This window comes from Centroberyx affinis, unplaced genomic scaffold, assembly GCF_046629955.1.
Source record: "Centroberyx affinis isolate AG114_WGS23_722 - 3 ecotype Tasmania unplaced genomic scaffold, CSIRO-AGI_Caff_v1 ptg000202l_1, whole genome shotgun sequence".
NCBI classification, from domain to species: domain Eukaryota; kingdom Metazoa; phylum Chordata; class Actinopteri; order Beryciformes; family Berycidae; genus Centroberyx; species Centroberyx affinis.
In genome coordinates, this window is record NW_027278894.1 from 1,522 (window position 1) to 144,974 (window position 143,453).

The 143,453-nt window shown below is 42.1% G+C and overlaps 7 protein-coding genes across 16 annotated transcripts in view; 3 read left to right on the forward strand and 4 right to left on the reverse strand.

Moving 5' to 3' along the window:
* The first annotated feature begins 8,300 nt into the window (after nucleotides 1-8,300).
* Nucleotides 8,301-72,822, forward strand: ptpn11b (protein tyrosine phosphatase non-receptor type 11b). 5 transcript variants are annotated; one of them, XM_071539352.1, is made up of 17 exons: nucleotides 8,301-8,409; nucleotides 25,726-25,848; nucleotides 33,285-33,479; nucleotides 36,205-36,397; nucleotides 36,661-36,780; nucleotides 36,915-37,028; nucleotides 38,952-39,048; nucleotides 39,264-39,343; nucleotides 39,836-39,991; nucleotides 41,058-41,189; nucleotides 42,247-42,401; nucleotides 43,786-43,853; nucleotides 43,964-44,115; nucleotides 44,258-44,358; nucleotides 44,461-44,544; nucleotides 71,760-71,811; nucleotides 72,695-72,822. In XM_071539352.1, exons 1-16 carry the CDS (start codon nucleotides 8,396-8,398, stop codon nucleotides 71,794-71,796), a joined length of 1,821 nt encoding a protein of 606 aa, XP_071395453.1. In that variant the 5' UTR covers nucleotides 8,301-8,395; the 3' UTR covers nucleotides 71,797-71,811; nucleotides 72,695-72,822. The 5 variants fall into 5 exon arrangements, with proteins under 5 accessions (XP_071395453.1, XP_071395467.1, XP_071395461.1 ...); XM_071539366.1 differs by having other exon boundaries at nucleotides 36,664-36,780; XM_071539360.1 differs by lacking the exons at nucleotides 71,760-71,811; nucleotides 72,695-72,822 and adding an exon at nucleotides 46,752-47,369.
* LOC139660776 (RING finger protein 223) lies at nucleotides 52,215-59,363 on the reverse strand. The gene is made up of 2 exons (XM_071539009.1): nucleotides 59,222-59,363; nucleotides 52,215-53,033 (listed from the first exon to the last, which is right to left on the reverse strand). Exon 2 carries the CDS (start codon nucleotides 52,920-52,922, stop codon nucleotides 52,215-52,217), a length of 708 nt encoding a protein of 235 aa, XP_071395110.1. The 5' UTR covers nucleotides 52,923-53,033; nucleotides 59,222-59,363.
* Nucleotides 68,822-96,098, reverse strand: dennd2c (DENN/MADD domain containing 2C). The gene is made up of 19 exons (XM_071539339.1): nucleotides 95,753-96,098; nucleotides 91,526-92,632; nucleotides 89,405-89,529; nucleotides 88,161-88,276; nucleotides 87,812-87,952; nucleotides 86,026-86,104; nucleotides 85,735-85,779; nucleotides 84,750-84,934; nucleotides 84,061-84,170; nucleotides 83,221-83,290; nucleotides 82,375-82,452; nucleotides 81,810-81,950; nucleotides 81,022-81,170; nucleotides 80,006-80,183; nucleotides 79,160-79,201; nucleotides 78,434-78,542; nucleotides 77,239-77,481; nucleotides 69,954-70,040; nucleotides 68,822-69,859 (listed from the first exon to the last, which is right to left on the reverse strand). Exons 2-19 carry the CDS (start codon nucleotides 92,401-92,403, stop codon nucleotides 69,828-69,830), a joined length of 2,808 nt encoding a protein of 935 aa, XP_071395440.1. The 5' UTR covers nucleotides 92,404-92,632; nucleotides 95,753-96,098; the 3' UTR covers nucleotides 68,822-69,827.
* Nucleotides 96,099-97,755: 1,657 nt separating this feature from the next.
* ampd1 (adenosine monophosphate deaminase 1 (isoform M)) lies at nucleotides 97,756-114,951 on the reverse strand. Of its 3 annotated transcripts, none has more exons than XM_071539101.1 (15): nucleotides 114,930-114,951; nucleotides 109,591-109,753; nucleotides 109,078-109,234; nucleotides 107,900-108,065; nucleotides 107,074-107,293; nucleotides 105,629-105,758; nucleotides 104,707-104,901; nucleotides 103,381-103,512; nucleotides 103,014-103,177; nucleotides 102,773-102,899; nucleotides 100,756-100,919; nucleotides 100,517-100,637; nucleotides 99,215-99,388; nucleotides 98,538-98,648; nucleotides 97,756-98,117 (listed from the first exon to the last, which is right to left on the reverse strand). In XM_071539101.1, the coding sequence occupies exons 1-15, from the start codon at nucleotides 114,949-114,951 to the stop codon at nucleotides 97,962-97,964; spliced, it is 2,202 nt and encodes a 733-aa protein (XP_071395202.1). In that variant the 3' UTR covers nucleotides 97,756-97,961. The 3 variants fall into 3 exon arrangements, with proteins under 3 accessions (XP_071395202.1, XP_071395195.1, XP_071395187.1); XM_071539094.1 differs by having other exon boundaries at nucleotides 109,588-109,753; XM_071539086.1 differs by having other exon boundaries at nucleotides 109,588-109,753; nucleotides 114,915-114,951.
* A 3,633-nt stretch (nucleotides 114,952-118,584) lies between these two features.
* LOC139660812 (ras association domain-containing protein 8-like) lies at nucleotides 118,585-121,606 on the forward strand. Its single transcript, XM_071539062.1, has 3 exons — nucleotides 118,585-118,621; nucleotides 118,925-119,039; nucleotides 119,139-121,606. The coding sequence occupies exons 2-3, from the start codon at nucleotides 118,937-118,939 to the stop codon at nucleotides 120,482-120,484; spliced, it is 1,449 nt and encodes a 482-aa protein (XP_071395163.1). The 5' UTR covers nucleotides 118,585-118,621; nucleotides 118,925-118,936; the 3' UTR covers nucleotides 120,485-121,606.
* csde1 (cold shock domain containing E1, RNA-binding) lies at nucleotides 121,400-142,108 on the reverse strand. 3 transcript variants are annotated; one of them, XM_071539049.1, is made up of 20 exons: nucleotides 142,048-142,108; nucleotides 138,454-139,142; nucleotides 133,829-134,027; nucleotides 132,559-132,668; nucleotides 131,690-131,776; nucleotides 131,094-131,191; nucleotides 130,925-131,006; nucleotides 130,696-130,824; nucleotides 130,434-130,559; nucleotides 130,077-130,292; nucleotides 129,723-129,863; nucleotides 129,438-129,596; nucleotides 126,394-126,501; nucleotides 124,797-124,975; nucleotides 124,511-124,623; nucleotides 124,271-124,390; nucleotides 123,986-124,164; nucleotides 123,650-123,813; nucleotides 123,274-123,406; nucleotides 121,400-122,922 (listed from the first exon to the last, which is right to left on the reverse strand). In XM_071539049.1, exons 3-20 carry the CDS (start codon nucleotides 134,025-134,027, stop codon nucleotides 122,875-122,877), a joined length of 2,391 nt encoding a protein of 796 aa, XP_071395150.1. In that variant the 5' UTR covers nucleotides 138,454-139,142; nucleotides 142,048-142,108; the 3' UTR covers nucleotides 121,400-122,874. The 3 variants fall into 3 exon arrangements, with proteins under 3 accessions (XP_071395150.1, XP_071395141.1, XP_071395131.1); XM_071539040.1 differs by lacking the exons at nucleotides 138,454-139,142; nucleotides 142,048-142,108 and having other exon boundaries at nucleotides 129,438-129,578; nucleotides 132,502-132,668; XM_071539030.1 differs by lacking the exons at nucleotides 138,454-139,142; nucleotides 142,048-142,108 and having other exon boundaries at nucleotides 132,502-132,668.
* Nucleotides 142,109-143,153: 1,045 nt separating this feature from the next.
* Nucleotides 143,154-143,453, forward strand: part of sike1 (suppressor of IKBKE 1) — a 5,218-nt gene continuing 4,918 nt past the window's right edge. For both annotated transcript variants that reach the window (XM_071539257.1, XM_071539249.1), the window contains exon 1: nucleotides 143,154-143,453. This exon is cut by the window's right edge. In XM_071539257.1, coding sequence (XP_071395358.1) covers nucleotides 143,443-143,453 — 11 coding nt within the window. In that variant the 5' untranslated portion in view covers nucleotides 143,154-143,442.

The window sequence follows — 143,453 nt, forward strand, 5'->3', positions numbered from 1 at the left end:
TTTTCTATTTTTGTATACTTTTCATCGCTTTTTATATCGGGAAAAAAAGAAAAAATGAATATGTGGTTTTAATTTTTTTTTTTTTTGGTTTGTTTGTTTTGCCTTTTTTTTTTTTTTTTGGTTTTTTTAAAGATCCGCACCTCCGTTCACAGTGTAGTCCTCCCTCCCTCCATCTTTCTCGAAAAAGCAGGCGTCTTATTCTTCGCCGACACGAGAGGAAAAAAAAAAAAAAGAAGGAGCCTGCTCCTCCTCCTCATCCTCGCTCATTACTTGAACACTGGTGGACCTCGGTGATGATCTCCGGTTACTGCCTCGTCTTTGGTGCCATATCTATTCACATCCCGCCCCCGAGCATGGCCTATATACATCCATATGTATCCATCCAGACATATACATCCCCCCCCCCCCCCCCCCCCCCTCCCCATTTGAGAGCCGGATGCGGTGTACTCTGCAGGCCGGTTGCATGCGGTACATTGGATACCGCAGCCGAAACTCTGCATTCAGCCTCAGTAAAGCGCCCCCCCCCCCCTCCCCGGCTGTATTTTTTCCTAATGGGACTTTTCAGATATCAGTCAAGCTGCTACGATGAGAAAGAACACTTTCGAAAAAAAAAAAACACTCGATCAACCCCCCTCCCCCCCATCCTCCCATCTCACAGCGCAAAAAAAAAAAACCCAACAAAAAATCTCAATCTGAATCCTATCAGAGCCTTTAGTTTTGAAATATGCCTCACTAACACTGCAAAGACGAAAGAGAGAGAGAGCGCTGCGTCTCCACAATGACTCGCATTATCATTAGTCATCAATCAAGAAATTTCATCACAGACATGAATAAATGTAATAAATATAGAGTATATAAATAATACCTGAGACTGTGAATATGTAAGATGGGTTCTCTTGGGAGAATTTGTGCTTCTCAAGTATTGTGCGTTCTGTTTTTACAATCAGCAGATGAACTTATGATGACCACTATAAAATGCATGCACTTCTGCAGTGTTGGTTTGATTCTGTTGTTTTCTTCTTTTAATTTTTTTTTTTTTTTAATAAATACAAATTTTGTTCACGTTTTTGTTCCCAAAAAAAAACTCAGTGGACATGCTTTGCATAGAAAAAAAAGGTTCTGTTTTTGTTTTGTTTTGTTTTTTCACATGTGATTTCAGAAACTACAGAGTTAGGAGAAATATTTGTCTTTTGTTTTATCTTTTATGGAGTTTTTTTTTTTTTTTCTTTGGGAGCAGTTAGTCTTGCTGGACCTTATTGAACGGTGCATTGATGGGGGAAGAGCTGTTACCACAGCTGACCTTAAGGAGGTGCTAAAAGCAAAGGCTGAAGACGAGGAGAGGCGGAAAGGAGTGCTACAGCTCTTCGGGACGTCCTGCCCTACCAACAGTCAGTCAACAACAACAACAACAACAACAATCTCCGAGCTTCAAAAACTCTTGTCCGAGACTTCATTCCTTTTATTTTCCCCCCCCGTTTGACCGAGGAGCGGGAGAGGCGACACCCTTTTTTTTGCATTCCTGAGAGAAATCTTTTCCCGGCTGTTTGAGAGAGGGACAATGTTGATGTTGTTGTGACCTTTTTTGAAGCCATAACAGCCGCGAAATGGACAAAAAAAAAAAGAAAGAAAAAAAAAAAAAAGGCGCATAATCCCACTTGCAAATTAACATAGTAATGCATGGGTTTGTATTATCGAGAATTCTGTAACATTCGATGAACTGATGCAACGCGGAGTTGAGTCTTTGCTGAACCTACAATAAGCTGCGACGACTGACTTTAAAGACACTCTTGTTTTGATATGAGATACTTGGCAATATTCTAAGACTAAATCATGCCTGTTTGTGGTTGAGTATCTATGGTCTTGTATTGGTTTCTTTCTTCTTTTTTTTTTTTTAATTTTCCCTCCTTAAAATCCATCAAGCGACCGTTTTGTACAGCCCTGCGAATTTTTAAGTGTAAATTTTAGCGATGTGTGACCTGTGGAGGTTTTATGTTTTTTTTTTAGTAATATACACTGGAACCAAGTCTGTCTGTTCAGCCACACATGATGATATTGTCATGTCAACAGGGTGGGGGCAGGGGGGGGTGTATTAGGGGGAGAGTGACGGGTATGACTGTGTAGTGTGTGGTCGAGCTCCGAGTGTCCAAAACCGGACCAGGGAAAACCCCTTTTCTGTTCGCCGAGACTTCAAAGTCCACTTCTCAGTCCGTTAGCCTTAGACCGGTCTTATTTTTTAACCACACCGCTCAATGAATTCGACCCGTCCCAGCGCTTAAAGAAGGGGGGGGGCATTTCTGAACCCCCCCGGACGGACACTTTGCAGACTAATCCCACGGACTCGAGAAGAGTAAAAGACCATGGCAGTCTATGGTCGGGGATGGAAACTATGAGTTGCCTTAAAAAACTGGTCACCTGGAAACCCCCACACAGGTGACAGAGACGTCGTCCATATAACTGTTTCCGTACTCTTACTTTAGCCAGTGTATTAGCCTCATCCCCCCCCCCCATAATGTAAATGAGTAATACATAATAATAATAATTATATTAGTAATAATGCTCATACACATAAAAAATCCCAGGGGGCCCCCCTCCAGGAAACGTCTCCTCTGGCTTTTTACAAAAAAAAAAAAAAAAAAATCTTCTATTTACTGTTTTTTGGATCTATTTTCTGTTCCTTATTTATGTCTACATGTGGATTCCCCCACCCCCCACCCCCCCCATGTCTGGCCTCTGTAAACTACTGTCTGACTGCGCGAACCTCCTGAAAGGGCAGTGCACCGAGTAAGAGTGGCATGACCTGACCATTACTAACTTTATGACCTTTGTCTTGTGTTCCTACCACCCATGAAATAAAGTGTCAACCAAATGGACCCCACCCGTGTCCACCGTCTCCAGTTCATTCACGTCCGTCCGGCTCGTTAACCGTGCACCAGCTCCCCCCCCCCCCCCCCCCCCGCAGAGTGAAAACATGGCAGATCTTCCGTTGGGATGGGATGGGATGGGATTACGATGATGCAGTCGTCACGTTGTCACATCTGACGTGGCGTGAAATCATCGGGGGTTATCGATTACATCCCAGAAGTTAAAGGAGAAAACTACAGAATTAGCCCGATCAGGGGCGGAATTAGTGATTTGGGGGCCCTGGGCAAAAGCAACAAAGGAGCCCCCTGAATCCCAGCCCTCCCCTTATATATTACCTTCAAGTTGGGGCTGAGAAAAGTATCCATGCAAGGGCACTTCTTTGTTGTTTTTCTGCCCCACTTGTGTAGATTTGCTTATTTTTTGTGTTACTTCTCTCAAATTAGCTTAAAGCCTCACACTAGAAGTGGAACAGCCCACTATAGCCTGAGTGAGTAGGGGGGGGTGACCATGACTCAAGATTGAAATAATTTACTGTAACAAAACGAGGGGTGTTAATCAATAAGTACATTTCTTTTATAGGGATTCAAAATAAGATTTTATAAGAGAAAAGTTCTATTCTTGTCTTTTGTGGGGCCCTCTGGCTGCCAGGGCCAGAGGGGCCAGTCTAACCCAGCCCCAAATGTGTGACGGCACACCGATGCACAGCTCCACGGATAAAGGTATGGAAAGGCATAATGGAAGGAAATCTCGATGGGAAGAGTGTTTATTCTAGGGTTCTAGCTGTATTTCCAGGTTCAGATCAGTAGCCTACACTGTGGTGGGAAAGCTCAAGCCCCAGAGCCTGAATGGATAGAACAGTCCTTCCACTGTTTGCGATGGTAATTTGGCTAGTACAGTATAAAATGGGGATTATTAATGGGCATTAAGGCCCAGACTATAATCAAAGACTGTACTTCTCTCTCTAGCTCTTGTAGTCCAGTGGTTCTCAACGTGGGGCTGGGAACCACCAGGGGTCCTTGAGGGGGTTCCAGGGGGTCCCCAGCAAATTGATGAATTGTTGAACTTGAGCGTTATTTCATTTAACACACTTAGAGAATGTAGAAGAATGACTGTTTTGATCATAGTTTCACTGTTATCTCTCTATCTACAATACAGATAGTCATGGAATTCTGGACAAAATCATAAGATATTCTCAGATTTGGGTCTGAGAAACAAAATCTCATCAAATGGGGGTCCTAATGTGGACTACATTAAGGGTCCTTGATATGAAAAAGGTTGAGAATCACTGTTCTAGTCAACATTAGCATGTTAGCAATCCATGGCAGCGAGGAGACAGAGAAGCTCCTTTGATTCTTGCTGTAAAACCACAAAGTCAGGTTCCCATTCATTGTCACTGCAGCTCCAGGTATCTGTATCTGTATATTTACTGAAGAAATCACAGATTGAGACTTGGCTCTGTGGTCTCTACCTTTGGGAGTTGTTCGTGTTCACAAATTGACCCAGCTGCCCACGAGGAGCACATGTGAAGCCTGACACTGAGTGGTTTTCCATGTCGGTGCACCAACACGTACATCAATACCCGCCGTTTGTGGCTACAGTTCAGGCTGCAGTAGCATTCGCCTCTTATTCAAAATCGCCCACAGCTATCTCTGCCGCGAGACTGCTAATTGAAAGCCTGAAATTCAAGGAATTCCAAAACAGCCAGAAAAAAAAAAAAAATGCTTCAAAGCTTTATACATCATTCAACACATCCCAAAACTGTAACAAGTCTCGTGCATTTTCATTAAGTCGGGGGGGAGTTAATGACTTTAATGTATTCGTCGCTAATGACAGAGAAGGACACTGCGTCTTGTGTTGTGTTAATTAAAGCTCTATGAAATGATGCAGATGAAATAATCGCTCGGCCCAGCGAGGGATCCTATTGGGAAAATAGTGTTTTCAAGCTAATAAGTTTAAGTAGGCTGATTAAGGTTTTTTTTTAGGAATTCAAATCAAAACGACACATCCAAATACAGGCCGAAAATAATGATCTACAGTGCTCGGGTGGTGGGTGACACCCGAGGGAGCGGGAGCGTTGAGATGGTTCGAGGGTGAAAAGTGACTCTTGATAGAACCAAAGAGAGTGGAAAAGGCTCATTTTCATTCATAGGTGTTCAGCAGCCGACGGGCTTTTTTTTTTTTTTGAGGGAGAGAGAGGCAGCAAAAGCAAGAGTCCTGAGCCGTGCAGCTGGTGTTGTTAAGCCCATATCAAGATGTGTTGTGTTGTGTTTTTTTTTACACACATCGGGGGAATGCAGTTTTGCTCAAAGGTCAAAGTGGATTTATGAATTATGCAGCCTCTCTCTCCGGATGAAATGCCATCAGATCTTCCAACACAGCCTCCAAGGTGCACTTTTCCCTCATAATCTCCCCTAACCCCCCCCCCCCCCCCCCCCCCCCCAAAAAAAAGAAATACTCCCCAACATACTCACACCTCACTGCATGTCAGATGAGTTCCTTTTTTTACGGGCCCGAGTGGTAACAGAGGTTCTTTCTCTCTGCCCCGCAACAAGGCCCCGGCTGTCCGGCGGCATCACTCTTCCATGTAAAAGTCCTCTTTGTTTCCCTTGCCAGATTTTTTTTTTTTTTTGGGGGGGGGTTCCTTCGGACAGCCGGGTTTTGGCGAAAGGGGGTCAAAGGTCGGGGACTGAGGACCAATCACCTCGGGGGGGTAGATCCTGGATCCTGGTCCTTCTGGATTTATTACCCCCCCCACCCCACCCACCCCACAGGCTTGATTTTGTGTGGTGATAAATAGTTAATGTTGTAGTCCAGGCACCTCCATACTACCACTACTAACTCCATTTGGGAATATAACGCCATTAATCCTCTTATTAAAGCATAACTCCGGCCATTTTGAACCTGGAGCCTATTTTTCCCATCTTTCTCTCCATCATACCGATCGATTCTTACCCAAAAATCTCATAAATTGCTTCACTACAGAGCAGTGGTTCTCAACCTTTTTCATATCAAGGACCCCTAATTTAGTCCACATTAGGGCCACGGACCCCCATTCGATGAGTCTCTCAGACCCAAATCTGAGACTATTTTTATTGTCAGATATGATTTTGTCCAGAATTCCATGACTATCTGTACTGTAGGTAGAGAGATAACAGAGAAACTATGATCAAAACAGTCAATTCATCAATTTGCTGGGGATCCCCCTGGAATGCCCTCAAGGACTCCTGGTGGTCCCCGGACCCCACGTTGAGAACCACCGCTATAGAGTACGGCTTGTTTGCCCGGGTGCCCATGGACACCCCAAAAAAATCAACCCCGCTATAATGACCATTGTTATGGGTACACAGGGTCGATGATTGGGCCTCATTCACCAAGTAGCCTCCTCCAAATGCACGGTGAATACTAGTGCTGAACACCCAGTGTACTCAGTGTTATTCCACTATTCTGCTTTTCCTCATCCTCTTCATCAGCTTCCACCACGTATTGATATTGTCTTCCCTTTGTGCGGCAGAGGTCCTTTTAACTGCTCATCAGCCCCGAGTAACAATGGCCACCGAAGGCCCTTTTTTTTTCTTTCTTTTGGCAGAGAAAGAACAGCATCTCCACTGACAGGGAGAAATTCCACCGTCTATCAGCTCAGTGTTTGTCTGCGGGTCAAACAGTATCGGTGGAAAGCAAATCCATAGACGAGAAGCCCGTGGGCTCACAGACAATTGCATAAGCCCATCCATCCCCCAGTAGATTAACCTCCACTGATAACCACAGGCTGGTGACGTCAATGCCGCTCTGCCTCTCCCTCTCTCTCTCCCTCTCTCCCTCCCTCTCTCTCTCTCTCTCTCTCATACTATGTACCATCATGACTCTATGATGCGGAGAGGCAGGCTTATATATAGATTTGCCTTTATCCCTCGCAAGACAATACACAATGGCATGGCAAAAAACGCTGCACTAGTTCATTAATATTGCATCGCGGTGGGGAAAATAAGAGAGGCCGATAGACAGAATCGATTTGAAAGACCTTGAAGAAATGTATTTTACTAGAATTTAATTCACTATAAAAAATATATTGGACAGTTGCCTTTTGGAGCACTACTAGTGCTTGTTCCCTTATATAACTTTGAATAGTTGCATTGTTATGTTTGTCACACACACACTCACACACACACACACACACACACACACACAACTAAGTGCTTAATTATGTGCCTGTGTGCATATTGATAACCACACCACACACACACACATACACAGCAGTCAGCCAGCACTGTTTAGAGTGTTGCTTTTATAAATTGGCGGTAGGCCTAAGGCACCATTATACTAAAAAGAAAGAACGCAAATGTTCTTTTATTTTTTAATCAATGTTAATTAATAATTGAATGTCATTCTCCCGCCATGCAGCGTGGGCAGTAGCTAAACAACGCGGTTGCTAAGCGACACATACGTAGCGGTAAGAGTGATTTTTCGGTCAGCGCATTAATATTTAAATGAAGTGTTATGCGGTCACAGGTGTGCGGGGTGTGCAGCCGCTTCGACCGCGACTCAGCCAATTAGAACTGAGGAACTATCTGTTTGTTAAAGCATATTTTTGAGGGCCCTTGATATGAGAAGGCTACGGAGCCCCTGGTATAATGAATATCCCTATGGAAACGGGGAATACAGTTTAACATTGTTCACCAAGCTGCATCAAGCCAGCTCGAGTTAGCCAGAACAAGGCCGGAAAATAACAAGTTCCTTCAAAATAAAAGCGTACAATTGTCACTGGAAAAAAAAAGAATTCGTTTTGACGTGTGTTATATAGCACAACAAAATAATAATCAAGAATCAACATACTCAGCAGAAATGTTAAATTGAAGATGCAGTGAAACTAGTTGCTAGCTAAAATACCAAAAAGATTATATTGTAACGTGATTCATGGCATTTCCTGATAACAGATTATAGAGGCATAAATGTATGATGTGTAGTACTAATGTTACTTTTGAAAAAATAAAGAATAAATAAGTATCAGTGTGAACAGGACAACTTAAAATAATTTAAAAAATAATAATAATACCCAGTGGAATGATTTGTGGAGTGAAACTATAGCCTAGCTGTAAAATATAGGCCTGCTAAAAAAAATTATATCACATTATGGTGCATGACATTTCCTAATGAAATTTTAAATTTAGGACAAAAAATATGTATTTAATAGAAATTGGGACATTGTGGCAGCAAATATTAATAGAATGCAGCAAGAATATAAATAGGATAAATAGTAACGCTTGATGGCTGTAACACAACAAAGCGACCTGCTAGGGATTCCTCCTTATAGTCTAATATAATTTTGTTCACTTTGTATTACTGCAAATATTTGGGTTTTATTTTGAAAGCAACTACCGGAAACCGCGTGTTTTATTGCGTCCGGCTTGACCCGCTGGTTCAACAGAGCTCTCACTCTTCACAGCGACACGGCAGAGCTAGCAGGGGGGGAAGGTTTAGCGTTTAATTGAACTTTCCCTGCTCGTTTGAGGAAACTTGACAGCTTTCAAAGACTGCTATGACATCTCGCAGGTAGGTCGGCCTCGCCTTTTAAACTCCCATTAATCACCCGGTAATATTTCAGCCTCTTTACACTGTACCAGCGGGTCAGAGATATAGTGCAGGCTAGAATGTATTGAGGCTGCCAGCAAGCGCTCTGAGCTGCGGCAGGGACTCCTAAACTTTTTCATATCAGCATACAGATACACGTTAGACCACAGACTCCCGCTATTTGAAACACAGTTTGTCTCGAGGAACCCCATTTGAAAATTGTATCGTTAGATATGACTTGACACGGAGTTATATAACTGACTGTGCTTAAAGTATGGCGGTAACAACAGTGGGGGGACAGTGAAAGCTATGATAAAAAAACAAAAACAAAACTTAAATACGCTTAAATTGTGCTAGCTGCTCCAGAGTGAAACAACAGTGGAATTCTCCATTTTGCTTCATATTCCTCCTCCATATTCCTTCTTATAGTCTGTCTTCCATTCATTTGCATTCTGTGCTCATATGCTGATGTGTGGTGTGATTTATTTCTGAGTTGCAAGTCAGCCCTGGTCTATTTCATATGCACACAGCCTCCTACACTTCCTGGAGATTTCCACACATCAAACACGTTTTTTTATCCTGAAGTCTATAGCCTCCTATACTCTGTACCTATGGACATTTGTCTCTTTCTGCCCCCACACTCTCTCTTTGTCTCTCTCTCTCTCTGTGCACAGTGCAGGAAATTGGCTTAAAGCTTCCTGTCAACCCGAGCCCCCACAAAAGAGTACTATTGTAATCCTGTAATACATTTTAGAACCATTCTATAGCGATATCCCAGAAAAACTAGTCCCCCCTTAAATCTCTATAGGATTATTATAGGAATATCATTGTGATACCATAGAAGAAGTATGAAGAGGTCCCAGTAATCTCACTGCTGAGTACCACAGACACACTATATTAACATAACAATAGAGAAATATTACAGTGATACCATAGGAGTTTTGAAAAAATACTGTAAAGTCATTAAGAACAGCATTAAGTACAATTTATATACTTAAAGTCTCTTTAGGAATATTATAGGGATTTTTCCTGTTTTCCTGCTTTACCCAGACTGCTTTGCTTTAGTGAGAAGTGAGTTAATCATGAACTGCACTTTACTTCTATTCTTCTATTCTATTCTAACTGAACTTAACTTCTATTCCTATAATCACATGCACGTCCATGTGGCCCATAAATGATTTGTAGACTTCCCTGAAACACTGACCAGGTTAAGCTGTTGGCAGTCCAGAGCTACAGGTGGTTGTACACCATCAACATTAATGGCTAGGCCCATCTAGTATTGATTTGAAATTGATTCTTAGTACATTATTGGTGCTTTTAATGCCAGGTTGCATCCTCTATAACCCATTGTGGGTGTTTGCAAGTATGTGGGTGATAGTCCACTATTACCTGCTGTCAGAGGTGGAAAGTAACTAAGTACATTTACTCAAGTACTGTACTTAAGTACAATTTTGAGGTACTTGTACTTTACTTGAGTATTTCCATTTGATGCTACTTTATACTTCTACTCCACTACATTTCAGAGGGAGATATTGTACTTTCTACTCCACTACATTTATTTGATAACTTAAGTTACTAGTTACTTTGCAGATTCAGATTATTAATACAAAATATAATCAACTAATAAATTGGGATGTGTTATTATAGATTACTGTAAGCTACCCAGCAGTGTATAAAGTAGTGGAAATCAGCCCCAACTTTTCCAGCTGCAACATTAAAGTGATGCTTACACATGAATGCATCAATAATTATAATTCAATAATATAATATATACCGTATTATTCTGAAATGGGCCATTCTGCATAATGAGTACTTTTACTTTTGTTGCTTTAAGTACATTTTGATGCTAATACTTTTGTACTTTTACTTAAGTAACATTTTGAATGCAGGACTTTTACTTGTAGCTAGGGTTGCAAAGGGGTGGAAAATTTCCGGTAAATTTCCAGAAAGTTTCTGGTTAATTTCCATGGGAAGTTAAGCTGGGGAATTTTGGAAATATTCCAAATTGGAAACTTTCCATGGGAATTATGGGAATTTATGGGAATTTATGGAAATTAATGGGAATTTATGGGAATTTATGGGAATTAACTGGGAATTGAGGGTAATTTAATGGAAAGGTATCATATCCAAGCATAAATATTTGTTTTGTTATAAGCAGACATCCATCCAAAATAATACAATTAAAACAGATTTATTTGTAAGTAGAACTTTATCAAGTGTTAAATATTTTATTGAACAATCAATTCTTTCATTGAAGAACAAAAACATGAATGTTGAGTTAAATATTACTCATCCCCCCGACCCAACCCATTCAAAAATTAATAAAAATGCACAGGAATGCACAGTGCATGTAGGGGGCGTGGTCTCAATAGCCCTGCAGTAAGCAGTGTGCTATGTGTGCATGTGATTGAGGAATAGCATAGATATTCAACTGTACTTGCATGATATCTGGTTGTTTTAGTCAGGATTATGCTAAAATATATTTTCCCCAACTATATTTAAGTTCCCTATTAAGAGCATACCTTCAATTTTGTAAATTCCTGGTTTATTCCCGTTTATTCCCATAAATTCCCATTAATTCCCATAAATTCCCGTTAATTCCCATGGAAAGTTTCCAACTTTGAAAATTCCCGGAATTTTGCAACCCTACTTGTAGCAGAGTATTTTTATACTGTGGTATTTCTACTTTTGCTTAAGTAAAAGATCTGAGTACTTCTTCCACCACTGCCTGCTGTATATAGACCTTAAGCTTGATGTGTTTGATAGATGGCAGGAGAAATGGTATATTCATAAGATAAACTAGATCCTAACCTAGATCCTAAAGATGGGGATAGACCTCTTTGCCTTCTTAATGCTTGCCTCATAACTAAAAGTAGTCTGTTTTTAAATAATTACTACAGATTTGTGTGCAAGGTGACCTCCCAAATGTTGACTCCAGCAGCAGGCCCGTCCCCAGGCTCGGAAACTGCCCTGTCGGCAAACCCAAGAGTTTGTAGTTGATACATGTGAGCCTACCCTCTATATGGGCGGAAAAAGATAGGAGATGTAACCTATCACATGGTGTTAAGACAGGAGAATGTTGTGTCCTTCCTGTATGCTTTTTGCAGGTGAAGTGGCGTAGGGTGACGGCGGGGTTAAAGGGCCGCTCCGCCGAGTTTAGCAATCCAATCCACTCTCACAGAACACAAAGGCATTTATTTCTCCTCCGGCAGAACAAAGGCTGTTGAAATCCGGCCATGTTAGTTGGCAAAAATAGCAGTTTTTCACCGCTGAATCTGGCTGGGTACGGCTTAGGCCCCGGTGCATCAAAGGGAGTTGGGAAACAATAAAGCAGCCGTACCGACCGGTGCCCGAAAAACTCCCGGTGCCATAATTTCCAACGACTTCACTCCCATTTCAAGCGCGTTTATGTCATTTCCCCCACCGATAGAGACGGCTGTTAAACTGAGTTGTTGTTTTTCTGTAACATTCCCCCTATAGGGCGACGCGTGGCTGCGTGTTCTCGCCATTTCTCGCAGACATTTACAATAAACACTTATAAGTCGAGAGGAGGCGAGGCATTCAGGCGGGCCCCCCGGGGGTGGGGGGGTGAGGGGGCACGGAGGCCGGAGCAAACCACCAGGCTGAGATCAGAGATAGCGGAGGGAGAAGTCGTTTCATCGCCGCCGGTTTCCATCTTTTGTCGCCGGCTGAGACGTGTCAGACTGTTGCTCTGTGGCTCATGCTGTACTTCCTGAGCTGAAATACCGCAGGGGAGCAACACTTCCAACACAATAGGTGCCATCTTGGTCTGACAGGCACGCATCTCCCGCTGCTGATATAATCACTTAGAGGGGATTTTAATTTATGGGACTATGGGGGAATGTTGCCTATTTTGCCATTAGTGTCTTTACAGTGAAGATTGGTGGCAGTGTAGTGAAAAAGCTACTCAAAGGTACTTAAGGCTTAAATGTGTGTACTACTCACGCATTGTACTATCACAGTTAAAGTAGAAATATATTTAAACATTGTAATAAGTTCCATGTAATGCTAACGATGCAGAATTAGTGCTGCGTTATTATTTTGCCAGTTCATTTTGTGCGGCGTTACAACTTTTCCACTATTGGAAACCACCTCTGGCCCCCTTTTGTTTATGGAACAGACCTCGTCTGTCACTGAAACTCATTTGACCAGCTGAGAACAGTGAGTCAGTTTTGCTCGATAAGCCGACAGGAAAACAACAGCCCATGTGGAGGAATAAGATAGCGCTGCCAAAATTTCCAGGAGCGCTTTGGACCAACTGTTAGTGTTTTTCCAGATACATGTTTTGCAATTTATTGATTTTTATTCCCGACAAAGGACGACGGAGGCAAAGTAGAGCCTTAAGAAATGGATTAAAGGGGAGGGGGGGGGGGGTGTTTGTGACTTCAATCACCTCTAAACTCAGTATTGCATTTTGTAAGCATGGACTTATAAGGGTCTATGTGCCGTTTTTTAATCAAAATTGAGTTTTCCACGTATTCATGATTCACGATGTTACTTTATGCGTGTGTGGTGTTATGTTTTAAAAAAAGAGGTGTTAAGGGAGGGTTAAATATATAAAAAAAAAAAAGATGGAAAGTACGTGCTCAATTTCTCAGAAAAGCACTCCACCCAGACAGATAGAAACCTTTCATTCCAAGCTAATGATTTCACTATTGTGTTTGACCTCCCGCTGTCACACAGTCTACGCACGGCAGTTACCGGGTCTAGATCGTAGATAACCGACTCGAAGCACTAAGTCGCGGTCATTTGAATATGATTCAGGGAACAGTGCTATTGTCTCACTGGCTTTGACTGGTGAAATGAGTAAGCTGGAAGAAGCGGAACTAGGTGGCTGCCCACTGACTAATATTTACCATTCAACTTCTCTTTGGAGATATATGGATGCGGTTGCACAATAGGAAATAAAACGCAGAAAGAGGTAGTTCACCTCAAATTATTCTGTTGCGTGATCTTTTTCCCAGGGCTGAGTGTGTCCCCACTTGCCTTTTTTAAACCCAAATGTAAAAGGTCAGTGAGGTTTTCAAGTTAGTTTACTGATTTTCCACTGCGTTGTTCATTGACCAGCCCTGGAATATCTTTTCTCTTCTAAATGAATAAGTGGATAGTAGGCGCTAACTAACATCAATCAGTTCAAAGGTTGATATAGCTTAGGCATGAAACATGGGCTGCAGTCAGACTTCTTCATGTTCTTGAAGTGGTAAAATCAGGCAGGGAAAAACTCACTGAAACAGCACAATATTTTCTCTTTAATAATAAGATGAGTTATATTTTGCTTGGCTCCTATGGGACTGGACTTAATGCATAATTGAACCACATATTCTATACCGTGCTATACCCCATATACCCTAAAATCCATTTCATTGAAGGGACTTGTCTTGCTTGCAAAAAAAACCAAAACATAATAATTTTTTATTTAACATTGTTCCAAAGTTCAAAATATAATATAGGGAATGTTTGAGTGAAAAACATTTAACGTTTTATGTTAAATTTTTGCCAGCGTGGCATTTAAGAAAGGGATTGCTTCGTTATCTGAATCTTATGCTTCCAGGTCAAGTCAGATAAAATCAGATAAAAAACTTAAAATAAACTCCATTTTGAAATAACTTTTATAGTAAAACTAAATGCAAAAGGTCAAAGTGGTGAATACTCTTTTGAGTAGCTTGTTTTTTAATCCGTTGTTGCAGAATACACCAATAAAAGCTAGACACATGGTTGTTTAGTGCACACTCTCTAAAAAAATGTTGATGTCCCCTGTTGAAAAGGAGTTTCTGCGACAAAACACAGTAGTTAGTTATTAACCATTAATGTCACAGGCATGAAGCCCGTTCTGCCCTGTGCCGGCCAAGTTAAAGCCCGTGTTTATTCCATGTAACTACAGAAGTCACCAAACTGTGGATCGCCTGTGCTATGAGTTGCTCATGCATGTTAAAAGGATTGACAAACGACCCTGAAAGCTTTTGACCCGTGTGCTGTATCGGCAGTAGCAATCTGGCAGATTAGTTAGCCGACCTCTTGGGACAGAATGGAACTACGAAGTGTACGAAGTTAGGTGCAAGCGCGCGGAGTTTTGCCTCGACTAATTCTAATAAGCCTGGCTGCCTGGCGCGACGCAGAGATGTAAAGCATCCAGTGGTGGGTGTGTGTGGGCTTTGCACCTCATGTAAATACCCTGGATCATCAGCCGGGCTAAAAATACCCGCAACATTACCAAAACCCACACCCCGGGGCTTGTCTGCGACCGATATAGCCCTAGCAGGGGCTTTAATGCTGCGCTGTGGCTACTAAGTATATCACCTTTTTGTCAGCGGGCCTAGACGGCAGCGCTTTAAATAGCCGGGGCTGTATTGAGCCTGAGACATTATGTAAGAGGATAGAGCAGGAGCGGCGGCTGGATGCACGCGGGGGCCTCTGTTTCCCCTCCGCCCGCCCGAGGCCTAACCTGCAGCCCCCAGCTGCCTCTGTCTCTCCCGCAGTCTGTACTTTTTACTTTTTGTTCGATCCCTCCGTGTCTACGTCTCGTCAGATAAAACTAGGCTATATGAAAGCTCCCTCTCTCTCTCTCTTTCTCTCTCTCTCTCTGTCTGTTTTGTCTCTCTCTCTCTCTCCCGCTCGCCGCCCCAGGCCAGATACAGGGAAGTGGGGCGCCTGGTGGTTGTCAAAGGGAATCCTATTCTTGGAAAGCCCTGAGTCACTCCTGCTCCTGCAGTCATGTTCTGCTGATGGGAGAGGGGGGAAAGAGGGGAGGTGGGGGGTAGGGAGAGAATATGGATTTGCCTGTAGAGGAAGGGTATGCTGTTCATTTTCTTTTTCTTTTTTTTTTACTTTTAGGGAATTGAAGCACTTTGGGATACATTCTCAAAATTGACTGAGACAGTGACTATATTGTACTACACAGCAAAATCAGCAGTGTTAATTTGAAGGACTACACTGACTTTATGGGAGTTTGGCCCATTGGTCACCTAATGCCTGATGAAGGGATTGGTACCAAAATCGTCTCTGTGTTTCGGTAGATAGCTCTATGCTAATGCTTTAGCATACACTATGTTAAGTAATGGCAGGCGACTAGCATTAGTATGAAGTATATATAAAGTATGAAGATAGACCTTTTAGTACTCCAAAGTTGGTATTCCTAAAAAAGTTCTGAAATCTCAGTCTTCATCATTAGTGAAGTGATATTACAAATCAACAGTGCAAATCTTTAGCGGTCTGGCTAACTTCTCTCACTTCCTGTGAAAACAAAACAAGTTGCACTCGACGTCTCGCAGGAAGAGAGATCTTCTGCCACTGACAGTGTGTTCTTTTTGTCAAATCCTTTTTCCATTTTACCAATCCCCCAAACGAGCCTGCCAGATTTGAAAATGAACTTTCCAACCAACACCAAGTTCTCATGTCCTCACTTTTAGGATAATGCGAGTTGCCTACAATTACATAACATACTGTATATGCAAAAGTGTTAGCATTGCGCATCGGACAGAGCTATCTACCAGAGACACAGAGATGATTTTGGTGCCAATCCTCTTGTCACATATTGGGTAAAGTGACGAGTGGGCCGAACTCTTCAAAAGTCACACCCATCAGAGTTAATTTAACACTTTTACTGTAGATAGTTTTGCAGCCGCTGCAGAGCCATATCAGCTCTATGAGTCGACAAACAACTCTCCAGTCAACTCAAAATAATTGCAATAAAATCAACACTTAATCACACTGGAAATATCACCGTCTATATTAGACTTTCCCAGATGATAGTTGAACCCACGCCTACAGTACTGGTATTGCATGCATCATATTTACTGTGGATGTTCTGTTCAGTATGACGCTTGTCTAAACATTCGTACGCAAATGAGCAGTTCAAGACTTTCCGTGTTACTGGTGCCCGTTTCCCCGAGTCTGTTTCCACATGCACTTCTTGGTGAGTGATGGCCAAGCGTGGACATAAAAGTTAATCATTAAGCGGAGCAGCGCACGCAGAAAGAGAAAGGGCAAACACATTTTGCCCTGGACTTGCACAACACAGACAGCCCGATCACATAATAATAGTTTCGCTGCAAATCTCAATAAGATTTCCCAGAAAACCTATCGAGAGGCCTTGGAGCCAGGATTGCATAAGTGACATTTTGGGCAAAAAGGAGTTCTGTAATCACAAAAAGGTCTTGGTTTGATCTGTCTTGTGGGAAAAGGGCAGCGTTGAAATCATGACCAAATTTAAACTAGGCATCAAACAGAGTATTTGGACTTTACTGAGGAAGTATTTTGCCCGTAAAAACGATCAAAAAGCCACTCACTTCCCTCTAGCTGTCAATATGTTGTGTCTATGCAGCTGACGCAGACATGCATTGTGTCAATATGCATGAAAGGTCAGAGAGCTGATCCTGCCGCTCCAAAGTGAACCAGTTCAGAAACGGGGTCTTCGTGGCTGACTGAACATGGTCTGGAGAAAGGTTGACCACAAACCTTATGCGTGTTCATATTGTGGCCATACCAGTCGGCACTGTGGGATATTAAACTGCCCACAGCACGCTCATGTTTACCAACCAGGCCGGTCTGTGAGGCTTCATACCAAAGGAAACCAAAGAGACGAAAAAGAAAGTCCAACTTTCTCTGGACGGAGCGCTGCTCACTTCTGTTTAGGAGACAGTTTGTCTTTCACTCTGAAGTTTCAATTCATCACTTTCTGTGGGGGGGCAGTTTCCAACTGCGTACTCAACACCAGACTTTCATTTAGGTAAATAAGGTGTGATTTAGGCTGATGGGTAGGCCTGGGTATTTTACCGATTCCGATGCCATTTTTGATTCTTATCAATCTGATTCTTAATCAACTCCCTTATCGATTCCTGCAGTATACATTTTAAGGGGTAAAAGACTACATGCAGCTTTTGTGTAGTTAACTTTGTTTTATTACTCAAGACCGACATTGCTGTGTAGAGTTACTTTTGTCTTTTCAAAATGGCTAAGGCACATTTGGCATAAGGCCTTACTTGAGAGAACAAAATACAAGAAGAATTGAAAAAAAATGCAAGTAATTGGAGGTCAACATCACTGAACAAAATATTTCCCAATGTATTTACCACTTTATTGGGTCGTTCAAACACACTCTACAATTAGTTACAATATTTCCAACAGCACATGAAGGCAGCATCTGCTTGCTACTGTAGTGACAGCTGGCGCAGCGCAGAACAAGTGTGGCAAATCTAGGAGATAATGAGGGAAACATTGGACTTTTAGACCAACAGTTCAATCATTTGGCTCCAGAACACTTGGATTATGCTGCACGAGCTGTTTGGAAGAATTCTGTGGCCCTGTTTTTTTTTTGGCATATTTGGAACTCCAAAGAAACTGTCTCCAGCAACTTCTGTTGTTTTGGAGAAGGCTGCCACAGAGCTGCGCTAGCCAACTCGACACTAGACTTGTGTTATATGGACTTACAAACTTCACCAGTGTTTTGACCCTGGTTTTGACTGACATGAGGATGAGTATGGTATGTGACACCCCCGGCGTCAAATTGCATCATTGTCTGCGATTGACGGCACACCGAAAGGCTCAAGAAGGTTGTGGTGCAGCTACTGGAGACGCATCCGGGTGTTCAACATTCTTAATGATTGATAAGAGGAATCGTTAGTGTGGTGGTTTATAAAAATCTGATGAATTAGGCAATTTGCAACTGGGACTAAATTGGAGTAGCCAGCCCAAACTGAAATCTGACTCTCTTTCTCACGGACTCCAACATCCAGTTTGTCTTCACCACTGTAGCAGAAGGCAAAAGTTGCGAAAAATTCCTCTTTTGTTGCTGTTTCTGCAGGCCGGGTAGAAGGCACTTGTTGACAGCTTTGGCAGAGTTTACCATCGTTTCCGTATTGAAAACACTGAACATTTGATTTGTCGTCACTGCCACAATGTGAATGCAGCATTAGAGTCAGGGGAAGGGCCCTCGGGGGCATTAAAGAAGCTGGCCTTGTGGTTTCATGTCCGGCCACACCGCTGCAAGGTGGGAAAGTCTTGTGGTTTCCTGGTTTGACCGGGTAGTCGTAGTTGTGGTAGTAGGACTGTGCACTATATGTGAGTATGGGTAAAAATAGCTTGAACTCTTTGATTTTTTTTGTGAGTGAATCTATAGGTGTGTAGTTACTATGGAAACACAAAGTAGCTTTAACAATAATATATAACCTTTATTTATAGAGCACTTATTAAACAGTGTTACAAAGTGCTTTACAAGGGAAATTCATCACACGATCAATAAAAAGAAGAAAAAAGAATAAAACACAAAAGAGCAAATGAAAAGAATATTTAAAACAGGAATAGCTCAGACTACAGTTCAAGTAAAAGCAGGCCTAAAAAAAAAAAAAAGTGCATCAAAGTACAATCTAATTATACCTGCAAAAACCCAGGAGCTATGGTAAGGTCACGACGAGAGAGAACACGATCGGCGGCTGCTGCTGCGGCGCTTGTCTTGTCGTCCGCTATTATTTTCTACCTCATCGACAGCTGGAAAGGCATTCAGCAAAGCACCCTACCCCCCCCCCCCCACCCCCGAGCAGCCGCAAATAATGGCTTAATGGCACACTGCTGAATTGGCTGGATTGCGGCAAGAGGGGTTTTAGCTTTGGCGAGGGCTAACTATTATCCAGTGTAACTACCCCATGCACGATTAGGTGTAATCTCCAGGCACTGGCAACACAGCTGTTGCGTTTAGCCTGCCGACAAGACAGCGTCTGCGGGGACCTCGCCGCTCTCTCGGCGGACCTGGCACGCCGGCCCGAAAGAAAGCCCCCCCCCCCCGCCAGCGTTAGGGTCATAGAGGCCCGGGAACGCAGCCATCGGACGGCCGCCGATCTCTTCTGAGGAAGAGGAGAGGAGAGGAGAGGAGAGAGAGGGCGGGCGGGCGGGCCTGTCTGCCGGCGCCCCGTCCCGTTCGTCTGAGCTGGGAGGGGGAGGCGGGGGAGCGAGGTGGACGGGGGAGGAGGGGGGGGGGAGGGTTAGTGAGGCGGCTGATTGCGCCGACGGGTGCCGGTATCAGGCCTGCTCACGCTCATCCAAATCCCAGATTAAGCTCGCTCGCTCTCCCTCCCCCCACTCTCTCTCTCTCTCTCTCTCTCTCGCTCCATCTAACCCAGTAACACTTTTACAAGCGCTCTCCCTCTCTCTCTCTCTACGTCTCTATATCTCCCTCCCTCCCTCCCATCCTTCCTTGTGTGTCAGTGCCCAGTGCTGGATTACTAAGCTCTGAGGCTACTGAAGCAGGGGGCTGTGGCAGGCTTCGACCAGAATGGTGAGGTAGGGCAGAAACTATCCCACTCAGCCGATTTCCCGCTATCACACGACCCCTGCCCTTCTTCTTCTTCTTTTGATATAATGTCTATAGTGCTTCATGAAACGCATAGCTGCAGTAGAATCCGGTGCTTATGGAGAGCAGGTGAACTTGGGAGCGCATGTGGAGATGTGCGTATGTGTGTGTGTGTGTGTGTGTGCATCTTTGTGTGTGTTGGTGTAAAGGTGGGTGCTTGGGAATGTTTGGTTACAAGGTGGGGCCAGGGTGTGAGTGGAGTCAGCATTACCCTCTAGTCGTTAAGAAGGCTGTAAGATGGTTCTGTTGTGTGTGTGTGTGTGTGTGTGTGTGTGTGTGTGTGTGTGTGTGTGAGAGAGAGAGAGAGAGTCCAATCCCGTCTCCATTGTTTGAAAATTTGATGTGACAGCAGCGCTGCGATGCGGGATTGTATATGGATTAGTGGCATAAGGCATTTTTTTCCCCCCCGCTGTGTTTTGTTTTTCCCTATGAAACTGTGTAAGATTAAAAACAATGCCATGTGTAATCTGTCCACCAGCTGACACACAACGCCAGTCAAAGGGTCTTCAGTGTTTTAGCCTAAATTTAGCTGAAAGGGAGAGTCACAAATGGAACATAGTTTATTTTCACAGTTTAGACGGAAGACACCTGATTTACAAGAACAGTATAAAATGTAAAAAAAAAAAAATTCTACATTGTAGACTGTGCAAAATAATTCCTCAGACTCGTCACGGACTGTAACACCCACAGACCTGCTAACCATGCAGTAAAAACGATACAATAATTGTTATAGATTTGGTGTTAGTGCTGTAGGTGTCACAGTAACAGAGAGAAATCAGTCTCTAGCAGCCAGTGTTGCATGGAATGCGGTTGCAACTCTTAATTCTCCTTGTTACTATCGAGGGACGAGCTATTCCGCCCCAAGGAGACATCAGTCTATCCTCCTAAGGATTAACTTTGGGTGTCGTGGATAATACACTCACCCGTGTCTCTCTCTCTTTGAAACATTTCCTCTATCTATCCTTTATCCACCCCTTCGCCCCAATCTCCACCAATCTCCATGCCAGACTTCAAGACTTTTTTTTTTTTTTTTCCTGATCCAATCCACCCCCCCCCCACCCTTCCCCTTTTTACATGTATTTGTGACTAATCCCCTGGTGAATGCTGGTCGTAATCGGTTACAATTTGCCGTTTTGCAAAAGTTCCTCCCCATAATCTGCTCCCTCGGGCCGCGGAATTGAGAGAAAGCGCTTGTGGATCACACACACACACACACACACACACACACACACACCCGGGGCGGAGAAGAAGGGGGTGAGGCGGGTGGGTTGCAATCTGGGCCAGATGTCTGGTCTGTCTGTCGCTCGCTGACCCGGGGGGGGGGCTTCTGGGTCGGCTCTCGTTTTTCACCGGCCAACGCTCCCCGCACACACTAGGGCCGGACGGATATACAGTATCAGCCGTTATATCATGCTGATACTGGCCTTTTGTTAAATATTGGATACCGGCCAGTCATGTGCTTCACCTCCATGGATGGAGGTTCCAAAATATGGTCAATATATCGCTCTAACCTTAATTCTAATGTGGTGTTTTGATCAGATACGCATGAATATGTTTTTTAGGATTACTTTGTTTATATCAGAGAAGTCATTCCAGTGTTGTGTGGGAGGATTTTACTCAACAGTCTGTAAAACCTGCAGTGAAACCTGCCTCACCCTGCCTGAAAGAGTAGAGTGCTAACCCTAAAAAAAACTTCATCAGTATGACGTTCAATGGAGATTTTCAGTGTCCCATGATGGTCTAAATGCTGCCTCAGGGTTTTTTTCACCCTGACAAGAATGAAACGCGAGGGGGGGGGGGGGAAACGGCTACAATGCAAAATATCAAAAAACCCATATTGTTCAAACCCTACCCCACGCTGCCGTCACCTCATTCTCTCTGTCTCCACCTCTCCGTCTCTCGCTCCATCTGTCTCGTCTTCCCCTCCCGTCTCGCTTCCCCTCTCCTTTGTCATAATGGAGTCCCGTCAGGTTTCCGCCGTTGTGAATGACAAGCTGTCAGTGTCACTCTGATTCACCGTCATCATCGCCGCCCGCGCGACGATGACAGCCGCCGCTCCTCCGACAACGCAGCCTACATGTCTGACATTTAGGCTTAGCTCTCTGAAAGCCATTTGCAGTATTTGCTATTCAACCTAGTCGTAGTAGGGGTTAGAGTTCAGCTGATTTGAATTCCTCAGTTGTTCAGACGCATTGGAATCCCTGAAAGATGACAATAAGAAATGTCAGACCTAGAAATCGCTTAGAAAGTAGTAATTAAAGTACAAATGTAAATATTTAAGCATCCATTTGATTTTTAACACATTTACTTTTTCATATTTAAATATGAAAAAGTAAAGCGTGGCATGTAGCGTGAGCTGGGATTCAAACCGCCGCAGCGGTGTTCTCCGCTCCGAAGCGACACTGGATCTTCCGAGCTGACACAAGAGTCTTTATTTTTATCTCGGGTGTCATGGGTTTGTGTCAGACAGCGTGCAAAAACAGAAACAGCTAAATCTCCCCCCCCCGACCCCCCTCACCCCCCGCTGTTAAATCTTTCAGATATTATCTTCTCTGCATGAGTCTGATAAAGGCGCTCTTGTTGTGCCGCTCGCCGCCTGCTCTCATCTGGGCTATATTGATCAATAATAAGCCTTTGTAATGTGTCGGCGGTGGTGAAAGGCTACGGGGAAACGCACTCACTCCGTGACTCATCCAGTCTATTTGTCAGCGTCAAAACAATCTGTTTTCCCCCTCATCTTGAATCATTGACATTTACCAGCATTCCTCTTTTTTTTTTTTTTTGTAGCCAAAGTTGTATGGCTGGAACTAATGATTATTTTAGTAATTGGCAACTGGTGACTATTTTTTCAATTAACTGATCAATCTGACAATTATTTTCTTGATTCCATTAGTCGGAACAAAAAAGAGAAATGAATAAAGCAGCTCAAAATTCAAAGCTTTAAGTGTTTGTCACGTCTTTGAGGAGCAAGTCAGGGGAGAAAGTCATCCATGTACATCTTTGTTACTAGGAAGAAAGGAAGGAAAAATAGTAAACTTCATTAAAATGTGTACAGTATCTTAATTATGTGTAATGGTAGAATAATATAGAAATGCATTTTGCACAATAATTCCATGCTTGCAAATGGGCATTTGCAAGCATGGCAGGTAGAGGTGAAAGAGCACGATTTTCTTTAATTCAATTATAAGATACTCAACTAACTAAGATACTAAACTAAATGTTTTTGTGTGGCAGTGAGTGCTTTCAGTGATCGTTATCCTCTAGAGGGAAAAACAAAAATCCACCCTAAAACACTTTTGATGCTGTTTAAAAACAGCTGCTGGGGATGTACCTTGCATTTCTGGGCCCAATTTGTTGTTTGGATGTGTGTTTTTCTTATTCCAGTGGATAACTGGCCAAATGTAGACAACATGACATCACATAGAGACATTTCCAGTAGTTACAGTGGAGCTCAGTAGCAGAAAATGTTTCAGCAATCTAAAACGTCAGGTTTTGTCTCTCAGAATCAAAGAGCGAGGGCTTCTTTCTTCTAGAGCCGGCATTTTGCACTAACATTCACTTTTTCATGACTGGAAAAACTGTCTCTCTTGCTCTTACAATGCTAACACTATCACTATTGCTCTCTCCACACACACATATGACCCCTAACAACTTCAGGTACTCTGAACTCAGGTTTTCGGGTTGTCAAAAGGCATTCTGGGAAATGTAGGCAATCGCCAGCTGAAGCAGAGGTAGACGAGGCAGGTTGAGGGAAAGTGGGTACTAGACTGGCTTTGCCTGCTGCATGCCAGCCATGAGTAGATGTTTTGGCTGAAGTGCCGCCTAAAATGTAAATTGCTTCATCGCCTCCATCTGTGACCTGTTTGTTAAAGCAATTCCAATTTCAGCTGCAGCCATTCTCTTCTGCAAAGCATGTTTTGGATCCCGTGACCCTGACCCATTACGCACAGCGTTTAGAGTAATTGGCGCCGCTTTTCTCCTGCGTCTCTACTGACAAAACACAACACTTACTGTACATGTCAGTTTTGCCAAGCCCTCCCGCCTCGACGCATAAACGGGGACCAGGGCGGCTAATGGTGCGTTGGATTAGCCAGGGAGGCCACACAGTAGTTAGGGAGGTTTAACCCAATGATCCCTGCTTAAATATGAGCTCTAATTCCACACAGCTGACAGACAGACATTCACTGTGACATTACTGCGTTACACACGCCCCTCTTCTTCCACACCGGTGCAGTTTATTCGCCATTAAACGCTATTAAAAGATATTACTTTTTTTTTTTTTCAATGCTACAGCCTCATGCCCGATGAAGGCAGCCTTTGTGGGAATTTCACAAGATCTATATGGATGTTTGACAGCTCAATGAGCCACCGTTTGTCCTTCTGTTTGGTTTATGGCTTGTTACTGTTAGTGGATGATCAATATGGTGTGGCTTGGATAAGTGACAGTGTCAAACACTTGCCAGTTAATGGGTCAACACCTGACTGAGAAGTGGACAGGATAAATATTTGCCTGCACAGTGTTGTGCAACAGAGGAAGCAACAAGTCATTATTAGCCGTGGGTTTGAAGTACTGTAAACCTTAGTTTCCTTCCCTTGCAAAATGCAGGACAAACAGTTTGTATTTGTTCACTGTTGATACTGCAGGATACAAATCTGCGGTGCTTTTTTACTTTGATGGAAAAGCAGAAGTGCACTAATAGAAGCTCACTACAAAAATCAAGATTACAGATCATATTATAGCTGTAAACAATGACAAATACAGGAGAGCGTGCAATTCTTTTAAGAATAAGAGCACTGATCTAAGGTTTCTGGTCAGGTCATGTGACTTATTAACTTTCAGCATGAGTTAAGAGAGAAACTGATCAGAGATCAACAGTATCAGTAGATTATGCACATGAACCCTAATCTCCTGGCATTTAAGGTGCTTTTAATAGTAGAACCACCACAGTTTTAACCTGTCGTCTCAACTGCAGTATAACAAGGTCATTTGCAAAGTATCACAACTTCATTTACAAGCCATTAAAGCAATTTACATACTATTAGAGTACAGTTCACTGTTCTAAAGGGAGGTTTTCCAAGGGCTGCTATATCTGATCAAATGTTTTAATCTGAAAAACTAATAACATTTAATTTATCTTTAACTAGCAAAACCAGCAAAAAAAACTGATAGTCTGTTGTGATTCTTAACACCTTTGACCAAAATCAGTGCAGTAAAACGTGGGGTGTGAACCTGACAAAATCATCCATATGTCCCCAGTAGATAATTGGTTCCAGTGCTCCATGCTAACAGTTAGGCTATGTGGAGTGATAGGAGGCTCCATGCTAACACTTCAGCATACACTATGTGGAGTGATAGTAGGCCACCAGCATTATAGAGCTAATGCTAAATGGTATTTTTAAACAGTGCTCAGCTATGCCTGGCAGTTGTATGTAGGAGAATGGTGACATTTACATAAGATATCATTTAAACAATGTACTGTTTTGAACTAGGGACCACTGTCTAGGAGTTGTTTTTTTTTCCACAGGAAGTGAAGGTGGTGGGTGATGAGATGAGTGTAGCCTACAGATAAAAATCACTCTCACTTGAAATGGTTCCAAAAATAAACTGCAGTTACATCAGCTGTATTGACTTGATGCTATTTATGAATCTGCATGAGATATAACAAAAGCCACTAACAGCTTTTTATTACCAAAATGCCAGTCTTTTTACTTTGGATAATGGCATACTCTCACTCAGCATAGTGTATGCTGTGATGTGTTTTTACCGGGAACACATACAGTATATTGTCATCACTTGTTGACCAACATGCAGTCTCCCAAAAAACTTGATGTATTCCTTTTAAGGTTTTTTTTTTCTCTTTTATGAGGCAGCTATTTCAGACATTGTCCTCTCATGTAACGCCTCTCTTTTGCCCCTCTGTCCCGCGGCTGTTCAGGTGGTTCCACCCCAACATCACCGGCATCGAGGCAGAGCAGCTCCTGTTGACCCGGGGCGTCCACGGCAGTTTCCTGGCCCGGCCCAGCAAGAGCAACCCGGGGGATTTCACCCTCTCCGTCAGGTAGGTGTCTCCGTTTCCTCTCCCTGTTGTTTTTGCCCTTCGCCGTCGGTGTGACATTTACATTTTACATTTACATTTTAAGTCAGGAGTGCAAAGGTCACAGCCTTAGGTGCCCTTACAATGTTTCTGTGACCGTAGAATGAGCAAGTGACGCTTCACCTGCGGGTGAAGGGACGGCATTTACACGGAGTAGGAGTTCTGACACGCGTGTGTGTTCAATGTGGGAGTTTCTAGGAATGTGTCGGAGAACAGATTGAGAACGGGCCGTTTGGTAACATTCCCAAATGAATTTGCCCACACCCGTCTTGGTTTTGACTCTGCTAATGGGCCTTTAAAGCCCATAGCGATACTAAAATTTTTGGATTGAAACTGAAAATTAATTTGGGAATGATATATTGAGGTAAATATTCTTCAGTGCCCCCCCCCCCCCCCCCAGTTGTGCAGGGGACACTAAAACACTCCAGTGAAAAAATGGGATGAAGAAGAAGAATATAATAAAACAATTATGTCTGCCTGAGTGGAATCTGATCAAAATGTCTACTTAGAATCAGTTAAGGTCTTCCTATAGACAACCTAGGGCTGGGCGATAATTTCAGTGGAATCATATCGTGATGATATGAAGATATTTTAATATCCTGACACACATTTCTGCTGTCTGAATTGATGATGACAAGCAAATTTTACTTAAAAACTCTGATAAAATGAGGTATGGTAGGAATATTATTTGAAAATTTCAGTTTTGTTTGACATCACACCTAACATTACCATTCGGTTCAATGAGATGAACATTAATTTTATTATTTAACGTGATTTTGCATACATGAACCATATCGTTATATATATTGATATCGAGAAAAATCCTTATGATTATCATGATATTGATTTCAACCATATCGCCCAGCCCTAAGACAACCAGTGTAGTATTGATCAATATCAATCCATATATTGCCAAACTGATATTCAAATATATTGGTTTAAACCTTTGAGGAAACTGTGAACTTGTTAGGCAGGCACATCTGGTGCGTGGTCTGTTGCGGGCTGGTGATTTTGCGGAAAATAAATGTGATATTTCTGGTAAATACGACTCAGCGCTACATCCTGTGGTGATTGCATAGAGAGAGAGAGAGAGAGGGAGGGAGAGGCAAACTGAGATAGAGAAAGAGAGACAGTTTCAGAGTGGCTCTTCCTTGGCAACGGAAGCTTTTAAGAGGCTCATCAGTCGGCCAAGCGCCTGGAAAAGAGCCCAAACGCATTTGTTATCCCGCCACTCTTTGGCTGTAGTTGGCATGGCCACATGGGCAGGGAGAGGCTGTGTGTGTGTGTGTGTGTGTGTGTGTGTGAGAGAGAGAGAGAGTGAAAGAGAGAGAGCGAGGAAAGGGAAACAGGGTAGTTAGTCAGCCAGTAGCTTTTAAATAATGTTAAGACTGGGGACATGTTAAGGCTTTGACCTTTGCTGCCTGTGGTGTGCGTGTGTGTGTGTACTGTATGTGTGTGTGTGTGTGTGTGTGTGTATGTGGTGCATGTCAGGTAGCAGAGTGTCATAAATCAGACACACCACAGGAGGCTTGGTGGGGCAAGGTTTAGCCACAGTCTGTGGTCTTGACAGACTTAAACACACACACCACACACACACACACATTGAGGTCAATTGACCAGCATGCAGAGCCTCGCCACCTGCTAGAGAAGATGGGTGACTTTGAACCAGAAGGAAGGAGGAGGGGGAGTTCGTAGTAACTTGGCTGTCAGATCTTTTTCACCACTGGCTAGTGATTTGTGCCGGTTGGACTGGGCGAAAATTGGTCTAGAAAATGAAGGCGAATTATGTGATTGCAGCTTCAATAATACATTATGCCAACAGGTGGCTTTTTGACCATCGGCCAGCGATTTGTACTGGATGTACTGTGCAAAAAGAAAGTATGAGGGAGTTTTAAAAAAATGCTGCTGCTCTTGGAGAAAAATCTGCAAAGCTTTAAAGAAAAATGAGTTTTCACCTTGCGAGTAGGGATGGGACGTTATATCGAAATTCAATATATCGCAATGCAAAAATGTGACAATACGTATTGTGGGGCAGAAAAATGAATCATGATATTAGCTCCATTTTATTCTGCTGTAGTAATCACAGATGGGGCGGCTTGGACATCCCAATTTCACAAGCTCTCCATCCAAATTATATTATTTGCACTTTGTAATGCCATTTTTAAATTGTTGTTTACATTCTAGCAAGCCAGTGCCATCGCTAGAAAGATTTGTGTCTCAGAAATAAACTGAATTCTGCACAGTCACAGAAGTAAGACACCATCAAAAATTGACTTGTGGCTTTAATATTAATAACCAACGCATTACAGCTGCAGAAGGCTTCATCAGTGCAAAAGTAAGTCTGGAAAAGTCTAGCAAGTATAAAAAAATTTAGAGGAAGATTACATTATCTATGGAAGATAATGACTTCAGTGCTATTATATCTACGCAAGCTATCTGAGCTGATAGAGTGTGTGTTTCACGCTCATACTGGGTTCTTTCACCTAACGTTGTCTCACTCGGTGTCTTCACACACACACACACACACACACACAGTATGCCTTATCAGAGCAGAGGAGAGGGTAATTAGCCAGTCATTTGCCAGGTTTCTTCTTACCGAGGCCATTATGAGTGGGACAGGCAGTCTCGCTGTTCAGACTGTAATGGACGCTGAGGGACTCTGTTGTCTCTCTCTCTCTCTTTCTGTCTTATCTTCTTCTCCCTGCCTTTCCTCCTCCTCTTATCTCCCCCCCCCCCCCACCCCCCCACCTCCCTCCTTTCCCGGTCCGGGGGAGGTGAACAGAAGAAGAGGGAGGAGTCGGGACGCTCCAAAAAAAAAAAAAAAAAAAAAAGTGTCTTAGGGCTAAACTCCCGAGACGAGTAATGAGAGGTTTCGAGAACGTAATCGTTTCTGAGTTTTGAGAAAAAGTTTGAAGTCGGGGAAAGTTTGGCCATAATTTACAACCAAGTCCAATTCCGTAAGGAGAAGAGTCCGGTCAAGTTTCTCCGATCATTTCTCATGCTCTTTTATACTCCGAAGACCCCGAGGAGGAATTTTTTAAAGGGAATCTAAAGAGAGAATTTTGCAGAGATTATTACCATGGAGAGCAGATGGATTTTTTTTTTATTTTTTTTTTTTTCCCTAGCCTCTGTATTATGTAATGCTAGCTCGGGTTCACTTAGATACGTTTCCACTGAGGCCGGAGCTATTTATAGGTTTACACAGTCGATTAAGATGCATAAGGGGAATTGACATGGAGGCCAAATGTTGATCAGCCTCATTTTGATAAGTGGACCGGATAAGGCGAAAAGGGATTTCTCAGCGGTGTTTATAGAGTGAAAAACATTGCCAGAATGAGCTTCGAGGAAAAGCAAGGAAGAATAAATTAGACTTTCTGCCAAGGAACAAAACATGCCAGACTTTGAGTTTTGCGCATGCATATTTATGTACCTTGTGTGCATTTTTAAGCACTATAATTCCCAGTTCCCCTCATTTCTGCACTTCATCTTATCAGTGTATTGATTAGTTGTTGTGGCCTTACTCTTTCAAGTACTGTAGTTGCGAAAACTCACTATTTTTGCAGGATTCAGTGCTCTGGCTGTGATTGCTGAATGGTAGTTTCACCTAGTCAAGGTGAATGTAGGAATTGCAATCTTTAAACACATAATTCTGCACTTCAGATCTGATCGATCTGCTGCCGTGGCTGTTGAGCTGCAGCAGGAAACCGTGTGAGGAGGCGTTGTGAAGGACTTCATGACGTTATTATGTGTGTGTGTGTGTGTGTGTGTGTGTGTGTGTGTGTGTGTGTGTGAGCCTCTGCTCATCTGGTTCCGCCAAGCCGCACCGGGTTACGGCAAAATCGATGAGGAACTTGTCTTGCTCCCGAGATGAAATTAAAGGAAGAATACATCAGGCAGGTCCTCGAGTCAGAAGGGCTCAGGCTCCATGCAGTAACACAGCTTTGTGTCGTCCATCTCATCTGTTTCTCCAGTAAAGCAGGATACTGGCATACCATTAAGCCTACAGCATACAATGTATACTTAACAAGAAAGGGTTCTATTTAGTACATGTATCATAACAGAACCCTTTTTGGCGCTGTAAAGATCTCTTTTAGAAAGGTTGTCTAATGGTCGAATTGTTCTACATTGAATCTTTATGGTGCTTTCAAGAATTAATGAAATGTCCCATACCAATAGTATCAAAGGAACTTTTTTAAAAACCTCACTAGTCTCTTTATTCTGATTGACCTTTTGTCATTTTTCATTATAGATCAATATAGAACCACTACCCTAAGCTAGCTAGAAGGTAGGTTGCTTTAAACTCATAGTTATTTGTGGTGAGTAAATTTTAAAGAGTGATGATTCACATAGGATTTCCTCACAGCATGTAAGTGAATTGCAGTAGTTTGACAGTATAAAGTCACATGTAATGTTCTTCTGACAGATGAAATACATCAGATCACCTCCTGAGCGAATGAACAGCAGAACAGCACAAAAAACGAAACGAATGCAGTGAAATATCACATTGTCTTAATTTCAGCAACAATTTGCAGATGTACCATGCCTCCAAACCAAGTCGTTAATTCTGTAAATTAAGTCAGAATTAGTAGTGGTCAGTACTGACTGAATATTAATTTTAAGTGCATTACATTGCAGTATGATAGAGAATCAAGTTACAAGCTATTTTTACAAGCTATCAAAAGTTTTTCTAATTGTGGTTTTGAAAAAGTAGGAAATAGACATGGAAAAAGAGTGCATAATTAAGCACTGCAAGCTGATTGGTTCCTGATTTGTACCTCAGCAACACTGTTGGGATCCTGTCAAGACATTTTTTCTCCATTGCTGTATGTCAGGAAGTGATATTACTCTGTCTGACCTCTGCATCTGTAAAACAGGCCCAGACCAGCTTCATAATATTCCTCCTGCAAGGAAAACTGCTATGTTGCAGTAAATCCATAAACGTTATCAATGTCTGAGAGAGGGAGAGCGGGGGAAGAAAATCTAATTGGGTGCGTTTGGCTCATTCCGGAGAGTTAATGGTGTTAAACTCGGAGAGGAGAAAAAGGGGGGCCTCGGCCTGAGAGTCGGGGAGGGGCCTTTAGCGGGGGCCACGGCCCGGTGGCACCCTGCCAACCAGCCACTAATAGAGCCATAAGGCAATTACCAGGAAACACTGGGAGAGAGGTTAACGGCGGGGAGAGGGAGATAGGGGAGAGATGGATGGACGGGCGGACAGACAAATGCAAGGAAGAGAGGGAGAGTTCAGATTTATGCCGAGTGGGAGGACGGGCAGAAAGTCAGAAAAAAAAAAAAAAAACGGGGATGGGAATTTCATGAGGACGGCGAGAAAAAGCGATGGAGGGAAATGGGATTCGTGCCACTTGATATGACCATTAGCTGGTAATCAGTTTGCAGAGAGAGAGAGAGAGAGGGAGCGTACTGTACTATCAGCCAGCAGATCAGATACTACTGGCTGAGTGAGCGCCCTGTGATCTCTGACAGTGTGTGTTTGTAGTCACGCCAAATATGTTTTGCTGAAGAAACATGTCAGACGATTTCACAGGCGATGGAAAATGAAAAAAGCAAATCTAAGCAAATCTCACAGCTCGACTTGTTTCCAGGCAGATAACATCTTATAGTGTTTAAGGCTACACGTGTGTGTGTGTGTGTGTGTGTGTTCACATTTGTGCGTACCTATTCAAAACCATCCAGAGGACTTTTGAATATGCAAAAGTGATAGCAAATGTTTTCTGGCTTATCTCTCTCGCAGCCGCACACATTTCCATCCCACTGTTCTGCGAACGTGATAAAAACCCTTCCTCCAAATACACTAAATATGAGATCAGAAGAGTATTAAAAAGACGAGCATCCCGGGGCAAGGGGGGGGATTGTCTTTGTCTTGTTTTTTAGGCGGCAAACACACAGCGTGCGCTAAAATGGATGAGCAGCCGTTACATCACGGAGGCATTGTAGCTTTTCTTCTTGCAGTTTGTTTCCTTCCTGTAATACCTTTGTGGCTTTGTGTTTTTTATCATACCAACGCTGGCATAATCACAAAAGGTCAAAGCCGTTTTATTTTGCTTCAGTATGTTTGTGTTTACAAGGCAGTTCAGACTCAAGCGTTGCCAGAAGAGTCATTTTATGTTTTTTTTTAGAAACAAGTGTCAGTATCAGAATAAACCGGATAGTTAAATGAATCTGCATTGGATTTCATTTGTAATTTATTTTTCAGAAAAATAATGTTTGACGACTCAATATGAGATTAAATGACTTGCCAAGCTGGACATTTTTTTGCAGTGGGTGCACTTGTGTGTGGGCGCCAGCGTGTATTAAAGCGTGTATGGGCATGCTCTCCTGTGTGCGTGAGCATGTATGAGCTTGCGCGTGGGTGTTTTTGTGTGTGTGTGTGTGTGTGTGTGTGTGTGTGTGTGTTTTCAGCAGGCCCGCAAGCGAACAACAGAAAAATAAGTGCTCGCTCTCAGTCTGCCTCTCCACTGTTTAAATGCAGGATCGATGATAGACTGACTGACTGGCTGAATGAGTAGCTTTTTTTGTTTACTTGTACTTTTTGGAGTCAGTCATTTTACTTCTATTCAAGCACATTTTTGCTGCAATATTGCTTAGCTGCATTTGAAATCACATCCATTGCAGAGTGCACATTTTGTTTCTTTCCATCAGCAATGCAAATTGACAGTCAGTCAGCCGAGAAGAGAAGAGTCATGTGGCTTTACTTTTGCTTGTGCACTTTTATTTTGTCATTTGTAATTTTCCCAGTTAAAAGAATCTAGTTTGAACTCAGTCCTCTGTTGCAGTGGTTCTCAACGTGGGGTCTGGGGACCACCAGGGGTCCTTGAGGGAGTTCCAGGGGGTCCCCAGCAAATTGATCTATTGTTAAACTTCACCATTATTTCATTTACAAGAAGTTAACACAATTAGAGAGTGTATTAGAATGACTGTTTTGATCATAGTTTCTCTGTTATCTCTCTACCTACAATACAGATAGTCATGGGATTCTGGACAAAATCATATCTGAAAATAAAAATATTCTCAGATTCGGATCCATTTGGTGTGACAAAATCTCACCAAATGGGGGTCTGTAGCTCTAATGTGGACTAAATTAGGGGTCCATGATATGAAAAAGGTTGAGAATCACTGCTCTATTGCATGGATAAAAATCACATCTAACAACATTCTCCTTTCTAAAAGTAACTCTGTAACTTTTACTGAGTACATTTTAAATGAGCTACGTGTTACTTTTGCTCAAGTAGATTTTCACACCAGTACTTTTACTTCTCCTTGAATATAGTAAAACATCAGCGAAGTAACAATACATCTACTGGAGCAGAATGCTTTAGCAGTCTTTCCACCCCTGCTGAATTCCCCTCTGTGTTCTTCTCCCCCCCCCCCCCCCCCCGGCTCAGGAGGAACGATGAGGTGACCCACATTAAGATCCAGAACTCGGGCGACTACTACGACCTGTACGGGGGCGAGAAGTTCGCCACGCTGGCCGAGCTGGTGCAGTACTACACCGAGCAACACGACATGCTGCGCGAGAGGAACGGCCATGTCATCGAGCTCAAGTACCCGCTCAACTGCAAGGACCCCACCTCCGAGAGGTGCCGACGCATACGCAAACGCACCTGCACGCATCTGCACACACACACGTTCAGATGCACTATGGAGAGGGATACATGCAGATATACAAAAATATATATGAACACTACGGTTAGACTGACATGTTGCGCTTCGTCCACCTCTGATAATGATGGAGCTTTCTCCCTGACCGCAGCTAGTGAATATATATTTACTGTTATTATCTTTTATTTGTATGCAGTTTTGGGCCTGGCAGTTTGTAAAAGCTCCAGTGAAACCTGCCTCACTCACAAACCTAAGAACTTAATTAATGTGGCTTTCAATGGAGAGTTTTAGTGTCCCATGATGGTCTAAATTAGTGGTTCTCAATGTGGGGTCCGGGGACCACCAGGGGTCCTTCAGGGGGTTGTTAAATTTCACCATTAGGCTACTTCATTTACAAGAAGTCAGGGAAGGAAAGACTGTGTTGATCATAGTTTCTCTGTTATCTCTCTACCTACAATACAGATAGTCATGGAATTCTGGACAAAATCATATCTAACAATAAAAATATTCTCAGATGTGGGTCCGAGACACAAAATCTCATCAAATGGGGGCTTGTGGCCCTAATGTGGACTGAATTAGGGTCCTTGATATGAAAAATGTTGAGAATCACTGGTCTAAATGCTGTTTCAGAGGCTTTTTCCACCCTGAAAAAAAAAAATTCTGGGCAAAACATAGAATCTTTGTAATTTTTTTTTATTTTTTGAGGGGGAAATTTAATAATATTGAATATCGGCGTCAAAAAAAACAATCGGCTATTGACAGCTTCACTCCAAACATATTAGTATTGGCATCAGCCTCCAGCAACCAATATTGGTCGAACCCTAGAACACACATCTAAAGCTGCACACTGCACACACTGCCACACATGCAACTTCACCCCTCGCTCCCCCAAAACATACACACGCACACAGTCATGTTTATACATACATAGGGCCGATGCATACTCCTGTTCCCACGCACGCCCACGCATTCAAAGTCAAACACACCTCGCAGCCGCATGCGTACGTAAACAGTGGCGTACTCCCAAATGCGTCTTCAAACAAACTCGGTGGGTGGTGCTGCTCCTTTTGTTTATGCACGCCAATTAGCTCCGCACTAACATCCTTCCAGACAGTATACACAGGTCGGACATAGCCGTCCTACACCTACACCACCTGCTCAAACAAGCGAGAATGGAGCTAGCTGGAGTATGATGCCAGGAATGCACGCGCACACACACACACACACACACAAACAGGGATCCATTGGAAGGCACTCATTAAAACACCCACAGGCCCATGCCGCTTTCATCCTTTGTTAAAAATCGTCACGTTTCAGCTGCATCTGTGTGTGGTAGCATCTCACGCTGAGCCGGGTTGTGTATCTCTTTCTCTCTCTCTCTCTCTCTCTCTCTCTTTCTCTCTCGCTCTCTCTCTCTCTGCACATCTGCACATTTGCGACGCGAATACCTCAGTTCCGATTTAGGTCCAAGAAGAAGAACTTGTGATCTATGGTTTTGGTTTATGTGGTTTTTCCATGTAACATAGGTGTCTTGTCAGAGCCTCCTACACACGTTTGCTCACCACACACAGGAAAAAACACACACAAGACGTGTAGGTTTTTCATTTTGAACAGCATCAGCCGCCGAGTGAGGCTGCAGCAACTTGATCAGCACGCTTCTTGCTGAGTGGGAGTCTAAGCCTATAGGGTGTATATATACGTATATACATATATGTATACACACATTATGTTAAAACATAAAGCTACGATATGCAACAGTGTACTTTTTTAGTCCCGCCCTCCTCCCACTCAGTAGGTCAGGTTCACTCCCCAACATTTGTCACTGATCTTGATGAGCTGTCTTGAAACATCATCTAGCCTGAGGCTGAGTGAGCCAGCATCCAGGCGTTTAAGAGGCAGATGGCGAATGCAGCCAATCTGAAATAAAATACCACAATATTAACGTTCACCACGTTTCTGAATCTTGTCTGCTACATGTTTAGCTTTGCTGTTCTTTCTTTTCTGCCTGCTTTCCTCCATTGTTGTTGTTGTTGCTGTGACTAACCTGACCTGCGTCTCACCTTGGTAGCCGCAACCAGCTCATCGCTAACCGTATGACCCATTTATTGTTATTTCAATGTGAGAAAAGTTGCATATTGCAGCTTTAAATACTGCTTGAATGAAAGGAAATACTAAGCAATGACATGGTAACATAATAGTAATTACTAGGTAATATCAAGCATTATATAGTGACTACTAAGTAATATCTAGTAATATCTTCGTACTTACTTAGTACTTAAATATTACTTAATATTACTAAGAAATATTTTCGTAATTACTAAGCAGTGTCTAAGTGACTAGCAGTTAATAAGCAAATTACAAACTACTGTTGATATCTAACATATTAACCAAGAGATTTCTTGTATTTTGAATTTCTACTGTGATAACTACTAATGCCACAGACAAAAGTTCCAACTATGACATGCCTCCAGGTCCATAACATTTCACATCAGGTGTAAGAGACTTTGTTTTGAAATGTAAGGGAAGTGTTTTTAGCCCTTAACATCTATTTATATGAATTCACTGATTTTCATTTTCACTTCACAGGAACTGCCAACTAATCGTATATCACCATCCTCCCAAATTATTCGGTCTAGGACTACATGTTCCGTAATTCAAGTTTTCAGCTTTTCAGTGAACGTTGTTTTTGCCCTCTCACTCCAGGTGGTACCACGGGCATCTCTCCGGGCGCGACGCGGAGAAAATGCTCACGGACAAGGGCAAGGCCGGCAGCTTCCTGGTGCGGGAGAGCCAGAGTAAACCGGGCGACTTCGTCCTCTCGGTCCTCACCAACGAAGAGAAGCACGAGAACCTGGACCGCAAGACCAAGGTCACCCACGTCATGATCCACTACCAGGTGAGGTCAGACTCCGGTCAGAGCCACTCGAAATGTTTAGTAAGTCAAGCAAGGCCAGTTAATAGAGCCCAGACCCATCGAGTTCAACCCTGCCTCAGGATAGGTGCTGTGATAAAACCCATACAGAGCTTTTTAAGCGATTCCTGATCCATTTTTTGTCGTTTTGGAACTCCACAGGATTTGTAATGGAGCTACCGAGCAGATTATCTGTAGCTGTAACTGTAGTTTAGCCAAAAGACACGGCTGACTGTGTTCGTCTCCAGCAGGACGGCAAGTACGACGTGGGCGGCGGCGAGAGGTTCGACACGCTGGCCGACCTGGTGGACCACTACAAGAAGAACCCCATGGTGGAGAAGAGCGGCATCGTGGTGCACCTCAAACAGGTTCGGAAGAGAGCGCTTCAATCCCGTTTCCAGCCGTTTAATCCAAACCCCATGGAATTGTTATTGGTGTGCCACTGCTCTGCGAATTTTTTATATGTTTTTTCTCCTCCTCTGTCCCTTCTTGACGATGGCAGCCCTTCAACGCCACGAGGATTAACGCGGCCAACATCGAGAACCGGGTACGAGAGCTCAACAAAGTAGCAGACAACTCCGAGAAGCCCAAGCAAGGATTCTGGGAAGAGTTTGAGGTAAGTCGCTTCAAAACTGTCAGGACAAGTTTGATTTACTTGTTGGTAAATTTCTGTTTTAAGATTTAAGAAGGTCGTGTTAGAATTCCAGTCATTTTAAAGGCGCTGTTCAACAATTTTACTGAACAAGGCTTCAGTTAAGAGCTTGATAACTTCTAAAAAATAAGACAGGATATATGTGGGGAAATGTATTCATATAATTCTGTACTATTTTGAGTGTCTGCCTCCCTAGATTCACACATTTTGGTCATCGGAAAGTTTCTGGGGAGTTTCGAAAATTTCTAAATTAGATGGCGTTACATTATTTCCTTTGCCCAAATAACAGAATATATGCTTCATAAAAGAGAAGATTTCTCTTATCTGATCTCCACATTAATGTTATGTAAAATCGATGACTCGTAGGCATATTTTTCCCTTCATAACTTTATTTATCTAGGATAGTAGTCTATTTCATCTTGTAATAGGCTTAGGCTAGGTTTGTTTTTGCGTTGTTTTGAGCCTACCAAGGGAAATTCAACATATTCATATTTAATGCTACTGGGACTTTTGATAAATGATGTAGGCCTAAGCTGATCTATTGGTCTGCTTGGCTTGACCACTTCCATTGTGTTAATGTAGAGAATTAGGCTATGGCCTAGTAACAGCTTGATGTCAAGGAAACATTGCGACATCATCATTTCATGCAGACAGCCAAATAGTCTACACTGAGATTAATATTTTTTATTTAGTTATTTCTACCAGATTACATAGTCAGTGATCATGTTCTGGTTACCACTTGTCTGGATAGTCGGCCCTACTATAATTTTTGGGATGGTAATAATTTGTTGAAATGAGTTTCTTGGACATGAATAGGCTATTTAACCCAGTGTAGAGTTTGACCTAGGATCAATATAATATACATAAAATATTGTCTTTTATCTTGTGTTATAGATTAGCAGGCTACAGCATGTGGGTCATTTGGAAATTAATTAAATAAAAATTCCACCAAGATTCTAATTAGCCTATCATGAATCAAACAAATTGGGTTCTTATCCACGGCAGGCAGCTCATTTCAGATTAGAGTTATTAAACATTAAAGAAGTAGAGATGGATGCTGCATTCGCTTGACATGACATGCGCCACCTCTCAAGAGCAGATCTCTGAATAAAGAACATCTTGGGACATGGCTGGGACATTTTAGGGGACCCCCCCCCACGCCTCGGGAGCGCTTAATACCAAAGCTAAGTCTCCGGTCTGAATACTGACGCATGCAGTTTCGGTATTAAACCCTCACTGGCTCATCTCCTAAATCCTAAAAGACCGAATTCAATGTTAAACCTCCAGAGACAGTTGGGTCAGTGTTTTCCCTGTCATTGAATAGTCAGAAGGGTCACACAGGCACACTGAGCCTCCACCCCGCCTAAGAGAAGTTCATTAGCATTGATTTAAACAGAGCGTTTTACTGACACACGCGGTTCAAACGCTGTTTCCGAGGCTTTTTCATTCAGCAGTATTGGTTTCAGTGGAGTTTTAGTGACACATGACTCCAAAATGCAGCACCCGGCCGAGAAAAACACTCTGGGTGACACATTGGCGGATTGTTACAAAGGAAAGGTGGAAAATATTGACGAAACTGAGAGGTGCCATGTAGTTTGCATAAGAGCCCTAAAGGTAGCTTATGTGTACTCGTGCTCCACGGTGACCCCTAATGTAGATGAGGCTCATTACACTCCACATACACACAGCATTAATCTGGATCCAATTAGAGCTGACAGTTATGATCTGAACAGAGTTATGGCTGGTTCCAGTCCAGTTACCTCAATGATTTGTCAGATCAACAGCGGCATTATAGTTGCTATTTCTGTGTTTGATAGTGTTTTTCTTCTTCTTTTTTTTTTTTTTTTTTTCTCATTCCGCTCCTCCTCCTTCTCTTCCTCCCATCAGGTTCTCCAGCAGCAGGAGTGCAAACTGCTGTATCCCAGGAAAGAGGGCCAGCGGCCGGAGAACAAGAGCAAAAACAGATACAAGAATATCCTCCCCTGTGAGTCACGCAGCAACCTGCCGCTTCCTGTCTCTCCAGCTTCCTGTGGAAAGAGTGACACAAATAGAGTAACGGAGGCCACAGCACAGCAGTTACAGTAGATGTTGCTCCGATAGCTCACCTCCGATCAGAAAATGACAAAACTGTGGTCTCTCTCATCACATTGTAGACATTTCATTGTGCATATATGACAATTTGACTGTGTGTGTTTTCAGTTGACACCACTCGTGTTGAAATCAGGGAAGCAGATCCAGACGTTTCTGGCTCTGACTACATCAACGCCAACTACATCAGAGTGAGTTCTGCCCAACGTTAAACATGGCCACTAGTCAACAACACATTATAGAACAATTGACTTAATAGACAACATTCAGCAAATGCTTATAGTTGTTGGATTAAACTTTCATTTTAATGTAGAAGCCCCATGTGAAGGTTTTTTTTGGGATACCTGAAACTCATCAGTCAATATTTCAAAAACACAGATGATTCATCCTTTAAAAACGTTGCTGTTATGTAAGAAAAGGTCTTAAGATGGCTCATATCTTTATAGTAAACCATAATTGGGCTTCACCTTCAAGCCCACTATAATTTTATAAGAGTAGGTGTCTTTTGGGGGGAGGCATATATTTACACCCAGGCATGAAACTACTCATATTTCCTTTATCTTTGTCTAATTCTAACCTCAGGTAGTCCAGTGTTACTTTGTCCCAATATAGACGTTAAGCCAGATGAAACTATGGCCTCCACATCAATCAAGTTCAAATGCATTGTCCTCTGTGCTCTGCAGAGTATGCACGAAGAGGGGCGCCACGTGGACGAGGGCAAAGTCTTCATCGCCACCCAGGGGTGCCTACAGAATACCGTCAATGACTTCTGGAAGATGGTGTATCAGGAGAATACGCACGTCATCGTCATGACCACCAAGGAGGTGGAGCGAGGACGGGTGAGCTGTTGACATATAGATATAAATATAAATATCTAGGGCCTAGGGAATACACTCCTTTGCACCCCTTACTATTGGTTGCTTGTAATGATGGAGATCTAGGAATTGAAGCTTATTCCAATGTTGGACTCATTGTAAGAGAGCCAAATGCCCAAAATGTAGAATGTAAAATATCCACTACACTAGTCAAGTCAAACAAATTTAACAACAAAAAGTTAACAGAGTGCTTTACCAAACGACAAAAATACAACGACTCTCAGGTTTTACAGTATGAAACCAGAGCTTGTGTGTGTGTTTAGCCTCAGAGCTACAGGAGGATGCATGGTTAACCAGTGAGAGCACATACAGTATCATGAACAACAGCATTAGGGAAGGACTGATGTATCAGTTTACCAATACATTAGGACAATATTGGCCCTCTATTAAAATCGGATATCGGCCTGTCAGTGTTGTCCACCTCCATTATGGATGTTTCCCCCAGTCTCAGTCTGTAAAACCTGCAAAGGAAACCTGCCTCAGCCTGCCTTAAAGGAGCTGCTAACCCACATTAAACAATTTCATCAGTGTGAGTTTTAGTGTCCCATGATGGTCTAAATGCTGTTTCAGAGGCTTTTATGCTCTGACAAGAATGTAATTATGGGGGGAAACACTGAATCTGTGTCATTTTTTGGCATGACAATAGTCAAATTTCAAAAACCAACATCGCTCTAACACTAAACAGCATGTCAACCATTTTGTTCCTGACTTTTACACCACATAACCAGCATTTTAGGATTCGAGAATGCTTGATGGCATTAGCTGATTGTAAGAGCGAGGGGTGGACGCTTGTAGTAGGGATGACAGCGGGGCGTGGGGGGATGGTGGGGGGGGTGGAGAGGGACGGAGAGGGACGGCTGACAAGGATAGTATGACAGTTAAGCTGATTGGAAAGCTGCTTGAGATGAGCTGGTTCTTTAGATTGTCTAATACCCGCCGCCCTCCCTCCCTCCCCTCTCTCTCTCTTCTCTCCTCTCTCTTTCTCTCTGCCTCCTGTCCTCCTCCTCCTCCTCCTCCTCCCCCGAATCAGAACAAGTGTGTCCGCTACTGGCCGGACCTCAACGCCACCAAGGAGTTCGGCAAGGTGCAGGTGAGGAACGTGGAGGAGCGGCCGGCGCAGGACTACATCCTGAGGGAGCTGGAGGTGACCCGTCTTGACCGGGTAGGGGAAAGCCGCGTACTCAATCAGAGCTGACCTAGTGACCCCGGGGGCAGATTATCCAACCCCCTTCACACACACACACACACGTACACACACACACACACACAATCCTGGAGCATGTGGTTGTGCTTGTGGAAGGTAATTGCGCAGATCTCAATGAAGGGAAGAAGAGTAGATATCAAAAGTCCACACACAGGCCTGGAATGAAAACTTTTGTTAGATGTAGTAACCAGCAAAGTCATGGTAAAAACTGAAATGGAAAACTAGTTGGTTAGAAGTGTGCACACCCTTCAATTAATAATTAGTAGAAGCAGCTTTTGCTTTGATAACAGCAGTAAGTGTTTGCATTTCACTTCACGCCTTAAGGCAATAAAAACTAAAGAATTTGAAGTCTGGTTCAAGCCTAACCCTTCACTGTTCTCTCCAAAGAGCGCCCCCAAGTGACGGCTCTGGCAAACACCCATCACCTTAACGTGTGCTGAGGTGAATTAAACCCCAAAGAAACTTTGAAAAGAAGAAAATCACCCATGATACTTGTTTCCTTGCCTCACAATCCCTCAGGGATTTAAGGTGACTGTCATACTCTAGAAGTGACAGGCCAAACGGGGCATGACTAGGCTTCTAAATGGGTTTCTGCACGTTCGCATACAAAGTAAAGAGGCTGATGGATTTCCTTGAATGTAAGGGACTTTGACAAAAGCAGACAAATGGCTTTTAAAAGGCACTTTATCACTGAAACAAGAAAATGTCAGCTTAACATTTAGTTCCTTCCTAATCTCATACTTTTATGGACAAAAATGCACTGAATACAGATGAAAGGCAAAGTAAGATTTCTTATTTGCCATCGAATATAAAGGAAGAACAAACTCGGCTACACTTGGATGGATGGATGTTCTAAAAAGTTGTTTTTATTGGTGCATAAAAACCGACACATTGCGGCAGAAAGCCTTCATCTGGGTTACATTACAAAGAGACAATGGATGTTAAATACCTTTCCAAATGGTCACTTCAGTCGAAAAGGAATAAAGGTGATTCTGATTCTGTGTCCTGCCTCTAGAGGGAGCATGTGAGGTACATCTGGCACTACCAGTACCTGAGCTGGCCGGACCACGGCGTGCCCAACGAGCCCGGCGGCGTCCTCAGCTTCCTGGAGCAGGTCAACCGCACCCAGAGCGCCATTCCAGACACCGGACCCATCGTCGTCCACTGCAGGTACGACCAGGGAGGGGAGGTCGGGGTTTAACACCCGGGTAGACTAGAGGTGGGAGAGGTGGGCTTGTGATCTCTAGTGGAAGACTGTTCTAAGGGTGAATATGTGGAAGTGTATGAATTTGATCCATCAGGGAAAATGAGAAGGTTATGGGAAATGTTCTTTTTTTTCTCCTGCAAAAGGCAAGGAGGCAAAATTAGAATAATCCAGTCACAATCATCAAGCCACACACATACACAGTCTTTTGTGTGTGTTAAGTGACCAGTGCCTTGTACACATGCACACACACGCACACACACAAACACAGTGAAAGACAGCTAGACATTACATATGTTTGCTTGTTCTGCTTTGAGTTTTATGTGTTTATTACTTTGAGTAATTGCTAAATAGAGCTCTGCTTTAGCCAATAAACTATGACTCCACGTGTTTTATTTACATTGGTCTGTATTAGTCAATTTAGTATGTAAACATTATTTATGCAGCTCCTTTCAAAACCAACGTTACTAGGTATACAGGTATACCTGTGAAAATCAAAGAATGTAAAAAAAAACCCAGATAAAATGAATAAGATACAGAAAAAAAAAAAAAAATACAAAAGAAGAAAAACATTACAGCTTAGGCAGTATCGGGTGATGATAGGTGTGTTTGGATGGTGTTTGGACAATTTGGATGATATTTGACCGACAAATGAGAGATATAATAACATACATTTGAACAAAACAGGAGGGTTTAACAAAGGGTATTCATTTAAACATGAGGATTGTCCCTACTTCAAACTTAACCCACTGCAACTCCAGTAGGAAAGGTATGCATTCACACTGAAGGTATAGTTCTTCATCAAATCATTCCCATCAGATTGACAGATGTTTAAATAGTAGTTTTATCATCAGGGGTTCACTGATACCACTTTTTCACTTCTTATATGGATTCTGAGTGCTAAATTTTACATATTGACTGAATAGCATAGCTTTTACTGAGGTTCCAACATTATTTCTGATCCTTTTATATATGACTTGAGAAGAAATTCAAGTCACTTTGCAGCAAAGGGTTGGAATTCTCCAATACCTAAGCCTTGTATCGGTCCAGTATTTGATACCTGTATCCGTTTCAATGCATCCCTATATTACTGTTGGCAAGTGAAAACCTTGTAACTCGTAACTTTGTGTTCTTGGAGATTCTCATGTTTTAGCTTCAACTGAAGGATTACATGGCTATGAAACCCTTTCAAAACCCATTGGATCAACTCAAAAATGCTAAAAAAAACAAAACAAGGCTGTTTCTCTCTGTTTTTGGAGCCACAAGGTTTTTACCTGACATGCAGGCCTCACTTCTTTAAGTGCAAGAATTATATATATAGTTTGACTTTTCACTCTTTTGTCCCTACAGTGCAGGCATCGGGAGGACAGGCACCATTATCGTCATCGACATCCTCATTGACATCATTAACCGCCAAGGTAGGAGACTTGGAGACTTTTTGCAGATTTGAAATCATTGTACTGTGGCTGTGCTAAAGAAGTTCTGCCCTTTGACCCCGTGTTTATATTTGTGTGTGTGTCTCTCCCAGGATTAGATTGCGACATCGACATCCCTAAGACCATCCAGAGGGTACGGCAGCAGCGGTCGGGCATGGTGCAGACGGAGGCGCAGTACAAGTTCATCTACATGGCTGTCCAGCAGTACATAGACACAGCGCAGAAGAGACTGGAGGAGGAGCAGGTACACTCACAGCGATACAGACTTTTCGGACAGACCGTGTGTCTTTATCGAAGGCCTTGAAGCATTTAGACACAGCGGTATTGGTCTGAGCTTTACAGAAGGTCTTGTCCTCTAAACTGAATATCTTGTGGTCACTTTGCAGAGGAATAAGACCAAAGAGAGGGAGTACTCCAATATCAAATATCCCCCGATGACCAACTCTAGGCCCAAACCCAACATGGCATCCTCGCGCTCCTCTTCTGTGTAAGTAACACACACTCCGGACGGTAATTTCAAACCATATTGTAAAATGTTATCAGTTATTCAGTGGATGACGGGTTTTTTTTTCTCTGTGTGTTGGCGCAGGATGACAAACGACGATTCGTCCAGCGTGTACGAGAACATAAACATTAAAAGCCCGACGCCGTCTTTTAGCAGTAACACCAGGAGGTAAAGTCGTCACTGTGGACCTCTGCATCTCTCTGTCTGCCTCTCTGTGAGTCCCGCAGTCTCTTTCTATCACAAAGCTCGCTTTTCCCAGCTGAGAATTCATTTCAGTCACTTTCATATGATAAAAATGTCCCTCTTGTTCTTTGGTATTTTTCTGGTGCAAGAGTGAGCAAAATCTTTCAGAGCAACTAAAATGTAGTCTTTGTTGGTCGCATAGAGCTAAGAACCAGGCCATTCGATTTCATTCACTTTACACACACACACAGTAAAAAACCCTCTTCTTAGAAAAATCTGAACTCATTCTCGGCAGCCAAGTAGCAGTTTTGTCTGTTCCACCGACACAAGACAGAAGTTTCAGTTTCTTCGAGTCAAAGTCAAATTAATTCCCCTGGTATATGAATAAGGGTAATTCTCACTTATTTTCAAGTTTCGAATTACACGGGAGCCAGGAGCAGAAAGTTTAAATTTGAGAGGGTGGGAGGGGTGTCGGGTGGGCGGCCCACCAAAAATGATAATCAAGCACAGTTCTCTCTCATGCTATGATTAATATTGCAGCGAGATAAGATCTAACTCCAAAGCGAACCCAGCGGCCCCATCTCTCTCCCTAGACAGTGAATGAGTCATGGTTTTGGTTTTGGGTCAGACGCACAAGACCGAGATGTGCGGTATTTTTTTTTTTAATTAAAATGTGTTACAGAAACCCATTTAATTTTGCATATTTTGCCATTTGGATTTGAGTTGTAATTAGTATCTAGATATTTTTGGAAGCAGTTTTCTCATTTCAAATTCCAGTACTTTCTAGAATAGGTCTAGAATAGATTCACATTTTGTGCACTTGTGTGTCTCATGACCCGTCCTGATGGATGTGGAGGCACAGGCAGCCACAACCAGCCAGAATAAAAAACTGGACTTTTGTCATAACTTTCAAAGTAAAACCCCCTACTTCATTTTGAACCTTCAAATAGCAGGTACCTTTCATTTTGACTGGGCCTTTCAGTTTGGATTTTCTTGGTCGGAACTTTTTTTTTATTTTGGTCTTATTTTTTAGAACTGTCATTTTGGTTGGTATGGCTAGATGTCATTTTTTGGGTTGGAACCTTTTTAGATGTAATTTTGGTTGGAGGTCATTTTTCTTTTTTTGTTATTCTGCATGTCATTGTGGTTCATGTGGCTGGAAGTCATTTTTTGTTTTTATTTTAGATTTGAAACCTGAAGTGTGAGATAGTACAGGTTATCATTTCGGTGGGTACTTGTTTTGTTTTTAAGTACTCATCTTTTTTTTTTTTTTATCCTTACCTCACTTGATGCAGGAGCTCTGGTGGGATTTCATGCCAGACCACCAGAAGGCCACATGTGGCCTCCTTGGCCACAAAGTTTACGCTTTCCATGGCAAAATTGCCCAACATTGGGTATTTTTCTAGCTATCTCTGGCTGGCCTGAGGCAGCTCACCCTGCAAAATGGCACTGTTCAAAAAGCCTCATGAAACTTACCCGTTTACCCGCCTATGAGGTGAAAAACTCAGCAAATATTACTGCAAGTAGTACATCAAGTTCCGTCTTGAAATCTGTTTTGAAAAACAGGAATGTCCAGGGTGGCATGTTTAGCCACCCAGGACCCTGGAGACGAGAGCAGAGTCTCATAACAGGAACAGTTCATGCTTACAATATAGCTATAGCAAATGAATGGCTTAAAATTCAGCTGAAAAATCATTCCCACAAGTAAACAATTAATTAATTAGCTAGAGGTAGTCAACTTTGGCAATGATAATCACTAGTATTGGTCACCTGTATTGGTTCATTCCTCATTGATAGGTGACAGTTAACCTAAGGTAGTTGGAGCCCATACGTTACATTGACTCATCTTTTATGAATTGCTTCAGTATTTGCTAAGAGAAAGTCATTATAGTAGTGTTTGGAATGGAAAAGGAAATCGTACATGACCAAATTTCCCAGATAAAATGCTGTTTTGGTAGTCAAAGAAAATGTAAGAGTTGAAAATATGCCTTGTATTTTTTGTTTTCAACCTTAAAATGATCTCTATCTCTCTCAGTACAGAAAACCCGGTGTAGCACTAGCTGAGTACATGACGCCTGAACGCTGCTTTTTGCTTGATATCGAGAATGACTTTGGATCCATGAGTGCGTGATTAAAAGTGACGGCCGCTAATTAACTCCGATTGTCTGCCTGTCTGTTTGTGTTTGCTTCAGTTTCAGTGCTGCCTCGTCAGCGGCTGAAGACCCGTAGGGGGGGGAGGGGGTGCTGTGGTGCTCTGACCGCGCGCCTCAAAAACCGCCGGACCTTTGCCAGGGGTGAAGGTGGCGGCGCCGACCCCCCCCCCCCCTCTCTCTCTCCCCCGCTGCTGTCCCGCTGGATCTCTCTGTGTCCGGAGCCCCAACCTCACCCCGCGTGGAGAGAAGGGTTGTACAGTGCATAGCTCTTTTATCAGGGCCTTTGTCACCCCCCCCCCCCCCCCCCACCCATCTCTCCACACACACACACATATACACACATCCTCTGCGCTCCAATTTCCAAAGCCTCTCCCTCTCTTAACCAATGAAAGTGCCTTGTCGAAGGATGTGTCTGTAACCTAGCCGCCCCGTCCCGCCGTTACAGCTCCTCGACCCTCGCCGCGCCCTCCATCACGCACTCGTCTTCTTTCCATAGCCCAGAAACAAACAGTTTATCCTTGGCGTGACAGATGTTAAGAGTGGAGTCCGCCCTCGCCCCCCCCACCCCACCCCCGAACGGAGCGGGACCCGACGAGGTCGAAGCTAAGCCGCTCCTCCGCTCATTGCCAGAAATCACTCTACTCGCTATCTCTCTTCCTCTTGATCTGAACTTGAACCAAAGACGTTTTTTTCTTCTTTTTTTTCGTCTCTCCAGCTGTGGTGATTATTAATGCGGCCCGCTGAGTGATGGCGAAGGCCGTTATGTAACCCCCGCTACGGTACGCCGCGGCACCGAGAGGACGAGCAGAAAAAGACCTCGCTTGTTCTAATCAAGATTTAGTTGTTTCGGGGCGTAAAAACGGACTGTTTTCTTTGAAGATGTGTCCGGTTTTTGAGATTTTTAAGAAATGTTTGTCGGCTGTCCCGGATCAGCTGTTCTGTTCTACTCTGAATGACACAAGCTTCTCTAGAGTGTTTAGCAAAGGGTGACACATTCGGAGGCCATTTTTGCTTATTTCTTGTGGTTCATGGGACATACAAGTCGGCCCTGTCTGTCGCCTCAACATGGCTTCCAGCTGCAAACTCATCCCTGAAAATGATCTATTTCTTTATTTTTATCGTCTGTCCGTTTAATCAATTTCTGTTCTTTGGTTCTTGGTGTTCTTTTGTTGGTAGTGTGACAGTGTAACATAGGATGTTCTTGAGTTTTCTTGTTTTTTTTATATTTATAAAGGAGAGGTATTGCCCCTGGTTGAAGGAATATTTATGTTTAAAAGCACAATTGACTTACCAGCATCCCCAGCACTCATGACTATTTTCAGTCAGATAAAAATAGTAGCTTGAGGTCAACATTTGATAGCAAACGGGTGCAGAGGATTCCTGAACGGGCCGCGCGGTCGCTGGTCTGACCTCCTCATTAAGCGGCGGGTCTGACACGGTTCAGCATCTGTCGGGGGACACGGTCACAAGGGGGACGGGGGGACGGGACGCTCGTCGTACGGCGGCGGCGGCGGCCGAGCCCGGTGCGGCGACCGGCGCCGGGGGCCAGATGGCCATCTGCCTGAGATTAAAGAATAGATTTGTCTCCAAAAAGTAATTTACAAGATGGCCGTAATCCAGGCTTGATGATAGCGGGTGAGTAAGATGACGTCAGCGGCGTTGTGATGAGGAAGGAAGCAACGAGCCTTCTGCGGTATCTGACAGACAGATTGCTAGCTATTCTTAGCATCCAGGATCAGTGGAAAGACTACCAAAATATTGTACTCAAATAGAGGCGCTGTTGCTTTGCTGACATTTTGAGTAGAAGGAAGATTACAAGCGTACAAAAGTGCTTCCGAAAATTCAGTTCGTTTAAAATGTACTTGGAGTAATGATCTTTCCCATGCAGTGGAAAGAGGATGCAAGAGTTTGAAGTAGGTTCTTTAATTAAAGTAAAAGTATGAATCAGTGACAGTTTAAAGACATGTGACTAGTAGTTTCTGTGCAGACCATTCCTCTTTTCTTCACCAACATACTCAAATAGATTTCAGAACGGTAGATCTAACCAGGCCGAGGCCATGGGTCTGGATCTGAGGACTTTTCCTTACCTTGTTTCTTTCACTCGTCGCTCACAATTGGGCGAGGTTCTGATGCAAAGCTCATTACTTATTGAGCTTGAAAATGTAGCGAAATGTAATGCTCAAAAGTGTTGTAGGAGAGGATGGGCTTTCTCCTCCAAAAGGTTAAGGAGGAGTGCGTAGTCCTTTTCAGTAGGAGGGCTTTGGAGAAATCCATTGCTCGTCATCGTCTCATCCCAAATGTCAAGCTCTGATTTCAGCTGTTGCGGCTGCCATCAGAGAGCACTTCTCAGACAGCTTAGTATGAATTAGTAGATATTTGTATAAAAGCTCTATTTTATGACATTGATACCCTGTGTCACTGAAGGCCTTTGTTAGAAATACCTTGTGTTGATTCAATTTGAAGATGTTTTGTAAAAGGATCCCACTGTCTTCCCTCGACCCCCCCCCCCCCCCCCCCATCCAAAAACTGACCTGTCCTGTCCGACGAGTGAGACACGACTTTTGTGGTTTCCTTTCTGTATTTCTGAATTACGTTGCGCTGTGGATGGTGATTTTGATTTTTATTGTATTTCACTTTGCCTCTGTGGGTCAAATTTTTTTTTTTTATGATATGGTGAAACATCAATACTTGAAAGTCTGTTTGAAACTGCTGAAGCATTGGCCTCAGGCTGTCCGGATGTCCATTGGCTATGGAAGTATTTTGGTAGTGCACTAGAAATTTGCCATCAGTGTTGTTTGTTTTTTTTTCTTTTCATTTTGCTGAGGTGTTTCAAATTGTATATTTGTAATTGTTTTATCCATCCATGCATTTTGTATTGTGTCAGAAATTATTATTGTCATTATTCTTATTATTATTTCTGGTGTTATTGCACCATTGATAACTAAATTCAGGATCTAAGTTAAACCAGTGAACATGGAGGTATACAGTAATAATATCACGTATTTTTCTCTCTGCTTGTCCTCTTCAATTTACTTGAATATGATGTTGATATCTTTTTATTTGTATTCCTTGTTCCTCTGTTGGTTTGCGATACGCCTGATTTTGAGTAGTGGTGTACTGATTGCTCCCATGTCCAATGGAGACTGTTCCCCTTTCTTCTTCTTGCACTGGCTCTGCCCAAAACGCCTTGTTCTGTCTAGGCTACAACTGCTGATGCAATGACTGCCAGGAATGGCGTCAAAATGGTTTAATATCAAATAGTTTAATAAAAATCTATGAATGAACTATATACAATGACATATGAACTGTGCTTGTTTTGTGGTTGTGAATAACAGATGTGTTCTCCGGTGGATCTAGATGGGGTTCACGCTACCTTTCCATTCCCTGGATTATTTTCCCTTAAGGTGCATTTCCTATAGTAGAGAGCAGTGTGTTATGTAGCTGTGTTTGTGTTGGACCCCATTCCGGCTCCCCATCATGTTCCTATCCACTCAGGTTGTTTCTTGAAGTGATTCACTGAACGAATTACATCATGAAAGATGCAATCATGGCGGAGAATTTTGCTCAATGAATACCGGTTTTAGCATCTAAATAATGAAATGCATGGCAGGAAACGCATTCAAAATAAAAACCACTTTACCAATAATGACAGACCATTTCATGTTATAAATATATGAAGTGGCCCTTTGAATTGGGCTTTCACTGACTTGCGAGAAGGGGAAATACAGCAGAGGGAATAACAACAAGAATTATGAGTTTAAATCACTGCGTTAGTTATTTTTGAACATTTTGATACATACATACCGCTTCCCGAAACTGTTGCATAAAAGTTCTTGGCATTCAATGATATGGAGCTCTTCTTGGGTTTCCCAGCACACCCATGAAATGGTGTGTTTACTCTGCTTTATTGGACAGTAGTGGAGAGGAGGGATGACATGATAATAGCCCAACACCTTCATAATAAGCCTCACCTCAACATAAAATGCCCTTAAGCAAAACCACATTAACTAGAAACTATTATTCTACCATATTGTTAATGTATTTTGATTTCTTCCTTTTTTATCTTTTATTTATCTAGGGAAGGCTTCCAGAGCACACTAAGCTCTTTTTTATATCTGTTATAGGTTAACCAGTTATTCATGTTCAAGAGCACGCAAATGATCAGGAAATTGCACTTTTATTATGGCTACACCCAAGTGAATAGCGTAATGTCTGAATGTGAGGTCATATAACAACCGTCTTATCGACCTCGTGTCACAATTTAGCTATGCGGAAAAAAAAAATCCCATGGCGAAAACTTCCGCACCTTCTCCAGGAATAAACGCAAAGGCAGCCGACTTTCCTGTCAAGAAGGAGGAAGGCTCGGCTTTTACGGTCTTTGTGCAAATAGGCTCGTTTAAAGTTCACGTCGGTCCAGATGGACGCCTTGCAGGAAATGATGAACAGAGGTCAGTGAATGAATCAACTGTCTTTGTTGAGGAGAGCTGAGACTATCATGTACGAATGTTGTCCTCGACAGATGATCCCAGTTAATACCCCACTTCTTCTTTTTGTTTTTATTATTAATTCTGTAAACAAATACATATCAAAACACTCAAATCAAATGTACAATATATACACTTGTAATTTCCAGTTGGCACATATGGGTTAACATTGATTTTCTTTTGCGACGGACCTTTTTTCAGTAATATAAACTGAAAATGACAGTACAATTGCGACTAAAGTGGTTGTTCTTTGTACAGCAGGATATTTCCAAAGACTTGGCAAAGCAAAGTTTGACATTTTGTCTATAAATGTCAGCATGTGATACTTTAGTATTTGGCTCGGAGACAATGACAGTGATGACTGTCTGTCGTCAATAAATGTCCTCAGATGGGACAGCTTGTCTCATTCAAAACTGACTGTCTCACTGTCATGCCCTTCATGTTGTCGGTCAGTGGCCTTACAGATCTGATACTATGACACGTGTCTGAATATTACAACATATTCCACCCACATATTTATATGTGGCACAAACTGTACAGTTCTACAATTTCAAACGACAGATGATGATTAAAGTGCAAGAATTTGGCGTCTCTTAAATATGTTTTGTCACCCTGTGAACAGAATATGATGTGAGGGAAAAATCGACAGTTCGTGCGCAGTGCCTCTCCTGCTTTTGTATACGCTACACATCAGTCTTTGCAGGCCTGTATGAGCAGCTGGGGTGCTTTGTAATGAGCAGTCTGTTTCTGTCCATTGGAGTGAGAGTGTACATGCTCCTGTCTGTCTCCGAACTATTTGAGTCATTTCGCGGCTGTTGTACTTCTGAGGAGGAGTGAGCGAGTGTCGGAGTTGAGAAGGATGAATTGCAGCTTCATAGAGAAACATAATGCTGTGGTTCTGTTACTGGTGAGGCGTAGACGGCAATTACGCACAGCTATTTCACAATGTCAAATATTACTAATGAATCATATATAGTGTTTTTGTACAGTTGCAGTGAAGTCCGGTGGCTGTGGAAGTTTACAGTGGCTGGGTGGATGGGGCGAAAGTGGTGCTGGTGCCTATGATGGTGCCCGGGTTGCGCGGCATACAGCGCATGTTGCCCGTGGTGACGATGCACTGCAGCGGCCACAGCACGATGACCACCAGCAGCGCCATGAGCACGATGAAGAGCATCAGCCTCTTCCAGTCCGTCAGCCGGTCGTACAGGCCCAAGGTCCGGGGCCTGGTCTGGACCGGGGCCTCGCCCGGCTTGCTCGCCCCGATGTCGATGCAGATGCACAGGGCCGCGGGGCTCTCGGAGGCGCCCGGGCCCGCCTCGCGCCCGGGGCTTTTGTAGCACAGCTTCTCCCCCTCCAGCCACACGGGCTCCTCCTGCTGCTGGTGGCTGGGCAGCTTGCAGAGGACCTCGCGGCTGGTGGCCAGGGCCGGGGGACCTTCCTCGGGCAGCGTGGTGGGGTGGCGGCAGAAGGGGCAAGAGAGCCGGCCGCCGCCGCCGTCGCCGTCGGCTTCCTGGTCGGCCAGCGAGACGGCCATGAGGCGGGAGAGGCACTCCAGGCAGAAGGTGTGGGTGCACTCCAGCAGCTTGGGCGTCTTGAAGACATTGTCGTAGGTGTTGTAGCAGATGGAGCACTCCGGCTGGCTGCTGACCGACACTTTCTTTCCCAGCTCCACCGCCACCTCCCGGGGGGGAACCTGCATGTGCCACACCTGAGGAGTCTGTTCCATCTTCACGAAATATAAGCCTCGAGTCCCCGCTCCTTTGTCCCTCTGCCTTTGGACTCTCCCTTGTTTGCCTTTTCTTCCCCTTTCTTGCCTCGTCCCGGATTTGCGGATTATCTTAAAAGAGAATGAATGGAGATGGAGATTAGTTTTCATATTTCAGATGGTATCTGGCCGCTTGTCTCATGGAAACGGTGTAAACCGATCACAAATGAATGCAAACCATTTTTTTTTCAGTCATGCGCGACCATAATCCCAACAAGTTAACAGGATTTCCGTCCATCAGTTCACATTTCATGCAGCCCAATTCACATTCCTGGCTCATTGTTTTGCTGAACTTTGCCCGCACTATTTTTACCGTCACACAGCGCACACATCATATTACAAAGTTAACGGGATTTCAGTCTGTCAATGAGTAGTTCATTCAGGGGTGTATTTCAAAATGGGTCAAGCGAGCTGAGCGTCCAATGGTATTGCAGTAACATTTCCTGCAGATTGAGCGAAAGCAATAGCAACAACTATAATTGTGAATACGAGTTCAATGACATGCTGTGACGAGAATTCGGACATGGACCCCCTGATATTAAAAAAAAAACATCTCAGGAGTCCAAATGACTACAACCACAATCTTCTACCTTTGGCCACCAAGCAGCTCCACTGGGCAAATTGAGGGTTAAGTACCTTGCGGAAGAGCACCTGGATGGCAGTTGTTGAAAGAGGGGGAGGGTGTTATCCATTTATTTTTCCCCTCCCAGAGGTGATTCAGAGGGGATTGAAACTGCCAAACTTCCAGTCACCCTTTCCACCACTTCCTCTAAGTCTTAACGTGGAAGATTGATGTCATACAATCCTACACACCCTGTTGCAGGTGGAATGTCGGGGTAATTTATTAACCTTGAAAATTGATGTAAGTTCTCTGCTCTCCAGCAGCTCCCAGCTCTTCTTGATATATGCACTTCCAAAAGAGGTGGGAGGGTATAGACGTATTCTACTAAAAAGCCCACTGTGCCTTGTGTGTTGTGTTCCACATTGTAAAACAGAAAAAGCCTGCGTTGATTTATGTTGAGGAGAAATGAAGTTTTTTGTACTTGTCTTGTTATTTATACAGTATATGGAAGGTGCGTACGCAGGTTTATTCAGTTGTACTCACATTGATAAATCGGGTGGGAATGCAATATAAAAGCTGATCTTACTGTAAGATCATGCTGAAGATGAAATGCAACTACATTTTAATGAGGACTCGGGGCCCTGAGCCAGAAAAACAAGTCATAACCATTACCCTAACTCCACTGTAAATTATCAAAACCATAAACCTCTGCCGGAACAGGATATGAGCCCCTGTTGATACAGTGCAGACTGCAATGCCTGCCCAGTGACTGACTCAGCATCCTGGTCCCGAACAAGCAACGAAACCCAGAGGCATCGTCCAGTACGCTTCGTGGTCGTAGCTGTTCGTTCCTCAGTGCTAATTTGGATAAGTTGATTTTCCCAGAGAGCCCGGCGCTAATGAACGAGCCATTATGAACGCGGACCGTGACGACAGCAGGCTTCTCTGGTCGCTCATGACCTGGACATCGAGTCAATCACAGTGCAAGCCTTGTGGTCCGCAAAATCCAGTCTAAACGATTTTGCCGACAAGGGTTCATATATATCGTCAGTGGCTATAGAAATCATAGTTTGGATCATTCATTTGTTCAATAACTAATGAAAAATTATCCCCTTTGTAGAATTTATTGCTGTGTTTATTAGGCTCTATATATGTTAGGACTTCTAGACATGACATGCAGTTTCTGAAGCCTCCATAGACCTTCATTTATGCATCATGAATAGAAAATGTCATACTACTTCTAAACCTTTTGTTGCAGATAGCGCTGTTATCACCACAGTACGCAGGTTATAGCTAGGAGCATGCCGATTTGTCTTTGATGCATATACAGCTAGTCTATAGATGTCGGACATTTTACAGTGCTGAGACAGTATCTGGCTGGGATGGACCTTTAATAACCTGCTCTCAAAAATCCCTGTATCAATGTACCCACCAAAAACACTCTTCTCCCACCAGTTGTTTAGCTAGTGATGTAAGCTAGTTACATCTACACTGAAAGACATTAGTCCCACTGCCAACTTTTGGGGTTTTCTTGGCCCTTTTGACAAATAACCTACATTTTCTGCCACTATTAGCTATCCTAAAGAGACAGCGTGAGGAGATAGTTGCTAGGAGTGCCATCTTTATCTCTAGAAGCGTGATGCTAACAACTAGCTAACCCTAACCCTTTCAAAACTGATTTTGCAAAGACTACGCAAACCAGCGATGAACAGGATATCATGTTAACATGAGTCAGTTTCCCCAGATAGTAGCGGAATATCCCAATTACCTTATCCAGGTTACTGTAAACAGGATATGGTGTTTACATGCGCTAGCTCAAACGGAATACTTGAGCATCTTGAATATAGTTTGACATGTAAATGCAGGCAGCTCTTGCATGCCACCATGAACCCCAGCTGGTACAGTAAGTCCTTGGGCACTTCTTGCCTCCGCCAGCTGTTGAAAGATTTCTGGTGTGTTGCGTGGCCCAATCTGGGACAGTAGCCGCAATAGACACAGGCCGCTTTGTTAAGGTTACTTTTCACAGACGTCAATGAGGCTGCCCTTCAGACTGTGTGTTCTGACCACAAAGTCAGCCAGACATCAACATGACCACACTATAACTGTACATGAGCTAAGAAACTGGGTTTTGGGCCACTGTTAGGAGTATGGTGGAGGGCAAATCCATCTCAACTCAGTTGACGCACCTTTTCAGACTGACATAAATCTATATGATGTAAATTCATAGTACAGTAAGTAGTATCAAACTAATAGAAGTTACATGAGGATAGGGCATTTTAAGGAAAAACAGTTGATTTTAATGGTTGTTCGCCTTATGATGATCACCAACTGGAGAGTGTACCCTCCTCCTTTTTATTTACCACTATTGGCAACTACAACAGACATTAAGAGTCACAACTGCTGATGGATGGCGGTGTGCAATAGGATTTTCATACTGTAGGCCATTACGATTTTTGACACACCTTTTTTCAGGACATCAGCAATATTATATGATAATTGCCAGACTGCTGGTGTTTAATTTGGGGGATTAAAGGTCTCTAATGTGAAGGCTTTTGTGTGTGTGTGTGTGTGTGAGTGTGAGGGATGGTCAGATCGCAGGTGTTCCCCTCTCTGTGCCCTCAGGGCCACTCCTGCCCCAGCACTCCCAGCTAGACAAAGTACCTGCTTGTTCTCTCTGTCATCGCTCCATCTACCCTTGGCATTCCTGCACCGCTGATCTCTCTCTCTCTCTCCCCCTCTCTCTCTCTCTACCTCTCCCTGTCTCTCTCAATTCTATTCAAATATGCTTTATTAGCATGACAGGAGAGAAACCTACTGTATGTATAGTATAGAATGAGATAGACATCACTAGGCATGATTTTTATGAAAATATACCTGTCTTATCAGTCTAAATCACAAATTCAAGCTTCCCATCCCCACTAATTGAGTCCTTGTAGATCCGCCCCATTTGACCAAATTAAATGTTGGTATTGGGTATGGACACTGGCAGGAACTGGACACTCCGTGCAGAGAAGGCTGGACTCATCAATGATAGCTGAACCTCTTCACCTCCATCCCTACCAGCCACTAAGCAGAAGACGTTTAAGTCAAACACGTTACATGACTTCTGGGTAATGAAGTCCTTCAAACTTTCAAAAATCCATGCAGTTGCCTCTCACCGCCACTTGGGGTCGCCGTAATGCAAAGTTGCCTAGTGCAGCTTTAACAGATGACTTGTGACAATCCAGCAAAAATCAATAATAATACCAGCTATATTATAATAAAGGAACATTCAATTCACTTCAGTGCAATAGTCCTTTCCAATACAATGAAATGCTTTTGTTAAAATCATTTTTAAAATCATAGACATGCTTTTGAAGTGTAGATATGTTTGTTGTCTTGTGTTAAAGCAGGAAATGTTCTCTCGCTACTCTTATTACCTTCCTTATCATTTGTTATTTATGTTTTGATTGTTGGCAGATTCAGTGCATAGTCAGGTAGCGATTAAATATTCATTCATATCCATTCATTTCTCCCTACCTAAGGCCCAGATTGTATGCTAATCAATACTTTTTAGACCATTCCTAGGTCATAGAGATCAAGCTCAAGGTCCTGAAGTGGAAAAGCAGTTCTCCAAAGCCCCAGGCTGGGTTTCCTCCGGTATTCGCTCTAAGTAAATAGCAACCAACTGTGCACTGGACAACAATACAATCTTACATTGTCAAAAGTCAATGAGGTGAAAGTAGCAGTGGGGGTAGGAGGTGGTAGCCTCGGGGCGTACTGAGTTCCACTGCTAACCTCCACTTACTCCTGCAACAGTTTAACTGTCATTTTCAGCAAGCACTGTGGCACTTTAAGGACTGTTGGAAAAACTGGACCTAGCAGGATTTTGATCAGGAATGTCAACTCACTAAACCCTTGGTTACGGCAAAGTCCCTGCCTCAAATAACTACATTTCAATGACTAACAACATAATATTTGATTAATTAGTAGACATAGATCACCAAACTATCAGCGTAGAGGGAATATTGTTCCTGTGCACATCAGAGGATGTTTCATGGTGTTCTCAGAAGACCTAAATAGCTTGTAATTTGGTGAGACATTCAGCTTCTGTCTCAGGGAAGGTTTTTCTGTTTTGAATCGACTAGCTTCATTTCACTCGCACAGTCTGAACAACTGAGTACATGCTCCAGTCCTATCTAAATGCCTGCCGGTCTTATTTGCAAATGCAAAGATGTCCATGTTATCAACCCATTTCATCTGGTGTTGAGCCTTACAATAGGACTCTCAGAATTAGTAAAAAAACATCTGCTACTGGGGTGAGACCATTGCAAATCAACTTGTTTCACTAATTGTCATGACTCAAAACTGCCTTGTTTTCAGAAAAATAAGATATTAAGTCTGAATATGAGAATTAATGTGAAGAGGATTAGGGCCACATGTGAAAAATGTGAGTTCTGAGAATAAAGTCAGGATTCAGAGTTTAAAGTCTGATTTTAAATTCTGACTTTATTCTCAGAATTCTGAGATTTATCTCAAAACTCAAATTTTTCACGTGGCCCTAATCCTTTTAAGTTGTTTAGACAGACATTTTTGTTATTGCAGTGAAGAGTTACTTTTCTGAGGCCTAAACAGACCAGAATCTGGTAGCTCATCTAGTTTCACACCCTCTACCCCTGGAGGTGACGGCCCAATGCCAAATTCAAAGCCACACTTTAAACTGCCTATTTACACAACAAAAGATGCCTCCGAACACACACTACCAGCACTTTAGCTCTCCTCAAAGACAGATGCGAAAGACACAAAGAAGCCTCAATCTCGTCCTAACCTCTTAGAGAAGGAGCGCTAGAACTGTCCGGAGTTGGGGAGAGGTCCAGTCAAATATTAACTCTTTGTTTACCCCAAAAGCATAGCGGACATCCCTTTATTTCCCTCTGTACGGTATATCATGAACTCCTCCACTCCTGGCCTTCCTATCTATATGACCCCACCTCCCCTCAACTCAGCACTATCAGTAGCACATGCTGTCCTCTGTCCAACTGACCCATTTTTCCCTCACGAGACTTGACTTGTATATTATTCAATCCAGACACATTGTTTTTCACGGTTTTTTCTTTTTTCTGAAACTGAACGCCTCCAGCCCCACGGTTTCCATGTCAGGCTCAGCTGTGTGTATTTTGAGGTCACCGGTTGTATGTTTAGCTCAACTGTCGCGCGTATTGCCGCCCTACCTGTTCTCGTTTGTGAAAAGTAAATGTAACTCGATCCCCCCTGCCATTTGAGACGGGGCACTGTACTGCAGACAGTTTAACAGGTTCGCAAAAATGGACACAATGAGGAAAGCAATGCATAATGCGTCTATGACAGATATGGATAACCCAAAAGCCTTTTCCACTGCAGTGTGTGCTGTTTTCACTGTTACATTCACAGCTGCTGTGCAAACTGATTAAAGGTTAAGGAAATAAGGTGTGGTAAAGGAAATAGCTCCTATATTAAAGATGCGTCTAAATGTTCTTGAGTTTGGCTTTGTTCAGCAGTATCTTGAGGAGTTCTTAGTAAGTTAAAAACTGTGATAAGCTGTTAAAACACATTTTTGCAGTGTTGTTTTTAAAGCTGCAGTGAAATCACCTGTTCCTACTAAATGACCCGCATCACAACAACACTTGCTATTAAACACATAAAGACACGAGACAAGAGCGAGAGCAAAGGTTCAGTTTACCTGTTAACTGATGCAGATGTCAGATGATCCTCTCCTTATCTCTCTCTGTCTGTGCGGCTGGGTTATCGCAGGCTCAGCTCACTCCCTTTGTACTTTAAAATGCATTTTTCTCAGGGTGGGAGTCAAAGCCAATTGACTTCTGAAATCCCACCGAGGAGTTGGAGGTGGTTTTTAGTAATTGCGCTGTTACCCTGGCTGAGGTCCTTCTTGGTATGAGCCAGAATCCTCAGCACCAACAGGTGTGTGTGTGTGTGTGTGTGTGTGGGTGTGTGCTCGAGTGTTGTTGTGTCAGTGTGTTAGCTCTTGGGTCTCCTCCTTTCCCCCTGGTGTGTGTCGGCCGGTATCACCTGCCCCGGCTCTTGTCGACTCCTTTTTCAGCCACTCTATGCAAATGAAGCTGATAGGCCGGGGGGGTGGGGTGGGGCGGGGGGGGCAATACCTTGGGCCTTGGGGTGGTGTCTGAGGTGGTAGTGAGGGAGGGAGGGAGGGGGGGTGGAGGGAAAGCAGAAGAAGAAGTAGCTGCGAGACTTGAAAGGGAAGAGAAATACGCATTCTTGCCCCTCTGCCCACCCCTCCCTCCCTCCATCCCTCCCTCCCTCTTTCTCTCTCTTGTTTCCACTTTGATATCTCTCTCTCTCTCTCTTTTCCCTCCCCACCTCTTTGTCCCCGCACCACCCTTCCCTCCCAATACACAAACACGACCCTCTCCTTAAGCGACCTGATTGGATTTTTAAACATTAAACAAAATCGTCTCTTACACAAGACGCACGCACACACACACACACACACACACACACACACATAAGAAGTGCACACCCTGTTACATCACCCGATGTGCATGCGCCGCACAATACATATAATAGATTGATTTCCATTTAGTCAGCGATAAGGTAGCAGGTGGTGATAAAGGACTATCTTCCCACCAGAGCTCCACAGCATGTGAATAGGCGCTTGTTACACTTCCTGATTGGCATACAGAGGCTTTGGTCAGCATGACACATCAACTAGCAGCAAGTCTTTTTTCCCCCAGTGTGTAAAACCCATTCAAGTCTTTATGGGTGTGGGTTCTGAAGCCTTTCCCAGGTACGCTTCACCACTCCAAAGTTGGTGTCATGGTGATCATACAGGGTGGTCATCACTGTTTCTGTAACAGGGCGATAATTCAATATTATCGTGTATCGTCTTTCAGTGGAATCGTGATATCGTGGTATCGTGATACACAATTCTGCTGTCTAAATTGATGATAGTGCCAATGAAAGAAGGAGTAACGCCTGCACACTTGCTCCATGCCACAAAAGTTTAATAGTGACAACGTTTCGATCCCACTTGGATCTTCGTCAGGTCAAAATGTTCGAAAAATGGAAACCACACCCATATTTATACATCATGCACACCCATAGGCTGACAAGCTCTATGATGGCAGCTGTGGTTAACCATCCAAACTGCCCAGGGTGATAAACATCCAAAAATACAGTAATTAACAATTTAATAAAGTACACAGAAAACAGATACATAGAGAAAAAAACAGTAGTACAAAAGCCATACTTCAAAAATATCAAACATACATGTATATCTTATATATAAGCATAAACATAATATCAGATACAACATCCTATATATCAAAATCTACATCACCTACGTTCAAAAATATTGTATTAAGTTAGAGGAAAAGAAGAAATCTTAAATTCATGTAAGAAAATTCTATAAAAAGTCAGCTAGATAAAATCACAATAAGGAACCACACAATAAGGAAATAAGACACACCTGTTGTATTTATATAATTAAACAATTGATGATAACAAGCAAATTTTACTTAAAAACAAAATGACAAAATGACAAATTTTAAGGAATATTGTTTGAAGATTTCAGACTTTGGTTTGGCATAACACTAACATTACCGTTCAGTTCAATGTGATGAACATCAATTTGATTATTTAACATGTGATTTTGCACCCGTAAGCCATATTGTGATATATATCGATATACTGTAGATCTGTAATAGTTTGTCAGTCTTATGTATTACATTGCAATGCACTTCTACTCCTTAGCCAGTTTCAGGTTATACAAGAACATAGCATTGAAATCAACTGAAATATCAAGTTAATAAGGCAGATTTTGTTTAAATCAAAGATAGACAGTTTATTTTCATGATTAAGTCTAGGGAGAGGTCTAAAGGAAATCTGGTTCAACAGAAAGATGTGTCATACGGTTTTGATTTAATTACACATTTTATTTTATTTTATGGTAATGACTAATGGCTGTGGGCCATTAGCAATAGCACGTCCCTGCAATAACAGCTGCCTGACTGGCCCGGTTATTTAGTAACCCAAACACAAATACTGCTGTATCATATCAGCAAAGTCATTTATTGGGCACTGAGTTGTGAGAGCTTTGAGGAAGGGGAAGGTGTAATATCAAAAGCACCTTTATTTTCCTACCTGGAATTCGTTAACTTGGCCCCATAATAAACGTGTCACCGACTTACTGAGGGACTGGGTGAATAAGTAATAAGTGTCTATGGGTTTGGCTGATTTTCCCAAGCAGCTTTACGTTCAGTTGGCGAGGAGGAATACATGTGAGCGGGGAAGCTATGGGTGCGGCCAGGCCGTCCAAGAGCGGGCAATAAAAGGTTACAATATTTACTATCTCTCCGCTTGTCCCCACATTTGCTTAAACGACAGATAGGAAAGATGGCATTTTCTTCTATTGAACAGAAAGTGTCCTGAGGCCGTCAGGGCAAACATTGTCTTCTTGCTTTATGTCAAGGTTAAATACAGTGTTTTTATAACTCCTGAGGCAGTTGGTAGCAATGGACAATTGGGTTAGACTGATGTATTGGTTTACCAATATTGGCCTTTTATTAAAAATCAGATATGGTCCAATCAGTGTCATCCACTTCTGATATGATGGATATGATGCAGTTTGTTTGATTACATATTGTAGAACTGATCAATACTACACTGGTTGTGTATGGGAAGCCCTGAACCTGAACTGATTCCGATGGGACATTTTGATCAGATTCCACGCAAGTAAGCATGAATATGTTTATGATGATGATTAGTAGTAGTAGTAGAAGTAGCAGTAGTAGTAATAATGATAGTAGTAGCAGTAGTAATAGTGATAGTACTGGCAGTAGCAGTAGTAGTAGCTGTAGTAGCAGTAGCAGTAATAGTAGTAGTAGTAGCAGTAATAGTAGCAGTAATAGTAGCAGTAGTAATAGTAGTAGTAGTAGTAGCAGTAGTAGCAGTAATAGCAGTAGTAGTAGCAGTAATAGTAGCAGTAGTGGTAGCAGTAGTAGTAGCAGTAGTAGTAATAGTAGGAGTAGTAGCAGTAATAGTATTAGTAGCAGTAGTAGTAGCAGTAATAGTAGCAGTAGTAGTAACAATAGTAGTAGTAATAGTAATAGTGGTAGTAGCAGTAGCAGTAATAGTAGTACTAGTAGTAGCAGCAGTAGTAGTAGTAGTAGTAATAGTAATAGTGGTATCAGTAGAAGTAGTAGCAGTAGTATTAGCAGTAGCAGTAGCAGTAATAGTAGTACTAGTAGTAGCAGTATTAGTAGCAGTAGTAATGGTAGTAGTAATAATAGTGCTACTACTAGTAGTAATAGTGGAAATAGTATAGTTATAGTAGTTATAGTTTAAAATTCATCAGTGGTGTTGCAACAAATTATTGCTTTCACATTTGTCTTATTTCAAACCTCAGCTGTTGATGACACAGACTTACATATTCTTTCTCTGATGGATTTATATGTAGAATATTACATACCAAATATGTAACATAACATAACAGGGGAACATGAAACTCAGGAGACATTGCTCCGACACTGTGCACACCCATGGCAGAGATGCTTCAGTCATGCATGTAAATTTTGAAAAACCCTTTGGATGGATGAATGAGTTCCAGGAGCAACAAAACCACCAAGCATGTCCACACTGCATCTGCATTCATTTGAGCTTTACTTTTTTTTTCAGCTTATCACCGTCAACAGGCAGGGTGTCAGAGCTGTGAACAGTGTTGATGCTGGAAGAGGGAAGGCCACTGTTGCAGAACTTTGTCAAACTTACATACACCTCTGATACTAAGGGCAAGATGTTCAGGTTAGGTTGCATGTTAGTGCGAAAAGCTAGAAAGTAAGAAGTTTTTGGTTTTTTAGGCTTTTGTAGGACTGAAGTACAAGAGGATAATGATTTACGAGCTCCAGCTTTTTTAGTGTTAGCACAAAAATCTCTCAGCTGTAGTTTGTACTCGGGCCTCTCTGTGCCAGCTGCAATAAATCACAATGTAAATAATTGTCTTACAACTGCAAATAACACGCAGGCAATTAGACACATGCTGTACTCGTGCGAAAGGGGTTTCGGCCCAGTGTGTCAGCCATTTTTCACATTGGAGACGCACAGAAATCTGGACAAAATACGGACTGAGATCGTTCGTCACCTCGGTCTGACAGGTGCTGCTGAAGTTCAAAATAAGTACACATAAGAAATATTGGTTTACACCTTTACAAGGGCCTGTTGCGCAGTTTCCTATTATCCAATTTAGGTCATCCGCCTATCTTTATGGCCGCAGACGGGAAAACGGTCACGTTCTTCTGTAAATAGTCTTTGGCCCTCCTCCCTTAGCAGTCTCTGTGTTTTGTTTGTAGTCCTATAAACAAACATGAGTTAGAAACCAAGGGATGCTCACTGTTTTCCACGAGTAAAATAGTTTTTCCATCATTTTTCCATCCTCCGCATTGTGTTCAAGCAATATTCCAGTTTTTTTCATTTTTATGTTGACTCTTTTTTATTCAGAAGTGTAGATGGACAATATTTCTGTCATCTCAAAAAGATGACAGAACATTGGGAAAAAAAGCACACTTTTTTGTATATGTGTATATATTGTAGAAATAATGGATACAAAGCAGAGGGCAGCGAGTGACAGATAAGCAGGGCAGGTAATATTGGTGACTGACTATTTTTCATAAGGAGATATGGATCCTGCATACAAATGTTAGGACAAAATGAAATATTTGAAAGGAAAGAAGTTTGATAAAGTCAACACAGAGCACTGCCATAATAATTACAACCTGTCAATTGGGTATAATTTAAAATTTCAAATAAATTGACTGATTACTAATGGAGCAGGGGGAGTCAGTTATGTTCCAACTACATCATAGAAGTAGCAGCAGTTATTTTCTTAACCTTCATGTTACCAGGGGAAGTTGTGCTTTGTAAACACCCTGCTTCACATTCAACTGCTACACATTCACAGGTGTAAATGTGGAGCAGTTGGGGGTTGAGTGCCTTGTTCAAGGGCATCTTGATGGTGGTTGTTGAGGTAGTTTGTCATTCACATTTCACACCCAGGTTTGCCCAGTCGGTCTGGAATCCAGTCTAGTCAACATCCAGTCCCAAGCCCAGCTCTCTAACTACCACATCCACCAGTAGCAGTAGCAGTAGTGTAAGTAGTAGTATGTATTATAGTATTATTATGTTATTAATGTTTCCATGTCAGGCTGGGAAAACTATTTATCCAGCCACACCTTTCATCACTAATAAACAATGTAATTCAGTGGCATTCCAAGAAAAGGAACAATCCGTAACCTTGAGCGGCTTCAAGACGATTAAATATGTCAGACTGTTGCAGTCAGTTGAATGTAATAGTGAAGCAGTTTAGAGGGAGTTTAGCTTATTTCTCCCATAAAAGATATGAATTAGTCACATATTCTACTAGTATAAGACTTATTTTTAGCTCTTCAAAGATGATGGTTGCAATGTATTTTCACAAATGGAATCCCATGACTTTTCTATTTCATACCGCTAAAATTCTATGACCTCCACAAACCTGAATTTGAGTGTCTGGCCTTGATTTGGGTTGCTATAAGTCACATTACAGGCCTTGTGTAATTTGTTAAATCTATCCTCAAGGTAGACTGGAGTCATTAAGTGTGCATTAAGTGAAACTAAAGAGGAGTAATGAGTAAGGTTCTGACTCTCAAGAGCATATGTTTGTAGAGAAAATGTGTTTAAATTGCCACTGTCAACCAGGACATTCACACTCTTCATTTAACCTGTGCCAAGTCCGATCATCTAAATCCATATATGAATTAGTGTGTACGTTTTGAAACTGTAATTTCATCCTGTGATATAGTATCAGACACCTAAAAGCCAGCCAGTATGGAAATAAAGGATAAATAAATGCATTTAAGTGTATTTTCTCCCTATATCACTCATCCTGTTGAGTAACTTCCACCACTTTATCATTATGCCCGGGTGATAAATATCCTCAGTATTTTGGCAAATACCAGACATATTACATTTAAGGTGCTGATGTTGATGCATGAAACAGAAAAGTTAGAGGGAGACTTGACAAAGTGCTTAGGAGTGAAAAACACTCTCTTTTCTGATCCTTCTCCATCAGCACAAACACATGGAGACACTGCCCCCTTGTGGTCGTGGTCGGGACATACTGTACCTGGATGGCTTTGCTTGTTCAGGCCTGCAGAAGAACCTGTTCTGCCAGGATCCTCCATCCTCCATCTCTATACTCTCAGGGCATGTTTTAAGAGGGAACATTCAGTACATTCAGTATATGGATCCCCTCAGGATCCATTCCTCTATAATCTCAGACATCGTTTCCCAACTAAATGATTCAACAGGCTTCTGTTTTTGGTTAGCGGCCCCGAATTCCATGAATTACCAGAGGTGGATAAGGTGAAAGATCAGGGATACATGCTGGAAGTGTTTTACATCATGTGCTGAAAAAGGCAAATCAGCTGATTTGCAATTCAGTGAACATTAACCCCAATGGTGTTTCGTCTGGGAAAATGTAACGTTTGGTAAAAGGTAGAATAAGTGGCGCTTTAAGTGGAAGACTGGAAAGATAAGTCATCATGTGTCTGTAGAGGGGAAATCTGTTATCTACCCCAGGGTCAGACCAATGATGAATTGACTTACTTATACTTATATCCCATTAGGACGATGTGTTGGTTGGCAGTATTGATCAACTCCACATCTGGAAACCCTCCTTCACTTTGACTCAGGATGTCCTGAGTGTTTACATCACACACACACAGGTGATTTGTAATACACTAGGTGGCACCAAGTTAAAATATAAATGCTTTAGGACTTGAGACAAAATTCGTATGAAGTTGATCATCATCAACTAATGAGGCAACAAAAACAGGTTGGACATGTTTTCTTCAGACTGTTCCAATATGAAGTCACTGTGCATTAAGAGTTTTTTCTATGTACCAAAAATGACTACTTAATGTTAAAATTACTACTTAATTTGGTTCTTATTTGTTTTACCTGTTCAAACACTTTTGGATTCCCAGAAATGGAAAAGCCATCGTAAATTGGACTGTAGTTCTTGTTATTCAGATATGGCTAAAAATATCCTCAAATTAAAGTAGACAATGTTCATGGTGTCATTTCACACCCAAATTAATACTCTACTTCACTGTAGAGCGTTCACTTACACAGTATTATATCACAACTTTCAAGGCGTGTGCATTACAGGTGTAGCCCTGGTGTAAAAGTAAGGGATTAAAACAAGTTAGTTCCTAATAAAGTTAGATGAAAATAATTTAGTAAGGCAATTAAACTGAAAGGAATTTAGTTTAATAAAGAACGAAAACATGGTTAACAGAGATTAAGATAATTTAGTCATAAACAAGGTAGGATGTAAATAGTTGAATAAGTAGTTAAAATAAACAGTTCTAAACAATGTTGAAGGCAAACAGAGGGGTAAACTAAATTTAAAAAAAAAAACACAGATTGTGCCTTTAGTTTCAGCTATTTGTTTGATTGGTTACTGTAGGTATCAGTCAGTGCCACCTGTGGTAATTGGCCGCAGGTAAGGAAGAGAACGGTAGATGGCGGGGTTAGAGAAAAAAAAAACGTGGGGTGGAGACAAACACGGAGCGGGAGGAATGCTGAGATACGCGTGGGTCGATAGCCTGGTGATTGTTTAAGTAAACAGAAGAAAAGTATAGCTGTAGACAATAACGCACATTTCTTGCTTAATCACAGTTGATTAGGGCGAATGTTTTGTGCGAGTGTGTCTGTGATAAGCTAAAGTCGGCGAGTCGCTAGACCACTGGACGCCATTACTGACTGGAAAGGACTGTTTGTGTGCTTCCTGACGAGGATTTCACCTCCGCTGCCGCCTGGTTTCATCTTTCGGACCACGAACTGTTTCTCCAGGACTGACGCCGAACCGTGAGTTGGACTTTCTGTGTATTCGCTCTGCTGAGGATGAGGATTCTGTCGAGCGCCGCACAAGCCTGCAACTTTCTTTATTTTTGTGTGTGGGCGTGTGTGTGTGCGTGCGTGTGGGCCCACTGTGGTGTTTAGAGTCTAGTTAACCCTTTCATGCATGGTGTCCACTACAGTGGACAGATATTTGGAAGCCATTTTGAACCATTTAAGTTGTAGTACCATGTTCCAGCCACCAGGTGGCGGAACCCCAAAGCGTTGTCTACAATTCCATTTGATTATCATCTTTGGCTCTCTTTATCATTTTGAGATATTGCATCATAAATTCAAAATGGCGGAGGTGAGAGGAGATGCACGAAGTACCTCAGGAATATCTGTTAAATCCGTTTATTCTCAGAAAACCAGACAGGTAAAAACATATATTTTTCAACTAAATATGATGTTAGAAACTTTTATCCAGATTTTAATAATATTTTTCTTGTACATTTTTTTCTGTGACTGAAAATACATCTGTCCACTCCAGTGGACAGATGTATTAAAAAGTGATTCAATGGAACTCAATATAGGTTTTAAAAAAATGTGTATTCATACCATTTGCTCTGAGTAAATGTTTTAAAAACATGTTTTTTCGGACCTATATTGAGTTCCATTGAATCATGCATGGTGTCCACTGCAGTGGACAGATACCTAACTCCTTCAAAATAAAATATATTGGAAAAAAAAAGTTATTGGCATGATTTTTCACTTGTTTAAAAGTATAAACAAACATTAAAAAAATAAATTACTTTGTGATTTAATAATTCATGCATGAAAGGGTTAAGTAGGCCTATTTGATCTGAGTCTGCAATAGGGAAATAGTGGTAAAAGGGGTGAGAAATAGAGTTTGCCAAAGAAATCTGAGGGGATTTAAGTTTTGTGTTGTGATATTTTGGTATAAGCCAATTCAGTTCTGTATATTTTTCCAGGTAATTAATTCAATTGCTAATTTTGGTAAAGGTAATTTTGTTTAATATTATTTCTAAAGTTACTATTTGTTATTTTAAAGGGGTCTAATTTGTGTTATTTGTGTTTTTGTTTCATTTCAACTAAAAGGTAAATATTATTTGTACATTCCAAAAAGCAGTCAGTAAACTGTTATTCCCTTTCATTCGAAAGAGTTGTCTGGGGTCAGTTATTTAAAATACAGCATAGTCAATGTGAATAGATCTACTGCTAAGTTTGACAGTTTGTTTGTCTATTAGTAGGGTATTATAAGTTCATCCAAAACAGGTACACCTTTGTGGTAGCTACCTTAGGAAACCGAACCCAAACACCCCATCATTCCAGTTTAAAGTTAGTTATAGCAACTTAGGCATAATATAGAGCGTTTGGGTGCTACACAAGCAGTGTGAGCCAACTCATAATAATTACTGTCCCTGGGAACACATTTATTTAAAAATGATGCTGGACACATGCTTACAAAAATATTCAAAATACTGTACATTGGTTCTTGACATTGTGCAAAACGTAAAGTAGATATGAAAGTATTTACAACTCCAGTTGATAGGAAGAAAGTCAATTCAGGAGAAGACAGACTTACGGGGGGAAAACATCAATTGAGCTTCCTCAAAATGTATAGACATTAATTTTGGTCGACTGAAATGTTGGATACTTGATTTACTGTCAAGTGTTCTAACCAGAGCACAGAAACCTCAATCAATCTGAAATGCAAAAGAAATAGAAACACAGTAAACACTTTTTTTTTTTTACAGGATGTAGGAATGCAACAAAATTAGTGGAACTGTAATTCAACATTATCGAAACATGCTTTTGGCTAGAACGGTATAAATTATTTTCTTTGTCAAAAGTACTTAAAATATTGAAAAATTAAACATATTGAAGTGGCATTCACATGCACTATAAACTGTCAGATGAATTATTGTGTAGGTGGAGCTGAATCCAAGTCTGGAGTCCAAAATGTTCCTGGTATCTTCTTCCAGCTAGACATGCTTACATTCAAAAACATAAAAAAAAACCCATCTATTTCCATAATACTTTGACCGAACAGTTAAACTGACTGAAAAGGACTTAGCAAGATTAATAGTTAGGTACGACAATATGTGTTTCAAGTTAATAACTGAGGTTAAGTAGCTGAAATGCTTTCTGTAGATTCATAAGGACATAGTGCCTGGTCCTAATGTCTTCATAAAAAACAATGCTAGAAATAAAATATATATATATAAAAAAAAAAAAACAGAACATTTCCAGTTTTCTTCCAATGACAAGTGCACTGCTTTCCGAGTTTCCGACTTAAAACCTTGTACTCTGATCCACATTCGTTTCCTCAGCCAGTCCAGCAGCAAGAAAGTGTTTTTTTAGTTTTTTTTAAAAAAATCACAAATATTCCAACCAGGGTGCTGGCCTTGCTCTCATTTAATTTGTAGGAACTTCATCTTGCTCCCTGGAAGAAAAAAAAAATGCACAAAATAAATAAAGGATTAGCCCTTGAAAAGTAACCTTTTATGGTGAACTTTTAAGAGTAGAGCAACACTAACCCAGTCCTTTGAGGAATTTGTTCACACCGCTCGGCTCTGGTTCAGGGTATGAATCCAAATACTCTGCCGCTCTGACTTCAAACAGACCTGAGAGATGGGCGGAAAGGTTTAGTTACCAAGACACAACTGGTGCAGAGGTAGATATCCAAGTAAAAAAAAAACATGCAAAATTTTTAATTTCTCTTTACAATCAATATGTTTCTATTCTTCCTGCGTGTGGCTTTGTTAACATGCATGGAGAATTCTGTTCTTAACATTGACATGGGTCGACACGTCAACATCATAACTCATTCAGAATAACCCAGGGAAGATGCCAGGTTTACTCCCATATTAAAACCAGTTACTGTGTTGCGTCCTTTTTGGTTTTATTAGAAAACTTGTTAAGATGATTGGCTCTCTCTGATATTAAAGGTCCCATTTCCAGTGTTTTTCTTTTGTGTCTTGAGGTCCATTCAAAGCTGTGTGTGTGGTGTCATGAACCAAAAACACGCTCAATCCATTTTTACACGTTAATATTCCAGCATCTCTCTGAGCCTTACCAAGAACAGGCTATTTCTGTCGCCGTGTCTTTAAGGCTCGTTGATATTAACAACCCTCTGTTCTGATTGGCTAACCGTTTCAAGAGTGAAACATGAGACACCGCGGCCTGGCAGCTACAGGTAGGGAAAACTCTCCGGTAATAAACAATGCGCCCGTCAAAGTACGTCCACTAAAAGTGCTTGTTTTTGCCACTGATGTTGTCAGACGCTTAGAGTAACAACCTGAGCCTGTCAGTGGCAAAAACAAGCACTTTTAGTGGACGTACTTTAATGGGTGCAGTTGCCCCAAAGGATTAATTAATTTTTGTACCTATTAGTCATTTAGACACCAAAATATGTAAAAAAAAAAAAATAGGGCCAAGGTTTAAAAATACTGGAATTACCCTTAGTTTCACAGCATTTACCAGATAGAATAAACAGTATATTAACATAAAAGATGTTAGACAAGGGCTGACTGGGCTTATCTGCATTATCCAGTCTTTCTTGGGTGAGTTGAGGTTCGGATATAGTATAGTCTAGCTCTTCGGAAGGCATTTGTCTTTTTTCCCTTTCAAAACATCCATTTGGCACACTTGTTAGTAGTATCAATGTTGTGCACACATCATGGAGTTTTCCACACAAATTCAGAAGTTGTGTGTGACAGTTGAGTCATGTAGACCGTAATTGTAGGCTGTATGACCTATAATATTTTTTATTATTAAGATTTAGCAACTTAAATTTTTGTTTCATTCATGAAATGTGTTAAGAAGTTAATTTTGTTAAAACTGATGGAGCTTTTTAAATGAACATAGCAGTAAAGCCAATACAGGTCAACTATTTGGCAAGTCAAATGCTCTGCCCACAATTAAATCATGGTGAACAGTTACGGTAGGCGTAAATACTGTAATTTCTTTTATTTTGAGATTATGCTAATTTGACCCTGATTCCATCAGAAACTACATCTATTGTAATAAATTTAACAAGAGTGTAGTGATTACACTCAATTTTATCATAACCTGTTATGATAGTGAAGATATTGGCTGGCATACTCAGTTGGCTACATTATTCTTCAAGGTCATCATGTCCAGGATATCCAAATTTCAATACTGGGAACTGTCTTTGTGGTTTATAGGCCCATGTCATATTTTTCACTTGCACTTGACACAACATGTGAGGTGTGGTGAGGTTTGGTCATGTTTGAGATTGCTGCTATGTTGTATGTAAGTTTAAATGTCTGTTTTTAAATAGTTGCCTTAAATTGTTGTATTCTTAACTGCCTCCCATTCAGGCTCAAACAGATGGTGACCAGTCCACACATTCCATAATCCCAGCAGTAAAAGGTATTTTCTACTTTTTCACCCATTTGCGAAGACATTTGAAGCTGAAGCAAAGGGTTACTTGTCCATATCAAGGCTGTAACTTTCAGAGCAATGTTTATTCCACCTTTAATGCACACAGAAGCAAAGAGCATCAGAATAAGATGGCATTCAAACCTGAAATTTGCCCCTAATCTGAATGTTCAACCTGAGGATAGTGTCCCTGAAGCTGATGATGTTGAGTTCGAGGTTACGGAGTTCAGCGAAGATGTGGAAGACTTGGAGAGTCAGTTGGAACATAATGTAGCTGCTCTTTTTCTGAAAATGTCATCAATTCTTAACATCTCTGAAAATGCCCTGCAAGAGGTTATAGAGCAGATCAACCAAATGTATTTGCTGTCACAGCCGTTGTTACATTCCTCAATTTGAAGAATACTGACAACAACATCAAAGACTATGGTTATGGTGAAATTCTTCGCCCTCTCATTCGGGACCTTGTTTCTCTTGAGCAACATGGTGTATATGTCGAACAGTTGGGAGCTAGCATAAAAGGCACGGTATTATTTTTCACAGCAGACAATTTAGCTGCCCATTCTTTGGGAGGGTTCTTTGAAAGCTTCACAGTTAGTCTGATGTGTCGATTCTGTATGGCCAAGCGGGAGGAAATACAACACAAGGAAGTGTGGACAGGCTCATTCCAACCAAGAACAAAAGAAAATCATGACAGACATGTGCAAGAAGTATTGTCATGTTGTCGATGGTTTCCCGCCAGACCTTTTGCATGATCTTCTGGAGGGCGTTGTTCCAGCTGAATTGGCCTTGTGCTTAAAGGCACTGATATCAAAGGGATACTTCTCACTTGAAACCCTGATTGTGGCTATTAAACGGTTTCTGTATACATTTTCAGACAGAACAAACCAACCCCAGCTCATCGCAAAGAACTTTTCCTCCAAGGGAACAATTGGAGGAAATGGTCATGAAAATTGGGCACTTCTCCGACTTCTGCCACTACTGATTGGTCATCACATTCCTAAGGGGGATGAAACTTGGGAGGTTTTAATGAACTTAAAAGATGTAGTGGAATTGTCAGTGTCCGCAAGCTTTACAGAGGAGTCGGTGTACTTTCTTGAATGCAAGATCGCAGAACCCCTGCCTTACTGAGCCTGGTTCTCAGCCGGGATGGTATGGCTGGAAGAACAGCCTTAAATTTAAGATGGCCAACTATCGCACAAAGCTTTGAAAAGCCGAATGTGAGGATGTAGCAATCAATGGGGGTAAAAGAAGTAAAGGCAACCCAGAGGGAGAATCATCAAGCAAGAATATCAAACTGCCAAAAAGAGGTGAAGCAAATTCTCTGCCGAATTTACCCCAGGACATGGTGAAACAAGCCTTGAAAATGCCAGAAAGGTTCTCATGGAGGAAATGAAGAAAAAACGACCAAATGGCACTCATCTCACAAATGATGGACCAAACATTCCCACTACACAGACGAGAGATAGTGAAAAAGGAGCCTGCTGTACAGAACATGGTTGAACGATGGCCAGCACTTTTCACGGAGAGACAGGTAAGCTACTATTTTTGCCCTGAGTAGTGCCTGAAATGCCAATCAAAACACAACAAATTCAAGCTGTGAGGCCAGAAATCTCAGTACACTTGTAGGAACGTTAATACACATTCTTTTCAAGTTGAAGAAATCTTGTTCTCACACTGAGGATTTATTGATACAAATCAGTATTTTGTGTTTGTTAGAAAGTAGTATATGCACTAGTCTGCTTTGTTTGAAAATGGTATTATATTTTAGCAAGCTAGAAGTGTACCTTGTCTTTCCATCTTGTAAGCTATAATGGTTGCTAGTTTGCACACCTGTTATGAATCGAATCGATGTCTGGTTAATGTGCTGGTTCTCCTTTCCCCCCCCCCCCCCCCCTCCACTTTTTCAGGTGTTTGCTGAGTTTAATAGCATTGCCAGTAAGAATCTTGAGGGAGACTTCTTTGAGTTAATGCAGCACATCAACTGGGTGGTAAGTAATTTCATTTAGCAACTTTTGAGTAATCCTTAGTGTTTATATTGATGACACTAAGGCACTACTTCACAGGCCTGTCCAAAAATTAGGAGGTGTGTAAATTTTTGTACAGTGACATGTTTTGTGCTCCAATTCCTCCACAATTCATCTGATAGGTATGTAAATGTCCTGTAATTAAAATTGAAAGTTGCCACTTAAACCTTATAGTCATTAATTCATTTCAAATCTCAGGAGCAGGAGTCTAGAGTGATAGTTAGTTTATTCATACCACGTATATTTCTTTGGCTACAGTGTTACAATGCAGCGTGAATGTGTATTTAGAGCTCTATTGTCTAGCAAATACTTTAACACCAAAAATGAATGTTCATAAGAAGAGCAAATCCAATGGGTAGCAAACATCACTTGCTATTCTAAAGAGCATGTGTGTTTCTTTGCAGGATACGGCGAGAGATGAGGCCCTAGCATCCGTCACAGTTGGTGTGCTGCCTGTTCTCAGTGAAGATAGTCCTCAGCAGGGTCCAAGCTCAATGCACCTCCAGCCCATCTCCAATGCCATCGTACTTGACGGAGGTATTGTCATGGACAATATTATAGACCTGCCTCAGGCAGTTTGCCTGTTATTTGGGCTTACATATGCTTTGCATTTGGATTACCCAAAATGCATGGCAAATACACTCAAATTCATCCAAACAGTAATGCTTGGATTGGGAAACAAACCCTCTCACCAAAACTGCTTACTCTGAAAAATAGTCTACTGTGTTAGACCAGTGAAGAGTCATCAGCTATCAGATAGCACTTGCTAACCTTTGCAGTCATTATTGTACTGTTAATTGTTAAGAGAGAAAAGTCAGATACTTTTGTGAAACGGTACTCGCTTATTTGCTGTCCCAGCTATTGCTACAATTTTCAATTCACATTCTAACCTGTACCATGGAATGCTGTTACAGTGGTGGCAATAGCGCCCCCTTGTGACTGCAAGAGTTGATTGCTCAGTGTTTAAAAAAAGAAAAACAAAGGAGGCTAGGATAATGACTGCGTTTACATGGACTTGAGCATTCCGGTTATGAGGCTTATCCCGGTTTTGATCATATTTGGGATATGGCGTTTACATGGAACACAGAGAAATCTGGTTATTTATATCCCCGTATACATGATAAATACTAGTATCCCGGTTACTGATTACCGCATGCTATTTGCGCAGGTGCCTGTGATGTTTACAACACAAACCGGCAATTTTGAAATCGTTAATCTGATATTCCTCTGTAACTGTTAACCTTAAATTAATTTGACTGCGGCTATTGAAAATGAGACCACTTTGGCTTATAGCGGGCTTAGCACTATTAAAGGCTCAGCATCCGTTGCACAAGGGAAGCCGATGTCAACACCACCGTCTTCTGTAGTGGCCAGTGGACAGTGACCAAGCATCTTGTCCAAAATTGTATGTGTTGGGAAACCGGCGTCCTGTAGTCTATACTACAGACTTGAATAGGTCAGCATTTCGATGCTTTCTTCCATCTAAACTGCCAAGTATATTTAATTCTTTCATCACCGAAGGACAAAACTCTGTTTCCTCATCGCTCCAGAAGTGAGACGCTCTCCTTGCCACCATTGTTGAAGCCGCGCCTTCGCAGGGTCAGAAACCGGGATAAGATGTATACATGCAACACCATCCTGGTTTCTTTCGGAGTACTCCAGCTAGCATAATCGGGTTTCTCAAAACCGGGATAAGGGCTTATCCAGGTTTCTGAAATAGGGATATGATGTTTACATGCGCAAACACAAAAACAGGATACTTCAAAAACCCGATCATAACCGGGATACTCAAGTCCATGTAAACGCAGTCAATGTGGCCAGAAAAGAATTAAGCAAAGGTTGTGCATTGTTTACATTTATGCTTTGAAAAAGTTTAATGGAGTTCTAACATGTCATACAAATACTTATACTTAAATATTTGTGGAGAACCCACAGTGATGTTTTTCTTTGAAGACTGTAGTGTTGGTTTAATGCTAGGACTGATGCTCGGTTTGGGACACAATGTTTTAATTATGTCAGAATTGCATTAGTTCCAGTATAGGTTCACAGTCTTGTAGTTAACAGGTGCTTACTTGTTTAATATTGTGAGACACTTAATGGTTAGTATGTCTTCCTTTTCAGGTGCAAGGAATTAACACATAAAAATGTGTTTTTATTTTGCCTTGTCCAATACTAAAACATACGCAAACCTCATGTTCTGCAGTTCAATATCAAACCACAAGTTTGTTGTTTGAGCTAATGTTTTATACTTGAATGTACGAGAGATTGATATTTAGGGACAGAAGTCTGTACATTTGAGGCTGAACAATAGATTAAATTCATATTGCTATTGCAATAGTGTAACTTGCATTACAAAGATCACAGTATGGACAATTAAAATTAGTTTCAAAATGCATATTAAATACGAGAAAGGATGGAGAACAGTCATTATTTTATTAATTATTGTAAGGTTATTATATAAGAGTTTTAAACTACAAAACAAGCTAAGATAATGGCAATATCACACTTGTTTATTGTTCAGCCCAGATCTGTCCAATTATTCAGTGTTGGTTGAATGACTTTTTGGCATTTGAAAATAAATGTTGTAATGCAGCTGAATCAACCCAATGAGTGTTCTCAATGCATTGTTTTTAGGGGATTATTATAGTTTACACAATGTGTTTATAGATAAATTATTAAGTGTTGTTGTAATTGTTATAGTAGAATTCTCAGTTCAAGGAAATTAGTTTGTTTAATTTAATTAAGTGAACCTGAAAAATGATGAGTGAGTAGAACTAAAGGTGTTAAGTTGTGGTTAGTGATTGATTTAAGTAGGGTTCAATTTGTATCAAGCAGTGCACAAAATGAAAAAATTAAGTTATCACAAAGCATGGCTTTTAAGTTACATAAACTTAAAAGTTTATGTTAGTTGTACTAATTAATAATAACTTAATTTAAGTATTGCACACTCAGAGTAAACAAGTTATTAACTCACCATCAATTAGTTTGCATACTTTTTGTAAAGCCAACTTATTATAATTTTAGAGTGTATTATTTCTTACAAAAATGATAATGAGCGAACCTTTGTGAAGCCACAAATTTACAGAAGCCAAACGGCTCGTTTAGAGGCTCGCTTTTCTAATATGGATTGTGTGGATTTAGTTGGCTACTATGTGTTTTGATACTTTCACCATGTTTAGATAGACCATCCAACTCTTTTATAATCACAGAGGCAAGGGGAGTCCTGTTTTACACCATATGGGACCTTTAAATATGTTACTGTGGCATGTAAACATCCTAGGGTGCTTTTTTCAAACTGCCAGCACTGTTTACACATGTCAGTAAATAATTATGACCAACAGCCAGGTTATTCCGAGCATCTAAAACGCAGCCGCTGGCACGCCGCACTTCTCACCTTTGCCGCCTCCCTTGCGCAGCTCCTTGTCCTGGATGAAGCCGGCGAACATCTGGGTGTCCATGAAGAGCTGCAGGAACTGGCGGACGCCGCGGGAGGGGTGGGACTTGCGGAAGCTGTCGCGCTGCAGCTCCCTGCCCCCGCCGGACGTGTCGGCCATGTGGAGGGGATAGTGGCCCACCAGCTCCACGAAGAACCGCACGAAGGCCTCCGACAGCAGGTGGCTCAGCTCCGCCTGCTGGCCTGCGTGGAGAGGAGAAGTGATAAGGATTGAGAAAGTCTGACCGCATGATGAATATTAGCACACCGTTACAATAAGATATATACAAGTTTCATTAAATTAAAGCATTTATAAAACTACAGATTTATGACAATATAGCATGATTGGGCTTGATTTCTCAGTGGAAAAACCCTAAAAAAAAAACCTACAGTAATCCTATAGTAACATATTATATTATAGTCACTCTAAACTCACTATTGACTACTGTAGACACACCAGTACCTATAGGGATATTATAGTGAATCTTTGTTAGGGAAAAAACGCACCAAAGAGCCACAACATTTCTTCAGGACCTCTAAAAAATGAATTCAAGACTTCAAATTGCGTTTGCATAATGTTATTTGAGATATTTTAACGTAATGTTTTCACTGGGCTGCACCGATAAACGTTCTAAATAGGTCACGGGTGATCGGCTGATCAAAGTTCCAGCGGCCAGATAAGAAAAGCGGTCGGAGGTATGCCATAAAAATTATGAGCCAATTTGTGGCAGTCAGCATAACGTTCATGTTTTACATTGTGTTTTGAATTTCACAGCCTGTGATCAGAGATTAGAACCAGTTTAATATACTGGCTTTTCATGTAACAGGTTCAACAGGTGAGTACAGCACAACATGCTGTGGAGCTTTTCATGATACATATAATTTCACTTGCCGATTGCGGATCACATTGTTAAAAATAATAATGGCCAGTTGGAATCTACCTCAATAAACCTGATGGATCCCTACTTTTTTATGACACTACCACATCCTGGATTGCTGTAACACACAATTACATTTTCAGGAAAGAATGAGAACAAGGACCTTCATCTGGAGCAGTAGGGACTGTAAGGGCCTTATAATTGATGACTGAAGGCACTTAAATATCTCTGAATGACACATCTTGCTATTTGGCACGAGTGATGTGTGGTGCACTGACCTCCGGAGCCGTCTCCCTCCTCCTGTCTCAGGATGTCCTCCCTCTCCTCCAGGATCTGCTGCAGCGCTGCCTGCAGCTTGCTGGGCAGGATGCAGTCTTCATCGCCCAGCTGTGACGTGTCAAATATTTTTCTTTAGTCAGTCAATTCAAATAATGATGGACTTGATGATGTAGGCTGAGGAGGCAGCTTATTTGTTATTTGCTTTATAATTATTATATTATAAAGCATTACATTATAATTGCTTCACAAACTGAGCAATATTCAAATGACAGTATAACAGACAGCCAATATTGCAGCAGCAACTTAATCGAGGCTTTGTTTCATTCGTTTATAGTTAATAGAGGAAGAGATTGTGCCTGAACAAAGATACTGAAGCTCGCTAAATGAAATGTCAATCAGCCTATATATACACAATAAAAAGTCCATTATAATTTGAATAGACTGAATGACCACTGTTAACTGCCAGCCTGTGGCAACTCTGAAGCAGTGAATCAGCTGCAAAACAGCCTTCATGTTTGCACCATGTCACGACAGGAAGAGTTTCTGCTCAGTTTATGTGTTTAAGAGTTTCAGTCTCTACAGTGGTTGTGTATGTGGTGTCATTTTGTCTCTGTCACTTGTAAAAACATTGTGGGTACAAACGGACAAGTTCAGGCAAAGCCATCCCCGGCTCCTATTGGAACCGCACCTATCATCCCCATTATACAACGCTGATGTGTACACACCTGAACGACAAACTTGTCTGCACACAGATCCACTATGAGCACCTGGGAAGGAAGCAAAAGCAAATCACTGTTTGGTCTTAACAGTAAATGTCTACTTGAATGCCTTTTGTAAAAAAAAATAAGTAAATCTATTCAAGAGAATTCAGCATGAGCATTACCCAATTTCCCCCCAGGGATCATTAAAGTTTCATCTAATGAGAACCCCGCTGCACATAAGGAGGCTGAGATGCTTAGTTCATTATATTTACTAGAGTTACACAACAGTGAACTGCTCCTGGAGCCTCTTCGGGTTAAATACACCATGACACCACAGTGGAAGCTGCACACTGCTGTGGAGCACCCACTGCTTTTGGCCTCATTCCAGAGAATACCGATTCATCGCAGCCATACGTTAGCGCTATAGCCTCTCTATCAAAACACTTGCAGACAAACCAGTCTATTTTAAACTGCACGATGGAAAATCATGACTTGATAAATCACTATATAACATAATGTATCCTAACTCAGTGGTTCTCAATGTGGGGTCCGGGGACCACAAGAGGTCCTTCAGGGGGTCCCCAGAAAAATGCTGAATTGTTAAACTTCAGCATTATTTAATTTACATGAGGTTAACACAATTAAAGAATGTAGAAGAATGACTATTTTGGTCATAGTTTCTCTGTTATCTCTCTACCTACAGTACAGATAGTCATGGAATTCTGGACAAAATCATATCTAACAATAAAAATATTCTCAGATTTGGGTCTGAAAGACAAAATCTCATCAAGTGGGGGTCAGTGGCCCTAATGTGGACTAAATTAGTGGTCCCTGATATGAAAAAGGTTCAGAATCACTGGTCTAACTGACCTCCTCGATGGGCAGCTCCAGCAGCGGGGGCAGGCAGGGTGCCAGCGCCCCCATGAGGAACGGGGTGGGGGAGCAGCTGATGTCCAGCATGCTGGCCGGCAGCACGGGCACAAAGGTGTGCTGCCAGGTGAACGGGTAGAGCAGTGCCAGCACCGCATGGCCACACCGGGACAACACACTGCAGAGAGGAGAGGGGAGGGGAGGGGAGAGGGGAGAGGGGAGGGGAGGAGGGGGAGAAACACCAGCTATTAGTCAATAGTTGTCAGTTGTCAGATCAATCACCATTGCCTAACATATGGGTGTGTTCACATTATTCCTGTTTTTTTTTGACTCAACCACATCTCCATGGCAACTAGCTGCAGCAGCTGCCATTATCAGCAAAAGTTTCTGTACACTGCCACAACGCAGCCAATGTGCGCCTGTACTGCCTCTTTATTACCAGAGTAATAATTACTACCAACTTTTCCACTGCTGCGTTCTCCATTTTCACTCTGGTTGATATTGTCACACACTCGCCAATGTTCTGTGAAATGCCGCCTCTGCTTCCTCGCAATTGGTTGGCTCACAAAAAAAAGGGGTCGACTTCATGTGCGCTGCTCTAAAAAGTTGATTTTTTTTTTTTTCCCCGCTTTAGAAAGCACTCTGCTCTGCCTAAAAGAAGCCAAGCTCAGCACTTCTTCTCAAGCAGATCCTTTCCATCCACCTTGCGGCCGCTCCCCATTATCTTTAATGTTAAAAAAAAAAAAAAAAAAAAGCCACTGGCAGTTTGAAAACAGCAGAAAAGTGTGAACACAGCCTAAAAGTTATTGTAGTATCTTATGTATTGTAGTACGTGCAAAATAGTTTGTGACCTGCATTGCTGCTCCACTTTGTCCCAAGAAATTTAGTCAATATAAGCAGGATTTGGAAGTTTTGATGGCACATAATTGGTGGCAGGATTTAGTGAGTTGACACCCCTGGGTTAAAGTACCTAGAGAGAGATGATACTGGCCCCCGCGGTGTTTGGCGTGTTGTACCTGAGTTTGTCAGCGATGAAGATGACCCTCCGCTCCAGCAGCAGGGAGGCGAACACCTGCAGGAGCTTCCCGATGCTGAGACACTGCAGCAGACTCTGGAAGTCCACGTGCTCTAGTCTGGAGTCCACCGGCCGACACAGGGTCAGTACCTGGCACGAGATGAACAAGACACCCCCCAAAGTGGAAATACAGTGTTATCCCAGTCAAAAAGACAACAGCATTATGCTTGTTATTCAGCTGAAAGTGAATGTATTAAGTTTCACTGTTTTGTGTTATCAGGTGTCTGTAAAACAGACTCTTTAGTTACATATAAGTATATGTTGCTGAAGACAATGGACTGGTTGAAGGCTGGTGTTTAGAAACCCAGAAGTGCAAACTTGTGCTGAATTTACTTGAACTCACTTCCCTTCCACCAGTCTGCTGTATCACAACAATAGTTGAGAGATTAGTTGTGCAGCATTTCCTTGAATTTATTGTTAAGGGAAGGGTCCATTATTTCTTATATTTTGAGTTCCTCAGAAATGTTAATGACTAAGACTGACCGGACTGAAATAAATCCCAGTCATCAACACAACAACCTCCTCCCTTCTCCGGTCGGTTTAACTTCATATTTATATCGCCCCAATCTTTTGTCCAAGCCGTTACAATATTTATAGCTGTCCCAACCCTCAAACAGCTATTCCTATTGTGTACACAGATAGCCGCTCATGTTGAGTCACAGTCAGTAAGGAGTGGTTAGGAGGAACCGGACTAGTAATTAACAGTTCCTCTTTTCGTTGCGGCGTTACCTCATTCCCAGAGCCGGGGAGGAAGCTCTTGACTGTGATGGTGCGCCCGGGGGCCGGGAACGGGGCCTCCATGACGCTCCGCATGAAGGGGTGAACGAGCGCCGGCGAAATCTCCCTCCGCCTCTCCACCTCCTCCAAGATCTGGACAGAGGGACGCAACTTATCAAGACTTGTTAAGAACGTGGCCTAGACTCTAGGCCATATTCACGCCTACTGTTTGTGCATTTCTCTTGGCCAACTGGAAAATGGGTGGAACACCACCGCATGCATGCAGATCCCTTCTTGAAAAAAAAAAAAAAGAGCACACCCATTGATTTGCTGAGGATTAGCTTTTAGTGTAGCCTCATTCCACCCTAAGATACACAAAGAGCTTCAAGACAGCAGCTGTCAAACACTTCGGGGGAGGATTACCGCTGAATTTCAACAAATATCAGTCCAGCTTGTTTCGCTAAACATTCCCTAAAGTCTTCCATAGCTACAAACAAGACGGCAGAGTTCATGGCCCTGGTCTGTGATATCATGTCTAATAAAAGTATTAGGTATGTCAAATGTCTGGTTGTTTTACCTTTGCGAACAGGTTGAAACAGCCCAGTCTGCTGACGATACAGTGCACCTCAGGAAGCCTCTTCCCCTTTCCACTGGGCTTAAAGACACAAATGTGGTTTGATAAAGTCATAAAACAGGTATCAACACTGTTCATTTATGGCAAAACCCATTACTAAAATATATTAGCAACGTTAACATTCGACTGAACTTACTGTACCATCATCAGGACAACAATATATCAATATAAGAGCTTGTTCCATAGAGCTGCTTGTGCCTTTTAGTACAAGTCTAACAGGTTTTTTCGATGGAAATTTGAATAGAGTGAAAAAAACAAAACAAATTAAGAGTCCATCCATGCTTATGAAAGCAGCAGTGAGCTTATCTAACAAAACACACTACAGGCCTAGCTGCATGTATAATAATACTAATAATGATAATAACCATCATTTATAGAACACTTGTCAAAATAGACTTACAAAGTGCTTTACAAGATAAATAGGTCAATAAATACAGAAAAAAAAGAATAAAATACAAAGACAAATGCACCAAATAATTACAAAAGGGACAAAAAAACATTCATACATACATACATATATACATAGTAAGTATTATCAAGCCTAAACAAAAGTGTGTTTTGAAAAGTGTTGAAGTAGTTCTCCTTGTAAGGGGAAGCAGAGGGGAGAAATGCTGAAATTCCTCTTTCTCTCCGTCACTGATTCAGAGGTCGTTTATGGTCTGTGATTCACATGTACTGGTCCTCAGAGATGTCGAGTAAGCACTTGGCATGCTGCCATGTCATCTCACACACACATACACACACTCAAGGCGATGACTCAGACACAAAAGTTAACACATCCACACTCACCAGGATCTTGCGACAGTAACAGAACCAGCGGCTGCCATCTTCTCCCGTCAGGACAAAGGAGAAGGTCTCGCTACAGAGACAAAATCAATACATATATTAGGATCTAAGGAGAGATCATATATTATCTGCAATTTATATGATGTCATCTGATTTAACTTTGCCTCTATGCACATGTGCTATTCAATAGTTTGAAGTCTAGATGAAAGATGTGCTTTTTTAGACTTGTTTACGAATGCTGCAGATGTAAATTAGCCTTTTACGGCCTCAAAACACGTGTGCTTTCAAGCTGCAGACCATGTGGCTGAGTCTCTGGAGAAGTGAAAGATGGGCATGTGCAGGAAAACGGACTCGGTTTTCTGTTAGTTTGCACAACCACGGGAAACCCCTTCAAAAAGGCGAGGAGGCAGCAGAGGACAAACAGGCGGAGATGTGCCAGCGTGGATCAAAACCCACATTAGAACAATGGTCCAACGCCCCTGAGAGCCTCAAGACTAAATTAGATTAGATGGAACTTTAATGATCCCCGTGGGGAGCTTGGGCTGTTGCAGCAGCAAAATGACTGGATACAGCTGAGAAAGAAATGGGGTGTAAATAAGAATAGAGAAAATGGGGGTATTAAACCCAAGTCAAAATAGATGAATGGGAAAAAAAAAAGAGGAAAGTACGCGAATTACAGCATATATGAAGGGTGTGCAAACTAACAGCAGAAGATACTGAGATGAAGATATGAACGGAAACTATATGAAAATGAGAATGCATGCATATGAAAACCAATGAATATATTACAAATGAGAAAATCAGAGAATATATATAACATATTGTATGTAGGTATTAGCTGACCTTGGCATGTCTGCTGAGGGCCTCCAGTCCTGCGAGTCCGGGAAGCAGAACTTGGGAATGGCCTTCAGGCGGTCCTCGGCCTCTCTGGAGTGGCGACATGACTTCTCAAACTGGAAACAGAGGGACTCCAGTTAGCTATAGCGCTGGTTCCTAGGTCCAGCATTCACTAGAAATTATCCCAATTAGACTATAAGAATGGCCATATTCATCACAGGCTATTTATCTCCCTGTATACAGTTTAAACTGTTATACTAAATCAATACTAAATTAGCAACAATAGATATTTTCCCATATGGGTCCCTGGGATAAAACCTCATCCAATGGGGATCCATGGTCTAATTTGTATCTGTTTGGGCATCTGTGACATGAAAATGTTTGAGAGCCCCTTAACTATACAGATACAAAAATGTATAAAAAACCAAAAACCAAATCAACAGCTCTCTGTCATGAGAACTCTGAAGTCTTTTTATGTTTTCATGCCTTATGTAAACGGGGCGAATTCCCCTTTAAGAGATTCCTCACAATAAGTCAAGAATGCATCATCCATTCATTTTGTCAAACAAGATTAAAGTTTGGACAGAAAATTGTCCTCAAATATCACTCAGCTGAAGCAATATAATCAGAGTGGAGTTTTTTTTTTTTTTCCTATGGGTAGAAGAAGGGTTGGGATCGTCTTAAGACCTTCTAACCATTTTGGGGAACTGCTGCGTGATCTCGGGGGAGTAGGCGTTTCCCGGGGAGCCCTTCCTCAGCGACACCACCACGAAGATCTGGAAGAGCTGCTGCTGCTGGAGCTGGATCAGGTCCTTCTCCAGGGTGCGGTAGCCCGGCTGGCGCCTCAGCGTCGACTGGACGTAGACCGACCGCCTGGAGCCTGCCGGACAGTCCCGCAACGCAATGCCATAAAGCAATATCCCTTTGTGCCGTAAAGCAACACGACAGATTTCCCGCCAAATCTGACCCAGTGGCACACAGTGTAAAATGCAATGTATCTGATGGTCACCTCCTGACACACGATGAAGTCACCACTAAAGACTTTCCGTTTTCCAGTAAGTAAAAGTAATGAGATTTTGATATAAAAATACAAGAACTTTTTTTTTTTGGTCATTTCTTTTGCCATAAATTGTCAAATAGGTGTATGGAATGATAATTAGAATGAGCTAAAAATGCAAAAAATATATTTTTTTTAATTTCTGTGTGACGTTTAATGGGCATTGTTAATTATTCCATATTCCAGTGGTTCTCAACTTGGGGTCCGGGGACCACCAGGGGTCCTTGAGGGGGTTCCAGGGTGTCCCCAGTAAATTCATGAATTGTTAAACTTCACCATTATTTCATTTACACAAAGTTAACACAATTAGAGAATGTAGAAGAATGACTGTTTAGATCATAGTTTCACTGTTATCTCTCTACCTACAATACAGATAGTCATGGCATTCTGGACAAAATCATATCTAACAATAAAAATAATCTCAGATTCGGGTTTGAGTGACAGAATCTCATTAAATGGGGGTCCGTGGCCCTAATGTGGACTAAATTAGGGGTCCTCGATATGAAAAAGGTTGAGAATCACTGCCATATTCCATATGAGAAGAATATACTTCTAACATTTGACCTCTAAAACCAGACTCAACAAAGAGGGGCAATACAGACAGATGAGTTCTACAGTGATACCTTTAGTGTTGTCCTCAGGGTCACTTTCTGTCCCGCTGGTCTCCTCTGTGGATACGAATTAAAGAGGAGGAAGAGAGATCAGGGAGGGGCAGAGGAATGGAAAAGATCGAGACGGCATAATCAGACGCAGACAGTCAGCCTTTGTTTGATAATCAGCGGCTGGCCCTATGGCAGCTGGCCTTGTGTGTATCATCAAACGCGGGGGTATTTCCACCGAGCGGCTTAAACCTAATCTGGTTGAAGTGTTGATGTGTGCGACGTTTGGGGCATCTGCGAGAGTGCGTGTCATACCTCGCACCGAGTTGCCCTGGTTCTTCACTCTCTTCCTCCCTCGCTTGGCGTCGAAGATCGTCTCGATCTTGTTGACGTACTGCGTTGCGGAACACACACACAAACCCTGTCATTTTGCAGGCATCATACAATGAATTACAGGGAATCATGATATAACAGCCTCTAAGTACATAATGATGTTATGGATTTCCAGCATTTTTTTTTACCATTACATTCCAGCATTCTTTTTTTTTTTATTGCACTGAAAGTATGCTAGACTAGACTGTGAATTAATACCCAGCCTGGGAAAGGAGTTAAAACGCAGCAGCGGGCGCACACAGGAAGCTGAAACTTATCTTGCAGAGGGCACACAGAGTGCTGCCAGTTGTGTAGGCGAGCCTGGCTGGACTTTAACATGAGCGTCTATGGAAGCAGACCAAGCTGTCACGACTGAGATAATGGTTTACTATTCTGGAGCATAGAAATACACAGTTGATTCTTCTAAATCCTTGTTATATTTTGTATCTATTGCAATTGATATACTCCATTTTGTTTAGATTACCATTTGTTAAAACAGGAGGAGCATTCTTGTTGTTTTTTTGTTTTGTGTTAATGCAGGAACTTTATGTTGTATTTTATATTATATGAATGTAAAAGGCTGTATTTCATGGTGTTGAAAATAAAAAATACAAATAAAAAAAGAAATACACAGTTGAGATATTATTACGTCTATGCTTCATTGTGGTAACAGCTAATTAACACCCTCAGTTTGTCAGTACCATAGGCTTCATCCGGAAGATGTTTATTTTTATAGAAGGTGTACTGTATATTTAAATGTTACATTTTAAGTAATAATCTGTGACATTTTCATCTAAATAAGTGTCCAGTTTGATATCCTCTATGGCCGATTGATACCATACAACAGTGATTCAACCTATATCCACTTCATGAAAGCTTTTACATTTGCTGTTCTAAACACCTGGTAGCTCTTTCCTGGGGAAAATCCTAAGTTTCCGGTTTGTTTGGAATAAACAGAAGAAGAAGAACTGGGAAGTTAGCATGAGCAGTGATAGCCACCATGGCTGAACAGACAAAAGAAAAGAGAAACTCAAACTGCATCAACAGAAAATCCAAGGAGAAAGACGTCACAGTACTGGACACACTGTTTGATTGACAGGGAAGAGCAGTGCAGAAACACCACAGCGATGACCACTGAGACCCAGAGATTGAGACAAAAAAAAAAAAACTAAACAAACAAACGCAGAGGCAAGATGTTGACCGATGGCCTTCAAACTATATAACAATGGTCTAGTTTGTGTAAAGGAATTTAAGAGACACACTCCTCCGGTCCAAATACTATCCTTCATTTAATTCAAGAATGCACTTGTGAAGCAGCTTGATTAGTATTCCAGCTGTCTCACACGCTGGCAGGCTCGAGTCTCACGGGTTCGAGACTGGGAAGAGACTACTGTTCGGAAGCTATAATCCTTTCTAGCGTGGATCATATCCGTAACATTAGCTGTGCCCGCGGCATCACAAGTCGTCACATACGCAGATGCGCATGTACTTAATCCCTGGTTTATTACGGTACCTCGTCCTCAGAGTAACTCTCTCTCCACACACGTCCCACCTCCACGGGGTTGTACATTTGAATTCATGTATTCTGCCTGCGTTCTCCGAGAAAGCTTTTTTCTGCCGCTCTCTACTATCTACTTCTTTCAGTCTTCTCTCCTTCCTGCTCACTGAGTAAGGCAATCCAAACTTTGGGACGCAAACTAGAAGATCCGAGATGCAAGCATCGTTTTACCTGAGGCAGCTTCTGTGGTTTCTGAGTGCTTGGGCGTCGGGGTGTGGCCGGTTTGGGAGCGTCCGCGAGGGTCGAGAGGCCCGGTGACGTCCTCTCCACTTTGCCGGCGTAGCCTCGCAAAGTCTGGGGCTTAGGAGGGAGCTGCAACACATCAACTGAGCCGTTATCACTTGCTGTTAGATAACTGCATGGTGGTGAATTGAAGTACTCCCTCTTCCTTCTTGGTGAGAAATGTCAAGAGTCTCAAGTTGAAGAGGGACCATGCACCGCAACTATTTGTTACAACCACACAAGCCCAAAGAAAAATACTGCTGTATTGTGAAATGCAGATATAAATGGAATTAGTTACCTTTGGGGCGTGAGGGCTCTGTCTCTGAGAAATGGTCCAGGGTCGGGGCCTTGCAACAGGGAGACACGCAGGAGACAGCTTCACATCCTCGTAGGGGTTATCTCTGGTCACTTCACCTGAGGGAGCAGAGGGTGAAGGTCAAAGGTTAGACATCAGGAGATTGAACGTTAGATATGGTCTATAGTGAAAAATTCCATAAGAACATGCACACAATTACTGTCAAACCAACTGACTCTTCCATGACTTTCCACAACTAAGTTGGAACACTTCCAAGACCTAAATATTTTATTCCTTCCTGGTCTGTTGATACAACAGAAATGTTGTAAAGGAGTAAGCAGTCTGGTTTCCACTATAGGTGGGCATGATGTGGAGTAAAACAGCTGAAAACCACCATCTCATGAATTGATTCTCAACCTTTCATAGACCCCTAATCTAGTCCACATTAGTGCCACAGACCCCAATTTGAAGAGATTTTGTCTCTCGGACCCACATCTGAGAATATTTTTATTGTCAGATATGATTTTGTCCAGAATTCCATGACTATCTGTACTGTAGATAGAGAGATAACAGTGAGACTATGATCAAAACAGTCATTCTTCTACATTATGTAATTGTGTTAACTTCTTGTGAATTAAATAATGGTGAAGTTTAACAATTCATCAATTTGCTGGGGACCCCCTGGAACCCCCTCAAGGACCCCTGGTGGACCCTGAACCTGTAAAATAAATTCAGGTATATTCCTATAAACCCTTTACAGGAATATACCTGAATTTTATTTTACATTTGTAAAACTCCCTGACTTTCCCCGACTTCCCAAGAATTTGTCAAATGAACTGACTTTTCCTGATTAAGGAGCAGGGTCTTAACCTGTGAAGGCTTTTCTGAAATGCTCTTCACTAATTAGGCATCAATGCATTAATCAAGAAAATGTATATACATTTTCTTGATTAATGCACTGATTCCTGTAATACCATCTGCTACAGAAAGCTTTCTCTCCAGGTCCCTGTTGTAGCAATAAAACAAACTGTATATGGAGCTTTTTCAGCAGCGGAACTGTACGTTCAACAAATGACTAGCACCCAATGGTCTTTATGACTTCCTGTCTTTGTCTGTTTTTAACAGGACCCAGGCTAATTTGAGAGGTCTAAAAGTTGTGACAGATTGGCATTCAGCGTAATGATCAAGAGCTCTGGGACCGTGTTTACAACAAGCCCATAATGTCCTCCTCAGTTCAAGAGACTCACAGACGATGTCCTCGTAAATATTGTCATCGGAGAAGGCGTGGTAGAGGCCCGAGCGCCTGGCCTCGCCTCCCAGCGTGCCTTGCTTGTTCGTCAGCCGCGCCGCATCCTCGTACTCAAAGGACTTCCTGTGGGAGGGAGGGAGGGAGGGAAGGGAAGAGCAATGAGAAAGAGGAGCCTGGCGGTTGCCCTAAAGATAGCCAGCGTACTATTGTTCACTCTATTGTGTTAAATTCAGCCGAAAAGCCACTGCCTTGGCCCGACTTCTATACGTTGACGGAGAGGGAATGATTGAGAGGATATGGTACAAGTAAAAAAAAAAACTCTGACCAGAGCAAAAGAGGGAGATAGAAATAAGGGGCGGGCACTATGACGATCTCAGTCGTCATGGTTAGAATGAGAACAATACACTTTCATAGGGAGATGATGGACAGCCTGATATATTCAAGAATTCAAGTGGAATTTCCATTCATAACTTTCACTATGCCGTTTACAGTCACTGCTTTCACCCAACTTTTCAAGTCACTGTGCAACTTTTGTACTAACCTGAAAGCTTTAACAAGGAAAATACAGTGTCATGTAGAGTTATTGCCCATCTAGTTTACATTTTCCCCCTAGTATTATGTAAATACAAAATACAAACATTATGGTGTCAACCCCAAAGGAGCAGTCAAGGGATCCAGAGGTGTGGCTAAATGGGCCAAAAGTTCAGATCCATGTCATGCATGCGTGAGAATGTGAGTGCGTACATGTGACACCATCTTTGACACGGTACACAACCATTAGTGGTGGTGGTGGTGGGGGGGCAGCACTGTCAAGTAAGTGCACAACACCAGAGGATAAGCAAATAAGTTTGGAGTGAACAAGCACGATAACCCAATACTGCTTCATCTAGTTACAGCCTGTTCTACCGCTCTGTACACGACTCTTAAGTTCCGTTCTGTTGAATACTAGACAGCGGACAATAGCAGACACCAGCAGGAATAATGGAAAAGGAGAGAAGATAAAGAGAGAGAGAAGAGGTGACGTGAAACTGTCACAATGCAAACTGTCCGTCCTGCCAAATCGTACCCGGGGACACACAGTAAATATATAGAAAGCAACACGAAATAAGAATGAAACAATTTTCACCGCGATGGCCTCATTTTTCTACAGCCATTATACTATGCTATCAAAATTCATTGGAGAACAAAATATTGAGGTGAAATTCTACACGCAAGGGCTTTAAATGTATAACTGCAATGGTTCGGCACAATGAGCAATTTTAGGTTCGAGTTACTTTTCCTTTGAAGACTGGACGCTGTGCAGAATTCAGTAAAATAGGACTGAAACTCTACTTGAACAGATCCTAATGGTCTTTGTTAAGGTATTCTTTTACTCAAATTTTATTAAAAAAAAATGTTGTTCGCACGTTTTCTTTAAAAGGCTACAAATGGGAACTGTGCTGTGAAAACTGAGAACTGTATAGTGACACAATATTTTGTCACCAACCCCTAGACCCCTATTTAGATGACAGTGATGACACTACAATTGGAAATGACATCTTTATAGAGAACTACATTTCTGGAAGTCAAATCGCCAAATAAGGCCCGAGCTGAATGTGTATATGGGTTATCGAGTTAGGTCTTGTTTTACTTAGCCTTGAGTGAGTGTGTGTGTGTATGTGTGTGTGCGTGTGAAAACAACCAAATGTGACCCCTAGACCCGTGGCTGCTGAGGAACTAGGCCACGTCCAGACAATAGTGCACAATGCTGCCAGATATCATGTGACATCGCACCTGGAGCCCGGCCAACAGCTTAGACAGACAGTTCCCTCCCTAAAGCTGCTCCCAAACACTCGCTTTCTACGCTTTTCAGTAAACACCACAATACTAAACAAAGGCCAGCGTATTTTTAGCCAGAGGAGGCCCTTTCAATGTGTGTTTTCACAAAAGGCGTGCTTTCTTATTCCATCAGTAGGAGTTGTTTTCTTCACATAATTCAGATCAGAGAAACGTCTGGGAGAAATTTCCCTCCCCCGTTCAATTTATTTTACAGCGAAAGAAATTCTTTGGAAGGACCTGTTGAGAAAAAACATAAATAAAATGGTTACTTGTGCCCTACTTGCGGTGCGCATCACCTCACCTGTTCTTTTTATGCCTCGAAAGACCGTCGGTCTTAGCAGCAGGACACAGAGGCGGCGGGAAGCCAGGTGGGTGGCCCATCCCGCCGCTCTTTGAGTGGCTGTTATGAGGAGATCTGCTGTCCCATCGAAGCGGCTGCCCCGTGGCGTCGCCGGTTCCCCGATATCGGAATGTCCGCTGAGGTTTGGGTGGAGCCGGAGTCTCCCCTGAGGACCCTCGACCTTTCTCCCAGAGTAATTTGTCCCCCTCGAGCCTCCGCCAGAAACCCCGAGAGGTGTAGAAGTTCCCCGAGGGCATGTTGTCCTCTTGGTCGTCGGTCGGCAGAGGTTTAGCGACGACCTCGTCATCCAAGACGCAAGCGATTTTTTGGTTTCCATTGGTGGCGATGATTCGTTTACCTGGAGAGCTAGTAGTGTTAGAATCCACTTTAGGAGATGCGAGTACAGGTGCTACAACTGGCTTATTTCCCAGGGCTGTGGCTGAACATTCATTGGAACAATTCCGCAGAGGTTCTGACTTCCTACCAGCCGCTGTAAGTCCAGCTCGTGCTTCAGTTTCCCGGAAATCTAAGCCCAGGCTCTTAGCTTTGGAGAGGCTGGCTTTGCTTTGAAGTTCCCCTCTCGAGCCATCGCTGCAAAATCCGTTCCCCAGGGCATCGCCGGACAGAGTTCGGGATAAGACCGGCGGGTGCGCTTTGACCCCGGCGTCCTGGCTACTGCGGCCTTCCCACTGGGAGATCTTCTGCCTGATGTTAATGCCCTGCTCGTGACAGAGGGGCCTCCCCGAGGAAGGGGCCTGCCAGGCCACGGTGGGCCGTTTCTGCAGGCCGCCGACCCCTCCGCCCGCTCGCCTGGCCTGCTCCAGCCCCAGAGCCAGCATGTTGAGAGGGGGCTACGTGCCAGCTCGCCCTCAGTTCCCCATTGGTGAACGCATGAGGGTTTTCCTCCGCAAACACGGGCAGAGACACTGCTGACCCAGCGAGTCCGTCTGCTATTAATTAATCCAGAGCAGAATAGCACAGAGGAGTGATTGTCCCTTTAGGTTTTTACGTTGTCTTCTTGCGCTAGCAGAGTGTCATTTCCCCCTCTCGTCTCCTTTTACAAACAACCTAAAAAGTAGACAAGACACAAAAATTACCCATCAATCACTCCGCACTTCAAACAAGTTCAGACGGCACACCGTGGGGCCAAAGAGGGAACAGAGCAATCTAGGGGGGGGGGGGGACACTAGTAGTTTTCAACAGCACACTTCTGAAGCAGCGTACGGGATGTAAGCAGGACCACAGCGAAGGTCAGGAAGGATAGGCTCCTGTCAAGGTCGGGCGCTAAAAATAAAGCCAATAAGGGTAAGGGAAGACAGTGACAGGAACAAGGTTGCTGCAGCATTGTGCTAAGATGTGCGAGTCTGTGTGTGTGTGTGTCTTTAGCTGCCCAAAACCTCCTCTAACCCCGGGGGGACTGGCCGCCCTGTAGCTGCTGACCACATAGCAGGCCAGCTATGAAATGCCAATGATACAGTAAAACATTTAATCTAATTTACTGTTCTCTCAAAGCTCTCTTTCAGAGGGCTGGGAAGAATGGAGAGCATTTTTACGGCGGCTTCAGAGGGCTTTAGAGGCAAGAAAACAACACGAATCTCCAGGCACAACAGTGACAAACATTTCGGGGGATAATGGAAAACATCTCAACCACACCTACCTACACAGTGGAATAAAAGCTCTTCAAGTGGTTGAGAGGCAAAGATACAAACATACTGTAGACTCTGTTTGACTGAGGGCTAAGCGAGAGAAACAGGATATGTACGCTATGAAGCAATATTCCAAATCAAGGTCTCGTTCCTGCTCTTCAAATGTTATCATCAAAAAAAACACTGAATGTGAAATTTTGCAACGGCATCTGCTCCGATTCATGTTCCCTGCCTCGACATCAATGCGGTTACTGTACGCTCTTGTACGGCGGCTCCTGGCTTGCTGGAACCGACCCATTTGGACACGTTGCACATTACGACGAAGGCTGAAAGCATTTAGAGAAGGGGAGACATGGTAAAATTCCACAGCGCAGCTCATGATCATAATAACTCTATGAGCTGCATTCCAGCAGAGCTGTCTAGGAGGGGGGGGGGGGGGGGGAAGCTGGGGAATAAATTTAACTAGAGACAGTCGGTCAGTCAGGCCTGCAAATGATGCCTTTGTTTGGTTTGACCTAAATCGAACGCGTTTTGCACTGGAATGCCACTCGATCGCCGCCGGATCCCCGCAATGACAATGCGGCTACTACACTGACCCACTTGCATTATTTGTCCATGTGTGCGGCGCGTTATACAGGAAGTCCTGACTTGCGTTTCCTGAGATGCAGGAAGAAGGATCAGCAGACTTGTCCATAATTATGGTGCGGAGAGATTTGCACCCAGTTACAACCGCTGATTTGAGCTATGTTTAGGTCAGCTCATATCCCGGCCCTGTGACAATAATCAAACGTTCCCTTTGAAATACGTCCACAAATCCAGCTACTCCTGCGAAGCATGTCTGAAGCTGTCCCATTCCGTCTTTCCCATGGCATCCAGTTGACATCATATCTCCACAGACTTTTTACATAGGCTAGATATTGCCTATGAAGCAAACTGTGAGGTGCTGTGATATCAGATGACAACTCAGCCAGAGGGCAAAGTCAGAGTGAACTATCATAGAGGTTCATAAGGCTGTCAACTCCGGGGGAGAAGCATCCTCGTATTTTCAGTGAAACTCACTGACTCATCCAGGTAGAAACCAGACACAGAAGGTTTGAATCCCCAATAGCCTTTCATCACCTGGCAGCTAAATTAAACCTAATTGCACCTTCAAAAACAGCCACAAAACGCCCTCCCCAAGAATTGCGACATGACACGACTTGTCCTAGGTGGGGTATTCTAGGAGTGTGGTTTACCGTAAACAGTGACAGTTAAAGCTATAATAAAGCAAAAGTGGGGGTTTAAGTGCCAAAATAAAAGGAGACACGAACATAAAGAGTCTTAATGTGGTATTGGGCCAACATGCATCTGGTGCAGATTTTACAGTGTCTGTGAATGGGTGCTACACCATTCTAACGTGACAAATTCCATGACTTGGTGTCATTTGGTTGTTGGTGGAAATCTCTGTATTGGCCACCGCTCCGGATTCTCTAGGTTCATCTAGGTTAAGACCTGGAGACTGAGACAGCAGTAATGGCAAATGGTTTACACTGGTTTCTTGCTAAAACTATTCAGTGTCCAGACTGTGGATGGAGGCATGGTGATCCTGGAAGGCATCAGGACAGAAATGCTTCAACATAGGATAGCGACTTTATCTTGCTCTCTCTATCTATCTTAGTGGACAATGCACCCCAGCTGATTTCAATACATTTCATACATCCAGTATTTCCTCTAAACTTGGCAACACCTACAGAAGGTTCTCGTTAGATAGTAAGATCCTCTCAGAATTAAGGTTCAACTGTCCATGACCTGGCGATAGTTGATTGAAAAATATTTAAAGAGCCTCCCATTTCACTGCTTAGTACCGGGTATTGAGTTGTCAGACTCGTAGGTAATCATTGACTAAAAATAAAATGAGATAGATACAAGGAAGAGAGGGATCTAGAGGATAAGCCATAATACGTGGGTCAGTATAGAGAGAACATCACTCCAAACTCCTTTCAAAACTATGGCAATTTAGTGTGGTCTCGCGTATCGGAAAAAGCACTTACCGCAAACAATATGACTCAAGACCTTTTCTAAACCAATAGGATTCATTCCCCAATTCAGCATACATATATTCAACCAAGCAGCACTTTACTTTGGTAAAATCTCAACTTTTCTAATTGGTTCGTACTGCTCGCCACCATCCACCACGGTGTATTTTGGTGGAAGAAGATTGTGCGAATCACAAGCGGACCAATTATAAAGTTTTGTTTGTTTGTTTTAAAGCGGTGCTTGGTGTATTGGATGTGTGCCGAACTGAATAATGGACCCTAACAATACAGAAAAGGATTGATGCAAACTTTATGAGGTGTACACTTTCACCGAGAAGCAAGGCAGTTTTAAATCGCCATACTTTTACATGCAGTTTGGGCATCCAATTCACTTCATACTAGACAACAGCACGTATCGGGGCCACGTTACACCAAGGACACATTTTGACGGCAAGTCAGTAAATGAACTGACTGTAAAAAAAAAATATATATATATATAACGTTATATAGATATATATATCACTCACCTCTTGGGTCACAGAGCAGACAAGATAGTGTTAGCTATCAAATGTAGAGCAAAATAATGCAGCCCAACAGAAGCAAACATGTCTCTCGTACCGCTAGTAGTTTGAAGTGAGGAGCAAAGTTCATTTTCCTTGCCCACAGCATCGATGCAAAGAAAAACACAAATAAACTCCCAGTTCATTCGCTTCCATCGTTCTTCAATCTGGAGGAAACTTTAGCAGTCTGACTAGCTTCAGGCTAACGTTGGCTTCTTCAGCAAGTTATCAAAGAGTAAAAGTTTAACTTTCTAGGGGATAATTGTACTGCTGCGGGGGAGAAAGGGCTCCACCAAACTAATAACGTCACACAACAAACAAAGTAAGCATGCAAAAAGGCAGGCAGATCAGTATAAAGTCCTCGCCCTCCTCCGGACTATACGTGTCAAGTCAGCCAGAATAATACATATAACTTCCGGTTGTAGCTTCCAAAATAAAACATTGACGAACGCAATGTTTCTCCAAATATCACAAAGTACCTACGTGAAAATAAAGAATATGTTTAAGAAGGAATCTGCAGAAGCTACATCTTTTTGTATTTAAGTCATCAACATTTTTAGTTTAAAATTTTCCCGACCATAAGGTCTTTCAAATACCCTGCACCCTAATAGATTTTAATCTATTTACTATCAATTTTACAGCTACAAATGGCAAGTATTCAGTATTTCCCCCAGAATTATATTCTTGGCAGAGGTGGACAGGCTCTGTAATAGCATTTATACTATAGGACACTAAAACTCTCAATTGAAACCAGGGCTTAAAATAATATCAATAAATGTTAAAATGTTTTATTATGCTACTATTATTATTATTATTGTTATTATTATTATTATTAGGCCTATTATTAGTTATACCTGTGTGAAATCCGATCTAAATGTCACCTTAGAATCAATTCAGGTTAAGGGCCTCCCACAGACAACCAGTGAGCTACTGATCAATTACACAATAAATATACAAATCAAACAAATTGCATTACATCCATCATATTGAAGGTGGTCGACACTGATTGGTCAATATCTGAATTTTAAAAGTAATATCGGTCTGATATATTGGCAAACGGATATATTGGTCTATCCCTCTTCTGTACACCCCTGTACTTGTCTATATTCTTTTTTGTGACATTTCACGCTTTTACTTTGAAGGTAATACCGTCTAAGTTCCTGTTTTATTGTGGTTGATTCTGTGTAACTCGACGCAGCTGTGACTGTGAGAAAGTTTGGTTGAATCGGGTTGAATCTTCCACAATGATCCAAGAGCTGTTGAGAGAGAAGACGTCATCACATCTCCTGCAGCTGTCAAGGATGACTGGATACTGCTGCCTTCAGGTGCTGTCGGAAATATAGAATTTACTAATTGAGATGCACACGAAAGACCCGACAAGTTAGTTGATAAATATGGCTGGGAAAAGTGTGTGTGTAATGTGTGTTTGGGGGAAAGTAGTCGAGAGTGTGTAAACCGTGTAAAACAACTGATTGTAAAGTGATTGCATGTGTATTATACAACAACTTTATGCTAATACATTAATTAAAACATCAATTAAATGCCTGATGTGCTTTTTCTCCTCTTTATTCTGCTGCTGTAGCAGTGTGTAGCTCTGTGCAGCTTCATTTCTAAAACAACAGCCACCAGACTACTTTTGTTACAGGGAGTATGCTGTTGGTACATCCCACCAAAACCACCAAAAGATGAATGCCCGAGTCTTATTGAGGACTTCAGAAGTCGGAGCTTATGAGGAGCACCTGAAGGCAGCAGCAGCACTGCCAAGTCACCCAACCAGACAGGATCCTGCTGTGCAACACATCATTCAGTTTGCCAAACTGGTTCAGTTATGAACAACGTATGAATCAGTGTAACACTGCCTTAGGCTAATGCCAAGTCATGGAAAACTAATAAGAGACATTTTATTTTATATTTTCTTTTATTAGTTTCATTCCTATACATGATGTTCCTCCATATGGCATATTACAATTGGACAATTGGACAAGATGTGCATATGCTATACAGTGACAAGAAGACAACTACCAACAAAGGAGAGAACATCAGTATGTTAGAAGGCTTTTTTCTTTAAACTTCACTTCACTACAGGTAAAAACTAAAACTCCGCTGTTATCCGGTACATTCTTGAGGATGAATACCCAGAGTGTTTGACCAAAGTGTGCGTTCAGTGTGTGTGCATCTAGTCAGACTTCAGGCCCTCCTTGATCAGGTTGAGCTCGTAGCACAGGGTCTCAAAGCGGTACGCCATGCGGATCTGGGCCACATTGGTCTTGCGGATGTCGTTGCCCTCTGGACCCTCCTTCAGGTAGCTGGTACCCAGGAAGTGAGCCTTCTCCTATAGCCAAGAAGAAAACCAGGAGCATGTTTTGGTGCTGTAATAGCATAGTACAGTGATTCTCAACCCTTTTCATATCAAGGACCCCTAATTTAGTCCACATTAGAGCCACGGACCCCCATTTGGACAGTCCACCATTGAGATTTTGTCTCTCGGACCCAAATCTGAGAATATTTTTATTGTCAGATATGATTTTGTCCAGAATTCCATGACTATCTGTATTGTAGGTAGAGAGATAACAGAGAAACTTCTACATTCTTCTACATTCTCTAAGTGTGTTAACTTCTTTTAAATGGAGTTTAACGATTCATCAATTTGCTGGGGACCCCCTGGGACCCCCTCAAGGACCCCTGGTGGTCCCCGGACCCCACATTGAGAACCACTGGTATAGTAGTAGTAGTAATAATAGTATATCGTTACCTCATCTGACAGGCTGCTCTGCAACACGCTGTTCCTAGAGATCTCACACATGTCGCAGGTACTGAGCTTGAAGACCTGGGCTGCAATGGCATACTCCTCCATCAGGGGCTCCTGTGGACACAGAGGCAAAGGTTTACTCTGGCTGATATGGGATCAGTTCTACTTCCAGCTGCTGAGCTCTGCTGGGCTGAAAGACAGACCTTGCAGACACACAGCTGCAACCAGCGATTATACACTAACATGCAAGCAGTTCATGTAGGGAGCGACTGTAGAGAGCATCATTTCCTAAGGCTACCTTGTCTCTGTGTGACAGGCATGTGGAGCAGACTTGTCTCTCCACTGGATGCAGAGTCATTTTAAATGCAATGTATGTATGCATCTTGCTTAATGTAAAGTTTTTTGATAAGGCGAACAGCCACTAATGCACATATGCAAATCTGCACGTTCTATACATATATTTGATAAGGAGAATACTGCTTTATAACACACATCTGCACACCCAGACTTTTTCTGTACATATGCATGGCCTTCTGTAGACCTGTTAATGTGAATACAATGCACATTTTGCATATATGCTGTAAATTCCCAGATCCCAGAGAGATTTGCAACGGAAACTACACTCAACACCGTACACAGCACAGTATGCAACATTGCCTGGCTGCAGTATGCGCTCTGACCTTGGTGTAGTGGAACTGCATGGGGTCGTCGGTGGACAGGGAGACCACCAGGCCTTTCTTGTGGAACTCCAGCAGCGGGTTCTTGGCGTACTCCAGGAACAGGCTGTTGTTGCTGAGGGGGGACATGGCGATGGGGAGCTGGGCCAGGAAGTACAGGTACTGCAGCACGGGACTCTGTGGTGGAAGAGTGGTGGATAGAAAGCGATATTTCAATTTGAACATTCACACTTCATAACACTCACACATCCTTAATACGAATTCATGATCAGTCCACCTTTGACATTAGCTGTCCCGTAATTTCCAATAATTCATAGTTTATATCACTGGCATCCAGGCCTTTTTTTTTTTCCTTGTGTTTTTGATAACTGCAAACAGACAAAATGACTTTATTGATGACTATTGCCGACTAGTAGGAATTGTAACAACATCGATAAGGTGAATCTCAAATCCAAGAATGGCAAGTCGATACTTGTGTCCTTGTGGAGAACAATCTTCCCAAGTTGTCTTGGAGAAAACAAACTTCTCAAGAAAACAAGAACAGAGAAGCATCTTTACGTCACGCAATTTAGATGCATAGCTGTTAATTTTTCCATCTGTTTCAACTGGCTCTGTACTATAGACTATACACTACTATATAGACTGTACTATAGTGATCTGTTTGGACGATGATGCATCTTTCTCACAATGAATCCATTCGTTCCCATCAGCCAAGTGACCATTTCATGCATCCTCAGCTGGCAAGTATCCAACCGAGGATGCAGGGATCTTTATCCGTCCTCCATGCTTGCGTTCTTTTGTTTTGGAATCGTACTTGGGCCATTAGATATTACGTCAGAATGCGTCACAAGAACATAAGACACAAGAACGCACAAGAAGACATTCTGACTACTAAACAGAGTCCGGGCCAGAAAGTGAGTTTTGAAAGCCAGAAATCTCGGCACCTGGCCAAGTAATCATTGATAATCATTGGTACTGATAAACAACCCTATCAACCAACACAGGCCTTTTTGTGCTATGGGGCAGTAAAAATCTTACTTATTGCCCCATTAAGTTGACACAGAGCACAGAAAAGTATGATATGGGTTATGTTGCCAGAATTCATGTATGTGTTAGAAGTGTGACTTTATTTAGTTTTACAAACTGAAAGCAAGTGAGCGACACTGTTACAGATAACTGGGGTAGCTAGTATTGGTGGCTTGTAAATGAGTGTGTGTATGTATATGAATGCTAAATTACAATGTTCTACTCAAGTGAAATGCTGCATCCAAGCTGGCATTTGATATTCTCAGAAGGAGGACTGACCTTCTTGAGGTTGAGGCCGTGGGAGATGTTGTCGGCAGTCATGAAGGAGGCCAGCAGATGGGTGACGGCACCAGCCTCGCCGCAGTGAGGCCTGAACATAAATGTGTTCATCCCCCTCTGTCTGGAAAAGCAGAAGATAAACACAGTGAGCAGAGTGAGACTTTTATAATATATTGAGTTTTTATAATACAAAAAAAGGGACAGTATCAGCGATGGGAACACAAATTAGCAGTACTCACTTGCGGAGCTGGTTGAGCATAGCGATGTTGGCATACATGTAGTAGATGTAGTAGGTGTAGGAGGGGTTCTTGACAATGTCCCACTCCTCTGGCTTGGGGCTCTTAGTGGAGAACATGTGACCGCTGTGCTTGGACTCGTCGTCCACGCTGTCGAAACCTGTCACCTGCAGACCAGAAGATGTTGGGTTCATTACTTAATCTAACGCAACAACTCAAAAATTCAAAAAGACCTACTCTGGAGTCTGGAGGGCAAAATAAGAGAGTTTGGCGGACCACTCCTCCTCTCCTTGGGTGTACCATTATTTACAGGCAGTTACAGAGTGGGATGGAGGGCTGTCAGTTGACGTAATACTCTGGCGGCCATATTGGAGGTCCTCAGCTCATGGACAACAATGAAAAGCTGGTTGTGTTTCCAAATGTATGACTTTGCAGTGTCAGCAGAATTGAATAGACATGGTTAATTGTGGTACTAATTTTGACTGTTAGCTAGCTAACATCTGGTCAGTTAAGTATAACTGTCCTGTTATTAACACATCTGATTTGCACACTAGCTAATGTATCTAGTAGAACCTAGTGTTAGCAGTGGCTAGTAGGTGCATGTTAACATTAACATTGGTTGCTTTGCTAAATGAGCCAGTTTGTTTCATGTTAACTGAGCTGACTCTTCAGTGCCATGCCATTGTTCCAACGGCCCATTATTCCGAAACCCCAATAGTCCCGAAAACTCCATGCCTGGCTCCATCCACAACCGTGGCTTCTGACAGCCTTGACTGTAAGCTTGCTCTAACCCTAACCTCAGTGACCCCATGCCTCAACCCAACCACCTCTGGGATAACGGGCTGTCGGACAAATGGGCTTTCGGTCCAATGGGTGGACATTTTTCGGACTATTGGGGTTTCAGAATAATGGGCCGTCGGAACAATGGGCAGTCCCCGACTCTTCTTGGCTAGAGTGTTTTGTGGAGACAAGACAAGACAGTTTACTCTGTCACAGACAGTAAATTTGGACATAAATACCATATCAGACTATTCACTTGTTACTGAATGGATCTACAGCCACACCACAGCCATCTCTTTTGGGTAGCTCTCTTTTTTTCGTGCCCAGTATTTAGCATTATTTGCTTACAGCCATTTCTCCATTGGACCATAATCGAACCAGCCGTGGTTGCTGGGAGATATGATGCAACTCTGCAAATCAATATTTCCATACCAGCCCAAATTGCACAAATACAAAATATACATTTAAAAAGAATTTGAAAAAGCACTTACATGGCTAGCCGATTGACTGGAAAACACTGAGCAAACAAACCTAATATCTGACTTAAATATGTTTTAACTAATCTTGTATCCTAGTGCTTATCAGTGGTAGATCACCTTCAAGGGATGTCTCACACCTGTTGAATTTCTCGAAATATTAATGTTTATCATGTTGTACTGTCTTGTGATATCAGCTGTGTTCATGTTAAGTTTTATGTGAACAGGAGGAAGATTTGTTGTCACCTTTTGTACAATTGCTAAAATTTCTAGACTTGCTTGGCATGAAAATCTGTCCTCAGCCAACAGAGCAAACTGCAGGATGTAATTATAGTGCCTGGCAAGCTCATTGGTGTTAGGCTGGAGCAGCTGCCTGACATCTCAGACTTGTCAGGAAAGCCAGAGCCATATTAGAGTTTCCCGTTCATTCCCTTTGAGTTGGAGTGTCTTCCCTCTGTTAGGTTTACACCAAGTCTAACAGGGTGACGAACTCTTTTATTTCTGTGTGTTATTTCATGTCTATTTTATGTTCTATCGATGTTTGATGATGTTCTTCATTCATGACCCTTGTGTCTTGTGCTGTTTTTTGTACTTTTGTGTATCTATGTTTATATGCTTGTTGTTATGCACCCAGATGCAAGGAGAATTGAACTGAATTGTAAAGAATAAAGAACTTCTGGGAAACCCTCTGTGGAGATCTCTTATCCTGCCCAGGCAATCATGTCCAACCCATGTTACCCATGGCTTTTCTGCTTCTGACTCACGTGCTTGAGGAAGATGCTGAGCTCGGGGTTGGACTGTGGGTCGATGGTGGCCTGGAACACAGGCAGGAAGATGTTCTCCAGCATCTTACCAAAGTGGGGCACGAAGTTCCTGCCTCTGAAGATGTCGCTGAGATAGAAGACGGATCTTATACCATAAAGTAGGCCCAGATATTGAGTGAACAATAGGTAGGAGCTACATGATTAATAGCTCTTGATAACAGAACAGAGGATGAAGACTTACTAGATCCTGGGTATTTGAATCATCCATTTGAGGTTAGGGGAGTAGACTCTGTGCTTGACAAACCAGCCAGAGAGCTTGTTCCACTCGTCGGGTTTGCAGCCGTAGATGGACAGACGAGGCTCAGCGTACTGGTACTTGGCGTCCTCCAGGTCGCTGGCTACTTCCTGGTTCGTGCAAAGGTCAAATCAGGCTCAGCTCACATTAAGTTCAATGTATGATAGACGGTTTATTTTGCAGATCAACGCTCGGCTGGTAACTCGATGGATACGTGCATTCTGTATTCAGGTTTTGCTTTTACTTGAGCCTTCACTTTGTAGACTCTGCCTTAAAAAGGTACCAAAAATGTTATTATTATATAGAATCTGACCTTGATGATGGTGGCGAAGTACTCTCCGTTGATGTGGTTCTCTGTCTTCATGTACAGGTCACGCAGCTCGCTGGCTCCTACTGGGTTGTACTTGGCATTGAACTTATCGAAACGCTGGAAGGTTTGCCTGCCCTTCAGAGAGATGACAGAGACAAGAGAAGACGTTCGGATCAGGGAAGGTTCACTGAGGGGACGAGAAGTCAATTAGAGTGTCATTTTGCCCTAAATGTTGCAATAAGGCAAGTTTATGAAGAAGAGGAAATGAAAGAAAATGGAGTGAATGAGGAATTAAATTTTAAACATTTCCTTTAGATGTTTAGAATTTTCTTGACTATAAGATGGGATTTTATATCCTTAAGGGTTTGTAACGCTATGGTGCCTCCTACAGCAGGTGACAGCAATGTTTTTTTAAATACTGGCATCTGACTGGTCTATGGGCCCTGGCTATTTTGCATGTCACAGAATATATTTATTGTGTTGACTATGTATGCAATCCTGTAACCCTGACGAATTGCAGACAAAACACATTGGTTTTTAATATCAGAGTTTTGACTGATTTGTTTCATTCTTTAAGCTCTACATCAGTGGTTCTCAACGTGGGGTCCGGGGACCACCAGGGGTCCTTGAGGGGGTTCCAGGGGGTCCCCAGCAAATGGATGAATTGTTAAACTTCACCATTATTTAATTTACAAGTTAACACAATTAGAGAATGTAGAAGAAAAGAATGTTTTGATCATAGTTTCTCTGTTATCTTTCTACCTGCAATACAGATAGTCATGGAATTCTGGACAAAATCATATCTAACAATAAAAAATATTCTCAGATTTGGGTCCGAGAGACAAAATCTCATCAAATGGGGGTCTGTGGTCCTAATGTGGACTAAATTAGGGTCCTTGATATGAAAAAGGTTGAGAATCACTGCTCTACATCATGTTTCAGTGTAGTGGTCAGCTTATTATGGAACAAAAAAATCAAAATCAGTGCGTGTACTTGTATACTTTCAGCTAACACAGGTGACTGTAGGATGGCAATGCTGTCGCCATTTCTCATCTTCCTTAAACATGGTAATTGCAAGTGTTGGTGTGCAGGTTTTGTGTTTTTTTAAGATGATTTTTTATGCTATTTCTGCTTTGTGGGACGGTACAGTTGAGAGAGACAGGAAAGAGGAAGAGAGAGGGATGACATGCGACAAAGGTCCCAGGCTGGGACCCAGGACGTCGCAGTTAGATGTATGCGACCACCAGAACGCCCCAGGTTTTGTATTTTTTTGTCTGAGGAAACCATATCTGTTTACTTCTAATGACCCGTGGGCAGCGTGTAACGTACGGCGTGCACGTCCAGGGAGTCGACGGTGAGGTCGTAGGGATGCAGGTTGAGGGTCTGGAAGAGCTCCTTCATGGTGACCTCCTTGCCGTTGAGCTTGTGCACGACGCGGTCGGCGTCCACGCGGTACGACCGCTTGATGAAGCGCAGGAGGTGCTTCTGGTTCATGCAGGCGGCGGCGTGGATGTGGGTGTCGACCTGGAATGGCAGAGAGGTATAGAGGTAGAGGGACACATCACAGAGGTTGCTGGGTTGATGTTGCTGCGGTGTAAAAACTGGGCTTGGCCAAAAGAGGGAGCCGAACGCACACAATGTGCCTGAGATTTCAGAATCATTTTTGTTCCCCCTTTCTACTCACATTCTAACACACGTCTCAAGTTAAAATGCTTTGTCATGTCACATCATTTATGTCCATCTATATTAATATATTTAAAATGAACATGACAAACATTTAAGTCAGGTAATGCTTGCTTTAATGAACTCTATGCTTTTTTCTGTGTGCTTAAAGGGAAAAAAAAACTATAGGTGGAGCACAATTTTAAGATAGCTCAAGTTTAGTTTCAATGTTTCTATTAGTATTCTTTTTTTTATTTCACACATATCCAACCAGGTTGTCTGTCAATCTGATTATGTTACTTAAACTTCTAAGATTCATTTTGCCCCGCTTCCATTTGATCCAATGTAAAGACACTCTCATTGAGAACTGTTGTTGCAGACAAAGTGCAAAGAAACTACTTTTTTTGTTTTTTTGTTTACAGTTTCTCATCCTCTAAAATCGATTAAAATAGACTTTGTGGAAACTGGAACAATGCATGTATTTGTGCAATAGTGATATTCCCCCATTCCACAATGAAATGTCCAGAAATCGAACTCTTTTTCCTTTTGTTTTGAAGCAGCACTAAGATCATATGCTTTTCATGCTGACCTTCCTGCAGTTGTAGAAGTCCCTGTGGGGGTTCAGCTTCAGCTCCTTCAGCTCCTCCATCTCATTCAGCATCTCGTGCACGTTGAACTTGGACATGAGGAACTTCAGACGGCGGTGAGTGTAAGTCTTGCTGCAAAGCCAGAGAGAAGCATGAACTGTACTGTGAGGTGCTATACATGCAGCACTCATTAGCACAGGTTAATTATCTCTGCACTATGCTATGAAAGACATTTTAAATGTTTGTATCTATAAAATATGTTACTAATGCAGCAGAGATGTTATTGATATAAATCAGGGGTTCTGAAAACATTTATTTAGTATTGAATTGTATGAGTGTCTACACTGTCAGTGATGCAGATAATAGTGCTGACAGGGAAACATTACATTAGAATAATCACTCTTATACATGATGTAATTAGAGTAACTTTTAGTGAATAAACTTGTAGCAGAATTCCTCATTTCCTCATATTCCTCATTTTGCTGTTGACAGCCTGGAATCCCCTCAAGGACCTCTGGGTGTCCCCACACCCCACTTTGAGAACCAGTGATATAAATTAGAAATCACACATATATTCTATAGATACAAACAAATATATAAATTCAGTGGTGGAATGTAACTAAGTGCATTTACTCAAGTACTGTACTTAAGTACAATTTAGAGATACTTGTACTTTACTTGAGTATTTCCATTTCATGCTACTTTATACTTCCACTCCACTACATTTCAGAGGGAAATATTGTACTTTTTACTCCACTATATTTATTTGACAGCTTTAGTTACTAGTTACTTTGCAGATTTAGATTATTAATACAAATTATAAATCAACTAATAAATTATGATATATTTTTATAGGTTAACCTACCCAGCAGTATATAAAGTAATTAAATTAGCTCCACCTTTACCAGCTGTAACATTAAAGAGATGAACACATTAATGCATCAATAATTATAGTCCAATAACATGATATATATGATTCTGAAATGGGCCATTCTGCATAATGACTACTTTTACTTTTGCTACTTTATGTATATTTTGATGCTAATACTTTTGTACTTTGACTTAAGTAAGATTTTGAATGCAGGACTTTTACTTGTAACAAAGTATTTTTACACTGTGGTATTGCTACTTTTACTTAGGTCAAAGATCTGAATACTTCTTCCACCACTGTATAAATTACAGTGGACATTGACTTATCAGTAGAAAGGCCAGTGGATTTGAGGGGTGTATGAGAAAACCAATAAGCCATGTTGATTGAAAGGGCTAAATATAATGATAAATACTATTTCCTGGCATGATTTTTACAACACTTGATTTAATAGAAATTGGATCTAGGTGAAATCGTGGAGGGACATTTTGAAACCTGAGACATTTCAACTTTAAAATTCAAAACAGCTGCTGGTCGACCCCGGCTCGGCCTTTCCAGCGTCAACAATGAGGCACTTACGTTGGCCCCTGTGCGATGAGAGCGATGAGGAAGTTCATGTCGTCGATGAAGGTGTCGTAGTCGGGGCAGGGCAGGTCTTTGGGCTGGTGCTTGTCGGCGGCCGCGGCGTCGTTGTACACGTAGATGACGCCGTCCTTCATGCGGGCGACGTAGCCCAGGTTCTTAGGCAGGTCCTTGGTGTCAAAGGGGTCGTCCCCGTTCTTCGGAGGAGGCGTGAACACTGAGGATTGATGTTACACATGTGATATGTTTGCATTCATGTCATTTTTCAACATTTAAAACAAGAGTGTTGATTCATTAAACGCTATGGAATGGCAAGCACCCTGCATCTGATATCATTTGCTACTAAAACTTTCGGTAACACTTTATAATAACCATCATTAATAAATGGTAAATTGATAGTTAATTAAACTTTAGTTAATAGTTATTTTACTGTTAACAAACAGATCATATCTGATCATAGCTGATAAGAGACGGTAAAAAGGGTAAAAAGCTATGATACAATATATAATTTATAAACAAATGATTTTATATTACACAAACGAATGATAAGATAACATAAATTACAGCATTACTAATAATTAGTAAACATTATTAATGATCATTTCATTGTTTGTTAACAGTAAAATAACTATTAACTAAAGTTTAATTAACTATCAATTTACCATTTATTAATGATGGTTATTATAAAGTGTTACCAAACTTTCTTTTCCATGCTATCAGCTTAGAGGGAACATTGGTCCTGAATGCTCTCCTGGTGTGATCTTATTTTAGACATCGCAAATACATTTCTGGTGAGTTTGCTGGATGTTGTTTGATGATTTACCTGGCTGCACTTGATCCTCAGGCTTGAAGGACTCTCCCTCCATCTCACGCAGGTACTGGGAGGCGGTGCATGGGAAGCGCTGGTAGGCCAGCCTCATGTACTTCTCCCTGATGGTCATGGCACGGTACAAACCTTTGCAGGACAGCTCAAAGTCATCCATGGTCACCTGAATAGTAAATGTGGGCATTTTGAGTTGGGCTCTTTAAGTCTTTGCAACACGAAAAACACACAGGTTGATCACAAAGAAAAAAAACTCCCATTTAAACTTGAGATTTTAGTAAAATATGAGCTTCAGAAAAATCAACCAGAATCCATGTAAACCAAGGCTGCAAACTGTTGTAGCTGATAGTTTTCTGTACAGAATATTGTCTCTAGTCTTTTGTGGAAGTTGTTTTTTGTTTTTGGGACTTGACATGTTGCATCACGAGGGAAGCTGTTCTATGATATTATTGATATTATATGATATTATGATATTATGCAATATGTTGCTATGCGGTAAGCACACTCACATTTTACTTTGACAAACGTTAAGGTTGAGTGTAACTGAGATGACGCCCCTCCAAATGATTTCTCCCTCTTTAAATGTCAAACCCACATTTTTGAAACCTAAACCCGACCTGCTCTCAGCTCTCTGTTACTGTGAGGTCAGTGACCCACAGACTCATATGGTAGAGTGAAGTTCAAGGATGCAGCTAGTGCATGTAGTGCATGTAAGGCCACCTCCTGCATCCACATCAGCTTGAGCCAAATGTAGGTTACGAACTACTGTATAACATGCAGTGATGTAGTGGTAAACAAAAACACACGCAAAGTATGACAAGTATGTCTTGTAAGTAAGTATGTCGGTGGTTATCATAAGGCAGACAGCCACCAATATGAAGAAGAAAAAAATAGATTTTCAGAAAAGCAATGATGTGCTGATATGCTTTTTTCCTTTAAAAGACCCTATCTTCATTTGACTGAAATCAGTTGGACGCTACTTACTATGATGATACATAAAGATTTACGTCAGCCTAAAAAGGTAGGTAAACTCTTCTACAAATAAAATGGCATGGCACTAATAGCACTGAATGCTGAGACAAGTAACCTAATGAACCTCAAAATTCTCAGTTTAGTCACCCATTGAATCCAGTTTCAACTGGGAACCCACAATAACATGGAAGGAAAATGGAGGATACCCCAGAGGCGTAGTCTCCCACGATGGCCACTCTCTGGAAATCAGGCACTTCCAGGTAGGTGGGGGTGCCCACCTCCAACGTCATGACAGTGGAAGTAGCCGCCTGGGAGGCAGCAATGGGTACAGCCATGGTGCGGCTGCGCTGGTGCCTCTTCTTGCTGTGGATGAGGAGTGGTGACAAACAGACTCTCAGTATTTTTCAATTGTGTTTGCTGAGAATACCATAGCATAGTAAAATGAAATATTTGTACTGTTCTTGCAGGGTATCCGCAGGTCCTTACATAGTCTGAAAAAAGCCATGCATTAACGATCTAAATATAAGGCTTTAAAAAGTATTAAAATGTGGTCTTAGGTTTTTTTTTTCAACATGCAATGACAGATTTTGTTGCGCTGTACGTCTGTTTGAAAAGTCTTAAATTTGGCTTCCTCAAACCTGCAGATAGCCTGTCTTAATTCTCCAGCCTTGATGTCTAGGTATTCTAAAGTCCCAAGCACACTGTTCCCATCTCACCGCTTCTCAGCATCATCGTCCGTGTGCAGATGGTGGGCCATCTCATGGTGGAGGATGGGACAGTCCTCAGCCACGTCGAACATGGAGATCTCGTCGCGGGTGTCCTCGTCTTTGGTCTCAGACGCAAAGACCTGCTCCGCGAAGGCCCGCATCTTGTCATCGGTCTCTGTCGGACACCGACAAACGCGTCACGTGTTAAGGAATTGCCGTTTTCTAAATGGTCGGTCAAAATATGTTCTGCAGAGCCCTATAGATGCACAGGACAGTAACATGCAGCACTAACCCAAAGGCCATGGGGCAAACCACAAACAAAGTCTTGATTACTAATCTACTGAATAAATATGATGCACGATGTATGTTCATGTAAATTCATGGCGAATGAAATAATTGGTGGACAAACAATTCTACATTCTACATCTAGAACATAAAAGCTCAAAGGCATATATATACCTTACCGACAGACTTCAGCACATGCGTTGTATACATGACCAAAGATAGACTCAGCCACTACAACTCTGCAACTCTGACCTCCAGTTTGGGCTGCAAACACAAAGTCCCATGCATATAGAGGAGCTATAGTGATGGAGCACCGACACACAGAATACACAGAAGGCTTTGACACATATGGACACAAGACGGCAGGGTCTTCAAGGATAAATCCGGCCATTTTCAAACTGGACCCGATTTTCCCATCTTTTCCCATCATACCGATTGATTCTGACCAAAATCATTTGACACAAAGTGACACGTCAGAATCGATCGATGTGATGGAAACTGATGGGAAAATAGGGTCAAGGTCCAATATGTACGGAGTTATGCTTTACGCGAAAAGCAATAGTGCTTGACACATTCAAGTTCCACAAGAAAGACAATTAGAGATGCACCGATCGATCGGCCGGTGACCGGAATCGGCCGGTTTTCAGCTGATCGGCCATGACCGATGACCGGCCGATCAGTCTCATATATCCGATTATGTGCCGGTCAAATTTAAGACAACGGTAAAAACTCCGCTGTAATTAAGCAATATTACACGAGAGGGTGTGCGTTACCGTGATGCTTACGGACCGAGGCGCTTGTCGTGCCAACAGTTACCAACAAAATAAAAGATACAAACAAAATGTATTCATATTGTGGGGCAATTCGCTCTCAAAATAAAAAACGTTTTGCTAGTGTTATCTCCGTTTCCCTGGAAATACATGGGGTCTGACTAATAACTGGAAAACAATCAGTCACGTCAGTAGACTCCTATGTAATGGAACCTAGTTTACTACTCCAGCAAGTAGGCGGAGCCTTAGTAACGACCTAGCAACAGAGACGATTTCTAGTCCCTGTTGAGTCAGCCAGCCAACTTGAGCTAATGCTTTCTAGAGATCGCGGGATTTCCCAAACTGAATAAATACCACACATATAAACACAAAACTGCCTTGCTAGCTCAATCTTGTTGTAACTAAGACATCTGCTGAAAAAAATAATTTTTCCATGGACAGATTTAGCTACTATGTCCGCGAACTTCACATGTATTTTTAAGCTAGTAGCGCCGTGTCACCGACTCACCGGCACAGCTGATGGATGGCAGAGCGTCTGGTAACATCAAGGCTGAACAGAGTTAGCGTAGCGTTATATTTAAATATATTGTATGATAATATGGCGGAGTAATATTTAGTGATGAGCACGGCTAGGTGTGCTGTCATGCTGATTTGATCACGTTCTAAATGTCTAGTTGATCTATCAGATTGCTTGGTCGGAACTACCTGTTGTATAATAGTCCATAATAGTAATAGTCCGTGTGTTGTTATATAGATCTGTTGCACCTGTTTTCTTTCGGGAAAGTATAAAGTGGGGTATACTGCAATTCATTTTCATTTGGATTTTATTTGTTCAAAAAAGCTCTGTCCAGTAACCTGGAGCACTTTTTTATTTTGAGATTTGTTTGAGTGAGAGTGAGAGAAGGTCCTGTAACCTGGTGCAGTTTTGGAGAAAATGTAAGTTATTAATAGTCAATGTTTTATTATGAACATACAATTGATTTTTAATTTTCCATTAAAGAAAAGTTACAAAAATGTTTGTGTGTGCTGTCAATTATAGTTCTTAGAAAGAAAATCGGAATCGGCCAAAATCGGAATCGGCAGGTCAGACTTTTAAAAAATCGGAAATCGGAATCGGCCAAGAAAATTGCAATCAGTGCATCTCTAAAGACAATGACACTGCACAGCATTATGAGCACCACTTGACCTGTCCTCGTTCCAAGCTAACTCAGTCTCTAGATCAAACTCTACATGTTGCATGCACTACCTACACAAGCAACATCCTGGGCCAATGATGGCCATCTGATTCCCCCATTCACTGATTCATGTATTTGCCATTATTAGCATGTGTAGCAAGTTCTAATCAACAACAAATACATGAATAGATGAATGGTGGAGGAGTCGACAACAACTCGAGTCTAGAGACTATGACTAAAGTGAGTTTTGATTTCCCATTCTCACCCTCCATACTTACTCTGACCTGAGTACGCCCAGCAAGGGAGTCGGACCATCCAAAATGGAAGCCAAAAAAAAGAAAGTGTTAGGTTAGGAAAGCATGGGTTAAGTGGTGTTAAACGGATGTTCAAGGTGTTAAACACGTAGATAGATGACATGTAAACCTCACCCCCACTGCTGTCATCTATTTGAGTAACAGCAATAAGCCATTACCCCCATATTGTGATGTAACATATTTATGAATGTAGTATGAGATTTTAGGAACAGAAATTGGATCAATGATGTGACAAAATGAAAAAATTCAAAAACAATTACATATATCTAGAATATGAAAAATAAATACATGCAATGGTAGATGTTTACTGAGGTTACTAGTGCAAGCAAATGATCCACAGGACCAATACATACACTTTATAGTAAATGGATAAGTGGTTTTAAGATAACATACAATGTGAGGATGGGTAATAAAGGAAGAGAGGACACATGACTGTTAAACTGCAGTTACAGTTACTTTTTCAACATAATCAAACACAGTAGTTGGATAAAGTCATGGCTATTTTTTTGAGAGCACATGCAGAGATGATTTCCTGATCTCAGTACTCCCAATGGACCAACAGCTTTTTAAAAGTGCAGAGATGATCAAAACAACACAGGATATAATTCCAACAATGTGATTACTGCAACTCTATCCTGTTTTTACATGTCCATGCATGTGTAGATGCCCCTGTTTCCCTGGCATTCACAGAGGAAGAAGAGACGTGTGCCCATCCATTGAGGGTTCAAACAAGTCAAAGGTCAAAGAAGTCTTGTTTGTGTACTTCTCTTCTAATTGTCAAGCATTCAGATGTACATTCAGGCATGGTGGAAGAGATAGCAAGCCACCTGGCCATTTATTAAATTAATATGTTCACTTTCAGTTCAGTTTTGATGGCTGATATGTCAAAAAAAACGGTAAGATGAACCAGAAAACCGATATTGAATGTGAACAATAACTCAATAAATGGTGTCCATTTCCATCATATTCCTTTACATTCCACTTTATATAGAATAGACTTTAAATTTGCCAGGATCCAAGTTGCTAGACTGCATTCAAATGCACTTGATCGCGGATGGAGAAAGGTTATATGGCAATGTGAATCTCTCACATCCAGAGAGTAAACCATGCGTTTGAAAGGCTTCACATCTTTGCCCAACCTCCTTAGGTATAGTTTCTCAGCTCCATACTTACTGCCTCCCTCTATGGAGTTAAGTCAGGCAGGGACAGTCCAGGTTAGAGGGAGACAAAACAAGTGTGGTTATCTCAAAAAGGGCAGCAATACCCAGGAAGCAGGTGATCTGCTAAAAACTCCCCTCAACAACAGCTGAACTAGTTGCAACCTCCGATACAGTTTCTTCTGGTATAGATCAATTTCAACACTAAGACGATGTGGTTTCCGTCCTCACACCTGCTTTGGCTGATCCTAAACCTTGCCTGTAAAGACTGGATGACAGCATAGGTGGGAAACCTCACACCTGCTCTAAGCAGTCTGAGAATGACATGTATGTTTACATGGGTCTCAAACGCATTCTCCACCCATACTTTACCCAACAGTAAACCATTAAAACAGACCCATAAGTTCTGATATCCAAGTCAATGAGCTCCTCCGAGAGCAGCTGGTTGAACCATAGCATTTCTATTTTTTGCCTGTCAAAAAACTCTTGATGACATCAGTGTGTGATAACTCTTGCCTGTTGCTAGTTTCCCTGTGTCTGTTGGCGGTGGGCTTATACTTAGTAACCCGTTACAATGGCCATTTAGAATGGCACTTAAGTCATATCTTTTAAAGAAACTGAAACTGTGCATTTTAGTTTTTTGGCCAATGTGTTTAATAAAAGTGTGTAATAACTTCTATAGGATTGCATCGTATAGCAAAATTCTTTACAAGCGTTCTAAACCATTTGATACGGGTAATCTGTGCGACTACAGAAGGAATGTGATAAAAACTTAAAACTAAAAACTGCAGTATAAAATTGAACATGAACATGACCTGAATTGATGACACCTGACCTGGGAGAATTCGCTGACAAGCCACAGCCATCAAACTGACTGCTCTGCATCAGCTTGTAACATGGTAACACATATCCAGGTTTCAGATGCTGCGTACACAGCCCTAGGATGTTTCTCAAGCACAGATTTAATGCTTACGACCAAATGCAAGCCCAAGTTGTGACTTGTGAAAAGTAAATTTGATGTTCGAAATCAGCTGTTTACATTGATATATGAAAAACTAAAACCGGTCAGTAATTTCCCAAGGTGTAAACGCTGATCATAGAGCGGAATCAAGGATAAAGGCAAAGAGCATTTTTTATTAACAAGATCTCCAGCCTGAGAAGGTGATGATATGTCCCCCTTCCTTAGTCATTATGGACTTCATATTGGAACTATATGCATCTTACCCTAAGTAAGCTTGCTACTAAAGCTGTCAGGCCAATTCTCTGTGCCATCCATTAAAGTGTCAAAGTAGCATTGGCAAACAGATGGGAAGTCATCACCTGAACAAGTGCTGATGACCCCATCAACAAATGAAAATATGACAAAGTGAGGGGATTCAATCAGTACTCTTTAAAAATGTCTCAATAAGGGTGGTATTTTGGCAAAAGGGATAATATTTGCTAAATGAAAATTGAGCAACACATTCCACACAAAAGCATGAGAATAATAAACTGCAATACATGGTGAAGAGAGAGCTGTTAAGGTAGAAATAGCCCTTTAACCATGACTATTGCTACCAAAACAATCACTCTTCTGGAACAATCTCTATTCTGACCTTCCTTTAGGAGAAACTCCATTCTCCGACACGGCGTCACTCTGCCTATACTCACCTGGCACTAAGACTTTAGGCATGGTGACGTTCTTCCACAAACACTCCCTGAGGACTGGCAAAGGCTGGTGAGCCGCTGGACCACTGTAGTGTGGAAGTGCGGAGCCTCGAGCCTGGCCACTGCAATATTAAGCTCTCTCTGCCTCCCGTGTAACCGGAGCCCGCTGTGCCCACACGGGACATGCCTCGATGCAGCATGGGATTCGTATGTGTGCAACTCTATTTTAAGTCGTTAACGTGCACCACGGGCTCTCTGACAGGCACAGCGTGTAGAGAAAGAGAGGGGTCTGGTATTATATAAGACCCTGATAGCTGCACAAGTGCTTCAGCACATGCCAGTTGGGTGTCTAGAAGGGTGGCCATGTGGAAAAATGAATGGAAACAACTTCTTGGGGAGGATACCCAAGCTTCAAGAGATGTCAGAACATATGCAGCTTGTGTTGTTAGAGTGTTGTTACTAACAACACACCCTGAGCTCAATGCTGCTAATCCACAAACAGTGACACACGGAAACTTGCACTGAGACATGGAGTGAAAGATCCTTTAAAACACATTGGTCACATTTCTGATCCAGTGAACGCCCTCATTATTAGAGTTTAAGTGGATATTTTGGGGCTGAGGATAGAGAACACAATGGTGGGGCACGTACGTAGTAGGTCTAACTCTGTTAAGTCTGACAGCCCAATTATAAGAACTCTAGAAACGTTGGACTACCTTGCTGTCTTGTTCCTACAACACTAATGACAAATGTCCTTGGTGACACATTTATGGAAAAGTATAGCCACCTGATACCTGCAGTAAAGGACCTAGTGGACAGGTGAGGTATCATCCTCAGATTTCAGCTGCCCTGATTTACTAGGGGGTATCAACATCTTGAGGGAGAAAATGGCTAGAGGAAACTGAAAATTGCCTGAAAATACATGAATCACCCCAACTGGTTTTTGCTCTGCCCCAAGTTTTGACTTATTTGTCATTCCCTGCAATTCTCTGCTTGTTCAGACAAGCTTATCACTTGCTATCTGACTGGCTCAGATAATGACTATGTTGGTTACTCAGCAGGACAAAATCCCTGTTTTCTTGGCCCAAACTGTCGTTCATGCCCACTTATCTACTACGCTGCTCCTCAGTTCATCTTAGGACGATGTGCAGCCTGAAGACACTTAACAAGCCGTCTATTTTTAGGGAATGTGATCCTAAATGTCAAAGTTCCTCTTACGGTACAACTAGTTAAACAGATCAGTGAGGCAGGAGATGGATGGTGGGTGGCAGGGACACTGATGTGGCAGTTTAGATGCGACGAATTAAAATGATGCCAGATCAGCTTCTGTGACCTCTGAGAAGCTATTGGTAAAACTGGACTTTTACCAAGCACTAGAACTTGCTGCTGAAACTACTTTCAGATTGAGCAAGTCCCTTTTGCTTGGTGAATACAAATTCAATGCTACATCTCAGTCCTTGACCACAACCTTTGTCCAGCACTCGCAGCTGCTGAAGTGAACTCCAGGAACAAACTATTCAAGACTAGTGCCAACAAATGCATAGGCCTGCATGAATGCAACACTCTCTCTGAACACTTTCTCCAGACAGGTCTGACAGTTCCACACCTTAGAGATAAGAGACCATGGGCAGCTGGACATGTGATTTACATGGGCAGCAGGGAGCATGGAGTCCTAGTTCCCCCTCTCATATTACCCCTATCATTATCACCTCTTGGGAGGAGGGACTGTCAGACACTACCAAATTACAACAGGTGCTCCCCCTTCAGTATTCGGGCATACAGACAGCTTCCCAAGTTTTTATCCTTTCTAATCAATTTCAAGGATCATTAAGATAACCTAGGAGGAACACTAAAACATTGATGAAATGAACACTGAAACTGTGGACACCAGACTTGTCTGATTTTCAGAATCAGACAAATCCAACCGCATTTTTTTCAACAGCAAACATGCATAAATATTTCCAATTGGTGTCATGATGTAATGCCACGTAACAATGATTTGTTTGGTATCAAATAGAACTGGTGTCAGGTTCACTGGTGACTACAGATCCACCAAGTGCAAGATGGAAAAAATCTGAACCCTCTGCTCCCCTACTGTGGAGTAGCCCAACATAATCCAAGCTTATGTTTCACTGCAGCATTACTGTATATACAGCTTTAAGTACTGAATGTAAGTGTTGACTGTCCAGTATATTACATGCCACGTCTCTTAAAAGATTTGATTTGACATCAATGACTGGACAGAGATTTTGATATCATAGAAACTCTAAGCACAGAAGAGAATGGTTTTAGGGATATGAGCAGGACAGCACAAAAGACAAGAAACAATGAGCAAATAGACAAATCAGAAATAGGAGAAACTCACCATTAGAAATTAATGGGAGGTGTTGTGTTCTTAAAAATACTAAATCCAGAGAAAAACCTGAATAATTCCATCTGAGTCTGTGTTTGATAGTGATGGCTCCGTTCTGGACAGTTTACAATATCATCATGTTTACATGTGCTGTTTTGACTGAAATCACTCTTCCTGTTAGAAATATATAGAGGAAAACCCAGATCCAAAAAAAGCATACATACATAATCCTAACTAGTCCACACGTGTATACAGTACAGTTTTCACAAGTTTATTATAAGCAAACAAGTTTATTAGGACCGTTGAGGTTTCATTCCTGCTGCAAAGCCCCCACCTCCTCTCCGCAGCATGAAAACACACAGAACATCCCACAGACCCCATGTTTGCTCAAACTATACCTGCACATTCAACTGGCCTATTGTAAAAGTAGAAATTACAGTTCAAAATACAGTGTCACAGCTTATAAAAAGAGAATATATTGGAAATTGGATTGATCTTTTCCCTCGTCTTCCCACGCATATGCTGGGTCTCTTAACACTTGCAACTAAATTTAAATAATAAAATGAGGCTCCCAATTTATTAGCGAAAGACACTGTTTTTATAATGTAGCACACAAAAGTCTTGAGACATAATTGCTTGGACACTGCTTTTCATACCAAAGACAGTAAAATAAAAGCTGACTTAATGCATCCTCTCTGACTCTTACCCTGGCTATCTTTCTTTTTAATGAAAAAGCAAAACAAAAACATTACAAACATTTTGAATGAAATTGCATAAGAATTTGTCCTAATGTTAATGGCGTACCTTCATGACACGACTTATTGCCATGGAGTTTCGTCTGTATAAGTTAACAGTCTAATTTGTCATTGGTCATTTATCATGGTCATTTATGTACAGAGAGAGAGAGATATAGATAGAGATACAATTAAAAGCATAAATGCTTTTAAGAGACAATGACAGTCTGGTGATAATAGATGTTGCATGGTCTCAGGCAGAAATGACTTCATTCACTAAAATCTTAATTTGTCCAAATACTTAAAAGTGCCCTGAAATGAAGGTACCATGAGCAACAAAGGGCTGTAGCTCTTTGTACTTCAACAAATTATTTTTGCTGTCATTCAAATTTCATATAAATTCATGTTAGCTCTACTCTACGTCACTGAACTTTGCATAGTTCAAATAGGGATCTATGTAAGAGGGGTGGTCTCATACACTGTCCTCCAGTGGTAGATGCCTTTAGGAATTTTAATTGGTCTTAATTGCTCCACTGTTGCTCCCAACCAGACAGTTCCCTGTAACAGAGCAGTCGCGCAGACAGGTCCCACCATCTCTCCACAAAAAGGTAAAACTTTTTACATATTTATTATTGAAAGAAATTCCTCATTTGAGAATTCTTGAGAGCTTGTTTTATGTTTCAGTACCATGAAGGGTTATTGTGTTTTTTTGTAAGTATTTTAAGTATTAGTAGCCATCTTACAACAATGTGGTTTCAACTGCCCTCAAGCCTGACCAAGACATAGTGGGCAGACAGATTACAGTGAATGTTAATGAGGGTCATTTGGCTGTCTCCACCACTTCCCTTGTGGAAAGAGTATATAACCTTAGACAAAAAGACAAATATTTACAATGCATTTTGTTATCACAGATTAGCTGCACAATGGAAGTGAAGGTATCTGTGGATGGCGTCCCACGCGTGGTCTGTGGCGTTACCGAGAAAACAACCTGTCAAGAAGTGGTCATAGCGTTGGCTCAAGCCCTCGGTGTGTATGTCTGGGTTTCAACACGCTGACAAATTGATCAGATTTCTGGTTTTGAAATGATGACCAAACTGACGACTATACTGACTTCATTCTGTTTAGGTCAGCCAGGACGTTACACATTACGGGAGAAGTTCAAAGACTTTGAGCGGAGCATGACGCCCAATGAACGCCTTCTGGAGTCGCTCGAGAAGTACGGTCAGCAGGCCAGGGACGTCCAGCTCACTCTGCTTCACAACGGACCCTCTCTCTGGGAAGGACTGAGCAGAGCAAAAGGCGGCAGATACCAGGCTTGCCCGCAGATGAGGAAAAAAGATGCGGGGGCAAGAATGCGGAGGGGTAGCGGGTCACTAAGTTTGCAGCGGCAAAGCTTGCCACCGTTGTCCCGTTTGCGACAAGGAGCTGAGCAGCCACCAGAGGACCAGAAAAGACCTAAAAGAAAATCTCTGACACTCATGGAGGAGGCCTGGGGATGGCTGGAGAGTCTAGGTAAAGGCAAAGTTCACCAATCTGCCTGTGATAAAGAGAGCAGTAAGAAGAGTGATAAAAGGAATCGTAGCTCTGTGGATGTTTCTGTCGCTGGTGACAAGGATACCTCAGCTCCAGGTAGTTTTTTGAACAAAGTCAGAGGTCAAAAAGGTTTAAAATCAAACTCGGATCATCAAACGTCCTGCTGCATGGGAAATCAGACGAGGGATAAGGAAAGCAAACGTTCCAAGAAAACTCCAGGAGCAAAATCTGATCATCTGCCCATTTCAAGCTGTGCTAAGAAGATTGAAGACGAGAAAAGTAGTCTACGAGAAACCATAATGTGCCAACTCGCTCGTTTGCAAGATTTACAGGTCCAGATAGAATATGTAGACAAACTGATTAGGGAGCTTGAGGGACAACAGAAGGCCAGGAAAGCTGATCAGGAGGCCCACCAGAAAATTATTGAAGAAGAGACCGAACAGATCCAGTTTTGGGAGAATGAACTAAAGGCAGAGGAAGGGTATGAGAAAGATTTGCAGCATCAGTTCCTGGAGATGAGGGAGAAGGCTGTTGAGTGCAAAGCCAAATTGGAGGAGTACAAACGCAAAATGCCGGGGCTTGATTTCTCTGGGGCTCAGAAAGTTGCGCAAGAGGATTCAGAAATAATTCCAAGAAATGGCGGTGCAAATGCTGCCACTGAGATTCTGACTGTTTCAACTAAGGTCCTCAATCAGCAAAGATCTCATCCAGACGGTGATGTAAATATTGACAGGAAGTTCCCGCCCAGAGAGGACTCCAATGTTCCTCATGCTCTAGTTCCTCCCAACCAGATAAAGGAACGACGGCCCACAGGGCCCACTGAACTCAGGGAATGGTGGGCACGCTGGTCTGAAGCCCAAAGCTCCAAATCAGAGACCAGAAGGAAGGTGATGCATCGATCTGAGCTCACAATATATCTGGGCAGTACCAAGGTTTAAATGATGGCAGAGCAAAGGACCAACACCGGAAATGTCACAAATATAACCAAGTATTATCCATGGCTCATGGTACTACTGTTGCGTGGTAATGATTATTTAATCATAGTCAGAGGCATATTCCTCACAATGCAAAAACGGACCCTCCTGATTCAACTTGTGTCAAATGATGATAGGTACTTTATTTGGTGCTTGGGATGGGGCACCTCAATAAGTGCTAGGCTCTGCGTGTTCTTCAGTGCTGGTGGAACCTGTGGGTGCGTCTGTGAGGATGTATGCACAGGACTAGCCCCAATGAGACTAGATGAGATTGGACATGCAAGCACGTGTATATTTACTGTTGCCCTATTCCACTGCATAATCACACATGTGCCCCAAGCACCTCAAGGGCACTTGCACACTTATTTGTGAACTCCAATTGAAGTATTCATTACAAAGGCATGGGACTGAAGGTGTTGACTGAGCTTCGCCTCTAGTATATCAGTCAACCTAACAAATTCACCAGTTACCACAAGTAAGTGAAATGTTTGTCAAATTTTCTTATCTGCATAGGAAGCTTGATCTACTAGGTAATGTGTGTTGCTCTTGATGGAGCACTGAGTGTGAAGCAACTTTGCTGTTCTAGACCTTTTTTACCCTTGTGTTTTTCACTGTTTTTTTTTTTTTAAACTAAATGTGATTTAGCTAGAGTTTTGCCCAGCTAATTTTTGGTAGTGTGCAGAATATGCCTTTTGCTTGAGTGGTTTTCTTGCCAGTGCACCTACAATGTCATTGGAGTGCAACAGCATGCACCTAGAATAATATAATCAAGTCAGACAAAGTTTGATGTTTTTTTTTTTTTTTTTTTTTTTTAAATGCAGTGTAAGAAATTATATTTACTTGCGTGCTTTCTCTAAAATAAAGAAAACAAGATGTTCATGATTTTCATAAAACTTTAATTCAATTGTTTCATTCAAGACCATTAACAAAAGTACATAGAACCTCTGTATGTGGTTCAACCGGAACCCCGTGATCTCCAAAGAAATTAATTTTGACTGTAACTGTGCAGAGGCACAACAGCTCACCCACCAATGTCTCTAGAGCACAATAATAGATATCCTGATTCTTATGCTTTTTTTTTTTAAACATAATTATTTCTAATACTTTGTTACCGTTCCCCTTCTTTAAGTTAAATTTGTTTTGTTATATCTTGAAGTTTGAATCTTTCACTAAGAAAAAAAGCACACATTACATACAGTATATTTCAACCCACAGGTATTTGGGATGCATACCAGTATTATTTTCTACTAGGAAAAAAAAAAAAAAAAAGAAAAAAAAAAAAAAGCCACCCTAAGATTGTTCTGAATATTTTGGCGGTTGGCTGGGGACAGAGGATACATCTAATTTTTTTGTTTTGCTTGTAGTTTTTAGGCACCTTATTCTTACTTTATTCATTATTAGCAGATTGAGTTTCAATGAAAAAAAAAGCAAAAATATGTGCAAGAAAAAAAAAATATATAAAAGAACTGCGGATACAAGATGCCACAAGGAATTCTGCACCTGGGAAAATTGCTTAAGTGGAGCATGTGAATACCAAAAAGGTATCTAAAGGCTCCAGATTGGTAAAAGTAAATCCCATTAGATTAACTACTTTGACATTCACATACATCACACACACACGCCATGCTTTCACTTCAGCTCTTGAATAAAGCATTTTAAAAACTGCTCAAAAAACCGAGCAGAGAAGTATCCTCAGTTTAAGCTCGCACATATGAGAAATATGATCCTCCTTATGGAGGGAACTTCGCTTTGCTTTATGTGTTTTGTAGGAAAGCATACAGTAGTGGAAACTTGACAATGAAACCATGTTAAGTTTCCATGAGTAAAGGAGCAAAACTATACGGGAAAAAACAAGAGCAGATGCTCAAAATACATGCCAACAATCACACTCATACGCCCACGCAAACTAAAGGACAGATTGCAGGTGCAGAATTCCAGACAAAGCAGAATCAAACGATAGGGACAAAGACAGCCACACAACCGTCACTCTGATTTAGAGGGACAGGGCCCTCAAAAACAAATACCTCCATTACACACTATAACCAATTCTAGGATACGTCACACACGCACACACTCAGAGATCCCATGTATACTGCAGTGCGGAACTCTGTATCAAGAACATCATACATGGGAGGCAGGGAACTGTGGAATGAGATAGTTCCCTTGCAGGTGTAGACAGGGACAAAGGTTACACATGCCGATTACTGTATGTGTGCGCATGTTTTATGTATATGAGTTTGTGTGTGTACAAGCATGTGTCAAATCAAAAATCCCTTTTCCCCTGCTGTTGCCCACCGGGATAGAATTCCTTAATTTGAGCCCACCAACACCAAATGGGGTGGGGTCGATATTGCTCAATCAATGACACCGGGTTGGCGAGTCTTCCGCTCCACATTGAAGCCCTGTACAAGAAAGGATGGGTTTCATAAGTTTATGTTTACATTAGATGCAAAATCCAAGTATTACCAGGGTATCTGCAGGTTCGAGAAAGGCACATTTAAGACCTGTTTAATGCTACCTGGAATTGAATTAAAGATCAATTTAAAAACCAAAATGAATAAAAACCAGCCAATTTCGCCAGGAGCGCGACTCAATACACACCCAGGAGGCCAATGCAATATACACTTCATTAGACATTTACATCATTCATCAAACCAAAGTCAAATGTAATATTATCTGAAATGGTAAATTGCACCAGATGTTAATGTCATTATAATTCTGATAAAGGTGACAATGACACAGCACTGGTGTACCTTTGAATTGTCAGGACCGCGGGGCTGCCTCACAATGACCAAGCGGGGGGCACTGGCATCGTCGAGGGTGATGCTCTTCAGTCGGTTCACTAGACGGTCGGGACGTGGGGTCACCACCGGCTTAGGCCCTTCACTATAAAGGACAGGTGGATGATATGGTTGTAAATCAGACATTTATGGCCTCAACATGGGAGATTAGATGATTCATTTCCCCTCATACTACTAGCGAAAAGTTATTTGCAGCCTATGAATTGTGCCCCGCTTTAAATTGCAATTCCACTAATATGACTAAAGCATACAGCACTATCATGTCCATGGCCCCTGACTACTTAATAGAAAGTAGTATGGCAGTCACTTGGTCTTCTGGTGTGCTTACCTGACTCTGCGTACATTGCAGGCACTACATTTTCCTGTGCGTTGATTGAGGATAACCGAGAACTCCACCTCATCCCCGGTCTGGAGCTCGAGGCCATCCTGCACTTCTTTTACGTGGAAGAACAGCTTCTTGCTCTCACCAACTTCGTATGTGATGAAACCAAACTGGGGGCAGCAAAACATAACAACTTCAGCATCCTAATCATTCCAAATTGGTAGCCTTTCACCACTGCAAAACCAGAGTCTGTTCTATGATGATTGGTAACTGTATACTGAGGTTTCCAATACATACGATTTATAAGATCACGCTGCTTATGAAAATTTAACTGATCACTACCTGGTCTTTGACACACTCCACCAAGGCTCTTCGCTGGGGGACAACAATACAAGCCATCTTCTGTCCAGTCTGGGCTACAGTGCACAACTGGAACTTCACCAGTTCTCCTTTCTGCAGACAATCAGCCTTGTTTGCCATGCCCATGATGCCAAAGGGATAACTCTGACCTTTCGTTCCACCTGAATGTGCAAAGAGAGGAGGTAGAGTCATATGAGTGCACCTGGGTTTCCAATAAGAAAGCTCTAAATATGCAAGTACTCAATTCATGTCACAACTGAGACCCACCTTCCTCCGTGATCTCAATAAGCCCTTGGTACTCTGTCTGGGAGGGATCCACGCTGCGCAGAGGACGGACCACTTTCCCCAGCATCACTGTCGTACCAACATCCTCACCAGCGCCATTCACTAACAGAGGAAAACAGTGGATATCACACACCAACTGCCGTATGAGGAAGCTGAATGTCAACAAATACTGCATCAAATATGAGTCATGTATATGTTAGTTGGAATTAAAATCCATCCTACCTGCTGCCACTTTGGTAACCTTCTCAGCACTGACTTTGTTGCCTTTACCCTTAGAGAGGGTGTACTCCACAGTGTCACCCAGCTCCAAGTTCTCCAAGTCTCCACACAGCTCACTGGGGAGCACAAATTTGAGAAATCTACACATTATACAATGGACTTGATCAATGGAAACTAAGCAATAAATAGCCCTAAGTTTTCATGGATATCTATGAATGCCAAAAAACTAGAACCACCACAACAGTTATTAACAATTTATCCATAGCCAGCTTGGAACCCACAACTGTACCTGTAGTGAAAGAAAATCTCTTGGTCGTGATTGGCTGTCTCAATGAAGCCAAAGTTGTCCTTCAGTGTGGCGACAAATCCCTGCAGTCTCTTGGTGTTGGTGGCGTTGCGGTTGAGGACTTTGATGGAGACTGCGCTCTGCTGGCCAGTCCTCTTCACTTCGTTGATAGAGAACTCCACCTAGAGGACGAACACAGATTGACACAAGTCACATAACCATTTTCCTTCAGTTCTCAAGCAAAATGACCTAGTGCATTGGGGCAGTAAAATTGTGTACAGGAAACAAACTCCCTTAAGTGTTTCTTAAAACCAACCCAAGCAGAGCTACAGACTAACTTTTTCCACTTGTGCTTTTCCAGCATGTGCTACCAACTTAAAATTTGAGTGCTGCAATCACATCTTTTAGTGGCGTACTGTCACCAAACATGTCAGCATAAATGTATAATAAATTCAACATTTTCACCTCAAAATTGCACTTAGATATCCTAATTGTTTTGGTAATGAAATACAAAGACCTACACGCACTGAAGTAGACATTTTATTTTATAATTTCAATATTTGCTATCCATTCTTTAATTATCACAGAACAATACAGGGGGGAAAAAGTGACATGAAGTGCTTTTAGAATGATACAGTGGCAAGTGGCAAGGCCTACAACAGAACAGCAATCAGACCCCTTATCTCAGAAGTGGGCTAAATTCTCTCCCCTTCCTCTCTCTTTAGTTTATAGTGCCTCATCTCCCTGTGCCTGGCTCCTACTCCTCCTCAAACATCAATGTTTTGCAGCAGAGGTGACACGTGGTCCGGGGCATTTCTCTCCTTGAAAAAAAAATGTATCTATCATCTATGATTTAGTTTTGTTTCTCACAACATGTGTAATGATTATCCATAAATAACCCATCAAAAGCTGGTTTTTCAAATGATCCAACAGTGATGTAGATCTATATACAATGTAAGAAAAAAATACCCATCATTCTCACTATCAATCTTAACCCTTACTTCATGAATTATAATAATTCTGAGAGACTAAACCATGCAAGGAAATCACAACAGCAGAGATGTAATTTCAATACAATTTGTATTTGAAACCCTTTGAATCTGTTTGTTTTCCATTCTTCCGTTATTTATTTTGACAAAGCCAAACTACTGAAAAGTGTGATGTCACCCAGTCACTTTCTGGTCCGTGGTGGCAGCGTTTGAATGGATACAGTTCTTAGATTTTAAGCCTTAATTTAAGATATTAAGAGATGGGCAGGTGAATCATGCGCAGTATTGACAAGTGAGAAGAAGTCCTCGGTAATAGTTCTGCATACATTAGGCGAGGGAAGACTCCACCGTTTCCCCCCTATTTTGCTTATAGTGGCGAGGGTGTGTTTCTCCAGACAGAAAAGAATAGCCACTCTGTATGCCAATACACTCACGCCACACACACACACACACAGATGCACAAAGTCTAAATGCAACCAAATGGTCGTACGCCGGAGAACTGCCAAGTTTGACTCAAACTGTAGTGTTACTTTTGTCGGCACACTCCATATTTGAAAGTTTGAGTAAAAGGACCTTCATATCTAGAACAGAGGAAATGTCAAATTAAATACCTTATCTCCAACCTGTGGGAGGCAGGCTCCCTCCAGGTCCTTGGTATGGTATAACACAGTCAGCTTCACTCCACAATCTTCATATGTGATCAATCCCTCCTCAGCTTCCTACAGAGAGTGCAACAAATCAGCAAAAGAAAAGAATTACATAACCGTTCCAATACTGATGAGGAGGATAAGCGCCCATCACCAACACTTGATGTAGCTGACCCTGGTCAGGTATACAGTAGCAAAAGGAAGCTCTAAGGTTTTGGTTTCAAGTGTTCAACCTGTTGAAAAACTTCACCGCTAGATCACTCCTTACTCTGGCTGAGTAATCTGGCTGGACTCTGCTAGAATACCAATACAGGCGTTTCATTGCAATGTCTCAATCAAAAAGGTAGTAGTGTATTAGATATAAGGTGGTGTAAATTTAGGCTACACAAGCATATGAAAGACACCAATGTGTGCAATGCCACATTCTGGGGCACCCAAGTCAGTTAGCATTAGCTTAGTCTACTACAACAGCTCTGCTGCTAAATGGAATGAGTTAGAGCCTACAATGTAAGGCTGCACAATTACGTAAATATTTTAGTTTCAATAATTAATTGGGAACAGTTCTGCAATATTGAAGTATTTGATTTTATTTAGAATGTACCTTGTATCAAATTATCAGATAAAGCACTAATTTTCCTTCCACAGCAGCTTATTGGTATAATGATGTCAGGCATTTCACCTGACAAAAACATGCCAAGGTATATTACAAATTAAGCTGACTGGGCTGCCTGCTGGAGAAACAAGTAGCTTTGTGCTTGAACTTATGATCAGGGACAATAGACTGATTATTTGGCATTTTATCAGTCTGAACCTTGCATTGAAAATAAATAAATAAATAAAAATCTGGCCAAACCCAATGATAATTAAGAGGCAAATCTCTCCTCCATGCCTGAATAAAAAAAGTTTCAAGAAAGACAGATCCATCTTTTAGCAATGTTTTTGTGATAGTGATGCACGGATCGGCTCTTACGCCACCCGAATCCGCATGTACACATAAATCATCCACCCGCCCGAACAAATTATTTTCTACGATTTGTAGACCCGCACCCACCCCGCACATTTCACTCCACCTCTATATTGCCTTTTAAATTATGTTGAGCAGCGTGAGCTTTCTATGTGATTTCTTTATTGTGTGTTCCTTGTATTGATGTATGAGTGTTTTAACGATTTACTTTAAAGATTAATTTCAGTAATTAAATGTTTCCATGGTGAACTGTGCCTTTGCAATACAGTTTCATGTTTATGCTGCGGTCCCGTTTCTCTCTTGTGTAATAGAAATAATTATTAGTGTCTACACAGCGTCTCTCTTAATGGGGAGACGCACTTATCGTTTCTGCTGCGGTGGGATCGCTGCAGGTATTTAATGAACTCAAATTTTTTTTTTTTTTTTTTTAAATGCGCACCCGATCACACATTACCATTATTTCACAGTGGGATATATGTAAGCATGATGATATGGTAACATATTACACTGAAGTAGGCTGGTTTTAAATAAATAAACATTTATTTAAGTTCTTCTTTTTTGGTAAAATGAAAATGGCAACAGGTATTAATATTTTCCTCATTAATGATGTATTATTTCACCTACCCGCAAACCATCCGCTATTAATCAGAATGTTAATTTTTATGACCCGACCCACCCGATCCACGGATTAACCGCGGTGCTTGCGGATATAACTGCAATTCGCGCATCACTATTTTGTGACAATCCAGATGATGCCAACAACAAAATAAAGCAACATTTGCCTTGGGGTTTTTGCTGTACCTCCAATCAAATAAAAGGTTTGATGAGTGCAAAAAACAATATATAAATGGGAACCTTGTGCAGTGCATCTCCTTATCCATCAGGCTATTGAAAGTAAAGCACAATTCTACTTAACTTTCCTCTTTACAAAAGAGCAAAATATGTACTGATAAACTACATACATGGCTACAGCTACCTTGTATATTTTCAAAAATCTGATTGTCTAGTAATCAGTGGATACAACCCTCAGTTTAGATAATCAGATAAGATCCAATTGATGGTTAAAACAAAGCTTTACCTCTTACACTTGATTCTGAAAACAAGCCTAATACTATGGGGAGAATATAAGTAACAATAGGCCAATTAAAAAGACTGACTATATTGTTTGTGGTACACTTCCATAACCTTATAAAATGAAAAAGAACTCTGTCTACTTATGATACATACAATAATTTAGAAGGACCAAAGGAAAACATTGGATATCGAATGCCAATTTATGCTGCAAAACAATGACATAATTGCTATCAAAAATCATAGCAATAATCAGGACATAATTGTGCAGCCCTACCAATATCAAATCTGCATTAAATCACGAACATGGAATCAATGTTTGCATCACTAAGGTTAATTGGTGACACCAAGACCATGCTGTCAACTAAAGGAGGTAAGGAGGCATTCAGTGGGCCAGAGGTCGGCAAACACTGACCTTTTCTACAACTTTACCCTTGAGAAATGAAAGAAACAGACAGCCATTAGACAGCATCTCGTTAACTTTTGGATTGGTCATGTGAAAGTGGTTAGGTCTAGGTATTGAGTATAATCATTTTTTAGACCAAATGTTAGTGTCATGTACACACTATAACAGTATACACTCGCCAACACAGTTGAGATTTTCTCTACAACATGTGCATCATTATCATTTATCTCTGAGCGATGGCTTCATGCAAAAGACCCCAGTCCTACCTTGTCTTTTTTCTAATGAAGAGAAGGAGCATGAAGGGGAGGAGGTTCGGAGGAGAAAGCAAAAAGGAATATTAGAACTAAAACAAACCCAAAAGTTGGTGTGTGTGTGTGTGTGTGTGTGTGTGTGTGTGTGTGTGTGTGTTGCATTGTGGAGAATGTTGTATTCGAGTGCATCAGGTATCCATCAGGGGATTTAGGTGCAGTGATGCTTTGCTGTCATAATAGAACTATGGGAAACAAAAAAGACCAGAGGACAGGAAAGGAAAAGGTAGAATACTTAATAGATTGGGTACTATGGTACCTTCTCCTTGTTCTTGCTGGGACTAGCATTTTTGGTGGTTGGCACTTCCTTCTCCACCACACCCACAAAGCGCTGCTCAGACTGGGTATGGAAAGACACAGTGCCCTTGGGCAGCTTCTTGATGCGCACTGCATGGTTCCTCTGGGCTGACAGCATGTCCTTGCAAGGACAGGAGATATCTTAGTTTGTTATCCACAAATATCAATGTTGACAAAAAGCCTGCTTAAGTAATAAGTTGAATGAAAATCTGTCAAAAAAGGCTGAGATTATATGAAGAGAACTTACAGGCACGACTGTAAACTCCACTTCATCGGAGATGTGCAGCTGGCTCTCTTCCAGGACCTCGCTGAAGTGAAAGAACATCCTGGCGTCCCGATCCACGCACTTGATGAAGCCGAAACCATCGCGCATAGCAGCAATCACCCCCTATAAGACAGAAAATAGGGCAAGACAAGGTTGAAGTGCAATTGTCTGCATAGATATTCACTTCAGTTTCACAATCATTGTGGACATCCATTCAAATCAGGCATGCAAATTTCATCTATACAATCATGCCATACATAACCTAAATGGATCAAGGATTTAAAAAAAAAAAAAAAAAAAAAAAAAAATCACATTAAGTAATTTCTTGCTCCTCACCATCTCACGGGTCTCCTTGGTGAAGCTGAAGGTGTCTGAGAGGATGTCGATGTTGGTGGCCCGCTCCAGCTTGTCTCTGCGGTCAGTGGAGATGTTGAACTGCACATGGTCTCCCTCCAGGAGTGTCACCTTAGACTTTGTGTCCTTCTCCCCAAACAGCAGTTCCTTGTCAGTGAAGCCGATCCTGGCACTGATACGACCTGGTAGTGGGTCGTTCTGCAAGCGGGTGGAGAGTTGAATGTTACATTGTTAAATGGTGGGAGCACCACCGATTCAGATGCTTGAATACAAGCAGAAATTAGAGCCAAAGCCTTACACTTGAGCAAATCTAATTCTCATGTCTTTTAAACTACTTACCTGGTTTTTGGTGGGAACTTTGGGGATGACCTTGGTGACTGTGCCTTCAAACTGCTCAATGCTAATATCCTCAAAGATGACTGTCCCTTGGGGGAGCAGCCTAACATCTGTGGCCACTTCTTTACCCTACGGCGAAATGATGGCAAGACATTTCAGTAATTTTGTTACAGACGAGGTCATTAAAGAGTGATTATTGAACTTGTGATATTGGTGGTCAAAGATCAGACTGACCCACAACCCCTTGAATGGCAAAGCTACCTACATTTCTGTCTTTGATGGTGAACTCCACGTCATCTCCAGCCTGCAGAGCCTCCAGATCACCCTTGAACTCACTGTAGTGAAAGAAGATCTCCTTCACCACGTCAGCCCTCTCAATGAATCCAAAGGCCTCCTACAAGACAACATTGTTCAACACAACAGGTACATCAAACAAAAATGTCTCCAACAACCACTAATAACAGTGGATCTGTACTGGTATATATGACCCATACCTTTGTGGCGCACACCACACCCTGGCACCTCATTTGCTTTTTCTTCACTAGATGAATGTTATGAGCACTGACTGCGCCAGTACTGAAATACAAAAGAAATAAACACAATCAAACCAGTGCAACCCCAGAATTATTGAAATGATACTGACATTATGAATTAAGGACTCACTGCTTGTTGGTCTCCATGTAAAAGCTGACTTTATCTCCTGTGTCCAGGTGCATGTTGCCCTCCACATCATCAGGGGTGTAGGTAAGGTAGAACACTTCCTGTGGGAAGTCATACCAGTTTTAAGCTTTGTCAAGGGGGTTAGGACACACCCATTAACCCCAATTCATATTCAGGACTAACAAGACAGAATAAGAGAGACCCAAATTATGTACACCAGGCATGGCCAACCATATACCATGGAGGGCCGAGAGTATGCAGGTTTTCATTCCAACTCTGGTTGAAAATGTGGTGGTAATCAGTGAAATCACCTAGTGTAGTCTTTGGTTGGAATGAAAACTTGCGGACTCTTGGCCCTCTATGGAACATGGTTGGCCACCCCTGATGTACACCATCATGATGTGGATCCAGATGTTAGTGAGAATTTACAAAACCAAGCCAAGCACAGAACAGATAATGGATAAGAGTGTCATCTCCAGGAAGCCCTAACGAGTGACGTCAAGAGTGAAATCTCACTTTATCTTTATCAATGTCCACATTTCGCATTTAATCAACCAGACTTTCTGTAATGAAATCTCTGTCTATGCCACTTCTCTTACCCCATTTCTCTCGTAACAAACACTGCCAGTGGGCACCTGGCCAGGAGCCGACTTTCCATCCAAATGTGTTGGGATTGCTGAGACAACCTACAGGACAGAGGAAAACCAAATGGTGGACATTGTTAAAAAATGGCCACTGGAATTATTCAACACAACACATAGTGATTACTTTGCCAGTCTTAGATTGAATGCTCATTGTAATTATATAAATAATATATATATAATTATGTAAATATCCAAATTTAAATAATCACGGAGAAGACATGGATGAAATGGCTGATTTTCAAATGCTTGAGGAGTCTAAAAAGTCAGATTTATTTTGTGTGCCTCAAGTTATAGGAAAACCGTAAAACTTTTACATTATGCACTGTAGAAGGCCAAATAGGTGAGAACAACTGTAACGAGTCAATGTTTTTAATTTTGGAATGATATCATGTTCATTTAAAAATCAGCCTTTACAAAGAAATTAATACAATGCTGGACAACCAATCCACTGAGCAGTTACATCTGATCACTAGACTGTATTTATATTTGCTGCAGACACACTCTTGGCAAACATACACATCAACGAAATTCAAGCCCATTGTAAATCCTGATGAAAACAGAATACACTGGTCTTTCTAAATTTTACAGATTGAATGCCAAAAATTATGATAACTGGAATATATTTATGATAAACTACATAGGAGAAATTTACAATGTGCTTGGAAAAAAAAAACCCTCACCCAAAAACAAACATACTCAAACAAGCGGGCGACACCAACGTTTATGTGACAGACAACAGAACCAAAAGTAAAATGGTGTTCCTTAACTGGATGAATATAACCATGCAGCACAGTAAAGGGAGAGGCGTGCGAGTCTGGCCCCACCTGGCCCGAGATGCGCTCCTCTGGCAGTACCTCTGGCTTAATCTTTAGCAGCTTCACTGCTATGGGCTTGCCAGTGCGCCTGTCTGAGGACACCTCAAACTCCACATCATCTGGGGAGAGACAGACACAGAGAAGAAAACCAAAACACTCTAGTTAGTTTAGCACCCTTAAAATGATACTATGGCAACTTAGGTTTAAGCAATGTCGAACAACTTAGACACTAGGGTTGTGCCAATGTACGATGTCACTGGACATAGACAATGGGCTGTGTCAGCACCGATGTGACTTTTTCAAGTGGCAATGTTGTGTTTTATTTCTTCACTTTAGTATTATGAAATTAGCATTTCACTTTTGCAATGTAGTCGAAACACAACCATTGAAAAAAAGAGTTGTTGAGACAACACCCAGGCGACTCAGCGGAGGAAGAGACGAGACACCACAGCCCTACAGCTCACACACTGTTATCAAGAGGCAGTGAGTGAAGCAGTTTCTCCACACTTCGAACTTGTTTTCAGTCAGTAAAACGTCTGGCGAGGCCATGCTAGCCTGTGTTTTTGAGTGCAGTCATGGGCAAAAAAAGTTTCTGAAAGCAATGTTTTCATCAAAATGCTAACAAAAACGGAAAATGATACTCATTACTGAGACAGGACCGGTCTACCGACAGCCTCTAGGGTTATTCACTGCCCAACATTTACACATTGTCTCATCGCCCAATCAAACATCTGACGGTTGATGACATCGAGGGCAGGGAGCCTGAGGTACTTTTGTTCCCTCGGTCAGGCCTGTCAGGCAAAGGCATCCTACAAGGCTAGAAGTCTCCCTGAATTCTAAATATTTTGGCAGTGACAGAACATCACTGAAGTGTGTGCTTAGTGATCACCTTAGTTAGGGATACAAAATCACATAAATTATTGGCACTTCTTGAAAATTTAGCTACTAGGTTATATGGTGCAGTTTGGTCATAACCTGCGGTTGGCTCATTGCACTAAGAGGCGTGCCAGCTACTGGCAGCCTTGTAGGAGTCTGGCAAGCCTTACTGAGGGAACAAAGTCCTTCAGGCTCCCTGTCCCTGATGTCATTGGCCATCAGAGATGTTTGATTGGGCGATGTGACAATGTGTAAACGTTGGGCATTGAACAACCGTATTAGACACTACCTCAGGATGTCCAAGAAGTGTTGTTCATTTGAACAGGCAAAGTTCCACAGGTTATATGGATTTAAGCAGTACATGCAAATCAATGACTGGCTCACAAGCCAGATTGGATCTCACCTCCTATTTTAAGCTCCTGCAGGTTGCCATTGTACTGGGAGCAGTGGAAGAAGAGACGTGCCTGTCGCTCTGAGCACTGGATGAACCCATAGGAGGTCAGGAGCTTCTCCACCACACCAGTCTCCCTGATGCCCGGCCCTGTGCCGTTGGCATATGCAGTGTGCCCATTGTTATGGAGCATGCCCGGGTCAAAACTCATCTGGGGAAGGGGAGAAGAAAGTGTTAAATGCAGCCCGTAACGCATTAACATGGAGCAGACAAAAGGATGAAGGCCAGAGTTTAATGCAGCCTCTGTCGTCAACCTTTAACAAAAAAACACTTCAAAACATGCAAGCACACATCCGGTGAAGGGAAAAAAAAAACAAAAAAAAACAAAACACAAACAAAATAAATATCTTTCACAAAGCTCTATTAGAGCCTTCTGGGGCTATCTGGCCATCACCACTTGTGAATAGAGGTGAGCACAGTTCGACAACGCCTAGATGGAATTTCACCATGATTCAGACCATTCACTAAAAGACCACATGGTCATTTCTAGTTTGCTTAGAAGAATCATGCACTAGCCTACATTTCACTCCACTTTGCCATGAGTGATTTTAGTCCCATTAGTCCCCCCGTAAGAACTGACAAAACTTGATATAGATTTCATGCAATTCTTGTTAAGGACAAGATTAAATATTTAACAAAAACTCACACCTTTTTCTATCAACTAACCTATCAGTCAGTATAATGGGATACCAAGAAAAACCTCACTTATCAAAATCTTGTCAATAGGCCTCGATTAAAGTTACTATAAAACTGCAAACCATGCTGTTAGCATAAGTCACAACACCATACCAGCACATAGGGCTGTTGCGTCAGTGTGGGCACAACTGAACATGCCCACTTACTGATCTTTGATACAAGGGAGTCCGCTTGTGTTTTTTGCTTCCTGGGTGGGGGTGGCAAGAAACAGAGGAGGAGCGGGGGATAGGCATAGGACCAGTGGAGGTAGATGGGGCAGGGACAGAGTTGCGGGCCACTGGAGGTTCAGAGCAGCCTCTTTCCATTTCTGACACTGGGGCTAGGACTTGGATACGCTGTTGGGAGGGGGCAACAGCTTTGAAAAAGAGGCTCTTTATAGAACTAACAGACGGTTCGTAGGGAATTTTACTCACTTTTTAAAATTTGGTTAAAATCCTTTCCTTTGCGAAGTGTCTAAAGTCACTGAGTGCTTCCAACAAAAACCAGTTGTGATCCAATGTGATGGTAAACAAAATATCTTGTACTTGACCCCACTACGCAATCTCGCAGATTTTCCATATAGAACCCAGTATTCCCCCAAACACCAAGTGACACAGCAATGTACTTGTGGTTCTTGTGTACAAAGTCTTCTCCACTACTATATGTATATTACCAACTCTAACCTACCACAACCAGCACTCCTGTGGGAAATACTGGCAACAAAACACCAAACAGAAAACCCAACAGGCCACTGAGTGATGTGGGGTCCACCTGAAATAGTGACACCACGACAGGGTGACATTTGCAATGTCAACCAATAGCACCTACCGATAAGGGCTCCGAGTAAAAAAACAAAAAAAAACAAAAGAAAAAACAAAACCTAATGCATTCAGACATGAATGGCTTCAAAGAGTAGGCAGATTGAAGAACTAAAAGGAATGACTGACCAAGTTCTTCATGCAGCCAGGTAAGGTGAAATGGTAAAAGTGCAATGTTGCTAATATTATTGCCCAAGGTAAAGTAAGGCCAAACTACAAAGAGTGGAGAGAATCAGAAAATGCAGATGACAGGTCAAATAGCGGTGTATCTACAGTGGACAGTGAGTTGGTGATGGGTTATGGGTTATGAGGGGGGAGGGGGAGGGGGGGGGTCCCAGAGCAGCCTCCTCTGTTAGGTCAGACCTGTACTAACACAGGACCTAACAGATACTTGGTCTGTTACCCTTTCATGTACTCTATTACAAGACCTAAAGGCAAGAGTTAAGGCCAACATGCCTAAGCATTCGATTTTGGTCATCCATAAGCCATTATGATAAAAACACAAGATGTCAAAACTTGTTCAGTTTCTGCCATAACAAATGGCTAGAGGGTATTAAGCAAAACAGATGGAATTATAATACTGTGCACGTTCAAGTTATTCACTACCCCCCCCCCCCCCCAAAAAAAACCCCCATTGTGTAGTTTAGCTTACATTTTTGTGAATTTAACATTAAAGTCACATTGAAATGAAAAATAACTTGCCTTTTCATCTCATTCTAACCATCATACATACATACCCCCATTTGACAATTTTTGCCAAAAATGACAAATTTTGTTTTCTTGCATTTTATCTCAAAATCTCATTACTTTTACTTCAGGGTTCCCACACTCATTTGGACATCAAGTTTAAGGACTTTTCAATGGGCTTTCACATTTTTTGGCACGTTTTGGGTGAAACTTGACATTGGTCCGACTTACACATCATAGAGGCTTCATTTTTTACTCCTGAGGTTGTCAAGAAATTATTTTAAAAATGCTTCTGTATCAACACAGATCTCCATCCCAGGGTTTTTATGGTGTGAAGTGTTGATCCTAGGATGGAGAGAGCCGGGGCATATTGATGAATTTGATTGCTTAAGTAAGTACTTTCAAGGCTATCCATTCATTTTCAGAAACTTTTAAGGACTTATTTTTTTCTAAAATCCACAAACTCAAGGGCCATGGGAACCCCGTTACTTAGTGAAAAATGGAAAATCTTTAGCAGCGACTTCATGTACCAGTAGGCGTAAAGAATTCCAACCAATAAAACCCATCACAGATTTTTGAACAATTCGGCCCCTCCCATCAAATAAAACTGTCTCTCTCTCCCTAACTGATATCCCATTGGTTTACACTTTTGAATGAGCCCTCTCCGCATTATGGCCTGCCACAATTTCCTGTTTCAATTGGAAACATCTCATTAAGGAAGCAAGATACTCCCAAAATGCCATTTCATTGCGACTTTAAAATGTTGCCTGATATGAAGTATACATTTTCCAGTGTTGTTGCTTTACTAGGCCGCTGAGTCTGACAAACACAAAAAATATATAAATAAATAAAAAAGGCAATTCAAGGCTCTTTAAAAGAAAGCCAAATTCCTAAAACCTTGTAAGAACACCCTTCACCCTGCAACACTGCACTTGAGCAGAGGCTAGTCTCGGGAGCCCAAAAGGGATGAAAGAGGTTAGGCCAGTCATAGCAGAGAGATGCAGGGCAAGGTGGGTGGATGGGTGTTCGATGGGGTGGGGTGGGGACACGTAGGAAAGAGGTGGGAAGGTGGAACTTACGGATCGGCCGTACGGTGACAGGCTGAGTCCGACGGGGGAGGTGCTGCTCAGGTCAGCGCTAACGAACGCGGTGGGTGGCGACGCAGGCAAGGTAAACTCGACAAAGCCTTTCCAGGGGCTGCCCATATTTTCCCATAAACTCGGACCAAACTTGAGCCCTTGTTGAACTTGATTACTTGTTTGAATTTTTGTTTGACTGTTATATAATATTTTTATGTAACCACCCAATGATACACCGCTGGATGTCTGCAAGGGTGAAGAGAGGGACAAAAATAACGGGTAAGGCAGATAGGTCAGCCAGTGTGCCAAGTGTCACAATCACAGGGAAAGAGCTGTGGGCTTTTTTTTCAGGGAGTGGTTGAAAGGGCAACAAGAGGAGGAATGACTTAAGACGACAGGGTAGGAAAAAGGTGCGGGGTGGGTGTGGGTAGGCTGTCAAATAGCCCCAAAAATAAATTGAACACCAGGTTTTACTGTTTGGAGACGGCGGCAATTCAGTTTGAGGAATGCCCATTTGGCCAACGGAAAGTTAAGTAAAGATTCATCAAAGTGTAGGTCAATGGAATGACGGTCAGAATCCAATCATCTGAACTCTGTATCAGTCATCACAGTCATTGTAGATTAGGGCTAGGCAAACATGTGCCATAGAGGGCCAAGAGTCTGCAGGTTTTCATTCCAAACAAATACTGCAGCAGCTAATTTCCCTGATTTAATCCCCCCCCCCTCTCTGGCTGAAGGTGTGCCAATCAGTGAAATCAGCTGCTGCAAACAAAACACATTGAGTGGAGTTTCTGCCATTTGAAATTTGAGAACCCCAAACCTTACTGATAAGGCCACAAATCCAAATAGTTTGAATAAAAGCCATGTTAAAAACAGTTGTGTGTGTATGTAAAAGTTGCATCTTGTTTAGTCAAGCTAAAAGGACAATTGCAAATTGTCATTTGTGTCCAGTGATTACAAACAACCTCCGTATTGCTGCCTCATTCAGCACAGCCGGACAACTGGATCAGATTTGAGAGCATTCCCCAATCTGTGTTTGCACATCTGAGTACTACGTCAATACAAACGCCATGTCAATTTCACCTTTTACCATTTCAAAAATATGAATTCCACCCAACCTGCCCTTTGCCCTAGTAATGTTTCTCTTTGCTGCAGGGCAATATGATAATTTCTAATTAACTAATAAGGAAGACACTTCAGCATACTTGGGAGGGCCTTCTGAAGACACTGAAATCATTCAAAAACATAGGCTAATGGCAAACCAGAAAGGATAAATGATTCACCTAGTCAGAATTCCAGGACAGTACAGTTAACCCACCTTTAATTGCCGTCTTGAATCTTGCAGATGTCGGGATCTCAATGACTATACAGTTGCTGCAGATCTCTTCACGCACACAGTTGCGCACACACACTTATTTGTTACAGGTTTCCTGGCACGAGTTCTAGATGGTTGCATAAAGCAAAAAAGGGGGAGAAATCTAGCGCAAAAAAGGCAAACGCAGGTGCAATAACACTGCTTAGAAAAAAAAAATACAATGAAAACAGTGGGAGGAGAAAAGGAGGCGGGAGAGATGGGGAGACTATAGGGGAGAAAAAAAAAAACTAGCAGATAGCAGCCCACTCCGCACCCCGGGGTGAGTCGGTGGTGCGGTGAGGATGAGGAGGGCTAGGAGCAGCGTTGGGACGTGTGCTTTGTCAAAGCTGTTGAGTAGGCACAAACTTCTGGTTTCAGATCAGTTATCGTCTTCTCAGTATTTGCGTAGGCATAGGATTGCTTCTTTTCAGCGTGTTTCAATTGGGCTGCTGTGCGTCTTCGTCTTTGGTCGTTTCAGCGTTTGGTTGCTTCTTTTGTTTTAAATCCTTGAAGTGATCCTTTTTTTTCCTCTGTGTTCTTGAGAGTTGCAACTTTTTGCTTGTTTTGGGATGTTTCTCTTTAGTTTCTTTGTTGTGATCTGAACTTGAAGCAGTTGCGGATGGTACAAAAATTCTGTTCTGTTTCACTTCATACTGTTGAGAAAATGTAGATATGGTTAGTTATTAGGCCAAGCTGGACAGAGTTAATGGCTTCAATTACACCAAACAATGACAACTGAGTACAATTATATAGACCAAAATTTTGGACTAGCTAAGGACAAATGGGTGAAGGGCTGCTGGTAGAGACCAGAAATATTGCACTAGCGTATACCATCAACTGACAATGAGAGTTTCATATTTTGTGTCATATGAAAACAGTATCAGCCCTGAGAACCAGTAGCCCTTAGTGGTTTTTGTGAACCCTAGATTCTTTGCCCCCAGACTCACAAGTATAAAAATAGGTTTTCCTCAGATGCCTCTGGACACAGCCCACAATGCCAGGCAGCTGACTAGATGCAGCAGGCAAGGGCTGTGGATCAACAAGTCCTTGTGCATACCTTCAGCTCAGGCCGTGATATTTATGGCACGATTTCTGACCATGGACCTCTGTTTTAGTCATACAACTTGCCCTTTCAATCGTTTTGCACACTTTACTATACACATGTTCACAGTGATTAGGTAAGGTCAACCGAGGTGAAAAAAACATAGGCCTGTATATATATATATATATATGCTTAATTTTTTATTAGAAATGCAGTAACCAATCTCTACGGAAGCTTAGAGAAGATGAGTGTTGTTGACCTGAATACAGTGCCTTCAAAACAAGTTGGATGAGCAGACCAGGGAAACATGATATGCATTTTGCTGCAACTGTGTTGCAATGACTCCCATCCCACGTGATTCCCAGAGGGTTCAAAAATAATGTTGTAAAAAAAATACGCTCAAATGAAATTCCTAGCAGTAGAGGGGGATTTGTTCTTTAAGGGGACATGTTGGTATTCAGACTGGCAATGTGTGGAGAAAAAATGAACTTAGATGAGGTAGACATGGCACCCTACTTAAGCAATGTATTGCCTACCTGAAGGTCCAACCTAGAATAACAAATCTGTCTTTGTTTATATTTGTAGTACTTGAACACTATGCCCTCGTGACTTGCAGTTTATTACATGTCCTTTAGCAAGACGACTGAGTTCATTGTACAGCCTAGTAATAGTGCAAAACAAAGAGTCAACAGTCATCACAAGATGGATTGGTTAAGTGGGTTAAAGGTTATAAGAAAAAGGAACAGAGACAACTCTTCTATGAAAACAACCTTGGGAGGACATGAGCTCCTCAGCTCCCCCCTTTTCAGCTGCTGGTGACGCAGAAAATGAAAAACACCGTCCACCCACTAAACCACCAACACTGATTGGCCATTTCAGCACTTTCTAATGGGTATTAAACTACAGCTTAGCTCGGTAATAATTAAACGGGTCAAACTGGTAACACTTCAGGCATTCACAGTAAAGATAAAAGAGGTTATAAACCCCATGACACGGTTCCTAGCCCCGTTACCCCGGCCTGGCGCTGAACAACAACCGCCCTGACAGAAGTAGCCATGTGACTTCCTAGCATTTCACCATCCTCAGCTGTAGCTAACGCGGCCCGATCCAACACGTTGCGGCATGCCCAATACAGGCTGAAAAACGCTAAGCAAAACGTCGCATCCAGACTAGCCAGAAAATTAAGCGACGACAGTATATTAAACTCTCAAATATATAACGTTACCCAGCGAGCGAATATGGTCAACTTTTCATACTGAGGGCTTCTTGCTCAACGTACATAATTAACAGTCAAGCATAAACGATTCTCATGATGTTAACGGCCTTGCGTGGACAAATACAAGGAAGCAGATTAGCATTGTAGCTAACGTCAGTTTGCTAATGCCATGACAGTTAATGCCTTTGGGCCTTAACACGACTACCGACTATCTCACTGTATTAATTCCCTTTGACTATATGCAAACACCATGGGCTAGTTATCGAAGCCATTTTGACTTATTCAGCTGCTAGATAACACGAGTCAAACAGGTATGTGGATTGGGATTCGGAAAGCTCGCGGCAAGTTGTCGTTCTCGTGTATAGAGACTCTCGCGCCAAACTCCATTCCACAATACAGCGGTTTATTGTTTTCTTGCTTATCATCAAAGTATATAGCTCATAAAACGTGACTTGTGGCCTTTCATGAATCGTCAGTGTCTTCTGGTAAACCCGGCATACAAATAATGAACCAAGCGGCACTTCATTTCGATAAAATCTCAACTTGTACAACTGCCTCACACTGCTCGGTCCCGTCATCCACAGTGTGTTTTGATGGAGGAAGATTGTAGGGATAACACATGACATAAAGGTGGATATTAAATTGAGTGCTGCTAGGTGTTATTAGATGTATGCCGAATTTGAGAGTAGATCCTGACAATTCGTAAAAACGTCTTAAGTCGTATGTACGTTTGCGAACAACCAAGGTCACGTTAAATTGTCAGAATTTTAATGGAGTTGGCGTGACATTGTTTCCATACAAGAGACATAACGTTATCAGGGGGTTCTGGGCTAACGGCACGAGGACGGGACAACAAAGAAGCTGCGACAGACATTGGTAAACTCGTGCTCGTCATATTCGGTCAGCTCGCGTGTCACTCATCCTTTCAGCCGTCATTTCACGGCAGTGCAGTTCAACTATTTATCACAATAGATTGGAAAAAGGTATTAGAAATTGCCAAAAGGTTGTTCCTTTCTTTCCGCCGCCGACAATGTAGCTAGGCCGTTCACCACGCTAACTGGCTAATAGCAGCTACTGTTCGCTAGCATGCTGGCTGGTCCGTGTGTGTCGGTGATTTATGGTGAGGAAAAACACCGCTGCCCCCACCCAGGCCCAAGCCTCGCATATTGACGTTTACTAAGAACTCAGTTGCAGATTCAATTCTAAAGAGCCCCGGGGCGAGAAAAGAGGAAACAATGTCATACTTTCCAAGCAAATGTTTAAAGAGTTAGTTTAAATTGTTAAATTAATAAAAACTCACCCCAACAGCTTTCAGCACTGTCACCAGCGCCGCTAGAAGCAGCACGGCACATTACGTAGTGATTAGGGAGGCGGCTACCGCGATATTTCACCACGTTCAGGAGGACAACCAAAGAGCCTTAAAGGAAAGAGTTGCCAAGCAGCTGCTGGCCGTAACGCCATTGCAGTAGATCGCATTCGGTCTATGGACTTGCACAATCATCCATTGGAGAGTTGGCGCATCACTGCTACGTATTGCTCGAAAACTGAAAATTGGAGGTCACACTGGTGTTTTTTCTTTATGTGTTTTACTAATATAACGACCTTCTTTAGCTATCAGCAAATGGCATTCACTAGTTTCAGAGAAACTGGCAATCGCACATACGCTTTTGCACAATATGTGCAGTTTTCGTGTCCCTGTCCCTTATTTCAATGTTTCATGTTTTTTCTCCAGTCCGGACTAGAGAAAAAAAATGTGCAATGCAGGTGGGCCTTGAGGATTTAGTAGGCAAATACTGCCTTTTAGCTGCATTTACATCCCTGATGATGACCATCTCCTCTTATAATACAGTTTCTGGGACAACACGTTGCAACTTGGGGTGCATTCAAGGACGAACCATTTGCGGTTAAATGAAAAGCCCATCAGCGTGAATAATACCCAGAAGTCGTTTATCTCCAAATCCTACATATTCCTTGTAGGGAAATGTAATTTTGCCATAAATTACGCTCATTTCAACCATTCATTAATATGATGTTAGCAATAGGGAAGACATTTTTGAGAAATCTTCATTTTATGTCATGACAGGAAACAGACTATAGACTTACAACATTTAAAACAGGCATTTAATCCCACTTAGCAGTAAACAAAAATGTTCACAAGTTAAAAAATAATAGTGAATGCCCTGAAATATACTATGTTGCTCATTTATTAGATTTTAGGTGACTGAAGAAAATTGTAAGCCTATTCACTAGTTTGTTATATAGTGGGTGTTACACAGCTATAAGAAGGAAAAAGACTAACATAAAAAGAAAAAGAAGAAAGAAAGAGAGAGAGGGAGACAAAGAGACACATTTATTACATTTTACTCTTGAACGCCCATCATTTTGCAGAACTGCGGAAGTGACGCCACATTGTGCTTCACGGAAATAGTTATCGCAGTTTGCACAGACTTAATAACACAACGTTAGCTCGGCTCCTTGTTTATCTGTATTTTATCCTCTGTCTGCAAGCATATGCTTACTTCCGACGGCCTCCCATAGTTTGCAGTTGTATTCATACGTTGCAGTAAAGACTTCGGTGCTGTCTAGTCTAGCTAGCTAGGCTAAGGCTAGCTAGTCGGCGTTAGTTAACGTTGCGGGGTGTTTTCACCTAGCTAGCTTATTTACGCGACCCCTAGGAGTTCTCAGTTACCAGTCAATGGCCTGCAC

Excerpts from the sequence above, each read along its gene's own strand:
- ptpn11b (XM_071539352.1), top strand. Across the intron at positions 37,029-38,951 it reads GATTCTGGGAAGAGTTTGAG|GTTCTCCAGCAGCAGGAGTG; the intron begins GTAAGTCGCTTC and ends TCCTCCCATCAG. Across the intron at positions 42,402-43,785 it reads CCCATCGTCGTCCACTGCAG|TGCAGGCATCGGGAGGACAG; the intron begins GTACGACCAGGG and ends TTGTCCCTACAG.
- LOC139660776 (XM_071539009.1), bottom strand. The coding sequence starts at position 52,922 with ATGGAACAGACTCCTCAGGTGTGGCACATGCAGGTTCCCCCCCGGGAG.
- dennd2c (XM_071539339.1), bottom strand. The coding sequence starts at position 92,403 with ATGCTGGCTCTGGGGCTGGAGCAGGCCAGGCGAGCGGGCGGAGGGGTC. Across the intron at positions 86,105-87,811 it reads AACCACAGAAGCTGCCTCAG|TACGTCAACAAGATCGAGAC; the intron begins GTAAAACGATGC and ends TCCGCAACGCAG. Across the intron at positions 84,171-84,749 it reads CGCAGCAGTTCCCCAAAATG|TTTGAGAAGTCATGTCGCCA; the intron begins GTTAGAAGGTCT and ends CTCTGTTTCCAG.
- ampd1 (XM_071539086.1), bottom strand. The coding sequence starts at position 114,951 with ATGCCTAAAGTCTTAGTGCCAGGTGAGTATAGGCAGA. Across the intron at positions 109,235-109,587 it reads GACGATGATGCTGAGAAGCG|CAAGAAGAGGCACCAGCGCA; the intron begins GTGAGATGGGAA and ends CCTCATCCACAG. Across the intron at positions 103,513-104,706 it reads ACTCCCTGGACGTGCACGCC|GGCAGGCAAACCTTCCAGCG; the intron begins GTACGTTACACG and ends ATCTCTCTGAAG.
- LOC139660812 (XM_071539062.1), top strand. The coding sequence starts at position 118,937 with ATGGAAGTGAAGGTATCTGTGGATGGCGTCCCACGCGTGGTCTGTGGC. Across the intron at positions 119,040-119,138 it reads AGCGTTGGCTCAAGCCCTCG|GTCAGCCAGGACGTTACACA; the intron begins GTGTGTATGTCT and ends CATTCTGTTTAG.
- csde1 (XM_071539030.1), bottom strand. The coding sequence starts at position 134,027 with ATGAGTTTTGACCCGGGCATGCTCCATAACAATGGGCACACTGCATAT. Across the intron at positions 131,777-132,501 it reads TGCATGGTTATATTCATCCA|GTTGTCTCAGCAATCCCAAC; the intron begins GTTAAGGAACAC and ends TCTGTCCTGTAG. Across the intron at positions 122,923-123,273 it reads GCGGTCCTGACAATTCAAAG|GGCTTCAATGTGGAGCGGAA; the intron begins GTACACCAGTGC and ends TTTCTTGTACAG.